General features: G+C 42.8%; 2 protein-coding genes and 1 long non-coding RNA gene across 4 annotated transcripts in view; all 3 read left to right on the forward strand.

Moving 5' to 3' along the window:
• Positions 1-2719: 2719 nt before the first annotated feature.
• Positions 2720-65698, forward strand: LOC115131809 (sodium/hydrogen exchanger 3-like). The gene is made up of 16 exons (XM_029663816.2): positions 2720-3031; positions 13348-13650; positions 13935-14095; positions 18116-18194; positions 18841-19018; positions 40137-40357; positions 41845-42047; positions 42192-42281; positions 44137-44207; positions 44358-44487; positions 44795-44946; positions 60510-60630; positions 60733-60906; positions 61007-61061; positions 61860-61940; positions 64737-65698. The coding sequence occupies exons 1-16, from the start codon at positions 2830-2832 to the stop codon at positions 65042-65044; spliced, it is 2529 nt and encodes an 842-aa protein (XP_029519676.1). The 5' UTR covers positions 2720-2829; the 3' UTR covers positions 65045-65698.
• A 49646-nt stretch (positions 65699-115344) lies between these two features.
• LOC115131810 (protein argonaute-3-like) overlaps positions 115345-144179 on the forward strand; it is a 37576-nt gene continuing 8741 nt past the window's right edge. The window contains exons 1-13 of one of the 2 annotated variants that reach the window (XM_029663817.2): positions 115345-115927; positions 129035-129206; positions 129375-129495; positions 129621-129829; positions 133567-133703; positions 135274-135408; positions 135663-135750; positions 135945-136092; positions 136339-136458; positions 136740-136883; positions 137409-137575; positions 139474-139658; positions 141427-141586. In XM_029663817.2, the coding sequence (XP_029519677.1) occupies positions 115909-115927; positions 129035-129206; positions 129375-129495; positions 129621-129829; positions 133567-133703; positions 135274-135408; positions 135663-135750; positions 135945-136092; positions 136339-136458; positions 136740-136883; positions 137409-137575; positions 139474-139658; positions 141427-141586 (1805 nt within the window). In that variant the 5' untranslated portion in view covers positions 115345-115908. The remainder of the gene's footprint in view (positions 115928-129034; positions 129207-129374; positions 129496-129620; positions 129830-133566; positions 133704-135273; positions 135409-135662; positions 135751-135944; positions 136093-136338; positions 136459-136739; positions 136884-137408; positions 137576-139473; positions 139659-141426; positions 141587-144179) is intronic. The other variant, XM_029663818.2, reaches the window with a different exon arrangement.
• On the forward strand, positions 115941-123376 carry LOC135572505 (uncharacterized). The gene is made up of 2 exons (XR_010464351.1): positions 115941-117148; positions 117618-123376. It is a non-coding gene; the product is annotated as an uncharacterized LOC135572505 (long non-coding RNA).

The following is a 144179-nucleotide window of genomic DNA, read 5'->3' on the forward strand; positions in this document are numbered from 1 at the left end:
GACATTCTAAATCCCCCTTCCAGTGGGATCAAGATAATCCAGATTTTCAGCATCAAAAAATGACATTGAATTATTATTAAAGATCAGATTGGATTAACAAATCCGAATCCCTATCCAGAGGATCAGAATCAGTTCGCCACTAAGTAGCCTGAGTTATTATACTCGACACTGCCATAAATGTTTCAAATCGTGAATTCAAATTATTTGTGCGATTGGTGTAGCCTTACCTTGGCCTTTTTTTGATAGCCGTGTGGTCCATTCTTGGACAAGTTGTGGGTTACCTGTCAAGAGGAGACACACGGACGCCCGGCTGGCTTAGCTAGCCCAGCTAGCCTGGAACCTCAAATGGAGGATGCTATCAAACATTTTCAACGCTGCAGGAGCTGTGTTTATTTTACTTTATTCCGGGACAATATGGACCACCCAGACTTTCAATGTAACAACTGTTTGCTTGCAGAGGACTACAGGGGCGAAGTGGCAAACAAGTAGCGAACCTGGACAAGCTACTGGGGAATCTATGGGCGCCTACTTTTTCTTTCACTTCTACCCCAGTAGCCGGACGCCGCTCTGGTCTAGTGGAAGTGTTGCCGCCGTTTTGATGAAAACCTGTTCCAGAGTGCTCAGGACCTCAGACTGGGGCGAAGGTTCACCTTCCAACAGGTCAACGACCCTAAGCACACAGCCAAGACAATGCAGGAGTGGCTTCCGGACAAGTCTCTGAATGTCCTTGAGTGGCCCAGTCAGAGCCCAGACTTGAACCAGATCGAACATCTCTGGAGAGACCTGGAAATAGCTGTGCAGCAACGCTCCCCATCCAACATGACAGAGCTTGAAAGGATCTGCTGAGAAGAATGGGAGATACTCCCCAAATACAGGTGTGCCAAGCTTGTACAGAAGACGACTAGAGGCTGTAATCGCTGCCAAATGTGCTTCAACAAATTACTGAGTAAAGGGTCTGAATATTTATGCAAATGTGATATTTCAGTTTTAATTTGTAATAAATTAAGAAACATTTCTAAAAACCTGTTTTTGCTTTGTCAATATGAGGTATTGTGTCTAGATTGATGAGGAGAAAAAAACAAATTAATCCATTTTAGAATAAGGCCGTAATTTAACAAAATGTGGAAAAAGTCAAGGGGTCTGAATACTTTCCAAAGGCACTGTAATCCAAGTAGTATCAGGAATTCCACAGGACAGCTGTCTAGGCCTCTTACTTTTTAATCTTTACTAATGACATGCCACTAACTGTAAGTAAAGCCAGTGTGTCTATCTATACGGATGACTCAACACTATACACGTCAGCTACTACAGCGACTGAAATGGCCACAACACTTTTTTATTTATTTCACCTTTATTTAACTTGAGTTGCAGTTATTTTCAGAGTGGGTGGCAAAGAATAAGTTAAGTATAAGTATAAGTATAAGTTATTTCAAAAACTAAAATAATTATATTTGGGACAAATCATTCACTAAACCCTAAACATTTTAATGAATAATGTGTAAATTGAGCAAGTTGAGGTGACTAAACTGCTTGGAGTAACCCTGGATTGTAAACTGTCATGGTCAAAATATGTTGATACAACAGTAGCTAAGATTGGGAGAAGTCTGTTGATAATAAAGCTCTGCTCTGCCTTCTTAACATCACTATCAACAAGGCATGTCCTACAGGCCCGAGTTTTGTCACACTTGGACTGCTGTTCAGTCGTGTGGTCAGGTGCCACAAAGAGGGACTTTACAATTGGCTCAGAACAGGGCAGCACGGCTGGCCCTTAAATGTACATGGAGAGCTAACATTAATAATATGCATATCAATCTCTCATGGCTCAAAGTGGAGGAGAGATTGACTTCATCACTACTTTTGTAAGAAGTTTTTAAGAAGTATTGGCATGTAAGAAGTATTGACATGCTGAATGCACCGAGGTGTCTGTTTAAACTACTAGCACACAGCACAGACACCCCATGCATACCCTACAAGACATGCCACCAGAGGTCTCTTCACATTCCCTATGTCCAGAACAGACTATGGGAGAGGCACAGTACTACATAGAACCATGACTACATGGAACTCTGTTCCACAGGTAACTGATGCAGGTAACTGATGCAAGCAGTAGAATCCGATTTTAAAAACAGATAAAAATACACCTTATGGAACAGCGGGGACTGTGAAGACACACACACACAGGTACAGACACAGGCATACACACACACATGCTAGCACATGCACTCTATACACACGTACATTGAAATATTGTTGTATGGTGGTATTATACATTTTGTATTGCATATATGTAGTGGTGTAATGTTATATGATGTACTGTTTTATCTTTTGTTTTATGTGTGATGTAAGTGCCATAATGTGGTTGGACCCCAGGAAGAGTAGCTCCTGCCTTACAAATAAATACAAATAGTAAATAAAACTTCATAAAAGTACTAGGTGGATAGTAGTATTACAGAGAAACAACAACAAAACTAACAAAAAAATGTAATACGTTTTTCTTATTATATATATATATATATTAAACAGGACAAATATGAAGGGGCACGTATTCGTTTGACCCCTATTGGGATGATGCCTCTGGTGTCCTGAGCCAATGAATAACAACAGGGTGGTAAGGTTGGGTAGAACTGCACCCTGGTATCGAAGAAGTGGCCCAACTAGCCTGTCTGGCTAAAGAGTGGGAGGGGCTTTCCCCTGCAGTGAAAAGGTGTACTCTAACCTGAGCAAGGACAGAGAGGAGCAAACATACTTAGGGCCAGCAGTGACAATTCAGATAGTCAGTGACAGAGGACAGAGAGGGAGCTCAAGATTTGAAAAGCATCCAGCTTGAAGATGCCAGCTCTGTGGCGCTCCACTTTCGTCCTGGTGATGGTACTGCTTGCCATTAGTAGGCCCAGCCTGGCATCTGAGGCCATAGGAAATGGAACAGAACATACTATCACCACCCTGCCCATCGTTATCTGGAAGTGGGAGGAAATTCATTTCCCATACCTGGTGGCACTCTGGATCCTGGTCAGCTGGCTCTGCAAACTCGGTGAGTTCCATACATGTACATCAGTGGAAGCTGGTGACTTGAAAAATTAAGGAGGATGGGAGACTCACGGTATATGCTCGGAACACACGGAGACGACAAATGACGGTATGAGGCATGAGTTGGGGTGTTCAGAGGCTTGACGTCAGTGCAGGACAGGGGTTGAGGTGTTCATAGTCTTCAGTGCAGGACAGGCTCATCATGGATGGATGGTGTTGGAGAAGAGCTCAACTCTTCCAATGAGGGCAGGACAGGATTTGACAGGGAAGACAAAAAAACAATAACACAATACACTACACAGTTACACAAAAGATCTGAGAATGAGTTAGTCCAAGCAAGTAAAATCATTGATGTGTAATAATGTGATTGTGTTTGTGTGTGTGATTGACTCTACATACAGTAATGAGAGAAAATTGATATGGGTACTCACAGTGCTTGGAGAGGAAACATTCAATATGCCAGTAGATGAGCTGGCACATGAGAAGTGGCATCAGTTCATATCAGGAGAGAGTTGACAATAGTTGACAGGAGGGGACTTACCTGTAAATACAAATAGCAGATACATTCCATTACAGCTGTGCCATCGTAGGTTTGGGCAACGAGTTTCTCCATGAAGTTAAACTCAGACATATCAGAATTCACAAAGTCAAACACAGACTGCACATCTTGCCCAACCAACACATCAAAGTAGACAAAAAAACATTCCTAAATCCCTGATCATCCACATACCTGACAATAACTGACAACTGCAAGCAGACTGGTTGCACCATCCCAGCCTATGGAGGGACCCGTTTTTCCTAATCAGGTGACATGGTTTAAAAAAACTCCTGAAAAAACTCCTGGCCCTGGGGGGATGAAAATCATGTCAAACTGCAATAACCTTAAAACTTGTTTATATGAATTATATTTAGACTAGATTAAGAGGGGGATTTCCTCTATCCAGACGCAGAGATAACAACTGATAGCGAATAAAACTCACAGGGCTGAGCTTGCTTAATGCATGTTTGCATCATGCAGGCCTATGCAACTGTAGACCTATCATCACTATTATGTTGGTTGATTAATTCCAGTGAATTATTTTGAATTGAAAACATATAGGCAGCCTAGCCAAGTTGGAATATAAACCAAATTTGATAACATTCACATTTTCTCCTCACACAAATGGACTATAAATACATAACGTTACCCATTTGTTTAACCTGAGCAGATGGACAGGGTGCATAGGCTGTATGCAGCTGCTATTATTAGTAGCCTACAGTTGATCAGACTGAAAAATCGTCTCGTTTTCATCCCATACAGTATGTCAGATCTCTAATGCAGGGGATCTTAAACAAGTTCAGCCTGGGACCCAAATGAGAAATTCTGTGTTTTCCTGGGACCCAAGCTTAGGAAAATATATTCAACTATACATAAATATCGGTACATTTCATTCCCCTTATGCCTAAAACAAATGCAATATAGACAAAAACAATACATCTTACTGTGGCTGTCCCCAGTCCACCTGACTGTGCTGCTGCTCCAGTTTCAACTGTTCTGCCTTATTATTATACGACCATGCTGGTCATTTATGAACATTTGAACATCTTGGCCATGTTCTGTTATAATCTCCACCCGGCACAGCCAGAAGAGGACTGGCCACCCCACATAGCCTGGTTCCTCTCTAGGTTTCTTCCTAGGTTTTGGCCTTTCTAGGGAGTTTTTCCTAGCCACCGTGCTTCCACACCTGCATTGCTTGCTGTTTGGGGTTTTAGGCTGGGTTTCTGTACAGCACTTTGAGATATCAGCTGATGTACGAAGGGCTATATAAATAAATTTGATTTGATTTGATTTGAAATTATTGTTGAAAGAAAGTCTAGGTTGGAACTGCTGCTGTCAAAATACAATACATATTTTTTATTCTGAACTGGAATAAACTGATTGGTCACATCACACAGATGTAGACCATAAAACACACACACACACACACAGTCCTAATGAGAGCATGTCTATTCTGGGTTCCATTTTCTCCTGTAATTTGAAGAAACTAATTTGAATTGAATAATATTTAAAAAATGCTCAACTATCACTTTTCACTCTCAATCTCTAACCAATAATGTCAAGGACTTACCAAGCTTCTCAACACATAGAACCCCCCATAATGCTCTGCGGCACAACCCCAATACAACACACTAGGGTCATTCTCTGATCCTAATCTTATGATTGGATGGACAACATGTCAGTTCATACTGCAAAAGCTTTGATTGGTTGGAGGTCATCCTCCAGAAGTGGTCATAATTACCATGTAGGTCTATGGAAGGGGGTGAGGCCTACGAGACTCCTAGGTTTTGTATTGAAGTTAATGTAGCCAGAGGAAAATGGAAGCTAGTTGTCAACCGGCTTTGCCATAATGCTACCCCAGAGAGTGCTGTTGAAGTTACTATAGACCTTAATTGAAAAACAGTGTGTTTAAATTAATTATTTAATGAAATATTAATATATTTAGTATAGTTTTATCTATAAAGGATAACTTTGTTTAACAATTTTTATTTTTTATGAAATTTCATTGAGGAGGACAGTCCTCCCCTTCCTCTTCTGAGGAGCCTCCACTGATTTACATCCCCTTCCCCAGGCTACTCATCTTGAAAGTATTTCATCGTACCATAGATTGCCACCCTCTATTCACGCTCTGAGAGTTTGTTTGCTAACGCTTTACTCTACCCTGAGTCATAAGAACCAACATTAAACTGTCATAATCAATACATAACAGATGTTATAAACCAAGCTGGTGTCAGTTTAAGACAATGACTTTACACTGTCATGACACAGCAAATTAACCGTGTGTTAGTGTAAAATTGTTCTTTGCAGATTTGGACGTCAGGTGACCATTTAATTGATGCAGGACTTATTTATGTGTTTTGACAGAAAAGCGATAATGTAATTTGTGGTAATGTATATGCGTATGTACAGAAATGAGCTATGGAGTGTCATCTTTTGAATGTTAACTGTTAAAGGTAATGGAGCATCTACCATGTTTAGGTCTTGTTTGTTGTGGTGACATGGTGGTCAATAGCAATGTGAGTGTACACACCAGACACAATTGAGTTGTGACATTGATTACACTTTTTGTGTGTTTGTGTAAATGTGCATACACTGTGCATAGATAGGTACAGTGCCTTCACAAAGTATTCACACCCCTTGAATTTTTACACATTTTGTTATAACAAAGTGGGATTCAAATGGATTTAATTGTATTTTTTTCCAATTATCTACACAAAATACAACAAAAAAAGTGGAAGAAAAGTCTAACATGTCAAAATAAATATATACAGTATATATGAAAAATACACTATACTGTATCCTGATAAGATACTATACTATACTTATACTATACTTATCAGGATACAGTATAGTGTATTTCAACTCCCTGTTGGAATCGAGTCTTTCTGGGTAAGTCTCTTAGAGCTTTGCAAACCTCTATTGTTCAATAGTTGCACATTATTCTTTAAAAAAATCTTCAAACTCAGTCAATATAGTTGTTGATCATTGCTAGACAGCCATTTTCAAGTCTTGCCATAGATTTTCAAGCCGATTTAAGTCAAAACTAGAGGTGTGCCGAGTACTCATATTTTTTGTAATTATCCGTGATGGGAAACATTATTTTTAGCAGCCAAGCACGCATCTCTCTTTCACTCAAATATATTCTGTATCTAGTTATTGTTGTTCAATCTACTTATTTCTTGTCGACTTTGCTGAGGCCATATGGTTGTTTTTGTCTGTCTACTTGGTATTGTTTAGTAGGCCTACTTTGTCATTATAATTATTCCATTGCTGACAACGTCTGTGTTATGTTGTGATCCAAGCCCAAGCCCATGCTTGCTTGCTATTATTATTTATTTGAATGTGCACAGGCATGTTCACCGAGAGACAAATCATTAGAAAATAAAATGGCAAATGTATATGGTTCATTTTTAATCCACATTTTTATAGGGGTAGATTGTTTATTTTTGTAATACAAACGTTTTGCTCCTCTCAAATGTGAAACAATATATGGGGCAAACAAATTAGTCTACCTTCATCTAAATCTGTGTCTGGAATAAATGCAGGCAGTAGTAGCCAGCCATGCATTAGGCTATTTTTGTGCATTTGTCGAGGTCGTTTAACAATGTGTGTGAATGAGTGAAAGAACAACGATGCGCTCTGAGATGCACTCTTGAGTGATAGCGCTGTAACGCACACTTGAGGTATAGGCTTTACCGGCATTTAAAGCTTTTGGGTTTTCCAATCACGAGTAAATCCGATTACCAGTATCAAGTGTGATAAAATGGATATGATTATGAGTACGAGTATGACGAATCAGTACACCCCTAGTCAAAACTGTAACTAGGACATTCAGGAACATTCCATGTTGTCTTGGTAAGCAACGCTAGTGTGGCCTTGTGTTTTAGGTTATTGTCCTACTGAAAGGTGAATGTGTCTCCCAGTGCCTGTTGGAAACCAGACTGAACCATGTTTTCCACTAGGAATTTGCCTGTGATTAGCTATATTCTGTTTCTTTTCATCATAAAACCTTCCTAGTCATTGCCAATGACAAGCATACCCATAACATGATGCAGCCATCACTCTTGAAAATAAATATGAAGCGTGGTACTCAGTGATTGTTGTGTTGGATTTGCACCAAACATAACAGTTCGTATTCAGGACTTAAAGTACATTTCTTGCCACATTTTTTGCAGTTTTACTTAATAACTTATTGCAAACAGGATACATGTTTTGGAATGTATTTATTCTGTACAGGCTTCCTTCTTTCCACTCGGTCTATTAGGTTAGTATTGTGGAGTAATTACAATGTTGTTGTTCCATCCTCAGTTTTCTCCTATCACAGCCATTAAAATCTGTAACTGTTTTAAAGTCAACATTGGCCTCATGTTGAAATCCCTGAGTGGTTTCCTTCCTCGCCGGCAACTTAGTTAGGAAGGATGCCTGTATCTTTGTAGTGACTGGGTGTATTGACTGAGAGACCTTAAAATTGTTGTATGTTTGGGGTACAGAGAAGAGATAGTCATTCAAAAATCATGTTAAACACTATTATTGCACACAGAGTGAGTGTGACTTGTTGTGACGTATGTGACTTGTTAAGCAAATTTTTACTCCTGAACTTATTTAGGCTTGCCAAAACAAAAGGGGTTGAATACTTATTTACTCAAGACATTTTAGCTTTTAATTTGTGATTAATTTGTAAACATTTTGAAAAACATAATTCAACTTTGGCATTATGGGGTATTGTCAATATAATCAATTTTAAATTCAGGCTGTAACACACAAAATGTGGAAAAAGTAAAGGGGTGTGAATAGTTTCTGAAGACACTGTACATAAAGATACTGCTATGGCTGTCGTTGGAATGAGACCAAGGTGCAGCGTGGTAGGCGTACATTTTGAATTTATTAAACGACATGTAAAGTATAGTAGCGCTAAACCAGCAACTAACAAAAACAAGATCCCACAATAGAAAGTGGGAAAAAGGGCTGTCTAAGTATGATCCCCAATCAGAGACAACGATAGACAGCTGCCTCTGATTGGGAACCATACTCGGCCAAAAACAAAGAAATAGACAACATAGAATGCCCACCCCAAATCACACCCTGACCTAACCAAATAGAGAAATAAAACGGCTCTCTAAGGTCAGGGCGTGACAGATACAGTACATGTGGGGAGTTTCCCATGCATATGATGGAGGAAATGCACAGCATTTAGTATTGCAGGCAGATATAGACTACATATAGATTTACATATGGGCTCTCCTTGCAGATTACCTCAAATTGTGCTGGTCATTAATCCCTTCATTTTACCCTATGCTGACGTCTGTGAAACAGCCCCTCAAAACGTATCCACAGTATTTACACTGGTGACTCTGAGGGGCACTTATTAAACAGCTTCAAGAATACAACACAAGCTAATACTTATTTGACGCCATTAACATTAGCATTGTTTTACAGAACTAATAGAAAAATTACATAAGCACAGTTGAGTATAACACCTTGAAGGTTATGAAATCATTACATTACATTTAAGTCATTTAGCAGACGCTCTTATCCAGAGCGACTTACAAATTGGTGCGTTCACCTTAAGACATCCAGTGGAACAGCCACTTTACAATAGTGCATCTAAATCTTTGAAGGGGGGTGAGAAGGATTACTTTATCCTATCCTAGGTATTCCTGAAAGAGGTGGGGTTTCAGGTGTCTCCGGAAGGTGGTGATTGACTCCGCTGTCCTGGCGTCGTGAGGGAGTTTGTTCCACCATTGGGGGGCCAGAGCAGCGAACAGTTTTGACTGGGCTGCGCGGGAACTGTACTTCCTCAGTGGTAGGGAGGCGAGCAGGCCAGAGGTGGATGAACGCAGTGCCCTTGTTTGGGTGTAGGGCCTGATCAGAGCCTGGAGGTACTGAGGTGCCGTTCCCCTCACAGCTCCGTAGGCAAGCACCATGGTCTTGTAGCGGATGCGAGCTTCAACTGGAAGCCAGTGGAGAGAGCGGAGGAGCGGGGTGACGTGAGAGAACTTGGGAAGGTTGAACACCAGACGGGCTGCGGCGTTCTGGATGAGTTGTAGGGGTTTAATGGCACAGGCAGGGAGCCCAGCCAACAGCGAGTTGCAGTAATCCAGACGGGAGATGACAAGTGCCTGGATTAGGACCTGCGCTGCTTCCTGTGTGAGGCAGGGTCGTACTCTGCGGATGTTGTAGAGCATGAACCTACAAGAACGGGCCACCGCCTTGATGTTAGTTGAGAACGACAGGGTGTTGTCCAGGATCACGCCAAGGTTCTTAGCGCTCTGGGAGGAGGACACAATGGAGTTGTCAACCGTGATGGCGAGATCATGGAATGGGCAGTCCTTCCCCGGGAGGAAGAGCAGCTCCGTCTTGCCGAGGTTCAGCTTGAGGTGGTGATCCATCAAATCAGTACCTTGCGTGTCCGTGGTTATAAAGGAATACACAGAATGCATTATGCTCCATACATAAATACTGTGTGTTACAGTAGAAATGACATAACACGATATACAGAAACATTATTATAATAAGATAATAAGGCACTTACTTTGATAGAAATGCCCACAGTAATTATTAGTAAGGAAAACAACAATGAAGGCAATGCGCCAGGGCTAAAAGTTCTGTCAGGTTCTGTTTTGACTGGAGATGCGCAAATGTCTGCATACTTGACCTGAGGAAACAATGGTAGAGTGCTTGGGCTTCATCGAAGAGAGAAGTTTGTCTGACTCATCTAGCTAATCCTTGCCTTACATGAGCCTAGAATTCCTCCGCCACAGTGAAATGGGCTACTTTCTATGTGAATTAATGAGGAGGTGGAACGCACCTACCTCACTGTTACAAAATAATGTACAATTGACTAGTTGAAACATTTTCTATAGATAATTAGCAGGCAGCGTGCCTTGGTTTTAGGGCAGCTATGGTTAAATATTCTTTATTTGTCAAAAAGCAGTCAAGCATCGATCATCAAGTGACCAGAATCAGACCCTCAATATTTATTTGAAAGGACCTTCAAGATCACTGTGCACTTTCAACACCCTGTGAAGTTCATCATAAGTTATTTCATCTGTAGCCTTATCAATTGCATGGTTTCCCGAGTCTAAGTGGGATGGCCACACACCATATCATCGAGTGACTCCAAGTTTACTTCAACATGATGGTTTTTCTATCAATATATTTGCACATAAATGCATTTCCACCGCCATTTCTACCATAATTAATTTTACCAGCACAAAAAGATCCCACCATGTCGAAGGAACCAATTATCTGTCAGCGTTTATATTTTACTCGCATAAAAAACTGTAGACAGAAATGGGGTTAGTGAATGAATTCTGACATCACATGCATAAGAAAACTCACTCAGGGGGGACTGTTGGAGATATCCATAATATTTATGATTATTTATTTGAATTGCCCGCCCTCCAGTTTCACCGGAAGTTGTCCCGCTAGCGGGAAGCCTAGCCCTATTAACTGAGCTTCAGTTAAAGAGGCAACACTTAAAACACCTAAGCAAAAGATATAGCCCTGAGTCCTCTGGTTGGATGACAAATCCAGAGGTTACTGTTCAGTTAGTGAAAATGTTCACTTTGAGATAGAAGCCAGCCGGCTTGGTAGGAATTGATCCTGTGGACGAAGTTAAAGAAGGAGTGATGGAATGGAATCTGAAAAAGCATTACCAACTTTAAAAACTTGCCTCTCTCCACTGATTGAGTGATGAGAACATTTATAACGGCACATTGCTGGTTAATCATACTCCAGGGACAGAAAAAATGACACTTTCTCAGTCTTCTGAAATGGTTGATCATTTGCAAGTTTCGCAACCTCACACATTTTAATCCTTTTGCTTGACCTTTTAGTTCCGGCTTTGAGTTTCAACACCTGCCTTTGTGTAAAGCCCAATAATGTTGCCAGGTAGGAACAGATGTCAATGTCAGACTCCCTTGTATCCTGTGGACATTTTGATCCCGTTATTGATAAACAATCAAAAAAGTGTAAGGAGGCCGCAGCCTGTAGGCCTAATCATAAAGCGTCTTAGAGTAGGAATGCTGATCTATGATCAGGTCCTCCCAGTCCATGAGATATGCAGTAGGATCTTTAAGCCACAACAGAGCATATAGTATATCAGCACTCCTACTCTAAGATTCTTTATGAATACAACTCCAGGGATCAAGAAAGTGTAAGGAGGCCTGACTAATTAGCTAACTACGCTAAAATGATGCCAGCATCTTGGCTGTGAAAAATTTACTTCAAAGATTTATCAGGCAGTGAGCAGCATTTTTGGGACCACAGCCCAGATTCACAAAACCATCTTAAGAAGACATTTCTTCCTAAGTGCCATTTTTTCCTTAACTTTATTCATATTAAGAAGAAACTTACAAAAAGTTGCTATTCCTCAATAAAGTTATTGAAAATGTTCTTAAGTTTCTTCCCATGTTTCATCTTAAGGAAGTAGTTAAGAAAAATGTGATTCTTGAAAATAAAGTTATTGGATTTCTTAATCTCATGGACATGAGAAAATAAGCTAATGAAAGAAATTGAACTTGTTTTAAAAAATCTGTATTGATTGTTTGAAATCCCCCCCAAAAGAAATTGACCAGTAATATCAGTAAGAAATATGCTAGTTAGTAGGCTAACTTGGTTGCATAGCAACAATCATCTTAAAATAGTTAAGAAGATCATAAGAATTTTTTTAGAAGTTTTAAGAAAATCATAAATTCTTAAGAAATGTTTGAGGAATTGCACCTAAACTTTCTTATGAACTTCTTTTTTTTTTAAGAAGCTCCTTACGTTTTTGCGTAAGAAGTGTTTTGTGAATCTGTGCCCAGGGCCTGGTTTCGCAAAAGCATTTTCAGGCCAAGTTGATTGTTAGAACCTTCGTAGGAGCATCATTAAATCTCTGAGCTGTTTCCCAAAACCATTGTTTCTAAAGTGTCTCTTGAAAAAGCTTTTTATTTAATGACTGCCTCAGACCACTTGTAGAACAGCTAAGGTTGTCGTTAGATACTTTTGTGCCCTTCCGCGTCACTTTATTCTCAGAAGATTTCCGCTGAACACAAAATCAAGATATTAATCTGTCTTCCTGTGACGACCTATAACTTCAGAACAAATGTGACTACACATACAAAGTTACCAATTTCTTTTCATTGTTACTAACAAACGAAAAATACAAATTTGATTAAATGAAAACCGAGATGACTGTATTAGAAATATTAATACAGTGTAGGCTACACACTGTATCTCTGTTATTTCAATGACCTTACAATCAATTTCATGCTCATTCAGTTGAGTTTAATTGAGCTATTTGTATGTTACTGTCTGTAATTTTTGCTTCAATATATTTCAATATGTTTAACATGTGCACAATAATGTGCCAAATCTTGATTTTGTGCATTATTATAGGGTAAGCATTATAATAAGCCGCCTCAGTATATGTTGCCATAGGTGATAATATCTCTCTAGGATCTGATCCCTTGTCAGTATTGTGGATTAATTATAATGTTATAGGTAAAATATGAAAAGTAGAATGCTGATCCGAGAGTAGTGCTGCCTTTATTTCAATCCACGTCAACGTTTTCTCTGCATGATGTTTTGGGAAATGCGTGTTACAACTTCGGCCATTGTGGGAAAGATGCATCATTAAAACATTCGTAAGCCTAAGTACAATCGCTATGGGGAAACCGGGCTCAGGTCTGTTTGACTTGGCGCCACCTGAATCTACCAAATTATGAACTTTTGTCTTTCATTCACTCTGCGTATCTCTGAATTTGTCTCTTTTGTCCTTGTCTTGCTCTGTTCACCAGTATTCCAGCTGAACCCGTGCCTAACCAGAGTGATCCCGGAGAGCGGCCTCCTCATTTGCATCGGTTGGGTCCTGGGCGGCATCATCTATGGGGCAGACAAGGTGCAGACCTTCAGGCTGCAGCCCTTCACCTTCTTCTTCTACCTGCTGCCCCAGATTGTCCTGGACGCGGGCTACTCCATGCCCAACAAGCTGTTCTTCGGCAACTTGGGCGCCATCCTGGTTTACGCTGTTATTGGCACCTGCTGGAACGCTGCCACTTTGGGACTCGCGCTTTGGGGGTGCTGGTTGGGCGGGGCCATGGGTAAGGCAGGCAACCTATGCGTCCCAAATAGCACCCGATTTCCTATGCTAGTGCACTACTTTGACCAGAAGACCCTGGTCAATAGCAGTGCACTATATAGGGAATAGGGTGCCATTTGGGACAGGCCCAACCAAAGTCTGAACTGACCACCATAGAGCAGATCAACATAAAAGACAGGTTCTTCTATAGTTTTACGATGACTGAAACTGGCATTTGTCAGAGTTAACGTGTAAGCTAGATCAAAGGTCTGAGATCATAACACCTTTTACCCTGGGCCTCTGTAGGTAATATCGACACTGGTCTCCTGCAGTTGTTGTTGTTTGGGAGTCTGATTGCTGCTGTGGACCCCGTGGCTGTGATTGCCGTGTTTGAGGAGGTCCATGTCAACGAGGTCCTGTACATCCTGGTGTTTGGGGAGTCCCTTCTCAACGACGGCGTCACAGTGGTCAGTCTCACAAACTTGATCATCCTCATTCATCATTATTAGGATGCGTCCCAAATGGCACACTTTTCCCTATATCAGTCATACTCAATAGGTTGTGTCAATACGGACTGTGGGCCTCAAGCTGCAATGTCGTTATTTGGCAGGGCATCAGCAGTTTTACTTTTTTTATTGTCAGTCATTGCTTACTTTAGAAAGCTATTTATTACAGTTAATCAACTAGCCCATGTCAACATTTTTAGCTAGGTTTTTCAGACCCATTGATTTTGTTGTAATGTTCGAGTTGCTCAGATATCACATGAACATACAAAAGAAAACATGGAAAAATCTATTTAATTGCAGGATATCAGCCATAGTTGATCATACTTCATGTAAGAAAATTGACATGCAGGCTAATGAAATCATTATGGAGAGCAGACCAAGCTGTAACAGTTTGAACCTGACCTATGGCACAATAGTTGGGCCTGTCATCCCACTGGGCACACCACGTCATTTCAATGTGGACATTTAGGTCATATTTGCTTGAGATGTTGATCAATGAGATTTCAACCATTATTCACCCACTCAAAAAGGCAGACGGAGTTTGTTGAATTCCCAATGTGTTATAACACTTCTTTCAACCATCTAAAAGCACAAGCACATACCAATGGAAAAACAATGTCTTATTTTTGGTTTAGTTGTCATCTAAATATGTTTCAACCAATTTAAATGCACAGAAAAGTTCAAGTGTCTTTATTTATACCACAACTTAATGTGTTATCACTGTGCTTCATCTAGAAACACAATCAAATTACCTGAATTGCAGTTGAGATTACATTCAAAGTAAATAGTGCAAGTAATCAATGCTGTTTGAGATTTTTTATTTTATTTTTTAAAATATTTTTTTAACCTTTATTTAACTAGGCAAGTCAGTTAAGAACAAATTCTCATTTTCAATGACGGCCTAGGAACAGTGGGTTAACTGCCTGTTCAGGGGCAGAACGACAGATTTGTACCTTGTCAGCTAGGGGGTTGGAACTTGCAACCTTCCGGTTACTAGTCCAACACTCTAGCCACTAGGCTACCCTGCGCAGATTATTATAGCAATTTTGAAGAGCTCTAAAAAAAGACCTGCATCCTTTTCATGCTACAGTGTCTTCAGAAAGTATTCATACCACTTGACTTATATATAAAAAAAAGTGTTCCAGCCTGAATTCAAAATTGATTAAATATACACTACCGTTCAAAAGTTTGGGGTCACTTATAGAAATGTCCTTGTCCATTAAAATAACATAAAATTGATCAGAAATACAGTGTAGACATTGTTAATGTTGTAAATGAGTATTGTAGCTGGAGGCCCATTTTCAGCAACCATCACTCCTGCGTTCCAATGGCACATTTTGTCTAGCTAATCCAAGTTTATCATTTTAAAAGGCTAATTGATCATTAGAAAACCGTTTTACAATTATGTTAGCACAGCTGAAAACTGTAGTCCTGATTAAAGAAGAAATAAAACTGGCCTTCTTTAGAGTATCTGGAGCATCAGCATTTGTGGGTTCGATTACGGTTCGATTACAGGCTCAAAATGGCCAGAAACAAAGACCTTTCTTCTGAAACTCGTCAGTCTATTCTTGTTCGGAGAAATGAAGGCTATTCCATGTGATAAATTGCCAAGAATCTGAAGATCTCATACAACGCTGTGTACTACTCCCTTCACGGAACAGCGCAAACTGGCTCTAACTAGAATAGAAAGAGGAGTGGGAGGCCCCAGTGCACAACTGAGCAAGAGGACAAGTACATTAGCGTGTCTAGTTTGAGAAACAGATGCCTCACAAGTCTTCAACTGGCAGCTTCATTAAATAGTACCCGCAAAACACCAGTCTCAACGTCAACAGTGAAGAGGCGACTCAGGGATGCTGGCCTTCTAAGCAGAGCTCCTCTGTCCTGTGTCTGTGTTCTTTTGCCCATCTTAATCTTTTCTTTTTATTGGCCAGTCTGAGATTTGGCTTTTTCTTTGCAGTTCTGCAAAGAAGGACAACCATCTCTGCAGCACTCCACCAATCAGGCCTTTTTGGTGGAGTGCCGAGATGGAAGCCACTTCTCAGTTAAAAGGCACATGACAGCCTGCTTGGAGTTTGCCAAAAGGCACCTAAAGGACTCTCAGACTACGAGAAACAAGATTCTCTGATCTGATGAAACCAAGATTGAACTCTTTGGCCTGAATGCAAAGTGTCACGTCTGGAGGAAACCTGGCACCATGGTGAAGCATGGGGGAGGCAGCATCATACTATGGGGAAGCTTGAAACCCTAGGCATACAGTATATGTATTGTCTATTTTAGTTGGATCCTGGGTTGAAACACACTATATATACAAAAGTATGTGGACACCCCTACAAATTCTGGATTCGGCTGTTTCAGCAATAGCCGTTGCTGACAGGTGCATAAAATCGAGCACACAGCCATGCAATCTCCAGTAGACAAACATTGACAGTAGAAAAGCCTTACTGAAGAGCTCAGTGAATTTCAACGTGGCACTGTCATGACGCCACCTTTCCAAATAGTCAGTTCATCAAATTTCTGCCCTACTAGAGCTGCCCCCGTCAACTGGAAGTGATGTTATTGTGATGTGGAAACTTAAAATATATTTAAAAAATGTAGATATGAACACACTAGTAATAGATCATTTGTTGTATCGCTGAGAAAAGGGGACACAGTCTTCCAGTCATCCACTGCTCCACACACATGAACTGAAATTTGGCTAACTATTAGAAGTTTAGCAACCATAGCTGTAGATAGATCAACTTTCCAGTAGGAGGTGCTGCCTGGCAGTAACTTTTCTGATATTGGATATAATGTTGAAGATCTGACTTTGTTTCAGGTACAAATTCGACATATTTTATACAAGGTTTATCTATGTTGAAAATGGGTTACCATAATGACATAATCCTGGGGTAGAAATGTCACCCTCAAAACAACAGTTGTTGACTTTTTACAAATCCAATATATTTTCCACGTAGATTCCACATCACAATTTGTTGACAAATTACATTGAACATTAATTCAACATTTTTTGTGCCCAGTGGGATTGTATTTAAGTAAAAGTTTTACCCTCAATTCAATCTTTGCAACGCTGGTTGAAATTAGATCAACCAGTACTGTTTTCATAACTTTTGCAAATCTAAATGTGTTTTATGCTCATATTCCATATCACAATACGTTGATAAATTACATTGAAACAATGCTGATTCAACTTTCTTTTTTTTTTACAATTTGTGCGTAAGGCGCTCTAACCGTATTTGTCCCATGATGCAGCCTAAGGTTGATAAAAAATTATATATATTTCACTCTAAGTGTTTTTAAATCTACGCATGGGTTTTGAAACAGATGAAAATGCAGATGCATCTCCATTCTGAACACCTTCTCCATAAGCTACATACTAATGTTGTGCCCAAAAAAAATCCGATTTAGATAAATGAACCGAAAAACTCCTTGATCAAATTGTTAGGCCACCCAGTGGGTGTGTTTTCTGGCATTTAATTAAATGTATTCCGTGCTCACAAGGGTGCCACACACACAAACCTTGTTACACACGTGCATAGGGTAAGTCTGAATACACCCCTTGGTAAGGAATAGGGTGCCATTTGGGGCACAGTTAATGTGTATACTACAGTTTTTTGCAAAACACATTCGCTTAACTTTTTGTAATGTGTTAAATAAGAAGTATGTGGACATCCAAGTGTAATGACATTCATCATTGGAAACCTTAACCTGACAAATGAAGTACAAAGGCAATACACAAGACAAGGCACGTTGACTGAACTGCACCGGTCAGTCACATGCTTTACTCCAGAGAATGCTGTCTGTTTGTAGGCCTATATAACATAAATCATATACAAATAGTCCAAGAATACATTTTAAATCTAATGGATTATATTGCACAATTGATTCAATTAATTATAACACATTAAATAATGTAATGTTCAATTTATTTGGTTGCTTAACCCCCCCAACTCCTTAGTGATCTTTATTTCCATGCTCCCTCAGGTGCTGTTCAATGTGTTTGATGCATTTGTGTCGCTTGGAGGGGCACAAATCGACGCTGTAGAGATCATCAAAGGCATAAGTGAGTAAGAGCGCCACACCATGGCTACGTCCAAAATTGCACTCTATTCCTTATATATTGCAATTATTTTACATTTGACATTTTAGTCATTTAGGAGACACTCTTATCCAGAACAACTTACAGTAGTGAGTGCATGCATTTTTTCCAACTTCCTTATATATTGCACTTATCTGCGCTATGTAAGGAATAAGGTGCCAGTGTTTGATTCTCAGGCCAACAAATAGAGCCCTGTCAGATAGTCAATAGGTACAGCTTATTGTGCCATCTTTAAGCAAACTGTAAAGGTAATGCAACAAGCAATAGAGTATGTAATCTGTCTAACCCAGGGGTAGGGAACCCTGGACCTGGAGAGCGTTTTTTATTTAATCGACCTGGAAGACCAGGTATGTTAAATTTAGGCAATCACTGAACTGATAAATAGGCTCAGTTGGTCAGGTGGGGTATCTAGTTGGGAAAAAGTCCTGCATTACCTGAGGCTTTCCAGGAACAGAGTTGCATACCCCTGGTCTAACCAACATTTTATGTATTCATTTAATAATTACTTACTTTGTTCCCTGTTTGCCCCTATATGTCCTTCTGACTCTCTTCTTCTTCCTCCTCCTCTTTCTTTTATCACCTTCCTCTCTTCCTCCTCTGCTCTGTGTAGTCTCATTCTTCGTGGTGGCGGTTGGAGGCTCCCTGGTTGGTGTCGTCTTTGCTCTGCTGATCTCGCTCCTAACCAGATGCACCAAGAACATCCAGATTATCGAGCCAGGCTTCATCTTCGTCCTGGGCTACCTCTCTTACCTCACAGCCGAGATGCTCTCCCTATCCGCTATCCTGTCGTAAGTCTTTCTGACTGTTATGTTGATTTATTAGGCCATTTACTGTATACCCTTTCTGTTAGATTTTCAGTGGAACACCCCTTAACATGATATTTCCACTTACTTTGCCTTAGTTTTTAGATATGTGTTTCAGTTACTTAGTACACTCTTAGAAAAAAAGGAGTTATTGTAGGGAAGTCGGCTGACTAAAGACCAGGCCAATTCCAAATGCCTGGCAGTTGGCAGACCATACCCACACATCTACAACGGTAGAGATGAAAAGACGTGACACTACCCAGCAAATCTTTTCCCCCATTCCCAATGCACTTTGGATTAAGGCTTCTGCATGCTTCCCAGACGAAACAGTTTGGAAGAGTTTGTGCATATATTATGATAACATTTTGTGACTTTATTGTTTGTTTTGGACTTTTTGGCTATTCGGTCACACCAATTTGACCGAAGTCGGTAGCCATAGTCTATGCACCTTTTTTGGTGATTGGTCAACAGTAGGGATTCTTCAATAAAGTATTGGGTGTCATTCAACGAGAGATGACTCGATTTCATGCACATTTTTTCATTGAGAAATGCTGCACCAAACATCTTAGGTGTAAAATTGCGTAACTAAGATCCCCTTGGCAAAAAGGTCCAAATTAATGACAGATTTCTTGAGTTACCTTGTATTAATTCGGACTGTTTTGAGGGTGGTTATGGCATCTCAAAATGGACAAACAGTGCTATCATCATTTTTTTTTTTTTAAGACGAAGGTCTTTTAAGGGAGTAATCAAGCTCATGGTTCGTGTGAAGCTGACTGAAGTATGCTGATGCCTTTACAAGATAACAGTCCAGAGGGCCATTACATGGCAGAACATCCACTTCACACGTTCTATCCAAGACAGGGTGACACAGTAATAGCAGGGGCCCGCCAAATGGTTTGCCCTGCTCTAAAAGGACAGAATCCAGACCATTCAAATGGAATCAGGAAAACATTATTGTTAACACCAAAAACCTTGCTTTGTGGGAGAAATCATTACATAAGGATCTAGGCTGGGAGGCAAGAAGTGTACTGATGCATGCTGTGATCATTGTGTGCTGTAGAAATGCTAAATTATATTGTGTATTCTACACTTTGTGAATAACTTCTATTTCAAAGAGAGCAGGTCATGTTTTGTATCATTATGTAGGGAACATTATGCCCTGAACAATGACCCACCTTTCCCAGTTGTAAAAAGGATTTATCCATCAATAATGGAACAATATTAAATTCCCTAATGAAAGGAACTCTGCTCCCTGGGGCTGGGTGCACCTCCTGCTAAGCGGGACCACGGAATGTTTCAGCCAATCAGGCAAGGAGCCTCAGCACCTAGCCTCGCCCTCACTGTCCATTCGACCTGAACAATAAAAGCGTGGCTCGAATAATAGCCACAGCCGACCAAAATCCTTCTGCTGCCCGGACATCAGCGTAGTTGGTAACTGGAAAGCGCCCCTTGCTTATTGATCCCCTCGATCTCAATGAGTGGTGGCCAAACACCAATATTGGATTTTTAATGTCACAATGGCTCTCACAATAAAGATTGCAGATTACGCACCTGTTTTTAGGGTAATATAATATACTTTTGATTCAAATCCAAATGCCTTTTACTTCCCTTGAGGCATCTTTGTAATGTAACATATGAGGATGACTCACCAGTATGTGGAAGAGTAAGAAATGAAAGTTCCGGCCTTATAACCAAACTATTTCATGCAGAAAGCACACTAATCAACATTAAAAAACAAAACTTCAAACACTTCTTAATGCTATTCATTAAACTTTAACATCCAGTAATGTCTCCATTATAAAAAATAATATATTATGCCCACATCTAGAGATGAACAACAATGCAAGAAGTTGTAACAGCCCATAGAATTTACAGAAGGGAGGGAGAAGGGAGGAAAGTCATGCGCGGCGGCCTGAGGCAGGAGAGAAATAGTTCTCGTTAAAATGTTCTTGTTAACAAAAACATCACTGTACTCTGAGAAATGAACCAGACTTTAGCATCCTCACACGGGCATCACCATAACGCTACATTATGGTGATGCCCGTGTGAGGATGCTAAAGTCTGGTTCATTTCTCAGAGTACAGTGATGTTTTTGTTAACAAGAACATTTTAACGAGAACTATTTCTCTCCTGCCTCATTATTATAATGTCTAATTATTTGGGTAATTAATTATGGAATATAAAATATGTATTGAATAAAAATATGATTTGAATGGATTGCCAAGAGTGTGCAAAGCTGTCATCAAGGCAAAGGGTGGCTACTTTGAAGAATCTTTGTTTAACACTTTTTTGGTTACTGGGTCAAAGACGTATAAGGTTTTCAAAGTAGCAAAAAAATAAAACAGCAATTACAATTTCCTAAAATACTTTTTTTAATGTTAATTTGAGTGTCACCTATGCCCTTATTTGAGTTATATTCAACAATAAAGCCAATAATTAACTTTGATTGTGATTCATATGAATGTACCCTAGTAAAATGTCATTCAGTATCACACTAAGTGGTAATAAAAATATAGTAATTTTCGGCCCATTTTTCACAATCACAAGGTTATACCATGCTTAGACTGGCAGAAATATAACTACCCAGAGAGAAATGACATTTTATTTTGAATACCACATATTTGATGTGCCACAGGTACAACTAAACTTCCTGCCTTACTGAAAGAAAATCTAAAATCTAAGCAAATATCTTTCACTTCAGCCTTTGACATTTGTTTTTGTCTCTTGAGTCAACAAAACAAAGTTATTGTATTTTAATATAAAATACTGGTGTTATACTGTATGCCAATATTTTGTTACCCTTAATGACACATATCACTACGGCCCACAAATATTGATTAAATGTGATTCCTTCAGAAATAACAATAATGATCCTGTGGACTATTATTAGTAGAAGCAATAGTATTTTTCAAGGACTCATATGGTTGCTCCATCTCTGGAGGTGCAGGTTCATGTTGTACTTGTACAAGTTGTTCAGGAGGCTGCTCAAAATAGTTTCCTTCAGTAGATACTATAGTTAAGTTCATCACCAGATTAATTTGTTAGATTTTTTGACGGCGCAAACGCTAATACAATTATGCCATGGGTGTTCATTTATATTTTTAGGATGAATTAAAAAAACACTTTTGTCATTATAATTATAACCTGGACAGTTACTCTGAAGGACATTTTGACGCTTTAGAGCTCAATAACTCCCTTCATGTAATAGTTTGCGACACAAATATTTCTGGGTCAAAAGAAGGGTAAGAGTTTAAGAGTGATTTAATATTATATTTATACATATTTATCTTTTTATGTTAAATGAATGGCCTTCGGACACCAAATTTACACTTCTCGTCTTTGACCCTACTACATGATTCCATATGTGTTATTTCATCATTTTGACGTCTTCACTATTATTCCACAATGTCAAAAATAGCAAAAATAAAGGAAAAACCCTTGAATGAGTAGGTGTGTCCAAACTACAGTAAACGGGGCCACACCTATCATTTAAGTCAATGGGAAACTTTCTTAGCAAGTAGGTGTCATAAACCGCAGGTGTCACAATTATAATCTGAAGGTTCTGTAAGACTTCTTTTAATGACAAGTCGGATTTGAAATCTCAGAGACAGTGATATTTTTTGTTGATGTTTTTTATTGATCATTATTGTTGATCTACCTACAGTGAAGCCGTTCAACATTTACATTATATTCAGTTATTTAACAGACTCCCATCCAAAGCAAACCACAGGAGCAGCCAGGGTCAAGCGTCCCGCCCAAGAGCATGTCGACAGATCTCCCATCAAGTCAAAATGGGGATCTGAACCAGCGACCTATTGGCCACCGGCCCAAGCTCCCAACTGCCAGGCCACCAACTATCCAAGATCCCCCAACAGTTACCTGAGAGCTGCCCCTTAACCATCCTAGACCATTGTAGCTCAATTCCATTGTAGTTCAATCTCTCGGGTCCCTGTTCAAACAGTTCCGGGTCGGCGTCTTCGTCCAACTGGGATCAAAGCGAAATAAAATGACAATCTGGTTCCCTGTGGTGTAAAACCCTTTTGGTTCCCTTGGAAGTGAGTAGCAGTAAAGGAGAAACCGCTCAAATTCTATTGTCACACATTAACAACCTGTACCCTAGATAACTGTAAGCTCTTCCCTAGTCCCCTATAGTCTAACATTGTCATCTCTAAGTAAGCATGGATAACTTGACTGCCACTGAAGCCATTGTAGCAGATTTTACCTCTACGGCAAATCCAAGTTATGTGGAAACACTAGAAGAATTAATTAAATCAATCAGACCGCACAGGATATCATCACAGGCGCTTCAGACCAGACCATCATTTAACCACATAGTATAGTGTTAAATGTCTCTGCCCTATTTAGGATAGCCCTAAAGGAAGTAGATGGGGCCAGAGGATGAGAAACTAGCCAAGTAATAAGCAGTTATCGAGAAAGGTGAACTACTACTAGCCCAATTGCAGAATAAAGAGTTCAAAGGATCCAAAGACACTCTGCACTTAGCTGGATGAACTAATGGCTCAAGCCCAGCAAACAAAGAAAGAAAATTACACACTCAAACAAGAACATGATACCTTACAGAACTCGGTACTAGTTAGAGGAGGAGCACAAAGACATGACTAGACAACTGGATGGCAGGACTGAAAGACTGACGCACAGAGAGCTAAGGAGGAACTCACTGCACAAATAGCATTTTTGGCCGAGTCGAAAGAAGCACATGCATCTGGACTCTCTGGGTCGTAAAGTACAATAACTTATGGCCATAATGCTCACTCCCCAGGAAACTGAAGGGACATTGGAATTGGAGCAAAACTTTACCCTAAAATCCAATAAGAAAGCAGAAAGACTCTCAAGGGAGTTACAAAAGATTGAAGCAAACAGTGCTCAATGGAAAAGGGAAGCCTACAGGCTGCATGAGAAAATCGTGGTTTTACAGAATAAGTATGAACAGGCCAAAGGCGAGCAACAAAACTGGGTATACAAATCCCGGACATCCAACTTAAAACAAAGCCAACTGACCATTGACCTAATTGTCACCTCACAGGAACCTCTCATACCCACAGGAAACGTTGACGGGCATGCTATGGGCGACAATACCTACCCAGGTAATGGTGAGCCCAGAGAAAGGAAAGGGTACATCAATGACAAATCTCCACACTTCTCCACACAACAGCGATACTGACTCTGAAGGGAAAAACCCAGTCCCTAAGAAGCGTCGCTCAACCAGTAAGGAGGAACCATGAGCCTACCAAATAATGCTAAACCAACTGAACGAGGAGTATAGATCAGTGGTTCCCAAACTTTTTATAGTCCCGTACCCCTTCAAAAATTCAACCTCCAGCTGCGTACCCCCTTTAGCACCAGGGTCAGTGCACTCTCAAATGTTGTTTTTTGCCATCATTGTATGCCTGCCACACACACACACTATACGATACATTTATTAAACATAAGAATGAGTGTGAGTTTTTGTCACAACCCAGTTCGTGGGAAGTGACAAAGAGCTCTTAGCGACCAGGGCACAAATAATAATTTTGCTGTTTATTTAACCATCTTACATATAAAACCGTATTTGTTAATCGAAAATTGTGAATAACTCACCACAGGTTAATGAGAAGGGTGTGCTTGAAAGGATGCACATAACTCTGCAATGTTGGGTTGTATTGGAGAGAATCTCAGTCTTAAATCATTTCCCACACACAGTCTGTGCCTGTATTTAGTTTTCATGCTAGTGAGGGCAGAGAATTCACTCTCACATAGGTACAGTGGTTGCAAAGGAAATCAGTGTCTTAACAGTGTGATTATCCAAGGCAGGGTACTCTGAGCGCAGCCCAATCCAGAAATCTGGCAGTGGCTTCTGATTAAATGACATTTTCACAGAACCACTTGTTGCAATTTCGATGAGGCTCTCTTGTTCAAATATCGGTAAGTGGACTGGAGGCAGGGCATGAAAGGGATAACGAATCCAGTTGTTTGTGCCATCTGTTTCGGGAAAGTACCTGCGTAATTGCGCACCCAACTCACTCAGGTGCTTCGCTATATCACTTTTGACATTGTCCGTAAGCTTGAGTTCATTTGCACACAAAAAAATCATACAAAGATGGAAAGACCTGTTTGTTGTCCTTGTTAATTCAGACAGAGAAGAGCTCCAACTTCTTAATCATAGCCTCAATTTTGTCCCCCATATTGAATATAGTTGCGGTGAGTCCCTGTAATTCTAGATTCAGATCATTTAGACGAGAAAAAACATCACCCAGATATGTCCAGTCATGTGAGAAACCCGTCATCATGCAAGCGGTCAGACAAGTGAAAATTATGGTCATTAAAAAAAAACTTTAAGCTCGTCTCTCAAGTCCATTTTTTTTGTCAATACGCACGCCTTGATAACCAGCGCACTTCTGTATGTTGTAAAAGTGTTACACGGTCGCTGCCCATATCATTGCATAATGCAGAAAATACACGAGAGTTAACAAAGTTAACCATTTTCACTGTAGTGTCCAAAACGTCTATCAAGCTGTCAGGCATTCCCTTGGCAGCAAGACCCTCTCGGTGGATACTGCATTGTACCCAAGTGGCATCAGGAGCAACTGCTTACCACTCGACTATGTCTCCCTGTCATGGCTTTTGCGCCATTAGTATAGATACCAACATGAGCAACAGCTATGTTTGGCTAGATACGGACCGTTAGTGAAATTCCCACGAGAGAGTAACGGTTAATGTGATTGGATATTAATTATTTGACTACCTGTATTTGACATTGTGTTGTTATTTTGCTGAACACTAGATTGTTTAATTTTATTTTTGGCAGTGAAACGAGGCTACTTAGGCGAGAGAAAAAAATTCAACCAAATGTAAAGCCTGCTGGAAAATATCAATAAAAATGTGAAGATTTTTTTTCTGGAATATATCATTTTTAATGCGAATCACATTTTATTTGGCATACCCCGACGGCATTGCGCTTAACCCTGTTTGGGAATACCTGGTATAGATCTATGCAAAAATTATGTCCTTAGAGAAACAAACTCACTGTGAATGATTATATCAAAGGATTGAACTCAATGTTAAACATTTATGACAACATCAAAGATGTTACCCTGGAAAACAACTGGTTTAGACATCCACAAGGTCATGGCAGAGTTTCCACCTGAAGTGACAAAAACGTACGCGGGTATATGCAATGATCGCAGAATGGGCGAAACGCATTGATGCCATTACAAATCTTCTGCAGGCATCTACCGTGAGACAAACACGACTAGAAAGCCCTAAAAATTATCAGAACCGTCTTAAGAAAGCATTCTACGGGGATCGGGAACCAGACCCTGTGGCTGAAAACCTGAATGTTATTAGATAACTGTAACGTGTACGCTGGGAGTCGGGAAGCAGGTACAGGGAGTGAATTTAATAAATAAACGAACATGGAACAAAACAAGAAACACGAATAGTGTACAGACATGAAACACAGAAACAGAGTAAATAACTCCTGAGGAAAGAACCAAGGGGAGTGACAGATATAGTGGAGGTAATCAGGAAGGTGATGGAGTCCAGGTGAGTGTCATTAAGGGCAGGTGCGTGTAACGATGATGGCAGATGGCTGTAATAATAAGAACTGGCCACAACGACCACCAGAGAGGAGGAGTGGGAGTAGACGTGACATTACCTCCACCCTGACGCATGGCTCCAGCTGCAGGATGCCAACAGAGGGACGGTTCCGAGAACCAGGAACGGGCCGATCGCTTCTGCTGAGGCGCGGGACCCTGCAGAGCCAGCTGAGACACGGGAACCTGTAGAGCCAGCTAAGGTGCGTGAACCAGTGGAACCGGCTGAGGCTTGGGAACCTGTCGAACCGGCTTTGGCATGGGATCCCGATGAGCCAGCTGAGGCATGGAAGCCTGACGAGCTAGCTCAGCCATCCCTGGTAGCTTCGGCAATGGAAGCCTTACGAGCCAACCAAGGCTTGAGAACCTGTCGAGCCAGCTGAGGCATGGGATCCCGACGAGCCAGCTGAGGCATGGAAGCCTGATGAGCTAGCTGAGGCATCCCCGGTTGCTTCGGCAGCCACTCTTAGACCCGACATCACCAGTAAAAAAGCAAAAACGATCCCTGTTGCTTCCCTTTGGTGAGGCGTTATTCTGTAACGTGAACACTGGGAGTCATGAAGAAGGTACAAGGAGTGAATTTAATGGAACAAAACAATAAACATGAGTAGCGTACAGACATGAAACACGGAAACAGTCTGAAAGTACAGAATACTTACAAAGTAATGTTGTCACCGCATGCATTCCGAGACCTTGCCCATGAAACATGGAAAAGCCAGACAGACAAAACTTACGCACACTAAGCCCATAAGTGTTTCTCCTCGAAACAACCTCCTTGCTTCAGTTTAAAGGGAAGAAACTCCACAGCAAAGATCTCACCCAACTCACTCCAATCAGAACTAAGACAGAAACTCAAGATACTAGAATACCAAACAAAATAGGGACCAAATCAAAGGGTCAAAGCACATCCTAAACACTGATGGAGATATGGACTGGGCTCAGAACCAAACACCCATGGAGTGGAAACCAAACCAACCAACCACCCAGGGACTGGTTTCTAAAGTAACCACCCAGATACTGGTCTCGGAACCCAGTGCCCAGGGAATACAGTGCCAACCAATAACCAAAAGAAAGGCTTTCATCCAAGAGACAACCCCTCAATCCTAAACGTTGACATGAACCAACCACCCCTCAGACAGTTCTGAGCTCTAACAAGGAAAGGTAATGTTATGGGCATTTATGTGCCTATCACCCTTGAAGGTATAATGAGGTGTGAAGCATTATTAGATACGGGGGCTGAAATCAGCCTCATGTCACAGACCTTATTCAGCAACCTCCAGAGGATGGCTGAATCCCAGGGTAGGTGGCTTAGATTAGAGAGGTGTGACTTTAACATAACAAGCTCCACTCAAGACAAGTCTCCGATCACACAACAAAGTCTGGATTGAAATGACCTTTGGGGAAATGAAGTGGTACATCCTGTCCTTGGCTCTAAGTTAGAGATTAAATAGCTGCTAGTTTGGCAAAACCTACTGTACAGGTTGGCCCCACTAATTGACTGAAGCCGAAATCAATTGTGGGCTCAAGTCAGAGATCCTGATATCATGACACCACATGACCTCCAGGGCGTACACTGTGATGTGGTTAAGGCAGACAAAACTGCTAACCACTCCGGCGATGCAGGTCTTTACATGGCAGAAGAGCTATGGGAATCTGGTGGCACCCACTTGCAAGACTCAAACCCATACAGATCAGTTGCCTAAGCTATCCTCCATGCCAGATCAGAACTGGCCTACCACCAAATGCCTTGGGGAAAGAGAAACGTTCCTATGTGCTTTAGAACAACCTAAATCTAAGCTTTACTTGCCCACGTGTTGTAAATGGGGTACAAATAGAGGGAAAATTGACGTGATAATGGCACTGTGGTCAGAGAAATCGTCCATCAGTAAATCATTGAATGATTCTTTATGATTAAATTCCTCTGGCACAAAACAACCATAGACTCCATCTTGCCATCACCCCATAAGCTGTTTCCACAGCAACAAGAGTGTGTGCCATAAAACTCAAACTTCACAAAAGGAGTTTAAACACTACATGCTTGTTGTGCCACACCTGACCCACTCCGTTTACATTGGTGCAGACATACTAGTGCGATTAGGGGCACAGCTAGACACAGTAAACAACGTACTGTGCTCCCAAGCAGCTGTGGACATGATTGCTCTTTTGATCTTCAACGCATGCGCTCCAGTCTAACAATTCCTCAAGTCATGAATTAATGGGAATCTGTCATTCATGCGAAAACACTGGGAGTCCCACTCAGACCGAATCTAAAACTAGGTCAATCACTCAATGGTTCACAAGCCTTCTTTCAACCATCTCAAGTTCCATGACTTGGGTATAACAGTATGCGGATATCCCTTGCTTGAAATAAACAACCGTGTTATGTACCTTCTGGTACAAAACCTCCAAGAGACAGACATCCGCATATCCTTGCGAACTGCTTTGATTGTCAGCTCTTTCCATGACTTTGAGCTGATAATTCCATTAATAGGGGAACTCCCTCCCACCTTTGATTTGATTTATTAGGATCCCCATTAGCTGATGCCAATGGCGACAGCTAGTCTTACTGGTGTCCGACACATAACGAAAAAGACACTGCAGACAAAAAAAATACATTAACATGTAGTGTGTGTGTACATCTATCAGTTACACACGCAGTACATACACTCAACAAGTAGGTCGCATTGGAGAGAGGCGTTGTGCCGTGAAGTGCTGCTTTATTTGATTTTTGAAACCAGGTTTGCTGTTCACTTATGCTATATAAAATGGAAGGGAGTTCCATGCAGTCATGGCTCTGTATAATACTGTATGTTTCCTTGAATTTGTTGTGGAACTGGGGATTGTTAAAAGACCCCTGGTGGCATGTCTGGTGGGGTAAGTGTGTGTGTCAGTGCTGTGTATAATTTGACTATGCAAACAATTTGGAATTTCCAACACGCAGTCAGTCTTTCCTCAACTCTCAGCCAAGAGAGACTGGCATACATAGTATTAATATTCACACTCTAATTGCAATGAAGAGCAAGACGTGACGCTCTGTTCTGGGCAAGCTGCAGCTTAACTAGATCTTTCTTTTCTGTACTTGACCATATGACTGAACAATAATCAGGATAAGATCAAACTAGAGCTTGCAGGACTTGCTTTGTGGAGTGTGGTGTCAAAAAAGCAGAGCATCTCTTTACTACGGACAGACCTCTCCCCATCTTTACAACCATTGACTCTATATGGTTTTGACCATGACAGTTTACAATCTAAGGTTACACCAAGTAATTTATTATCCTCGGCTTGTTCAACAGCCACACCTTTCATTACCAGATTCAGCTGAGGTCTAGAACTTAGGGAATGATTTAGTTTTAGTTTTATAGATGTTCAGGACCAGTTTATTACTGGTCACCCATTCCAAAAAAGACTGCAACTCTTTGTTAAAGGTTCCAGTGACTTCATTAGCTGTGGTTGCTGATGCGTAAATTATTGAATTCTCAGCATACATAGACCAACATGCTTTGTTTAATGCCAGTGGCAGGTCATTGGTGAAAATAGTACAGTGCCTAGAGTGCTGCCCTGCCCTGCAGTACACCACTACTACATGTTTGACATTGGAGAAGCTTCCATTAAAGAAATCCCTCTAAGTTCTATTAGATGGATAGTTCTGAATTCAGGATATGGCAGAAGTTGAAAAGCCATAACACATAAGTTCTCTCAACAACAGGCTATGGTCAATAATATCAAAGGCTGCATTGAAATCTAACAGTACAGCTCCCACAATCTTCTTATTTTCTATTTATTTCAACCAATCATGCGTCATTTGTGACATGTTGAGTGCCCTGCTCTATAAGCATGCTGAAAGTCTGTTAATTTATTTACAGAGAAATAGCATTGACCAATTACAAACACATTTTTCTCCAACAATTTGCTAAGAGCTGGTAGAAAGCTGATAAGTCTGCTTTACCACTCTTGGGTAGCGGAATGACTTTGGCTTCCCTCCAGTCCTGAGGACAACTTTCCTCTAGGCTCAGATTAAAGTTTTGACAGATATAGGATTGGCTATATAGTCAGCTACCATCCTCGGTAGCTTTCCATCTAAATGATCAATGCTAGGAGGTTTGTCATTATTGATCGATAACAATCCTTTTACCACCTCTCCCACAGTAACTTTACAAAATTCAAATGTATTATTAGTTATTTTATGCGTACGATGGCTCACTGTTCATTGTTAGCATTTCCTGCCTAAGTTTGTCCACTTTGCAAATGAAGTAATCATTAAAATAATTGGCAACATCAAATGGTTTTGTAATGAATATGCGATCTGATTCGATGAAAGTTAGAGTTGAATTTGTCTTTCTGCCCATAATTTTATTTAAAGTACTCATTTAAAGTATTTTTTCCATAAATCTTTATATCATTGAGCTTGGCTTCATAATACAGTTTCTTCTTATTTTTGTTGAGTTTAGTCACATAATTTCTCATTTTGCATTAAGTCAGCCAGTCAGATGTGCAGCCAGACTTATTAGCCACTCCTTTTGCCCCATCTCTTACAACCATACAGTTTTTCAAATCCTCATCAATCCATGTAGCCTTAATTGTTCTAAAAGTCAGTTTCAGGTGCATGTTTATCATTAATTGGAAGAAGCTATTTCGTAAATGAATCAAGTACAACATCGGGATCCTCCTTATTAATCACATCAGTCTGACAAATATTTTTTAACATCATCCACATAAGAGTCATAGCTAAATATTTTGGATGATCTCTTATGCACTATTTTAGGCGCTGCTTTTGGAACTTTGGCTTTCCTAGATATACACTATATTGTGATCACTGCATCCAATGGGTACGGATACAGCTTTAGAACAAAGTTCTACAGTATTAGTAAAGATGTGATCAATACATGTGGATTGTCTTGTTCCTGTAGTTTTTGTAAACACCCTGATAGGTTCATTCAAATCAAATCAAATCAAATTTTATTTGTCACATACACATGGTTAGCAGATGTTAATGCGAGTGTAGCGAAATGCTTGTGCTTCTAGTTCCGACAATGCAGTGATAACCAACAAGTAATCTAACTAACAATTCCAAAACTACTGTCTTATACACAGTGTAAGGGGATAAGGAATATGTACATAAGGATATATGAATGAGTGATGGTACAGAGCAGCATACAGTAGATGGTATCGAGTACAGTATATACATATGAGATGAGTATGTAGACAAAGTAAACAAAGTGGCATAGTTAAAGTGGCTAGTGACATAAGAATGCAGTCGATGATCTAGAGTACAGTATATACATATGCATATGAGATTAATAATGTAGGGTAAGTAACATTATATAAGGTAGCATTGTTTAAAGTGGCTAGTGATATATTTACATCATTTCCCATCAATTCCCATTATTAAAGTGGCTGGAGTTGGGTCAGTGTCAATGACAGTGTGTTGGCAGCAGCCACTCAATGTTAGTGGTGGCTGTTTAACAGTCTGATGGCCTTGAGATAGAAGCTGTTTTTCAGTCTCTCGGTCCCAGCTTTGATGCACCTGTACTGACCTCGCCTTCTGGATGATAGCGGGGTGAACAGGCAGTGGTTCGGGTGGTTGATGTCCTTGATGATCTTTATGGCCTTCCTGTAACATCGGGTGGTGTAGGTGTCCTGGAGGGCAGGTAGTTTGCCCCCGGTGATGCGTTGTGCAGACCTCACTACCCTCTGGAGAGCCTTACGGTTGAGGGCGGAGCAGTTGCCGTACCAGGCGGTGATACAGTGAGAAGCTTCATCTTGAGGGGACAGCTTTATGAAAACCAGACACTATTCAGGTCCCCAAGAAAGTAGACCTCTTTGTTAACATCACATATACTATCTGTCATGTCTGCTCCCGCTCTCCCCCCTGGCGCTTGCGGGCGCCAGATTACCCTGCATCATGCACTCCTGCCATCCATCATTGACACTTGCCTTTCCTCGTCACTCGCATCAACGTTATTGGACTTATCTCCTGTTTATTTCCTCCCCTATATTTGTCAGTTCCCCAGCTCTGTTCCCGGCTGCTGCATTGTATTGTTTTTGTCTTTGAATTTGTTTCTGATGCTATTCCTGTCTTGTCTATGTCAGTTGTTTATTAAAACGTTTTAGGGCTGAGATCCCGCTAACGGGATCGATATGCCAACAGCCAGTGAAAGTGCAGGGCTCCAAATTCAAAACAACAGAAATCCCATAATTAACATTCCTCAAACATAGAAGTATTTCACACCATTTTAAAGATACACTTCTTGTTAATCCCACCACAGTGTCCGATTTCAAATAGGCTTTACGGCGAAAGCACCACAAATGATTATGTTAGGTCAGAGCCGAGTTAAACAAAAACACAGCCATTTTTCCAGCCAAAGTCACAAAAATCAGAAATAGAGATAGAATCAATCACTAACCTTTGATGATCTTCATCAGATGACACTCATAGGACTTGTTACACAATACATGTATGTTTTGTTCGATAAAGTTCATATTTATATAAAAAAAATCTCAGTATACATTGGCGCGTTATGTTCAGTAGTTCCAAAAACATCTGGTGATTTTACAGAGAGCCACATCAATTTACAGAAATTCTCATAATAAATGTTGATGAAAATACAAGTGTTATGTATGGACCTTTAGATACACTTCTCCTTAACGTAACCACTGTGTCAGATTTCAAAAAGGCTTTACGGAAAAAGCAAACCATGCAATAATCTGAGTACGGCGCTCAGAGACCAAACAATATTGTGCAGTCAACAGAAGTCAGAAATAGCATTATAAATATTTACTTTCCTTTGATGATCTTCATCAGAATGCACTCCCAGGAAGCCCCGTTCCACAATAAATGTTTGTTTTGTTCGATAATGTCCATCATTTATGTCCATAGCTACTTTTGTTAGTGCGTTTTGTAACCAAATCCAGACTCACGAAGCACGTTCACTAGGAGCAGACAAAATGTCAAAAAGTTCCATTACAGTCTATAGAAACATGTCAAACGATGAATAGAATCAATCTTTAGGATGTATTTATCATAAATCTTCAAAAATGTTCCAACCGGAGAATTCCTTTGTCTGTCGAAAAGCAATGGAACGTGAGCTACCTCTCACATGAACGAGCGTCATAAGCTCGTGGCACTCTGCCAGACCACTGACTCAAAGAGCCCTTATGTGCCCCTCCTTTACAGTGGAAGCCTCAAACAAGTTTCTAAAGATTGTTGACATCTAGCGGAAGCCTTAGGAAGTGCAACATGACCAATATCCCACTGTATCTTCAATCGGGAATGAGTTGAAAATGACCAACCTCAGATTTCTTCTCAGGTTTTTGCCTCCCATGTGAGTTTTGTTATACTCACAGACATCATTCAAACAGTTTTAGAAACTTCAGAGTGTTTAATAATGTATGCATATTATTAGTATATTTGGATATAAAACACTCTGAAGTGGGACTGAGTATCAGGCAGTTTCTGAAGTGGGACTGAGTATCAGGCAGTTTCCTCTGGGCACCTTATTCATCCAAGCTACTCAATACTGCCCCCAGCCATAAGAAGTTAAATGTTTACTCCCCGTTCCTGCTTCGTCTCTCCAGCGTCAATCCGCGTGACAGAATGCAGCAGCCATCATACGAAGCATCGGGGAGTACTGGCGTTCCGGTTGGTATGGTGGCAGCGGATCGCCACCGATGGAACCAGGGGTGCCTAGCCAGCTCGTCGGGGTTCCACGCCCTAGCTGCCTCAAGAGGTTTCCTTGCCCCGGTTGGCTCGGATGGCGCCCATCCCACATCGGGCCTCAGTTCTTGTTCGCCCTGCTGGTCCAGGAGTTTTTGTTTTTTGTTTTGTTGGTGACATCGGGGTGGATCCCTTCGCCGATGGGTGCCTAAGCCAGCCCGTCGGGCTTCCACGCCCTGGCTGGCTCGAGAGGTGTTCCTGGCTAGGTGGCTTCCCATCCCACGTCACACTCCATTGGATCATCGGGCTTCCCTTCCCCTTCGGCTGCGGGATCGACAGGCCTCTTGCCTCAGCCGGATCGTCAGGCTTTCACGCTCCTGCCGGCTTTCACGCCCCAGCTGGCTTGCCCAGCGCCCATGTCTCGGCCGGTTCGCGTCCCAAGAGGGAGGGGTTTCCATCCTATGCGTTGTGCATGAAATATGAAAAATTATTGGAGTGTTTTTGTTAAGAGAGGGATGTAATTTGAGAAACTATATGAAACAATTGTTTCGGTGACTACTTACTGTGCACAATTATAGAAACAATTGTTTCTTATAGTTTCTCAAATTACATCCCTTTTTCATATTTCATGCACAACGCATAGGATGGAAACGTTGTACATGTAGTGGGTATACTTTCCAAGTTACAGTATTTCCTTAATATTTATTTTTTATGACATCACAAAATAGCAACCAAAACAACATTCCCCACGTTCTATGTTAGAAAACTTGTTCCAGTATTCGCTTTTGAACGTGTTAGAGTTTCGGCAGGAAAAGCTTCTTGAAACAAAGGCACATTCCTAGTGTGAATTTGGAGAGGGAGAATTGAATCTTTTCGGTTTGATTTACAACAGGACGTGAGTTGTTAACCCCCACCAGCCCCCCACCCCCCTGCGTGTGAGATAGGGTCTGGTTGAAGGCAGTCATTGCAAACCTGATTTGACCTATTTGGATCCTCACAGGACAGTCACAGGACAGTCATGACAGAGACAATCAGGAACATGATAATGCCATATTTCATGGTTCAAACAAAAACAAAAGCAAAAATTGTGGTGGTACCTAGACACACAGACTGCTTAAATTGGCAGCTCATTTTCCAAGCCAAGTGCCCAAACAGACAAGGATGGAAACTTCAATGGGGAGATTTCATCACTTACTGTACAGTCTGATACACATAATGCATTTTTCCAGATTGTGAAAAAGGCGGCCGTGCTTAAGGATGCTAGGCTAACACTAAGTGTCATTGAATTAAGAAATATATTAATGTGAGTTGTAAGCAGCTGCTCACCTAGGTACTGGCGTGGTCCTGTATGCCTGGCATCTGATGAGCACCAGTGTCCTGACTTTTAGTTAGGAGATTTCTGTCTTTTCCTATGCCGATGTGGGTCGTCCGACTGTTCAGCACTGTGATGTTCTTAACAGAGATAAATCCATCATGCCACACCTCATTGGCGAGGTCTCTTAGCTCATGGGGTGACATCGTATTGTCATACTCTTTGTGTATGATCACGAATGATCTGAGTGATCTCTGCATGTTATCTTGGAATAATGTTTTTTAAATGATCCTCTTCCTATGCACTGGGTGTATATTCCCTTGGAAAGAGGGCCCAGTTCTAGGGTCCTCGTGGTATCCTGGTTTTACCTGAATGGCTTTCAAGAAAGATTCTGTGAAGTCATATTTAAAACTTATTCAGGATTGGTGGGTCCCCTGCGGGACGGTTGAGCTAGGACATAGACATATCTGATATTGTCAGAAAGCTTAAATTCTTGTTAATCTAACTGCACTGTCCGATACACAGTAGCTATTACAGTGAAATAATACCATGCTATTTTTTGAGGAGAGTGCACAGTTATGAACATGAAAAGTTATTAATACATAAATTAGGCTCATTTGGGCAGTCTTGATTCAACATTTTGAACAGAAATACAATGATTCATTGGATCAGCCTAAAACTTTGCACATACACTGCTGCCATCTAGTGGCCAGTATCTAAATTGCACCTGGACTGGAATAATACATCATGGCCTTTCTCTTGCATTTCAAAGATGATGGTACAAAAAAAATTACAATAGAAATAGTTGTTTTTTTCTTTGTATTATCTTTTACCAGATCTAATGTGTTATATTCTCCTACATTCCTTTCACATTTCCACAAAGTGTTTCCTTTCAAATGGTACCAAAAAAATGCATATCCTTGCTTCAGGGCCTGAGCTACAGGCAGTTAGATTTGGGTATGTCATTTTAGGCGAAAATTGAAAAAAGGGGGCCAATCCTTAACCGTATATGAAGTTCCACACCCATCCTTTGGTTGATTACCTAGAGAGTAATCCTGACCTGTATCTGACCCCAAATCTAATCATGTGTCCCGGTAAACCCTTCATCCGAGATAAGGCAGATTGTCTGTGCGGCCTTAAGCCGTTTTCTGAGGATGAACGATGTCAAGCTGTGGTGTCCGCTGAGGATGACGTAACAGCCATGCAGGTTGAGATAGCTGGCAATTCGTGTTTCGTCAGCACCCCGGCCAGCCACGTCATAGTCACATATGAGCGTCATGACACTGTCACTAAGCTGCCCCTCCCAAATCAAACTAGAAGGAGATATAGTACACCTAGGTGATGTCGCAAAGTACTACTTAGACTCAGATAGACATGATACCGCCATTGAAATTCCTGATGCTTTTGCGGGACACCCTCTTGACCTTGGTATACCCATTTAAAATGAGATTGAAGGTACTAAACTCCTTGACTTTAAGCTGAGTACCCAGGGACTGCACATCGCTCCAGTTAAACCTAAATTCCTTAGGACATCCCTCACCCATTCGTAGAGTCCATCAGATATCATCCTATGTGTTTCCTGCGCTTAGGAGTAGTATGACTGCCAACCATAGTCTCATGAACCTAGAAACCTTCCAACTGAAGCCTTGCTCCCCTCAAAGCCTACCGGGATTCCGACAGGCCAAGGAGAGAAGGATGACACTCCAGAGGACCATTAAATAGCAGAACATCCACTTCAAACGTTCTATCCAGGGCTGGACTGCACCCAGACTTAGTGACCCTAACCCTAACCCTGTTTTAAATCAGTTTTATAGTAATGACATGCAATATAAACATTTTTATTTTTTAATATGCCATGAACACAATGAGTCTTGATGTTTCCATCCGATTGTCAAAAAATTCACTTCAAAAAGTTGGTTACCTTCACACGTTCATCCAAAAAATAATTCCAGCATCTCAACAGTGCACTGTGCACCAGCCAACTTTCCTTCAATTCACAAGTGGCTAAAACAATCTCACTGGAGAAAGCATCAGAGCGAGCTAAACACCCCTTCTGTCTTACTGTATGTAGCCCATGTATCTGATGCTATATGACATGCCATATTATTTTTGGCCAGACAACATCAGATACATGGACTACACATTAGAGGTCTTCATGGGTCCAAAAAGGACCTGTTCTGAAATGGACCTGGTGCTTTCCTACCCAGACCCAATATGCATAGATACATTTTTTAAATAAAGGGACCGGTTCCGAACGGACCCGAGGACAACTACACCCATTCCAAATAGACCTGATCAGACCCAGTCCGATTTGAGTGAGAGAAGCAGCAGAAAAGTATATTTTTAAGCTTTAACTTTATTAACCGGGGGTGATAAAGTGCAAGCGAGAGGAGGGAGAGAGGTGTTTACTATTTACCTTTTTTGCAATCGACTTTCTGAACTGTTAAAGGCAGCAATACGCAACAAAATCTTTCGTCTACTGGAAAACCACACGAAGAAGAAGAAAAAGGAGAGCGAGTTGCCACTTATAGGCTGGACAATAGAATGAGTCAAAATTCACCCAAGGCTGAAAATGGCAAAATAATGTTGGCTAAGCTGGAACACTTGCGCGAGCCCATAGCAAAAGAATGGAATGGAACGTTCTCCAGGGTTGTTTTGACTGGAGTGATGCTTAGAATTCCATTTCGCCTAAATGGCACCAAAAAATGTATCCCTTTTTATTTTACCACTACAATCTGTTCTTAGGACGAAACTGAAAATGAACAACTTGTGTAGAAAGTTAACATCCGCACCTCGATGGTGCCAAGTGTGCTTATGTCTGCATAGCTAGGAAGTAGGAAAAAAATGTCAACTTCTGACTGTTTCTGGTCTAGTGTTTGATGACAACGAGATACACTGCCCAGCCTTACATAATTCAAGAGAGGAGATTCTCATTATTGAAATGGTGTCCGAATTGAAAAAATCGAAATATACACATTGCGAGATATTTGGCGAAATATACCAACATGCTTCTCCATAGGAAAACAATGGGGGGAGCTCAGCGTTCCAAGGGCAAAAGGTATTTCGGGGCTAGCGTTTGATGACAACGAAATACACTGCCCTTACATAATTAGAAAGAGGATATTCTCATGATTAAAATGGTGTCCAATTTTTAAAAACCGAAATATACACATTGCAAGATATTTGCCAAAATAGACAGACATACCTATATTTCCCAATAGTAAACAATGGGACGACCTCAGAGTTCCATGAGTAATTTGTTGTTGTTTACATTTTAACCATAAACAATGTGAGCAGGTCTCCATTGCCAACAATAGCAAAGCAGGAATTGTGACATAGTACAATAAACTTGGATTAGAACGTTCGGAAGGCAAGTTGGTGCCACATTGTTCAATAGAACTAACATGAGCTGGCAGGGTGAAAAATGCCCTAAAATAAGGCTTGTTTTTTCGTGACTACTTCAAAACTACGTCAGGCAGCTGGGATATATGATAATATTATGAAACTAAACTCCACCGCGGATGAGCATTGTTAAAAATGTAATGTGTCCAGCCGACCACTCAGCAGGCGGGGGAGGGGCTGTGCTACTGCTGTGCACGAGTAACACAGGGAGCAGGGTGGGAGGAGGGAGGGAGAGACGATAAACAGCTACCAACCAAGCCGACTCGCGCTATAGTTGAATGATAGCTGCCATAGGTTGGTTATTTATCATCCAATAGGAGTATGTAGTACCTGTCTTGACTGCAGCATATTGGGAGATGCTAGTTAAGCTAGCTATATAGATAGGAAGGCTAATTGAAGCTGCATGCGCTTTCTTGTCCTACAGTTACAAATAACAACAACTCCATTCAGAATATTACATAGCAGCCTACCTATTGGCTCTTGGTCATTGTAACCTATCCTTCTCCTTTAACTTTTAATTCCGTCATTTTAATTCAATCTTCTATTGATTAGATATCTCCTAACTTTTACCACACACTGAGGCTCCATGACTGTAGCCTATTGCCACTTTGATGACTTGTGATTGGCCAACAACAAGTTACACGCGCCACTCTCGTGAAAAGACAAAGGGAACTCTGTCAGGGGGGAATAGTCAATTATCATGAACCAGTCCACTTGCTTCTAATATGAGTTGGATTATATCAATATTGATATGAAATATATGTATATGTATGGAAATAAGTTATTGATCTATTATATATGGATTCATTAATATGATTTTTGTCAACAATTTGGCCTCATTTACCTGGGTACAGAGGCCAGGCAAAAAACCGTCCCTCCCCATTTCTCTTGCAACTTTGAAGCTTCCAGCAGATTGTACCTATGCTGAACCAACCTGCTGAAGCAAGACAGAATGAGAAGCTGAGCAGCCCACGACAGCGGGTCGTTAAGGAGGACCTCGAGGGTCCTCAAGAGGATAATAAAAAATATTACTTGACCCTTGAGGTCAACTATGTCAGAGCTCTCTATTTACCATTATATACAGTACCTACTGCATTTTAGATATGTTCTAAGTGACATGACCCTTTTCTTGCTGTGCCATAGGTGTACATTCTGTGGGGTCTGCTGTCAGAAGTATATCAATGCCAACATGGACGAGAGGTCGGTCAGCACGGTACGATCCACAATGAAGGTGTTCGCAAATGGCTCAGAGACCATCATCTTTGTCTTCCTCGGCATCTCGGCCATAGATCCGTCTATATGGGTGTGGAACACAGCCTTTATCCTCCTCACACTCCTCTTCATCTTTGTGTTCAGGTTCATAGGTGAGTTTGGGTCATAATCTTTAGTATGATTTTGTGAGAGGGGGAATCAATGGAGATTCTATTTCGCTCAATCTCTATAGGATGAACAATATCGTAGTTTGGAAGTTTAGGCAATTGCCAACTTGCAATCCCTGTGTGTGTAGTTCAATATTATACACAATAATTCTCATTGAAGGCTTCACATTACCAGCACTGACACGATGTGTGTGTATGCAGAGATTGGAAAAAGATGCATCTAAAAATAGCTTGTTTCAAATACGAAATACCCGAGTACTTTTGTATAGTATTGTATCTAGATTAAATTCATGCATTTTATTATATATATATTCTCCCCAATTTCGATCTTGTCTCATCACTGCAACTCCCCAACTGGCTCAGGAGAGGCGAAGTCATATATTCTCCGAAACATAACCCTCCTAACCGCACTCCTCATCACCCGCCAGCTTAACCTGGAAGCCAGCCGCACCAATGTGTCAGAGGAAACACAGGTTCAACTGGTGACCGGGGTCAGCCTGCAGGCACACGACCTGCCACAAGGAATCACTAGAGCGCGATGAGCCAAGTAAAGCCTTCCCAGCCAAACCCTCTCCTAACCCGGGCCGACGCTGGGCCAATTGTGCACCGTCCTATGGGAGTACCGGTTGCAGCACAGCCTGGGAATGAATCCAGGTCTTTAGTAACGCCTCTAGCACTGCGATGCAGTGCCTTAGACCACGCCGTCACTCGGGAGGCCCCAAATACAGTCATTTAGGTATCTTTATATTCTAAAAATACAAAATAAAACTACAATAATTTTCTCAGTAACGATAATCGTTTTACTTGCCATGACTTTGAAGTGTTTGTTTTTTTACAACTTTATTTGATGAAGACTGTTAGTTGCTATGGAAGCAAGAGTGAAAGAGAAATGATGTGGTGCAGATATCTGGACATATGTGGCGCAGTCCGCAATTTTTGAGGATAACTTTTGACTCGTGAGTGCTACTTTCAGAACTACTGGCTGAAAAGTAAACAAAAGTACCAGATAATCTCTTTAATATTGACAATATGGTCAGAGTAGCTACATTACTCCTATTGATAAGGTTGTCATTGTCAAAAAATGGATGTTATCTTTTGGTTGAAAAGGTCAAACATCACACTCTGCAAATCTGGTAATAACATTTTCTATTGAGTTTACCACTTGTAATTCCGATAACTCTGATAGCATGTGAACGTGGCATAACTCTGAGGTGTGAAGACATACGCAATCAAGACGTCTTCATTTTTTTATTTAAATTGAATTAATTAGGAAAAATATGTATCATTTTATTTCACTTTGAAAATGTGAAGTAGGTTGTATAGATCTGTATGGAAACACTCTAATTTAATCCCTTTTTAGAAGTAATTTTATGGCAGCAAAATGTGAAGACTGCAAGGGGGGTGTAGACTTTCACTAGGCACTGAACATGTAACAGAAATACTGCCTATCTCTGTGTGTATTTATATCACAGGGGTCTTTTTACTGACCTGGATTCTGAACCAGTACCGACTGGTTCCCTTGGACTTTATTGATCAACTAGTGATGGGCTACGGTGGCCTACGTGGGGCCGTAGCCTATGGCCTTGTGCTCCTGCTGGACGAGAATAAGTACAAGGAGAAGAAACTGATGATCAGCACCACCCTCATAGTGGTGTACTTCACTGTCATGTTGCAGGTAAAATAGCTCATTTAAATGTCAAACGTCAGTCCATACATATTTCACCATTTGTAGTTTTCTTTCATACACTATATGTCTTGAACAGACTGGTATGTGTTCATTTGCTACCGGTTTACTATATTTTCTCCTTATTTGTTGCAGGGAATAACCATGAAACCACTGGTCACCTGGCTGAAAGTGAAGAGAGCAGCAGTGTCAGAACGCACACTAGCAGAAAAAATACAGAATAGGGTAACTATCTGATCAGAAGTCTTTGTTGTTCATCAATCCCAAAGAATCAGACAACAAACCTTATATCTCTGTAATAAATCCCCCAAGTAATGTTTCTACTTTTGTAAACTGTACTACACACTTTTTCAATCACAGGTCTGTCAAATGAATGACAGACCTGTCAGGGGAGAACACAAATAAATTAGTAGCAGGGCAAGATTCATTTGGACTTTAAATAAAGCGCACTCGTGATGATATACTCGTTGTAAGCTAGTACACTCGTGAAGAAACAGTGTGAGATAGCGCACTCGTGGTATAATACTCTTATAGGATAAGCAACTGGTGGTAATTGGCATGAGAATGCATACTCTGCTTTCGAATCAAACAGCTCCCTCCTAAGAACAGCTAGCCCAGGAGGTCTCTAGGAAAGAGTGGTGACACAACATACAACAAACATATATATAAACAAAGAAAATTTAATTAGTCCAACCTTCTAATGCAACCCAAGTATTTTACATGGATACCAGCTCATTTGCGTCAGGGTCCTGACACAAAGCTTTCTTCAGGCTGTCTGTTGGTCCATCCCCCACTCAAAGAGAGTATTGACTAACATTTGGATATCAGAAAAAACGACTTTGTCATGACGCCTGCCTGGCTGACTCTGCGCCCGAGGTAGGTAACCTCTTTCTGCATGAAAATGCACTCAGCCCAGCTCTTTGGATTTGGCCCAGAACTTCCTTAACGTTTTCCAACAACGTCTCAGACCTTGTCCCACGCACCAGTAGGTCATTGAAATACACCAAACATTGTTCCGGGCACACCTTTGAGAACCTACTCCATAAACAATGTCTTTGGTTTGTCTTCGGGTGCCAGAGGTACCTGCCAGTATCCGCTCCGTAAATCCAGGGAGGAGAATCAAGCTGAGCCATCAACATAATCAAGGCATCTGTCTCTCCGAGGCAGTGGATAGGTGTCTTTCACAATCTTGTCGCTAAGTTGGCGATAGTCAGCAGAGAACCTATAGGTTCCATCCTTTTTGGGGACCATGACTACGAGGAGGCTTATCAAGGTTCGTTGGTGTCAGTAGATGCTATCTGTTCTATGAGCATAGGGCATCCATCTGGCGCATTGACAGATGGGGCGTGTGTTGCCTGTGTCAATGGTGTGCTGCACCAAGTGGGTTCGATCTACATCATTAAGGGTGACAGGAAAGCTGTGCCGGAATGTGTAAAGTAGGTCCCAGACTTGTTGTCGCTCCCACATGGCTTTGACAGTGGCGACTGCTGCTGATTCTGCGTCTGTGGTGACACTTGCCGCCTGTAGAACTGGTGTAGGTGGGAACTGTAGTTCCTCATGGGGCTCCATGGTGGTGGCTATCATTGGATAGGGGAAACATGCACTCTGCAAAGGGGGCTTCCCACTGAAGGCTAGGGCTTGTCAGTTGGCACGGTTGGTTTGCTCGTACTGGGGAAGGCAGACTCACTGAAAAGGAGGATGGGTTTATCATGTTGGAACATAATGTTATTTGTCTGGAAGTCAAGCTTTGCCTCAGCCTCAGTCACCCACCTGCATCAAGACTTCACAGCGTCCCAGTATAGGAGCTCTTTCTACAGTTACGGAGATAAAGGTTAAGCCCCAGTTGGTTAAGGGTCACTGTGGAACCTGTGTCCAGTAATGCACATGTCAAAAATAACAGCAGTTAGTGGCAAGGGGGATAGGTGTACAGAGGTGAAGGGTTCTGGAAGATGAAGGATGTCCATCAAGGGCTGAGTGTCAGTAGCTAAACCCTTCTTTTATAAAGCATCAACCAGTTCATCTAAAAGTGTTGAAATTGGTCAATTGAAATATAATCTTTACAAACTAAATATTATTTCAGACCTTTGACCACATGCTTGTCGCCATAGAGGACATTTCTGGACAAATAGGAGATAACTACATGAGAGACAAGTATGTGGACACTAACATCATATTATCAACTTCAATAAGTTATTATTATCATATAAGTATTATTTAAATAAATGTATTACATACCATACCTTCAAAGACTAAAGTTAGCACTAAATTGTTTTTTTTACTCTCTTCTCGTATCCTTCTAAGGTGGAATAACTTTGAGGAGAAGTGGTTGTACTGGCTCTTGATGACACCCATTGCCAGGAAGTCGTGTGACCCCATATTCAACATTTTCCACAAGCTCAACATCAAGGATGCCACAAGCTATGTGAAAGAGGTAAGAATGACTCACAAGGTCAGGGAAAGCCATGACAACGTAATACTGTAGTTGCAATGCTACACAATAGATTAACCTCCAGGATCACTGATTTACTGTAACATTACAACAAATAGAAAAATTGGATGGCAGACCATGAAAGATGTGTATAGCAGATGTTGCAGCGGGTGCAGTGAAATGGTTGTGTTATTAGAACTGTTATGAGCTAATAACACAAGCATTTCACTGCATGCGCTGCTACATCTGCTATACCGTGTACGTGACCACAACTTTGATTTGATGAAGAATTTGTATCCCATTATTATAGGGAGAACGCAGAGGCTCATTGGCGTTCGTACATAATGAAAGCAAGGCCGATGTGGATTTCAATAAGAAGTTTGGTGCCGATTTTTCAGAGATGATGCCTTACATCATGACAGAAAATATGGGACCAGATCATGTTCCAGTCTCCTCCATCTTGTAAGCAACATTTCCTGACTTAGTCTGCATCCCAATAGCACCATATTCCACATTGCTGATGTCAAAAGTAATGCACTATGGGAAATAGGGTGCCATTTGGGATGCGACCTTATGCATGTCTAAAATACATGCATCATTAACTTGGGATGGCGGAAATGTAAACTTAAACCCTGCTGTGGGATTCCACTCCAGCAAAAAATATGTTTGCTATTTCAGAGTGTTCTGGCAATTATAACATTGGTTATAATAAAGTATATAAAGTATATTGGATGGAAAGACGTTTGACATGGCAACAGCTCTAAAAAGAGGCTATAGCAAGCACTGCTACCTTTAGGCACAAACACGGGTTTAGTTTAAAGCAACCTCGGACAACCCTGGGGCAAAGTACAGGCACTGAAACTGATAGTGTGTGCAGCTTACTCACCCGTTTGGCAGATGTAATGGCTAAGTAAAGCAATATTAAATTAGAGAACTAATTTTCATGCTTTCCAATGACGCAAACTATCTGCTTGGTCAATCTCCATTCCTACGCCCACTTGCAGCTAAAAAGCTGCTATACGTGATGCCAGAAAGACTGGCAGGGCTGGGAATGGGACCATAGAAATGGAGATTTAGGCATGTATAATGCAATCCCTCATTAGAACAACCTTTCATAGCGGGGGGGGGGGGGGGTGCTTGGTGTCATTGTCCATTTGGAAGACCCATTTGCGACCACGGTTTAACTGATGACTTGAGATGTTGCTTCAATATAACCACATCATTGTCCTATCTCATGATGCCATCTATTTTTTGAAGTGCACCAGTCCCTCCTGCTGCAATGCACCCCCACAACATGATGCTGCCACCCCCGTGCGCAAGCCTCCCCCTTTACCTCCAAACATTTCGATGGTCATTATGGTCAAACAGTTCTATTTTTGTTTCATCAGACCAGAGAACATTTCTCCAAAAGTACAATCTTTGTCCCCATGTGCAGTTGCAAACCGTAGTCTGGCTTTTATATGGCGGTTTTGGAGCAGTGTCTTCTTCCTTGCTGAGCGGCCTTTCGGGTTATGTCGGTATAGGACTCGTTTTAATGTGGATATAGACACTTTTGTACCTATTTCCTCTAGCATCTTCACAAGGTCCTTTGCTGTTGTTCTGGGATTGATTTGCACTTTTGACACCAACGTACCTTCATCACTAGGAGACAGAACGCGTCTCCTTCCTGAGTAGTATGACGGCTCCCGAAATTGCTCCCAAAGATGGTCGACAACTTTTTTTCTGAGATCTTGGCTGATTTCTTTGGATTTTCCCATGATGTCAAGCAAAGAGGCACTGAGTACAACTCCAGTTGACTCAAATTATGTCAATTAGCCTATCAGAAACTTCCAAAGCCATTACATCATTTTCTGGAATTTTCCAAGCTGTTTAAAGGCACAGTCAAGTATGTCAACTTCTGACCCAGAAGTGAAATAATTAAACAATTGTTGCATGCATAAAGTAGATGTCCTAAGTGACTTGCCAAAATTATAGTTTGGTAACAAGAAATGTGTGGAGTGGTTGAAAAACAAGTTTCGATGACTCCAACCTAAGTGTATGTAAACTTCCGACTTCAACTGTAGGAATTCCTCTTGTCCAGATGGGATAGGGCAGTGTGCATTGCGATGGCGATTGCATCGTCTGTGGATCTATTTGGTGCTGTAAGCAAATTGAAGTGGGTCTAGGGTGTCAGGTAAGGTAGAGGTGATATGATCCTTCACTAGTCTCTCAAAGCACTTCATGATGACAGAAGTGAGTATTACGGGACAATAGTTATTTAGTTCAGTTACCTTTGCTTTCTTGGGTACAGGATCAACGGTGGACATCTTGAAGCATGTGGAGACAGTAGACTGGGATAGGGAGAGATTGAATATGTCCGTAAACACTCAAGCCAGCTGGTCTGCGCATGCTCTGAGGACGTGGCTAGGGATGCCGTCTGGGCCGGCAGCCCTGCGAGGGTTAACACGTTTAAATGTCTTACTCCCGTCAGCCACGGAGGAGGAGAGCCCTTGCTAGCGGCCGCGTCGGTGGCACTGTGTTATTCTCAAAGCGGGTGAAGAAGGTGTTTAGCTTGTCTGGATGCAAGACGACGTGGTCCACGACGTGGCTGGTATTCCCTTTGTAGTCCGTGATTGTCTGTAGAGCCTGCCACATACGTCTCATGTCTGAGCCGTTGAATTGCGACTCCACTTTGTCTCTATACTGACGTTTTGCCTGTTGGGAGGGAATAACTACACTGCTTGTATTCATTCATATTCCCAGTCACCTTGCCATGGTTAACTTCTTCGGGATAGGGGGCAGCATTTTCACGTTTGGATAAATAGGGTGTCCAAATTCAACTTCCTGCTACTCTTCCCCAGAATATAAGATATGCATATTATTAGTACATTTGGATAGAACACTCTGAAGTTTCTAAAACTGTTTGAATCATGTCTGTGAGTATAACAGAACTTATGTAGCAGGCAAAACACAGAGGACAAACCATTCAAAAAAAATGTTGAGGTCACTAAGCTTTCATTAGGAAACCAGATTTCTAAGGGACTTATTTGCAGTTCCTACCGCTTCCACTGGATGTCACCAGTCTTTAGAAATTGGTTGAGGTTATTCCTTTTTTGTATTGAAGAAGTACGGCCATCTTGAACAAGTGTCACGTCGTGTGTACTGTTTGATAGTTGCGCAAGACCAGAAAGCATGCTTAAGTTTGTTGTCTTCCTGTATTGAACACAGATCATCCCTTCTTCCATTTTATTGATTATTTACGTTTAAAAATACCTAAAGTTGTATTAAAAAAGTATTTTGAAATGTTTTGGCAAGGTTTATAGGTAACTTTTGAGATCTTTTGTAGTGACGTTGGTCAAGTTGGAACCAGTGTTTTGCTGGATCAAACGCGCCAAATACATGGACATTTTGGATATATATGGATGGAATTAATCAAATCAAATGTATTTATATAGCCCTTTTGTTGATATATTTTGTTGATAGCTGATATCTCAAAGTGCTGTACAGAAACCCAGCCTAAAAGAGCAAGCACTGCAGGTGTAGAAGGTGCACGGTGGCTAGGAAAAACTCCCTAGAAAGGCCAAAACATAGGAAGAAACCTAGAGAGGAACCAGGCTATGAGGGGTGGCCAGTCCTCTTCTGGCTGTGCCAGGTGGAGATTATAACAGAACATGGCCAAGATGTTCAAATGTTCATAAATGACCAGCATGGTCAAATAATAATAATCACAGTAGGTGTCGAGAGTGCAGCAAGTCAGCACCTCAAGAGTAAATGTCAGTTGGCTTTTCATAGCCGATCATTAAGAGTATCTCTACCACTCCTGCTGTCTCTAGAGAGCTGAAAACAGCAGTTCTGGGACAGGTAGCACGTCTGGTGAACAGGTCAGGATTCCATAGCCACAGGCAGAACAGTTGAAACTGCAGCAGCAGCACGGCCAGGTGGACAGCAAGGAGTCAGCAAGGAGTCATCATGCCAGGGAGTCCTGAGGCATGGTCCTAGGGCTCAGGTCCTCCAAGAGAGAGAAAGAAAGAGAGAAAGAGATATTTAGAGAGAGCATACTTAAATTCACACAGGAAACCGGATAAGACAGGAGAACTCCAGATATAACAAACTGACCCTAGCCCCCCTGAGACAGGAGGGGTCAGGAGACACTGTGGCCCCATCTGATGATACCCCCGGACAGGGCCAAACAGGAAGGCTATAACCCCACCCACTTTGCCAAAGCACAGCCCCCACACCACTAGAGGGATATATTCAACCACCAACTTACCATCCTGAGACAAGGCCGAGTATAGCCCACAAAGATCTCCGCCACTGCACAACCCAAGGGGGGGCGCCAACCCAGACAGGAAGATCACATCAGTGACTCAACCCACTCACGTGACGCACCCCTTCTAGGGAGGGCATTAAAGAGCACCAGTAAGCCAGTGACTCATCCCCTGTAATAGGGTTAGAGGCAGATAATCCCAGTGGAAAGAGGGGAACCGGCCAGGCAGAGACAGCAAGGGCGGTTCGTTGCTCCAGAGCCTTTCCGTTCACCTTCCCACTCCTGGGCCAGACTACACTCAATCATATGACCCACTGAAGAGATGAGTCTTCAGTAAAGACTTTAAAGTTGAGACCGAGTCTGCGTCTCTCACATGGGTAGGCCGACCATTCCATAAAAATGGAGCTCTATAGGAGAAAGCCCTGCCTTCAGCTGTTTGCTTAGAAATTCTAGGGACAATTAGGAGGCCTGCGTCTTGTGACCGTAGCGTACGTGTAGGTATGTACAGCAGGACCAAATCAGAGAGATAGGTAGGAGCAAGCCCATGTAATGCTTTGTAGGTTAGCAGTGAAACCTTGAAATCAGCCCTTGCCTTGACAAGAAGCCATTGTAGGGAGGCTAGCACTGGAGTAATATGATAATTTTTGGGGGTTCTAGTCAGGATTCTAGCAGCCGTATTTAGCACTAACTGAAGTTTATTTAGTGCTTTATCCGGGTAGCTGGAAAGTAGAGCATTGCAGTAGTCTAATTTAGAAGTAACAAAAGCATGGATTAATTTTTCTGCATCATTTTTGGACAGAGAGTTTCTGATTTTTGCAATGTTACGTAGATGGAAAAAAACTGTCCTTGAAACATTCTTGATAAGTTCGTAAAAAGAGAGATCAGTGTCCAGAGTAACGCTGAGGTCCTTCACAGTTTTATTTGAGACGACTGTACAGCCATTAAGATTAATTGCCAGATTCAACAGAAAATCTCTTTGTTTCTTGGGACCTAGAACAAGTTTGCAGCCATCCACTTCCTTATGTCTGAAACACAGGCTTCTAGCGAGGGCAATTTTGGGGCTTCACCATGTTTCATTGAAATGTACAGTTGTGTGTCATCCGCATAGCAGTGAAAGTTAACATTATGTTTTCGAATCCCCAAGAGGTAAAATATATAGTGAAAACAATAGTGGTCCTAAAACGGAACCTTGAGGAACACCGAAATTTACAGTTGACTTGTCAGAGGACAAACCATTCACAGAGACAAACTGATATCTTTCCGACAGATAAGATCTAAACCAGGCCAGAACTTGTCCGTGTAGACCAATTTGGGTTTCCAATCTCTCCAAAATAATGTGGTGATCGATTATATCAAAAGCAGCACTTAAGGTCTAGGAGCACGAGAACAGATGCAGAGCCTCGGTCTGATGCCATTAAAAGGTAATTTACCACCTTCACAAGTGCAGTCTCAGTGCTATGGTGGGGTCTAAAACCAGACTGGAGCATTTCATATACATTGTTTGTCTTCAGGAAGGCAGTGAATTGCTGCACAACAGCTTTTTCAAAATTTTTTGAGAGGAATGGAAGATTCGATTTAGGCCGATAGTTTTTTATATTGTCTGGGTCAAGGTTTGGCTTTTTCAAGAGAGGCTTTATTACTGCAACTTTTAGTGAGGTTGGTACACATCCGGTGGATAGAGAGACGTTTATTATGTTCAACATAGGAGGGCCAATCACAGGAAGCAGCTCTTTCAGTAGTTTAGTTGGAATAGGGTCCAGTATGCAGCTTGAAGGTTTAGAGGCCATGATTATTTTCATAATTGTGTCAAGTGATAAAATAATTGAGTGTCTCTCTTGATCCTAGGTCCTGGCAGAGTTGTGCAGACTCAGGACAACTGGGCTTTGAAGGAATACGCAGATTTAAAGAGGAGTCCATAATTTGCTTTCTAATAATCATGATCTTTTCCTCAAAGAAGTTCATGAATTTATTACTGCTGAAGTGAAAGCCATCCTCACTTGGGGAATGCTGCTTTTTAGTTAGCTTTGCGACAGTATCAAAAATACATTTTGGATTGTCCTTATTTTTCTCAATTAAGTTGGAAAAATAGGATGATCGAGCAGCAGTAAGGGCTCTTCGATACTGCACGGTACTGTCTTTCCAAGTTAGTCGGAAGACTTCCAGTTCGGTGTGGCGCCATTTCCGTTCCAATTTTCTGGAAGCTTGCTTCAGAGCTCGGGTATTTTCTGTATACCAGGGAGCTAGTTTCTTATGAGAAATGTTTTTAGTTTTTAGGGATACAACTGCATCTAGGGTATTGCGCAAGGTTAAATTGAGTTCCTCAGTTAGGTGGTTAACTGATTTTTGTCCTCTGATGTCCTTGGGTAGGCAGAGGGAGTCTGGAATGGCATCAAGGAATCTTTGTGTTGTCTGTGAATTTATAGCATGACTTTTGATGCTCCTTGGTTGGGGTCTGAGCAGATTATTTGTTGCAATTGCAAACGTAATAAAATGGTGGTCCGATAGGCCAGGATTATGAGGAAAAACATTAAGATCCACAACATTTACTCCATGGGACAAAACTAGGTCCAGAGTATGACTGTGACAGTGAGTAGGTCCAGAGACATGTTGGACAAAACCCACCGAGTAGATGATGGCTCTGAAAGCCTTTTGGAGTGGGTCTGTGGACTTTTCCATGTGAATAGTAAAGTCACCAAAAAATTAGAATATTATCTGCTATGACTACAATGTCCGATAGGAATTCAGGGAACTCAATGAGGAAGGCTGTATATGGCCCAGGAGGCCTGAAAACAGTAGCTATAAAAAGTGACTGAGTAGGCTGCATAGATTTCATGACTAGAAGCTCAAAAGATGAAAACATTTTTTTTTTTGTAAATTGAAATTTGATATCGTAAATGTTAGGAACACCTCCGCCTTTGCGGAATGCACGGGGGATATGGTCACTAGTGTAGCCAGGAGGTGAGGCATCATTTAACCCTTGTGTGGTCTTAACATTCTGTATATTCCCCTTGTCCTAAGGGTAAAAAATGACCCGTCTTCACTGAACCTCTCAAATAAAGCAGCATGATTGAATTTTAAACGCCATGAAGAATCAACCCGTCATTCATCACAAATTTAGTGAATATCTGGGTTTTCCCTCTTCACAATGCAGAAAGACAGCATTTAATCAGTGGACACCACGCGTTTTCATAACAAAGCACCTGTCATATTTTTTTACTAAAGCGGTTTATTATTATTATTATTATTGCTAAAGTTGCTGCATATGTGTAAACATAACTTGCGCTCCCTTCTTTGAATGTGTGGGGTTACAAGTGCCTTTCCCAGCTGCTCCAGGAACAACCTCCTCTTGTTTCGCTTATCAGGCATTCCGGTAGGGTTGATCTTGTTCCATATAATGACGGCAGTATATGAGGACACATCAATGAAGTTATGGAAGATGACCAGGGGCCAGCGGCCAGTCATCCTCCTGCAGCTGTAAGTTCCAATAAGTTGTAAGCTGTAAGCTCCTGTAAGTTCCAATCACCTTGTCCACGTTGTCCACGCCTCCTTTGTTGTGGTTGTAGTCCAGGATGATGGCTGGCTTCCAGTACTCACGATCATTAATCTCAGCCGTTTTCCTCACATCAACACCATTATCCCATGAAACACTAGACCCACTCCAATTTGCATACCGCCCAAACAGATCCACAGATGATGCAATCTCTATTGCACTCCACACTGTCCTTTCCCATCTGGACAAAAGGAACACCTATGTGAGAATGCTATTCATTGACTAAAGCTCAGCGTTCAACACCATAGTACCCTCAAAAGCTCATCACTAAACTAAGGATCCTGGGACTAAACACCTCCCTCTGCAACTGGATCCTGGACTTCCTGACGGGCCGCCCCCAGGTGGTGAGATTAGGTAGCAACACATCTGCCACACTGATCCGCAACACTGGAGCCCCTCGGGGGTGCGTGCTCAGTCCCCTCTTGTACTCCCTGTTCACCCACGACTGCGTGGCCAGGCACGACTCCAACACCATCATTAAGTTTGCAGACAACACAACAGTGGTAAGCCTGATCACCAACAACGACGAGACAGCCTTTAGGGAGGAGGTCAGAAACCTGGCCGGGTGGTGCCAGAATAACAACCTATCCCTCAACGTAACCAAGACTACGGAGATGATTGCAGACTACAGGAAAAGGAGGACTGAGCACACCCCCATTCTCATTGATGGGGCTGTAGTGGAGCAGGTTGAGAGCTTCAAGCTCCTTGGTGTCCACATCACCAACAATCTAGAATGGTCCAAACACACCAAGACAGTCGTGAAGAGGGCACGACAAAGCCTATTCCCCCTCAGGAGACTGAAAAGATTTGGCATGGGTCCTCAGATCCTCAAAAGGTTCTACAGCTGCAACATCGAGAGCATCACTGCCTGGTACAGCAACTGCTCGGCCTCCGACCGCAAGGCACTACAGAGGGTAGTGTGTGCGGCCCAGCACATCACTTTTTCTAATGTTGGGGTCACACTAGGAAAAGTCATCATCATTTCTCTGCTATTAAACATAGTGGAGAGTCATGTAGGACCCTTAAGACAACACAAGGGTTAACACAGTAAATTCATCAGGCTTAACCTCTAATGACTCCCCATCCCGCATGAGGGAGCGTAATCATCGACTGACAGTAATTAGCATAACGCAACGGACATAAATACTCCTAGAAAATATTCCTATTCATGAAAATCACAAGTGAAATATATTGAGACACAGCTCAGCCTTTTGTTAATCACCCTGTCAGCTCAGATTTTCGAAATATGCTTTCCAGCAAAAGCTAGACAAGCATTTGTGTAAGTTTATCGATAGCCTAGCATAGCATTTTGTCCAGCTAGCAGCAGGTAACTTGGTCACGGAAATCAGAAAAGCAATCAAATTAAATTGTTTACCTTTGATTAGCTTCGGATGTTTTTACTCACGAGACTCCCAGTTAGATAGCCAATGTTCCTTTTTTCCAAAAAGATTATTTTTGTAGGCAAAATCGCTCCGTTTGTTCTTCATGTTTGGCTGAGAAATCGCCCGGACATTTCAGTCATGAAAACGCCGAAAAATATTCCAAATTAGCTCCATAATATCAACAGAAACATGGCAAACGCTGTTTATAATCAATCCTCAAGGTGTTTTTCAAATATCTATTCGATAATATATCCACCGGGACAATTATTTTTTTAGTAGGACCGATTGGAATAATGGCTACCTCTGTATTTTACTCGAGAATCACTCCGGGAGCCATCAGGTGACCAGTTGCGCAACTACATCACAATGCTGTAGACACCTTGGGGAATACGGAGAAAAAATAATCTGGTTGATAGCCCATTCACTGCTCAATAGGGACGCATTGGAACGCAGAGCTTTCAAAACACGAGGCACTTCCGGATTGGATTTTTCTCAGGCTTTCACCTGCAATATCAACTCACAGACAATATTTTTACAGTTTTGGAAACTTTAGAGTGTTTTCTATCCTAAGCTGTCAATTATATGCATATTCTAGCATCTTGTCCTGACAAAATATGCCGTTTACTACGGGAACGTTATTTTTCCAAAAAATGAAAATACTGCCCATTTTAAGCCATGTTTCAGTCAGGCCAATCACATCAAGATTATGATCAGTGATTCGTTCATTGACTATAACTGCCTTTGAAGTAAGGGATCTAACATTAAGTAGCCATATTTTTAGATGTGAGTTATCACGATCTCTTTCAATAATGGCAGGAATGGAGGAGGTCTTTATCCTAGTGAGATTGCTAAGGCGAACACCGCCATGTTTAGTTTTGCCCAACCCAGGTCGAGGCACAGACACAGTCTCAATAGGGATAGCTGAGCTGACTACACTGACTGTGCTAATGACAGACTGCACTAAGCTGGTAGGCTGGCTAACAGCCTGCTGCCTGGCCTGCACCCTATTTCATTGTGGAGCTAGAGGAGTTAGAGCCCTGTCTATGTTGGTATATAAGATGAGTGCACCCCTCCAGCTAGGATGGAGTCCGTCACTCAATAGCAGGCCAGGCTTGGTCCTGTTTGTGGGTGAGTCCCAGAAAGAGGGCCAATTATCTAAAAATTATATTTTTTGGAAAACAGTTTTCAACCAGTGATTGAGTTGTGAGACTCTGCTGTAGAGCTCATCACTCCCCCTAACTGGGAGGGGCCAGAGACAATTACTCGATGCCGACACATCTTTCTAGATGATTTACACGCTGAAGCTATGTTGCGCTTGGTGACCTCTGACTGTTTCATCCTAACATCATTGGTGCTGACGTGGATAACAATATCTCTATACTCTCTACACTCCCCGTTTTAGCTTTAGCCAGCACCATCTTCAGATTAGCCTTAAAGTCGGTAGCCCTGCCCCCTGGTAAACAGTGTATGATCGCTGGATGATTCGTTTTAAGTCTAATACTGTGGGTAATGGAGTTGCCAATGACTAGGGTTTTCAATTTGTCAGAGATAATGGTGGGAAGCTTCAGAGTCTCAGACCCCGTAACGGGACTAGTAGAGACAAGAGAAGGCTCGGCCTCAGACTCCGATTCGCTGCTTAATAGGGGAAACCGGTTGAAAGTTTCTGTCGGCTGAATGAGAAACGCCGGTTGAGCATTCCTACAGCATTTCCCTCCAGAAACCATGAGAAAGTTGTCCGGCTGCGGGGACCGTACGAGCGGATTTATACTAACGTTACTATCTGTACTTACTGGTGGCACAGACGCTGTTTCATCCTTTCTTACACTGAAATTACCCTTGCCTAACGATTGCGTCTGAAGCTGGGCTTGCAGCACAGCTATCCTCGCCGTAAGGCGATCATTCTCCTGTATATTATGAGTACAGCAACTGCAATTAGAAGGCATCATGTTAATGTTACTACTTAGCTTCGACTGTTGGAGGTCCTGACGAACCACGTCCAGATAAAGAGTCCGGAGTGAAAAAGTTGAATGAAAAAAAGTTGACGGAGGGAAAAAACAAAAATATAAACGGTAATTAACAAGTAAAAACCGTAAAGTTGTCAGGTAGCAAAGTAAGGTTGGCAACAAGAAGCACAAAACGCACAGCAACACGTAAACACGTCTGCAAGTTGTGATCGAACAAAAGGACCATTTGTGATGTTTATGGGACATATTGGAGTGCCAACAAAAGAAGCTCGTCAAAGGTAAGGCATAATTTATATTTTATTTCTGCATTTTGTGTCGCACCTGCAGAGTTGAAATATGCTACTCTCTCATTGTTTACTGTTGTGCTATCATCAGATAATAGCATCTTATGCTTTCGCCGAAAAGCCTTTTTGAAATCTGACATGTTGGCTGTATTCACAACGAGTGTAGCTTTAATTTGGTATCTTACATGTGTGATTTAATGAAAATTTTATTTGTATGGTATTTTATTTGAATTTGGCGCTCTGCATTTTCCCTGGCAATTGGCCAGGTGGGACAATTGCGTCCCACCTATCCAAGAGAGGTTAAATGTGATACTTCGTGCTTTCAGTTTTGCGTGAATGCTTCTATCTATCTACGGTTTCTGGTTTGGGTAGGTTTTAATTGTCACACATCCTGATAAACTCAGTCACCGTATATGCGTCAATGTTATTCTCAGAGGCTACCCGGAACATATCCCAGTTTGCGTGATCAAAACAATCTTGAAGCGTGGATTCCGATTGGTCAGACCAGCGTTGAATAGTCCTTAACATGAGTACTTCGTGTTTGAGTTTCTGCCTATAGGAAAGGAGGAGCAAAATTGAGTTTTGATCTGATTTGCCAACAGGAGGGCGGGATAGGGACTTGTTGGAGTTGGAGTAGCAGTAGTAGAGTGTTTTAGCAGAGCGAGTACTACAGTCAATGTGTTGATAGAATTTCGCCATTCTTTTCCTCAAATTTGCTTTGTTAAAATCCCCAGCAACGATAAATGAAGCCTCAGGATATGTGGTTTCCAGTTTGCATAAAGTCCAGTGAAGCTCTTTGAGGGCTGTCGAAGTATCGGCTTGATGAGGGAAATATACACGGCTGTGACTATAACTGAAGAGAATTCTCTTGGGAGGTAATATGGTCCGCATTTGATTGTGAGGTATTCTGTCAGGTGAGCAAATGGACTTGAGTTCCTGTATGTTATCACAATCACGCCATGAGTCGTTAATCATGAAACATACACCCCCACCCTTCTTCTTCCTGGAGAGATATGTATTCCTGTCTGCACGATGAACTAAGAACCCAACTGGCTGGACAGACACAGACAGTATATCCCGAGAGAGCCATGATTTCGTGAAACAGAGAATTTTACAATCCCTGATGTCTCTTTGGAAAGAAATCCTTGCCCTGAGCTCACCAACTTTATTATCCAGAGACTGAACCTTAGCGAGTAATATACTCAGAAGCTGTGGGTGGTGTGCGCATCCTAAGTCGGACTAGAAGACTACCCCGAGTACCTCTCCTATGCCGGCGTTGTTTGGATTCGGTCTCTGGAATCAGTTCAATTGCCCTGCGGGGTACGAAAAAAGGATCAGTTTTCCGAAAGTCTTGTTTTCAATGACAGCCTTGGAACAGTGGGTTAAGGGGCAGAATGACAGATTAGTACCTTGTCAGTCGGTTTTGGGTAAACTTCTCCTTTAAGTTAAGACACCGTGGAGCCAGCATGAGATCTGGCTCAGAAAATGTACCTCAATGTAAGGATGAGAAATGTGTTGTCCTCCGAATTGTCCCATTATCCCACAGTGGCATATCCCTTCCCTTCATTGAGGTACGTTTTCTGACCCATATCTTGTGCCGGCTCCACGGTGTTTTAATGTAACCATAATTGCATTCCGACCCCAGTGCAGGTAGGTGTGAACAAGTGTAACGGTAGGGTCTGTATTTTCTGACAAAACCTGAATGGTAGCTCAGCGGGTAGGGTCTGGGATTTGGGATCAGAGGCACATCGAATCCTGGCTATAGTTGATTTTTTTTTTTTCACACCATTGTTGTTAAAAAGTATTATCTAGTGTATTCAATGATAATATTTTGTCTTCAGCATCCTAAATAATACCACCGATGCACAGTTTTTGTAATTTTTTTAATATATTTTTTTATTTTACCTTTATTTAACTAGGCAACTCAGTTAAGAACAAATTATTATTTTCAATGACGGCCTAGGAACAGTGGGTTAACTGCCTGTTCAGGGGCAGAACGACAGCTCGGGGGTTTGAATTTGCAACATTCCGGTTACTAGTCCAACGCTCTAACCACTAACCACTAGGCTACCCTGCCGTAATATTGAACCTGGAGGCAAAAAGGGTAAGTGCGAATCTCACATTCTCACATGAATAATTTTGCACGCCCAATTTTTCAGTTTTTGATTTGTTAAACAAGTTTGAAATATCCAATAAATGTCGTTTCACTTCATGATTGTTCCCACTTGTTGTTGATTCTTCACAAAAAAATACAGTTTTATATCTTTATGTTTGAAGCCTGAAATGTGGCAAAAGGTCGCAAAGTTCAAGGGGGCCGAATACTTTCGCAAGATTTGCCACATCATTACACACGTTGTTAAACATCATGGAATATATTGAGGCAAATATTCCCGACAGTGGCCTATTTTAGCAAAATACAACTCAATTGAAGGAACAATTTATTTAAATTTTGAATTACAGTATATAGACCTATGTAACCTATACTATAGGCTATTTATCTTTTAATGCAGTCATTTCATTTTTTATTTCAAGCATATTTTCATCCTTTGCTTGTTCGTAACAATTGCAAAGACATTGGAAACTTTGCATTTGTAGTCAAATTCGTTGTGAATTTATTGGTAAATAGCAAGCGTTTTCAAGTGCAATTATTATTTTATTTTTTATTAACCCCTTCACCACCCTCTTCGGGGGATTAATCAGCTTTTTTTCTACATATACATACATTGTACATATACATTTTGCATACACATTTTACATGGTACTTTTATATAAAATAGTCACATAACAATAATACATTACCAAACATAAGCTTTTTAATCCCACTCTCAGCCCATCCCACATGTCACCATATACCACCCTCGTTTAGTTTCCGCATCCACAGATTGTGAGCTAGAGATGAAAACCTTTCCTATGATTATTATTATATTATTTATTGACTGACTATGGCTTTCCAAATCACCCAACACTGCTATTTGTCAGGTTAATTTTAAGTGCATGTTGTGATTTTTTTTAACCATTCCTGAACCTGTGACCAGAATAAAGCTACACAGGGGCAATACCAAAATAAATTATCTATTGATTCTGTCTCTTCGCAGCAAAATCTACAGAGCTGAGATTGTTGTATGCCCCATATACAGAGGGGAGAACAAGTATTTGATACACTGCCGATTTTGCAGGTTTTCCCTACTTACAAAGCATGTAGAGGTCTGTAATTTTTATAATATCACTAATAAATATAATATTTTTTTTTATTAATCAGTATATTTGAGTTTAACCATAACATTTGTTGTAATATTTGTTCTATCTTTTCTGGAGGATAAAACTGAAATTGTAAGCAGCTTTGTATGGCTTGTTTAATTAAGAAAGTGCGATATTTAAACGAAATTGAATTTTCAATTAGTCGGAAATGAGAAGTTGTAATCTGTATAATTTTTTTTAACCTTCCTTAATAATCTACTGGAGAACCATTTTGTGTTTAAGTATAACTTATGTATGAGTGAAGCTTTAAGTTTAGAGGTTTAAAAGCTTTCAAATTTAATCATTTTAGCCCCCCAAAATCACATTCATTATATCAATAGGCATGTTTAATTTTGTCTGGTGTAGCATTACAAATAAAAATGAAATATATTTTGCTCATATGATTTTTTTAAACGAGTTATGTGGAGAAGGCAGTGCCATTAGTAAGTTGGTAAACTGTGATAGGACCAAAGAGTTAATCAATGTGATTTTTTTCCACAAATAGACAAGTATTTACCTCTCCATGGTTGCAGAATCATATCTATTTTTGCTAACTTTCTATTGAAATTAATTGTGGTAAATTAATTTAATGTTTTTTATATATTTTTTGAGATGTGAATGCCAAGTATGTCTACTTCACCATCCGCCCATTTTATTGGTAAACTACAAGGTAGTGTAAACACTGTATTTTGTAACGATCCAATACGTAATATGGTACACTTTTTGGAATTTGGTTTTAATCTAGAGAGCCTAGAAAAGTGATCAAGATCTTCAATGAAACTGTGCAGGAATATAGAAAAAACTAGAGTCATTGGCATACATTGAAAGTTTTGTTTTTATCCCCTGGATTTCTAACCACTTGATGTTCTTGTTGGATCTCATTTTAATAGCTAGCATTTCAATGGCCATAATAAATAGATATGGAGACAAAGGACAGCCTTGTTTTACTCCTATTAAACGTTCAATACTTTCTGAGAAGTAACCATTATTTACTACTTGACATCTGGGGTTACTGTACATAACTTTAACCCATTGTATAAGAGATTCACCAAAATTAAAGTAATCCAGGCATTTGCATGTAAATTCTAGTTGTAATTTATTAAACACCTTTTCAAAATCTGCTATGAAGACCAGGCCTGGTATCTTCGGTGTTTCATATATTATCTCCAATAAAGTGCAACTTTATTAAACACATCCTTTTTGGAAACAGCTTGGAGATTTAACAATGCTTCCACGAGGGTTCAAATTATGAACTTAGACTTAAGATGCTTTTGGGAAACTGGGCCCTGGTACTTTTTCAAGTCTGCCCTCCAGTGGCCAGCAAATTACCAACAGTGAATATGTATGTTTCTTCCCTTCCAGACGGGACAGTGTGCCCTCTGTCTGCCTGGACATGCATGAGCAGGACCTGAAGATGAGGGAGTCAGAGGACTTTGACGCACACCATCTACTGCAGCAGCACTTGTACAAAGGCAGGAAACAGGTATTGCTTAGTCAAAGACAATTAGATCCTCAAAAATCCCAGGGGCGCTAAAAACCACTATTTTTGACCCTCTTCTCTTGATCTCATTCCATCACCTAACAGCACAGACACGGGTACAGTCGGAAGCACCTCGAAGTCAACAAAGACGAGCATGAGGTGCAAGAGATCTTCCAGAGAACCATGAGGAGCCGTCTAGAGTCATTCAAGTCAGCCAAAATGGGTGTCGCCCCACCCAAGAAGATAAGCAAGCATTTAAAGAAAGACCAGCCACAAAAGGTCAGGGAAGCCTGCACTTTTTCCTCCTTCCCCCTTGTCTTCATAACCATCCTCTTGGAGGCAATGTGATAATATGTATGTTTGACTTTGTCATTTTTAGATGCCAAATGGAAAATCCACAGATAACAGTAAAAGCCATGCTTATGGGGATGAAGGTACTTCTTTGCTCTTTGCTTTTCACTTCTCTTTTGCATTATATGAGAAGGTTTAGGTCAAGGGTCGTTCTTAAACTACGGTGGTGTTTTTCTAGATTTTTTGGGGGGGGGGTACCTATTCTAAATCAACTAAAACGGCAGCTTAATGCCTTTTAATAATTTGCACCATTATGATAACATTTTGCCACCAGTAGGAGTAGTAACACCAATGACACGTTTTAGGTATTTGAGGGTTTTCATAAATGGATGGCACATATTCTCAAGTAATAATTTACTAAAATGAAATGGATAACCATTTTGCATAAAATGTCATTTCCCTTATTTTAAATTGAGTAACACCAATGACACTTTGTATTTATGTAAAATGATTGCTTCCGTCCCTCTCTTGCCTCAACCTGGGCTCGAGCCAAGCAAGGGAAACAACTACTTTGTCTCGAGTGACGTCACCAATTGAAACGCCACTAGCTAACTAGCTAGACATTTCACAATGGTTAAATGTATCAATGGAATCCTCAATTTTATAACATATTAAATGGGTGTGATTAGCTAATACTTGTCTTTAATATAAGCCCCTCCCCTGATAAGTTTGCCACTGGAGGGAATGCTCAAGGTCCTTGAATACAGTATCTTTGGAGTGATTTTCAAGCCAGTAACAGCAATGACATAAACATTTGTGACACATAGGAAGAGGACAAGGCTGCTTACATTTGCTTTCTGCCATTTTGGTTTAGATACCTGTGCATTAGTAAACAACATAATTGAATTGTTTTCTGATTGACTGTTTCTCTCTGCCTCCAGATTTGGAGTTTTCTGAAGGAGACAGTGCCTCTGGTTGCGAGGCTGCTGGCGGTTCATTCCCCATGAGAGCCTATAGAGGAGGTAAGAGAGTCTTCTTCACATCAACTCAAAATGAATTAAATCAACCAAGTTAAACCTCTTACAGCTCCCCCCCTACTTTGTGTAATTTCCGCTTAAAGACATACCCAAATCTAACAGCCTGTAGCTCAGGCACAGAACCAAGGATATGCATATTCTTGGTACCATTTGAAAGAAAACACTCTGAAGTTTGTGTACTTGTGAATTGAATGTAGGAGAATATAACACAATAGATCTGGTTTAGATAAAACAATGAAAAAAACCTTTATGTTTTCTATTTTTATTTTTGTATCATCATCTTTAAAATGAACAAGATAAAACAAACATTCAGATAGGATGAGGGGATAATTTCAGTGAAAAATATAAAAGGGCAACAGTACAAGGTTTCAGAATGATAACTTCCAAAATGAGTGTGCTACATGACATTTATCATGAAGTCACCCAGGTGTCCCACACAAGTAGCCCAAACGTACCCAAGTGGCCAAATTGGTGAAGGTATGCATTTTGAAACAAATAACTATATACAAAATACCAAAATGGTATTCTAACACCCCCCTCCCCCCAATTTTTTTTTTTTTTTTTTTGAAAAATACATGGAAAAAAAATAATGAAAAAAATAATAATTATTGATTAAAAAATATGAAAATAAATAAATACACATTTACAAAATAACATGGGTAACTATTTACACACTTTCAATATTTGGAAGACCCTCAGTCCTATCACATCAAATCTATTTATATAGCCCCAGCCTAAAACTCCAAACAGCAAGCAATGCAGGTGTAGAAGCACAGTGGCTAGGAAAAACTCCCTAGAAAGGCAAAAACCTAGGAAGAAACCAAGAGAGGAACCAGGCTATGAGGGGTGGCCAGTCCTCTTCTGGCTGTGCCGGGTGGAGATCACAGTGGTTGTAGAGGGTGCAACAGGACAGCACCTCAAGAGTAAAAATGAACAGTTTAGGGTTCCATAGCCGCAGGCAGATCAGTTGAAACTGGAACAGCGGCAAGGCCAGGTGGACTGGGGACAGCAAGGAGTCATCATGCCAGGTAGTCCTGACGCATGGTCCTATGGCTCAGGTCCTCCGAGAGAGAGAAAGAGAGAATTAGATAGAGCATACTTAAATTCACACAGGACACTGGATAAGACTCCCATTCGGAGTCAGTGTCACTGTGAAAGAAAATGTTCCGTTAGAATAGTTTCACATATGAGCCCTGTATCAACAGGTATAATAAACAGATATATATAGAGAGTTGAAGGTTGAATATATTATTATATTATTATTACCTGCTAGATCTACTGTCTCTTTTATATTATGCCATTTCAGCTAGATCTACTGTCTCTATTATATTATGACATACCAGCTAGATCTACTGTCTTTATTATATTACAACAGACCAGCTGTATCTACTGTCTCCATTTCACTTTGGCCATTGATGTGGTCCTGCCCTCTCCTCAACAGCCTCAAATAGGCTATTTCATGTGGGTTGGGGTGGGGCGGCAGACACACGCATCTCACATTTCATGACATTACATGTTTATATATTGCTTCTAAAATAAAATAAAAATCACAAAAAATATTTTATATTATTAATTTCAAACAAGGGCATTAGCATGATAAGAACTTACCAGTCCAAAACGATGTCCTCTCCCGTTCAAAAAATATTCCTCCACAATCGCTAAATGAAGCATCCTACAACAATCTCTGTCTCACCTTCCCAATCAATTTATTCTAAAATTGTGTGTATATCTGTATATCTAGACTTAGATTTAGCTTTAATCACCATAATGATTGATATATAAACAGCTGAATCTGCGTGTTTACCAAACAATGCAGTGCGTAATATGTGCTTCTCCTTCCGGTATGAAACTTCAATAGCGAATGACTCACTTTACGAATGACTCACTTTACGCCGGAGCTTACTACATGGGTTGGTCTTGCAACACATAAACATGGCGTATTGCCGTTTAGCTCAGCTCATTGGCTATCTACCCAGCTAGATTTCAAGACGATCAGTGGTCATTGGGTTAAAAGACAGAAAATCAACGAAACAGCGGGCAAATCATTGGTGCACAATGATGTCATGACTTGTCTTCAAATCGGTTTCTTTCAGTCAATACGTCCCGCAAAATGGCCCATCAGGTTTGATTGTGTTACAAACAGATTGTGTAACAAACAAACCAGTTGATTGCAGTGAAACCAAACATGACTGGAAAAGTCACGTTCTGTGTGGGTTATTTACCTGGAATGTGTCGTCGAAAATGGAATGAGACGGAATTCACGACACAAGTGGTTCACAAAATGTTTCGTGTTAGGCTATAAAAACGGATTTTATCAAACAAAAGATCATTCATTGTGTAACAATGAGCATTGGAATTGCAAACAGACGAAGATCGTCAAAGGTAAACGATTTATTTGAATGCAGTTTGTGATTATGTTACGCCTGTGCTGGTAAAATATTTTTTTTTATGGGGCTCTATGCTCAGATAATCGCATCGTATTCTTTCACAGTAAATCCTTTTTTAAATCTGACAACGCAGTTGGATTAGCAAGATTATAGGCTTTCGATACATGTGAGACACTTGTATTTTCATGAATGTTTAATATGACTACTTATGTAGCGATCACCGTATGTTGTGGAATTTCAGCCCGCTAGCGGGTTCTGTGCGCAGAGGGGTTAAACATGTCTAAATCAGACACTAAAACACTTCAGTCACAAAACAACAATAAGCTCACCTCTTAAGAGACCTTTCAATCGATTAAATAATTTCCAATTAATTTAAATCTCTCTCCTGGTCTAGCTGGAATCGTCAACCCAGCTTTCATGGCGGAGATGGACACCATGGACCCCATGCCACCAATGCAGCAGATTCCTTCATGGCTGGCTGAAGCTGAGGTGGACAGCAGCAACATGGTCCCTTCTCAGAGGGCTCAGCTGAGACTGCCCTGGACACCGAGCAACCTCCGCCGCCTGGCTCCGCTGTGCCTCAGTACCCATTCCAATGACTCCTTCCTGCTGGCTGACTCCCCTGCCACACAGGAGGGCATCTCTGAGCTCCCACCACCACCTCCCCCACAAGACGGAGAGGGTCAGGGAACCCACAAGTAGTCCTTCCACAAACGGACCTCTTTTGGCCCCTAATCCAGGTTCTGACCTCAGTTGCCAAAGATCAAACTGCAGACATCAGACTTGTTTTTTGTTCTGTTCATTTGTTTAATCATAGTCCTGTATACCCAGACAAAACAATCCAGGTCGTCACCCTTATGCTCTCCGAATAAGGCTTTGGGAATTGCACAATTTACTGAATTCTTCTGGGTTTAATTGTAGGTTGTTTTTTAAAGGGGACTGCACTGGATGCAACTCCATCTTAAGACAGGGAAATCATGAGACCAACACCAAATAAGAATAATTAGACATGTGACCTTGCCGTCCAAATCCTCAGTTTACCCGACAAAACGAATCCCTTAAAACAACTCACTTAGATCCAATGTTGACTGACAGTAACAGAAAGTTTAACCGCACTCCCCGTATTTAAGTCCATTGAATGACACCAAACATGCAAGTTTATGCATGGTTTCAGACTGTTATTTTTATGACCACACCACCTCAGCCCTTTATGTGAGAAAATCATCTAAATTCATATTGCAGATTTAGAAATGTTAGGCCTATTGAAATGATGTCTTAATCACTTTGTGTGTTTTTTTGAGAGACCTGTAGCCACTATTTATTCACCGATAAAGTGTATTGGCCATCTGTATCTTGTATCAGTTTGTTTGCCTTTTGTATTACACTAATCTAAGCAGAATAATGTTCAGGTGAGACATTCACAGATGGTGAGGGGCTGCAACAATCATTCACTTACAATGGTGTCATTCATAATAGCCAGGTATTCCACAATGACTAGCTTTGTGTCTCTTATGGTAAATATTTTTTTTTCGTAAGGGTGTTGATTTCTTTTTGAATAATATCAACAGTAGGGCATTTCCATGTGAAAAGCCCCATGAACACTAATGTGAAGTTCAAAGGATCAAATTAGGTGTCAAATAAAAGCTAAGAGTCTATATTTTGGAAAGATTAAGATATTCGGAGAGTATTCAGACCCCTTCACTTTTTCCACATGTTGTTACGTTACAGCCTTAATCTAAAATCGATTAAATAGTGTTTAACCCTCATCAATCTGCACACAATATCCTATAATGACAAAGCAAAAACAGATTTTTAGAATGTTAGAACATTTATTAAAAATAAAAAACAAATCACATTTACTTAAGTATTCAGACCCTTTACTCAGTACTTTGTTGAAGCTACAATATGATGCTACAAGCTTGGCACACCTGTATTTGGGTAGTTTCTCCCATTTTTCTCTGCATATCCTCTCAAGCTCTGTCAGGTTGGGGAGCGTCGCCACACAGCTATTTTTCAGGTCTCTCCAGATGTGCAATCAGATTCAAGTCCAGGCTCTGGCTGGGCCACTCAAGGACATTCAGAGACTTGTCCCGAAACCATTCCTGCATTGTCTTGGCTATGTGCTTGATGTTGTTGACCTGTTGGAGGGTGAACCTTTGCCCCAGTCTGAGGTCCTGAGCACTCTGGAACAGGTTTTCATCAAGAATATATCCCTCAATCCTGACTAGTCTCCCAGTCCCTGCCGCTGAAAAACATCCCCACAGCATGATGCTGCCACCAACATGCTTTACCGTCGGGATGGTATTGGCCAGATGATGAGCGGTGCCTGGTTTTTTCCAGACCTGGTGCTTGGCATTCAGGCAAAAGAGTTCAATCTGGGTTTCATCAGACCAGATAATATTTTTCTCATGGTCTGAGAGTCCTTTAGGTGCCTTTTGGCAAACTCCAAGCGGGCTGTCATGTGCCTTTTACTGAGGAGTGGCTTCCGTCTGGCCACTCTACCATCAAGGCCTGATTGATGGAGAGCTGCAGAGATGGTTGGAAGGTCTGGAAGGTTCTCCCATCTCTACAGAGCAACTGGAGCTCTGTCAGGGCTTCCTGACCAATGCCCTTCTCCTCCAATTGCTCAGTTTGGCCAGGCGCCCAGCTCTAGGACGGTCTTGGTTGCTCCAAACTTCTTCCATTTAAGAATTATGGAGGGGAGACCTTCAATGCTGCAGCAATGTTTTGGTACATTTCCCCAGATCTGACCCTGTCTCAGAGCTCTACAGACAATTCCTTCGACCTCATTGCTTGGTTTTTGCTCTGACATGCACTGTCAACTGTGGGACCTTATATAGACAGGTGTGTGCCTTTCTAAACCATGTCCAATCAGTTTAATTTACCACAGGTGGACTTCAATGAAGTTGTAGAAAGATCTCAAGGTTGATCAATGGAAACAGGATATACCTGAGCTAAATGTTTTGTCTCATAGCAAAGGATCTGAATAATTACAGTACCAGTCAACAGTTTGGACACACCTACTCATTCCAGGATTTTTCTATATTTTTTACTATTTTCTACATTGTAGAATAATATTGAAGACATAAAAACTATGAAATAACACATATGGAATCATGTAGTAATCAAAAAAGTGTCCTACAAATCAAAATATATATAATATTTGAGATTCTTCAAATTTCAAATCCACCCTTTGCCATGATGACAGCTTTGCACACTCTTGGCAGTCTCTCAACATGCATTTCAATGAACAGGTGCGCCTTGGTTAATTTGTGTAATTTGCATTTGAGCCAATCAGTTGTGTTGGGACAAGGTAGGATTGATTTACAGAAGAAAGCCCTATTTGGTAAAAGATAAACTCCATATTATGGCATGAACAGCTCAAATAAGCAAAGAGAAACGACAGTCCATCATTACTTTAAGACATGAAGGTCAGTCAATCTGGAAAATTTCAAGAACTTTGAACGTTTCTTCATGTGCAGTTGCAAAAACCATCAAGCAATATGATGAAACTGGCTCTCATGAGGACCACCACAGGAAAGGAAGACCCAGAGTTACCTCTGCTGCAGAGGATAAGTTCATTAGCTTTACTAGCCTCAGAAATGGCTGCCCAGATAAATGCTTCCACGAGTTCAAGTAAGAGACACATCTCAACATTAACTGTTGAGAGGACATGTAGTGAATCAGTTCTTCATGGTCTAATTTCTGCAAAGAAACCACTACTAAAGGATACCAGTAATAAGAAGAGACTTGCTTGGGCCAAGAAACACAAGCAATTAGACAGGTGGAAATCTGTCCTTTGGTCCGAGGAGTTCAAATTAGAGATTTTTGGTTCCAACCGACGTGTCATTGTGAGACGCAGAATAGGTGAACGGATGATATCCGCATGTGTGGTTCCCACCGTGAAGCATGGAGGAGGAGGTGTGATGGTGTGGGGATGCTTTTCTGGTGACACTTTCTGTGATTTATTTAGAACTTAACCAGCATGGCTACCACAGCATGGCTATCATTTGTTTTTCAACAGGACAGTGACCCAACACACACCTCCAGGCTGTGTAAGGGCTATTTGACCAAGAAGGAGAGTGATGGAGTGCTGCGTCAGATGACCTAACCTCCACAATCCCCCGACATCAACCCAATTGAGATGGTTTGGGATGAGTTGGACTGCAGAGTGAAGGAAATGCAGCCAACAAGGGCTCAGCATATGTGGCAACTCATTCAGGACTGTTGGAAAAGCATTCCAGGTGAAGCAGGTTGAGAGAATGCAAAGAGTGTGCAAAGCTGTCATCAAGGTAAAGAGTGGCAACTTTGAAGAATCTCAAATATAAAATATATTTTGATTTGTTTAACAAATGTTTGGTTACTACATAATTCCATATGTGTTATTTAATAGTTTCGATGTCTTCCCTATTATTCTACAATGTAGAAAATAGTAAAAATAAAGAAAAGTCCTGGAATGAGTAGGTGTCCAAACTTTTGACTGGTACTGTATATCAGTAACAACAATAACAACTATGTTTCAATAGTCTTACACTCCCTTATAACAATACCTATAGCATTGACATTGAAATGCTTTATTTATTTAAAGTTATGGACTTCTACACAGGAGTAATTTGCAACACATCTTTTACGGGAGCTACGGGTAGTACCAGGGTGTTAATAGGTGATGTAAACACACAGATGAAAATGAAAAAAAAACATGTTAAAATCATCCAGCTACTGTAGCTGCCTCTTGTGACGAGCAATCCCGGATCCGGGATCGTAATCATAGCCTCAAAGCATTAGCATAACGCAGCGGACATAAATACCCCTAGAAACTTTTCCTATTCATGAAAATCGCAAATGAAATGAAATAAATATATTCAAACACAATCTTAGCCATTTGTTAACAACACTGTCATCTCAGATTTTCAAAATATGCGTTACAGCCAACGCTAGACAAGCATTTGTGTAAGTTTATCATGGCATAATGCTATGCTAGGCTCTGCTGGCAGCAGGCAACATTTTCACGAAAATAAGAAAAGCAACCAAATTAAATCATTTACCTTTGAAGAACTTCAGATGCTTTCACTCAGGAGACTCCCAGTTAGATAGAAAATGTTCCTTTTTTCCAAAAATATTATTTTTGTAGGCGAAATAGCTCCCGTTTCTTCATCATGCTGAGAAATCGACCGGAAAATGCTACAACTATAACGCCAAACTTTTTTCAAAATTTGCTCCATAATATCGACAGAAACAAGGCAAACATTGTTTAGGATCCATCCTCAAGGTGTTTTTAACATATGTATTCGATAATATATCCGTCGAGGCAATTGGTTTCTCATAAGAAGCATGGCTACCTCAGTATTTTACGCAAGATTTTCTGCAGGAGACACCATGTGACCACATGCTATATATGTATATATGGTCCCTTACGGCTATTTTTCCATGGAAATGCCTAAAAAGACGTCACAATGCTGTAGACACCTTGGGGAATACGTGGAAAACGTAAGCTCATTCGTAGCTCATTCACAGCCATATATAAGGAGTCATTGGCATGAGGTGGTTTCAAAAAATGCGGTACTTCCTGATTGGATTTTTATCTGGGTTTCGCCTGTAACATCAGTTCTGTGGCACTCACATACAATATCTTTGCAGTTTTGGAATGTTTTTGGAGTGTTTTCTTTCTAAAGCTGTCAATTATATGCATAGTCGAGCATCTTTTCGTGACAAAATATCTTGTTTAAAACGGGAACGTTTTTCATCCCAAAAATTGAATAACGCCCCCTAATGCATAACAGGCTGTACTAGTAGCGCAACAAAATACAAAAACCAAAAAGGAAAGTTCTTTGCGATCTTAGCGACCTGATTCCCCCTTTCTGTCTGAACTTGGAACATTCCTGTTCACGGGCTTGGGCCGCTGACCCTTAACCTTGATGTTCTGTTCTATGTTGTGTACTTATCTAATCATTTGAAGTTGGATGAAATAACTATTTTAGCTCTCTTACAAAAGGACGATGAAAAGAATGACTGTATACATGAAAATTCACGTTCCATGGACTTATAAGGATTCACGAGCAGGAAGGCTAAAACTAGATGGTAACAGAGAAATGGCTGCCACGGTAGGATCGGTATCTCCCTTTGACCCAGTTGTGCGAAAAATACTGTGAAATACTTGGTAAATTTTTGGATCCAAACAAAATAGAAGCTGACAAGAGTTCCATGGGAAGCCAAACCAACAGTCTTATGAGAAATCTGCTTAGTCCTGGTAAGCCTGGAGATCAACACTTTGAGGAGCTAGTGATGTAGCTAAAAGCACATTTCAACCTGAAGCCTAGTGAGATCATGCAACGGTTGAACTTTAATTTAAGGAACAGAAATGTGGAGGAGAGTGTTGTGGACTATGTAGCTGTGTTGCGTAAACTGACACAAGATTCCAGTTATGGGGACATTCTGAAGGAAATGCTAAGAAATTGGCTAGCATAAATAATGACCGGATCCAACTGAAGTTATCCGAGACTGGACTTTATTTTGATACAGTATTGGTCTGTGCCCAAGCAATGGAGACTGCCAACAAGGATGGAAAAGGAATCCATGGAAAATGTGTGGACAGTGATAATGTGAGACTTGGAAACAACGGACAGGCCAGGGAAGTGTGCACATGTCAGAGAGCGAAACCAGCATGAGGTGAGCACGTGAAAGCATGTTACAGATATGAAGGTGATCACATGGCGAGTGCCGTTTTCAGGATGAAAAGTGCCATAAGTGTGGTTAACAAGGACACATAAAACAAGCATGTAAGGCTAAATCACCTGCAGAGAGTTCCAATCCAAAAGGGGAGGAAAGCAAAAGCAGGAAAAAGGAGTAAGAAAGTATGGGACACATCACATCAGCAGGGAAGCTGAATAAAACAAAGAGGAGGAAGATGATATGTTTACAGTTTTCAGTATTTCAGAGAACATTCCAAAAGTGGCTCTTATCACATTAAAATTGAAAGTCATTGAATCAGATGTGAAGTTTGAAGTGGATACAGGGTGCAGTGTCACCATAATGAACAGATCTGAGTACTCATAGTTGTGGGACAGTGCAAAAGTTCCAGACTTAAATACTTGTTCTCTGCATCTCAAAACGTACACAGGTGAGTGTGCAGCTAATGTAACTGTGCAGCACAGCGTCACAGTGACTCCGCTACCTGTAGAAGTCATATCAGGCAACGAGCCAAACTTGCTAGGTCAGGGCTGGATAAAATAACTGAATTTAGATTGGGGAATAGAACATCAGATTGATGATGGTTAATTGTGAACATTGGGAGAGGTGTTGACAAAGCATGAGAATGTGTTCAAAGATGAACTTGGAACATTGAAAAGCCCCCCAGCTGAACCAGTCAAATTCTCAGAATGGGCAGCTACCATAGTGCCTGTTTTGAAACCTGACAATACTTTGAGAATCTGTGGGGATCTGTGGGGATTCTCTAACTTGGATACTCGGTTAACAGTCAGTTGACTGTTAACAGAGTATCCAAGTTAGAGCATTATCATATTCCAAAAACAGAGGATCAATTTGCTAATCTGTCTGGTGGACAGAAGTTCACAAAGTTAGATATGAGCATTGCATATCAACAGATCACACTGGATGAAGAATCTAAGGAGTATTGTACAGCAAACAAACGCAAGGGATTGTTTATGAATAAACGTTTACCCTTTGGTGTCTCCAGCAGTCCTGCTATTTTTCAGAGGACCATCGAGGGCGTACTTCAAGGGATTCCACATGTTGCCATTTACTTGGATGACATCCTGGTGATGGGGAGGAGTGACCAGGAGCATCTGAGCACACTGACTGAGGTACTACAGAGTTGGAGAGTGCAGGCTTACATCTCAAGCGAAGTAAATGTACCTTCAAAGGGAACGAGGCAGTGTTCCAAGGACACAGAGTATTTGCCACTGGTATCCATCCTCTCAATTACAAAGTACAAGCAATCCAGATCGCGTCTGCTCCTATAAATGTGAGTTAAAAGCATACCTGGGACTGCTAAACTATTATAAGAGGTTTTTGCGGAAACGGATGCAGTCATGGAATGTGTTGGTTTACTACGATGGAGAGAAGGACCTCATGGAGCAGATGTCACATGCACAATACCGTTGTTTCTGAAGAATTCTTGTGTTTCTGTACTCATGAAACAGGTTGCATTGTCACTCACCACCATCCCCGGTATCCCTGGGTTACTTAAGCTCTGTCGTAGGCCATCTAAAGTAGTTGTAGATGAAGCAGAACTGACAGGATACACATCCATCCATTTTGAATGTGCATTGATGATTATCAGAAACATTTTCTCCTGGAAACTCCCAAGGGTGAAGTGGAGCTGCTGCTGGTGCCCAACTGTGTTCCTGACACGTGTTACATGTCTTGATTAGTTTCTCTATCTTCTGATCTAGTTTTGGCCACCATAAGTAACTCCTAGCCAATGTTTTCATATGCGAGAGCCCAGGGTGACTCTGATGTAACTGCTGTAGGATAGCCTGGCGTGCTGACTGTGGAATAATCAATCGTACTCTTCACAAAATGTAACCATCCTGTACGCTGAACTGTTTTCCTGATACTCGGTCTATAAAAAAGTGGTCAGATGAAGCAGATGCTAAACTACAGGACTGTTTTGCTATCACAGACTGGAACATGTTCTGGGATTCTTCCGATGGCATTGAGGAGTACACCACATCAGTCACTGCCTTTATCAATAAGTGCATCGAGAACGTCGTCCCCACAGTGACTGTACATACATAACCCAACCAGAAGCCATGGATTACAGGCAGCGTTTGCACTGAGCTAAAGGGTAGAGCTGCCGCTTTCAAGGTGCCGGGACTCTAACCCGGAAGCTTACAAGAAATACTGCTATGCCCTGCGACGAACCATCAAACAGGCAACGCGTCAATACAGGGCTAAGATTGAATCATACTACACCGGCTCTGACGCTCGTCTTATGTGGCAGGGCTTGCAAACTATTACAGACTACAAAGGGAAGCACAGCCGCGAGCTGCCCAGTGACACAAGCCTACCAGACGAGCTAAATATCTTCTATGCTCGCTTCGAGGCAAGCAACACTGAGGCATGCATGAGAGCATCAGCTGTTCCAGGCGACTGTGTGATCACGCTCTCAGTAGCCGATGTGATTAAGACATTTAAACAGCTCAACATACACAAACAAGGCTGCGGGGCCAGACAGATTACCTGGACGTGTGCTTCGGGCATGTGCTGACCAACTGGCAAGTGTCTTCACTCACATTGTCAACATGTCCCTGATTAACTTCTTTGGGCTAGGGGGCAGTATTTTGACGTCCGGATGAAAAGAGTGCCCAAAGTAAACTGCCTGTTACTCCGGCCCATAAGCTAGGATATGCATATAATTGGATAGAAAACACTCTGAAGTTTCCAAAACTGAAAATAATGTCTGTGAGTATAACAGAACTGATATAGCAGGCGAAACCCCAAGGACAAACCATCCCCCCCCAAAAAAAATTCAGCCTACCACTGTTTTCAATGGCTGTCATGTTTATTATGAGGTGAAACCCTCCTAGATTGCAGTTCCTAGGGCTTCCACTAGATGTCAACAGTCTTTAGAAAGAGTTTCAGGCTTGTTTTTGGAAAAATTTGCTAGAATTTTAGTTTTTCTAAGTGGCTCCCATTTTGGCTTTAGTGACCATTCTGTTTTCACACGCGTGGATGAGAGTGCGTTCATTGCTGTTTATCTCCGGTAAAGACAATAACGATTCTCCGTCTTAAATTTGATCGTTTATTTACACATTAGGGTAGCTGAGGTTTGATTATAAACGTTGTTTGACCTGTTTGGAGAAGTTTATTGGTAACGTTTGGGATTCATTTTCTATGTATTTTGAAGGAGGGAAACTGGTTGACTATTGAGTGAAGCGCACCAGAGTTTTTGGGTTTATAAAGAAGGACTTTATCGAACAAAAGGACCATTTGTGATGTAGCTGGGACATTTTGGAGTGCCAACAGAAGAAGATCTTCAAAGGTAAGGCTTTTTTTTATTATATCGCTATTTCTGACTTTCGTGGCGCACCTGCCTGGTTGAAAAATGTTTTTCATGCTTTTGTATGCGGGGCGCTGTCCTCAGATAATCGCATGGTGTGCTTTCGCCATAACGTATTTTTGAAATTTGACACAGCTGCTGGATTAACAAGAAGTTAAGCTTTATCTTGATGTATGACACTTGTATTTTCATGAATGTTAAATATTTATATTTCTGTCATTTGAATTTCACGCTCTGCAATTTCACCGGATGTAGTCGAGGTGGGTCGCCTGCGCCAGAAAGGTTAAGTCTGTAATAGCGACATGTTTCAAGCAGACCACCATAGTCCCTGTGCCCAAGAACACAAAGGCAACCTGCCTAAATGACTACAGACCCATAGCACTCACGTCTGTAGCCACAAAGTGCTTTGAGGGGTTAGTAATGGCTCACATCAACACAATTATCCCAGAAACCCTAGACCCACTCCAATTTGCATACTGCCAAAACAGATCCACAGATGATACAATCTCTATTGCACTCAACACTGCCCTTTCCCAACTGGACAAAAGGAACACTTACGTGAGAATGCTATTCATTGACTACAGCTCAGCGTTCAACACCATAGTACCCTCAAAGCTCATCACTAACCGATCCTTGGACTAAACACCTCCCTCTGCAACTGGATCCTGGAATTCCTGACAGGCCACCCCCAGGTGGTGAGGGTAGGTAGCAACACATCTGCCACGTTGATCCTCAACACTGGAGCTCCCCAGGGGTGCGTGCTCAGTCCCCTCCTGTACTCCCTGTTCACCCACGACTGCATGGCCAGGCACTACTCCAATACCATCATTAAGTTTGCAGACGACACAACAGTGTGATCATCCTGATTACCGACAACGACGAGACAGCCAATCGGGAGGAAGTCTGAGACCTGGCCGGGTGGTGCCAGAATAACAACCTATCCCTATCCCTCAACGGAACCAAGACCAAGGAGATTATTGTGGACTACAGGAAAAGGAGGACCGAGCACGCCCCCATTCTCATCGACAGGGCTGTAGTGGAGCAGGTTGAGAGCTTCAAGTTCCTCTGTGTCCACATCAACAACAAACTAAAATGGTCCAAACACACCAAGACAGTCGTGAAGAGGGCACGACAAAGCCTATTCCCCCTCAGAAAACTAAAAAGATTTGTCATGGGTCCTGAGATCCTCAAAAGGTTCTACAACTGGTTGCATCACTGCCTGGTACGGCAACTGCTCGGCCTCTGACCACAAGGCACTACAGAGGGTAGTGCGTACTGCCCAGTACATCACTGGGGCCAAGCTGCCTGCCATACAGGACCTCTATACCAGGCGGTGTCAGAGGAAGGCCCTAAATAACCCCAGCCACCCCAGTCATAGACTGATCTCTCTACTACCGCATGGCAAGCGGTACCGGAATGCCAAGTCTAGGACAAAAAGGCTTCTCAACAGTTTTTACCCCCAAGCCATAAGACTCCTGAACAGGTATCAAATGGCTTCCCGGGCTATTTGCATTGTGTGCCACCCCAACCCCTCTTTTTACGCTGCTGCTACTCGCTGTTTATCATATATGCATAGTCACTTTAACTATACATTCATGTACATACTACCATTCATGTACATACTACCTCAATTGGGCCGACCAACCAGTGCTCCCGCACAGTTACTAACTGGGCTATCTGCATTGTGTCCCATCATATATGCATAGTCACTTTAACCATATCTACATATACATACTACCTCAATCAGCCTGACTAACCAGTGTCTGTATGTAGCCTCGCTACTTTTATAGCTTCGCTACTGTATGTAGCCTGTCTTTTTACTGTTGTTTTATTTCTTTACCTACCTATTGTTCACCTAATACCTTTTTTGCACTATTGGTTAGAGCCTGTAAGTAAGCATTTCACTGTAAGGTCTACACAATTCCCAGATAGCCTATCCAGGTATGATGAATCATTATAATTGATAGATTAAAATAATCTTTGCTGCTCCCAACATATTCCAAAACCAAAGTTTGGAAAATTAGGAAAAACATTTTCCTTTCAAATGTTCTAATAATGTTCAAGCTATCAGAGGGTGTAGTCCCCACTCGCCTGCAAATTTGTGAACCTAGACCCATAAATGGATTGATCTCTGACCTCAGCAGTGATACCAACCCTAATTATGCCATTAGCGGAAAAACAGCAGACAACAACGCTTTCCAAAGTCAACCATTGGGTGCTGGTCTCGTAGAGGTTCTCAACAGTCTAGCCCTGATGTCTTGCCATCCAAGATTGGCATCGGTCCAATACCGCAGTGCACAATTGAAGAACGAGCAGATAATGGTAGACATAAAGAGATAGGTGGAGAGAACCGGGAAACAATGACAAATGCAGGAAAGGGAACAATTCTGCTAGCTATGGAACTGCGTTTGAAAACGGAACAATTAAATGTAAGTGCAAAAATGTATGACGATGAACAAGCACAAACTCTTCAACAAAATTACCTTCTACATTAACAACTCGATTTAGCCAAAACTAAAAATGATGATGTCCACGCCAAACTAGATAAGTCTGACGAGTTATCTACAAACAGGAGCGCTCAACTTGATAACATGCATGCAGTTTTGTTGAACGTTACTCAAAGTAATACGGTTCTACTCAAAACGCTGCAGTTTTGTTTAGGATTTTTCTGTGCTTAGCTTTATTCAGTTTATTTTTTTATCATAAATAAGACTCCCTAGTCCTTGCCGGTGACAAGCATACCAATAACATGATGCAGCCACCACCATGCTTGAAAATATGAGGAGTGGTACTCAGCGATGTGTTGTGTTGAATTTGCCCCAAACATAAACGGTTTGTATTCAGGACATAATTTTTTGCTGTTTTTACTTTAGTGCCTTATTGCAAACAGGATTCATGTTTTGGAATATATTTTCTTCTGCACAGGCTTTCTTCTTTTCACTTTGTGTATTAGTTTAGTATTGTAGAGTAACTACAATGTTGTTAATCCAAACCCAGTTTTCTCCTCTCACAGCCATTAAACTCTGTAACTGTATTAAAGTCAACATTGGCCTCTTGGTGAAATCCCTGAGCTGTTTCTTTCCTCTCCGGCAACTGAGATAGGAAGAACACCTGTATCTCTGTAGTGACTGGATGTATTGATACACCATCCAAAGTACAATTAATAACTTCACCATTGTTTTTGTATAGTGTTTCAGTGTTCAATGTTTTTCTTTATTAATGTTTCAGTGTTCAGTGTTTTCTTTATTAAAATTCATGATGAACACATACCACGCCGCATTTTGGTCCTCCGATCCTTCTCGCCTCTCCTCTTCAGATGAAGAGGAGGACGACCGTGACAGAATCACCCACCAACCAAGGACCAAGCGGCGTGGTAAAGGACAGCGACGACAGCAGCGGCAGCAGCAACAACAGCGGCCAGCATCACAGGACTCCTGGACATGGGAGGAGATATTGAATGGAGAAGGACCCTGGGCACAGGCTGGGGAATATCGCCGCCCCAAAGCAGAGCTGGAGGCAGCGAAAGCTGAGCGGCGGCGATATGAGGAGGCAGCACGGCAGCGCAACAGGTACGAGAGGCAGCCCCCAATTTTTTTTTGGGGGGGGGGGCAGACGACGTGTGGGGCTAAGCCAGGTAGCAGACCTGAGCTCACTCCTCGTGCTTATTATAAGCAGCGCGTTACTGGTCAGGCACCGTGTTATGCGGTTAAGCGCACAGTGTCGCCAGTACGTGCCCATAGCCCGGTGCGCTATAGGGCAGCCCCCCGAAAGTGCCATGCGAGTGTGGGCATCGAGCCAGGGCTTATTGTGCCTGCTCAGCGTGTCTGGTCGCCGGTACGCAGTTTTGGTCCAGAGTATCCTGCGCCGGCTCTGCGTGCTGTGTCTCCGGGGCGCTGGGAGGGTGCAGTGCGTCCTATGCCTGCGCTCCGCTCATGCCGGGCAAATGTGGGAGTGGAGCCTAAGGGAGAGGTGCGGCGTAGTAGGCACTAGATCTCCCGTGCTTACCCACAGCCCGGTTCAACCTGTGCCTGCACTCTGGAGGGTCCGGGCTAGAGTAGTGATCCAGCCTGGGGGAGTGGTGCCAAGGCTGCGCACCAGAGCTCCAGTGCTCCCCCACAGCCCGGTCCTTCAGGTGCCTCCTCCTAACACCAGGCCTCCTCTCTGTCTCCTCCCTACAGGTGGTCCTGTCTGTCCGGCGCTGCCGGAGTCTCCCGCGCTGCCGGAGTCTCCCGCATGTCCGGCCCTGCCGGAGTCTCCCGCCTGTCCGGCGCTGCCGGAGTCTCCCGCGCTGCCGGAGTCTCCCGCCTGTCCGGCGCTGCCCCTCTGTCCCGAGCTGCCCCTCTCTCCAGTAGGGTCATTTAGAAGGGTTGCCATGGTTAGGAAGCAACGGAGGCGGACAATGAGGCGGACTAAGACGATGGAGCCGCCACCACGGACAGATGCCCACCCAGACCCTCCCCTATAGGTTAAGGTTTTGCGGCCGGAGTCTGCACCTTTGAGGGGGGTACTGTCACGTTCTGACCTTTATTTCCTTTGTTTTGTATTCATTATTTAGTATGGTCAGGGCATGAGTTGCGGTGGGCAGTCTATGTTTGATTTTCTATGTTTCGGCCTGTATGGTTCTCAATCAGAGGCAGGTGTCATTAGTTGTCTCTGATTGAGAATCATACTTAGGTAACCTGGGTTGCACTGTTTGTTTATGGGTGATTGTCTATGTTGATTGCTTGTTTCGGCACAGTTCTCATTAGCTTCACGGTTGTTATTTTGTTTATTGTTTTTGTATAGTGTTTCAGTGTTCAGTGTTTTCTTTATTAGTGTTTCAGTGTTCAGTGTTTTCTTTATTAAAATTCATGATGAACACATACCACGCTGCATTTTGGTCCTCCGATCCTTCTTGCCTCTCCTCTTCAGATGAAGAGGGTTATTCTCAAAGGGTTATGCTCAAAGGGTTATTCAATGTCTGCTGTTTTTTTTAATTTATACCCATCTACCAATAGGTGGCCTTCTTTACGAGGCATTGGAAAACTTCCCTGATCTTGATGGTTAAATCTGTGTTTGAAATGCACTGCTCGACTGAGGAACCTTACAGATCAATGTATTTGTGGGGTACAGAGATGAGGTAGTCATTCATGTTAAATACTATTATTACACACAGAGTGAGCCCATGTAACTTATACTGAACAAAAATATAAACGCAACATGCAACAATTTTACTCAGTTACAGTTCATATTAGGATCATTAATCTATGGATTTCACATGACTGGGCAGGGGCACAGCCATGGGTGGGCCTGGGAGGGCCCACGCCACCCACTGGGGAGCCAGGTCCAGCCAATCAGAGTATGTTTTTCCCCACAAAAGGGTTTTATTACAGACATAAATACTATTCAGTTTCATCAGCTGTCCAGGTGGCTGGTCTCAGATGATCCCACAGGTTAAGAAGACGGACGTGGAGGTCCTGGTTACATGTGCGGTTGTGAGGCCGGTTGGACGTACTAACAAATTCTATAAAATGACATTAGAGGCAATTTATGGTAGAGAAATTAAGATTAAATTCTCTGGCAACAGCTCTGGTGGACATTCCTGCAGTCAGCATGCCAATTGCGTGCTTCCTCAAAACTTGAGACATCTGTGGCAGTGTGTTGTGACAAAACTGCACATTTTAGAGTGACCTTTTATTGTCCCCAGCACAAAGTGTATCTGTGTAATGATCATGCTGTGTAATCAGCTTCTTGATTTGCAACACCTGTCAGGTGGATGAATTATCTTGGCAAGGTAGAAATGCTCACTAACAGGGATGTAAACACATTTCTGCGCAACATTTGAAAGAAATAATCCTTTTGTGTATGTGGACAATTTCCGGGATCTTTAATTTCAGCTCATGAAACATGGGACCAACACTTTACATGTTGCATATATATTTTTGTTCAGTATATGTGTCACGTTCTGACCATAGTTCTTTTGTGTTTTCTTTGTTTTAGTGTTGGTCAGGACGTGAGCTGAGTGGGCATTCTATGTTGTATGTCTAGCTTGTCTATTTCTATGTTTGGCCTGATATGGTTCTCAATCAGAGGCAGGTGTTAGTCATTGTCTCTGATTGGGAACCATATTTAGGTAGCCTGTTTTGTGTTGGGTTTTGTGGGTGCTTGTCTTCTGTCTTTGTGTCTATGCACCAGATAGGACTGTTTCGGTTTTTTCACATTTGTTGTTTTGTATTTTGTAGTGTTCATGTTTATTGTCCTTATTAAACATGTTGAACACTAACCACGCTGCATTTTGGTCCTCCTCTCCTTCAACGAAAGAAAACCGTTACAATATGTGATTTGTTAAGCAAAGTTTTACGCCTGAACTCATTTAGGCTTGCCATAACAAAAGGGTTGAATACTAATTGACTCAAGAGATTTCAGTTTTAATGAATTTGTAAAAATGTCTAAAAACATAATTCCACTTTGACATTATGGGGTATTGTGTCTAGGCCAGCGAACAAAATCTCAATTGAATCCATTTCAAATCAAATCAAATTGTATTTTTTCACATGCTTCATAGTGAGGTAGTTATGTACTGTACATATAGGTAGGGGTAAAGTGGGAAGCAGCATATGTGATGTGTGTGTGTTTTGGGGTGTCAGTGTAAGTATGTGTCGGTGTGTGGGTAGAGTCACGTGTGTGCATATAGTCAGTGCAAGAGAGTTAGTGCAAAAAGGGTCAATACAGGTAGTCCGGGTAGCCATAGGACCCTACGACTGCGCCATTGAACTTCTCCCGAGCATACACCCTCTCGGGGGCGGCTTTACTCCCTGTCGGGACCGGAGACCAAAGCTTTGGAGGAGTACATTGAGAACTCTCTTGCTGCAGGGAGTATTCGTCCATCGGCCTCTCCCGCCAGAGCAGGGTTCTTCTTTGTGGAGAAGAAGGACAAAACCCTGCGCACATGTATTGACTACATGAGCCTTAATGACATCACAGTTAACTGTTACCCCCTACCAATCTTCTCCTCGGCTTTCAAACCACTTCAGGGACCTACCATCTTCTCTAATTTGGACCTTCGGAATGCCTACCATCTGGTTCGGATAGGGAAGGAGATGAGTGGAAAACAGCCTTTACCACAGCTAGGGGCACTATGAGTACTTAGTTAAGCCATGCGGACCGACCAACGCTCCCGTGGTGTTCTAGGCCCTGGGCAACGATGTGCTCCGGGACATGCTAAACTCGTTCGTGTTGGTCTACCTCAATGACATCCTTGTCTTTCAATGTCCGACAAGTCCCTTAGCGTCTCCTGGAGAACCAGCTTTTCGTTAAAGCGGAGAAGTGTGAACTACATCGTCCCACCATCTCCTTCCTAGGATACGTCATCGCTGCAGGACATATACAGATGTATCCAGACAAGGTGAGAGCGGTGGTGGATTGACCTCAACCCACATCCAGAGTGCAGTTGGAACGTTTCCTGGGGTTTGCTCATTTCTACCGCCGGGCTTACAGCATCCTGGCTTCTCTCCTCTCAGCACTCACCTCTCCCAAGGTTCCCTTCACGTGGTCTCCAGCAGCTGACCAGGCGTTCTCTGACATCAACGTCGATTCACTACAGCCCTCATCTTAATCCATCCCGTCCTGTCAGTTTGTGGTGGAGGTTGATGCCTCAGATGTCGGAATGGGGACCGTCCTGTCCCAGCGTTATTCCCAGGATGAAAAACTGCACCCCTGCGCTTTCCTCTCCCATTGTCTTACCCTTGCAGAGAGGAAGTATGATGTGGGAAATCGATAACTCCTCGCCATCAATGATGGCGTTGGAGGACTGGAGGCACTGGTTGGACGGGGCGGAACAACCATTCTTAGTGTGGACGGACCATAAGAATTTGGAATATCTCCGCACTGCCAAGCGCCTCAACTCTAGGCAACTTGTTGGGCCCTGTTATTCACCCGTTTCAATTTCGCTCTCTCCTTACCGCCCGGGGTCCAAGAGGGTGAAGTCTTATGCACTCTCATGGTTATATTGCCCTGCTTACTACTCCGTCTGACCACGAGACCATGCTCCCTACCTCCTGTTTAGCGGCTACAGTTGTCTGGTGTATAGAGAGCCTGGTCCGTAAGATGCAGTGTTCCCAGTCGAAATACAAGAGGGTCCGGCTAACCGGATGTTTGTCCCAGACTCTGCCCGTTCCCCGGCAATTGGAATGGGCACATTCCTCAAGACTGACCTGCCATCCAGGCTCCTGTTGGACCCTGGCTTTCATCCAACAACGCTTTTTGTGTCCTTCTATGGTGCTGGCTGTTTCCATATTTGTTGCTGCCTGCACTGTGTGTGCACAAAGTAAGACTCCGCGGCAAGTTCCAGCTGGCCTTCTTCAACCACTCCCTGTTCCTAAACGCCCCTAGTCCCATATATCCCAGGATTTTGTTAATGGGCTTCCCCTGTCAGATGACAACACTACTATCCTGACGGTGGTGGAAAGGTTTTCTAAAGCCTTACATTTTATTCCCCTTCCCAAGTTACCCTCAGCCAAGGAGACAGTTCAGCTTCTGGTCAACATGGTCTCTGATTGTGGTCCCCAGGTCTCGTCCCGGTCCTGGAAGACGTTCAAATCAAATCAAATTTTATTTGTCACATACACATGGTTAGCAGATGTTAATGCGAGTGTAACGAAATGCTTGTGCTTCTAGTTCCGACAATGCAGTAATAACCAACAAGTAATCTAGCTAACAATTCCAAAACTACTACCGTATAGACACAAGTGTAAGGGGATAAAGAATATGTACATAAAGATATATGAGTGAGTGATGGTACAGAGCGGCATAAACAAGATACAGTAGATGGTATTGAGTGCAGTATATACATATGAAATGAGTATGTAAACAAAGTGGCATAGTTAATTAAAGTGGCTAGTGATACATGTATTACATAAAGATGCAGTAGATGATATAGAGTACAGTATATACATATACATATGAGATGAATAATGTAGGGTATGTAAACATTATATTAGGTAGCATTGTTTAAAGTGGCTAGTGATATATTTTACATCATTTCCCATCCATTCCCATTATTAAAGTGGCTGGAGTTGAGTCAGTGTGTTGGCAGCAGCCACTCAATGTTAGTGGTGGCTGATTAACAGTCTGATGGCCTTGAGATAGAAGCTGTTTTTCAGTCTCTCGGTCCCAGCTTTGATGCATCTGTACTGACCTCACCTTCTGGATGATAGCGGGGTGAACAGGCAGTGGCTCGGGTGGTTGTTGTCCTTGATGATCTTTATGGCCTTCCTGTGACATCGGGTGGTGTAGGTGTCCTGGAGGGCAGGTAGTTTAGACATATCAGTGTGGATGACGGATCACCACCTCAAGCTGAACCTCGGCAAGACGGAGCTGCTCTTCCTCCCGGGGAAGGACTGCCCATTCCATGATCTCGCCATCACGGTTGACAACTCCATTGTGTCCTCCTCCCAGAGCGCTAAGAACCTTGGCGTGATCCTGGACAACACCCTGTCGTTCTCAACTAACATCAAGGCGGTGGCCCGTTCTTGTAGGTTCATGCTCTACAACATCCGCAGGGTAAGACCCTGCCTCACACAGGAAGCAGCGCAGGTCCTAATCCAGGCACTTGTCATCTCCCGTCTGGATTACTGCAACTCGCTGTTGGCTGGGCTCCCTGCCTGTGCCATTAAACCCCTACAACTCATCCAGAACGCCGCAGCCCGTCTGGTGTTCAACCTTCCCAAGTTCTCTCACGTCACCCCGCTCCTCCGCTCTCTCCACTGGCTTCCAGTTGAAGCTCGCATCCGCTACAAGACCATGGTGCTTGCCTACGGAGCTGTGAGGGGAACGGCACCTCAGTACCTCCAGGCTCTGATCAGGCCCTACACCCAAACAAGGGCACTGCGTTCATCCACCTCTGGCCTGCTCGCCTCCCTACCACTGAGGAAGTACAGTTCCCGCGCAGCCCAGTCAAAACTGTTCGCTGCTCTGGCCCCCCAATGGTGGAACAAACTCCCTCACGACGCCAGGACAGCGGAGTCAATCACCACCTTCCGGAGACACCTGAAACCCCACCTCTTTCAGGAATACCTAGGATAGGATAAAGTAATCCTTCTCACCCCCTTAAAAGATTTAGATGCACTATTGTAAAGTGGCTGTTCCACTGGATGTCTTAAGGTAAACGCACCAATTTGTAAGTCGCTCTGGATAAGAGCGTCTGCTAAATGACTTAAATGTAATGTAAATGTAGTTTGCCCCCGGTGATGCGTTGTGCAGACCTCACTACCCTCTGGAGAGCCTTAAGGTTGTGGGCGGAGCAGTTGCCGTACCAGGCGGTGGTACAGCCCAACAGGATGCTCTCGATTGTGCATCTGTAGAAGTTTGTGAGTGCTTTTGGTGACAAGCCGAATTTCTTCAGCCTCCTGAGGTTGAAGAGGCGCTGCTGCGCCTTCTTCACGATGCTGTCTGTGTGGGTGGATCAATTCAGTTTGTCTGTGATGTGTACGCCGAGGAACTCAAAACTTACTACCCTCTCCACTACTGTTCCATCAATGTGGATAGGGGGGTGTTCCCTCTGCTGTTTCCTGAAGTCCACAATCATCTCCTTAGTTTTGTTGACGTTGAGTGTGAGGTTATTTTCCTGACACCACACTCCGAGGGTCCTCACCTCCTCCCTGTAGGCCGTCTCGTCGTTGTTGGTAATCAAGCCTACCACTGTTGTGTCGTCCGCAAACTTGATGATTGAGTTGGAGGCGTGCGTGGCCACGCAGTCGTGGGTGAACAGGTAGTACAGGAGAGGGCTCAGAACGCACCCTTGTGGGGCCCCAGTGTTGAGGATGTTGTTGCCTACCCTCACCACCTGGGGGCGGCCCGTCAGGAAGTCCAGTACCCAGTTGCACAGGGCGGGGTCGAGACCCAGGGTCTCAAGCTTGATGACGAGCTTGGAGGGCACTATGGTGTTAAATGCCGAGCTGTAGTCGATGAACAGCATTCTCACATAGGTATTCCTCTTGTCCAGATGGGTTAGGGCAGTGTGCAGTGTGGTTGAGATTGCATCGTCTGTGGACCTATTCTGCACCCTCATTGGGTTGTCAAACAGCCTGTCCTCTGGTTTCCACCCCCAATCTAATGACCAGTCGGAACGAGCCAATCAGGACCTAGAGATGGCCCTCTGTTGCCTCGTCTCCGCTAACCCCATCACCTGGAGCCGGCAACTCGTGTGGGTGGAATACGTCCGTAACACCATTCCCTGCTCAGCCACTAAAGTCAGAATACGCTCTGCCCAGATGTTCATCCAACGCTATCGTTGTACCTGGAAGAGAGCCCAGGCCGCTCTTTTGAAGACTACATCCAGGTATCGGCGAAAAGCAGATTGCTACCGGACCCCTGCTCCCTACTATCGGTTCGGGCAGAGTGTCACGGGTGTCGTTGGAAGTAGACCAAGGTGCAGCATGGTGAGCGTGCATTTTCTTTTATTTAAATAAAATGTCGCCAACAAAACATCCGTGAAGCTTAACAGGGCTAAGTGCCACAAACACAGTTAACTACCCACACTGAAAGGAGGGAAAAAGGGCTACCTAAGTATGATACCCAATCAGAGACAATGATAGACAGCCGTCCCTGATTGAGAACCATACCCGGCCAAAACATAGACATAAAGAAAGGTAGACCCCGCTCCACCTCTGGTTCACCCCGCTTTGGTGGCACCTCTGGTGTGGGGACCCTAACCGCCGACTCCGGACTGGGGACCCTAACCGCTGACCCCGGACTGGGGACCCTCTCTGCGGACCCCGGACTGGGGACCCTCATTGCTGGCCCCGGACTGGGCACCCTCGTTGCGAGCCCCGGACTGGGCACCCTCGTTGCGGGCCCGGGACTGGGCACCCTCGCTGGGGCTCGGGACTGGAGACCATCGCTGGAGGCTCCGGACTGGAGGCCGTCACTGGAGGCTCCGGACTGGAGACCGTCGCTGTAGGCTCCGGACTGAAGGATGTCGCTGGAGGCTCCGGACTGAAGGACGTCGCTGGAGGCTTCGGACTGGAGACCGTAGCTGGAGGCTCCGGACTGGAGAACGTCTCTGGAGGCTCCGGACTGGAGACCGTCGCTGGAGGCTCCGGACTGGAGACCGTCGCTGGAGGCTCCGGACTGGAGTCCGTCGCTGGAGGCTCCGGACTGGAGGCCATCGCTGGAGACTCCGGACTGGAGGCTGTCGCTGTAGGCTTCGTGCCATGACTCCTCACTGGAGGCTTCGTGCCATGGATCATCACTGGAGCCTTCTTGCCATGGATCATCACTGGAAGCTTCGTGCCATGGATCATCATTGGATGCTTCTTGCTATAGATCATCACTGGAGGCTTCGTGACATGGAACATCACTGGAGGCTTCCTGCCATGGATCATCACTGGAGGCTTCGTGCCATGGATCATCACTGGAGGCTTCGTGCCATGGATCATCACTGGAGGCTTCTTGCCATGGATCATCACCGGAGGCTTCTTGCCATGGATCATCACCGGAGGCTTCTTGCCATGGATCATCACCGGAGGCTTCGTGACATGGATCATCACCGGAGGCTTCCTGCCATGGATCATCACTGGAGGCTTCCTGCCATGGATCATCACTGGAGGCTTCGTGCCATGGATCATCACTGGAGGCTTCTTGCCATGGATCATCACTGGAAGCTTCGTGCCATGGATCATCACTGGAAGCTTCGTGCCATGGATCATCACTGGAGGCTTCCTGCCATGGATCATCACTGGAGGCTTCGTGCCATGGATCACCACTGTAGGCTTCGTGCCATGGATCATCACTGGAGGCTTCTTGCCATGGATCATCACTGGAGGCTTCTTGCCATGGATTATCACTGGAGGCCTGGTCCTTGAAGCATTTACAGGACTCACTGGACTGGAGAGACACACAGGAGGCCTGGTGCGTGGGGCGGGCATCGGACACACTGGGCCGTGAAGGCGCACTGACGGTCTCGAGCGCAGAGCTGGCACAACCCGTTCTGGCTGGATGCCCACTTCCACCTGGCAAATGCGGGACGCTGGCACAGAGCACACCGGCCTGTGAATGCTCACTCGAGACACTGTGCGCATCACCCCATAACACGGTGCCTGACCAGTCACATGCTCCCCACGGTAAAGCACAGGGAGTTTGCTCAGGTCTAAATTCTGACTCCGCCAATCTCCCCGTGTGTTCCCCCAAAAAATTTGGGGAGCTGCCTCTCAGGCTTCCGTGACCGGGTCTTGTCTCCTTCCATTCTCTCCTCCCCGGTCCAGCTCGTCCTCCCGGTTGGTGCACGCTGCTTGGTCTTTTGGTGGTGGGTTTTTCTGTCACGGGTGTCGTTTTATTTAAATAAAATGTCACCAACAAAACAAGAAATAACAAAACAACCGTGATGCTTAACAGGGCTAAGTGCCACAAACAAAGTTAACTACCCACACTGAAAGGAGGGAAAAGGGCTACCTAAGTATGATTCCCAATTAGAGACAACGATAGACTGCTGTCCCTGATTGAAAACCATACCCGGCCAAAACATAGAAATAAAGAAATCTAGAAAACAAAAAATAGAATGCCCACCCCATATCACACCCACACCCGTGACACAGAGGGTATGGCTGTCCACTCGGGACATGTCCCTCTGTGTGGAGTCCCATAAACTTTCCCCCCATTTTTCATCGGCCCTTTCCCCATCTCTAAAATCCTTTGTTCGTCTTCTGTTGACGCGCACCCTCCGTATTCATCCTACCTTTCTTGTGTCCAAGATAAATCCTGTCTCACTGTCCTTAGTCTTCTGTTTGTACTTGTCTCCATCCCCCTCCAGGTTTCACCCATCTTCCCCATTATCCGCTGAGCATTTATACCTGTGTTCTCTGTTTGTCTGTTGCCAGTTGTCTTGTCAGGTCTTAAGCGTGCAATCCTGTTTTACTGTTTCTCAAGTGTTTGTTTCCTAGTTTTTCCCAGTTCTCTCCATTCTGCCTTCCCTGACCCCGAGCCTGCCTGCCATTCTGTACCTGCATGACTCTGACCTGATTACGAATCTCTGCCTGTACTCGACCTGCCCTTAGCCCCATGCTATAATAAATGATTGAGAACTGTACTATCCACCTCCTGTGTCTGCATTTGGGTCATATTCTGAGTCGTGATAGAGATTGATAAATAAATTATACATTTGTAAACCATTCAAGTCAATGGCCCATTTTCTCCATTGAAATGCATTGGGAGCTTACTTAAATATTGTTATAGTTCAAAAGGTATAAGTGCTATCAATTTAAAAAAAATCTTAAGCAGTTGGGACAGTCTGGACATTTGGAAGTTAGTTTTGTGTTAATAGCTATTCTTCCCTGGAATTGCGGTCCAATGCAAAACTAGACAGATAGCTACAAACTGAGTCTTTAATAAAACTCCCAAGGTGTGACTTTTCTTGAACGAATATATTGAAAACGTTCATGTTGTGAAACTGCAAAATACAGAAAATAATATACTTTAGTATTCAATTCACATTGACATACTGTAGCTGTACATTAGACATTTCAAGTTGAAGTTGTATGAATACAAAGCACATGCTAAGGTACCATGTATCTGGCATGACACTAAACCAGATAGATAATTACCATATGAGTAGCAACTAGCCAACTCCTTTCATTCCTCTAATAATGGGCAAAGACCTCTGTACAATAACAAAGCATATTACACTAGAAATAGTAACAAAACTATAGTATATTTTACAATTCTCTTACATGACGCAAGAGTAAACTCATACAGCTGACAGCATACATGAAAAGACAAGGCAATTTGTGTGAGTAAAATGTAACCAACATTGATAAGTAAGCAATTCTATGAATAACAATATTATCATCACTAACAATATGCTTGAATTGAACTTACAAACAAATATTTTCAGAGACTGTAGCGTGACAAGAAATAGCTGCACTGAAAGAACTGCACCTTAGAGTTGTTTTAGCTGCTTGTCTGCATAAAGAATGACTACTGTACTTGTACTGTGTGGTTTATTACAGTGATGCCAGCCTCTGCTGTTGGTGTCGTCCACACCGTTCATGGAAGGATCTGACAACATGAATGAGTCGTGCTGTGGCTCGATGGAGAGCTTTCCAGCTTGAGAAGCTCTCAAAGCGATGAGAGCAGAGTTGAGCTCCAGAAACCTTATTGGCGTAGGCAGTGACGTCTCGTCAAATCTCTGCGTCTGCGTCAGGCTCTACAAGGTCAAAATTGATCGTCTCAGGCTCATTTGAGTTTGCTTGGGACAGGAAAGGTGGACCTGAGAGCCAACTGGTGTGCTTCAAGAGTGCAGCTAGTATGGGCCTGGTTGCATGGTCTGCAGGATTGCTGTCAGTGTTTACATAACACCACTGATCTGGATGGGTAGACTTCCTGATGCTAGTTACCTTATTGGCAACATACACATAGAATCTTTTGGTGACATTGTGGATGTAACCGAGAACTATCTTACTGTCTGTGTAGAACTTGGACGTATTAACATCAGTGTCCATTTCGTCTATGATCAGTTCATACATCTCAACAGCTAGCACAACCGCACACAGTTCTAGGCGTGGGATGGAGTGGGATAGTGTGGGCCAGTCGAGGAGCCAATTTCGATTTCCCCATGACAAATCCAACATGGCATTGAACCTTTCGAGTCAATAACTTTCAGGTAGGCTACCGCTCCGATAAAGAGTGTCGTGGGGCCCATTGATTTGCTATCGTACCTTGTGTCCCCTTAAAGAGTCTCTTCCTAAGAGCAGGAGGATGGGAGCGTCTGGGTCCACGGCTGGAATTTTGTCCGCCACTGGTTGCAGATGGGGATGATGATGCGCAATGTCTGGGGAGGGAATCTCCATCCTATCGTCATGTCACACTCTATCAGAGTATGGAGAGTGAGCTGCATGTGTCCGTCTATAGACTCCACCATGAAGTTGACCGTTCTCCTGCCTGATGTCTCTGTTACCCCAGAACAGGTCTTCATGATGTATGGAGCAGAGTTGTCATTGATGTTAAAGAGGTTGAAAAAAACTGTCTAGGCCAGAGATTTGAGGCTCTGTTCATCAAGCACTACAAACATTTTGACAGCTTTCCCTCATTTCCCAGCATAATAAACTTTGACTAGGCACATTTTCGGATCTTAACACACTACACTTTTTAAAAGGATAAGGCATGTTATGTGTTGGGCAGTGATAGTCAGGGCTTTCAACCCTTGTCTTACTGGGTTTGGTTTGGTGGTTTGAGAGCTCAGATTACACGTCTGTTTTGAATACAGTCATAGGTGTCTTGCTGCTGTACCTGACAGGTTTCTTACTTTTCATGGACATTACAGGTGTAGAGCACACTCCAGTTCAAGAAGAATGTCACCCAGTTCTCTTAGCTTGTGATTGTCTTTGTTAGACAGTTTTGGAAAATCATACGTTTTCTTCAACAGTGCATTCTTGATCACTTCGGGTGTACCATAGCACTCTTCAAGTTGTTGCCAGACCATGTTAACCTCTACAGGATCGGTGTACATATACCGAGACGGTTGAGCTAACATGTGTTCTGACCTCCTCCCTGTAGGCTGTCTCGTCGTTGTCGGTGATCAGGCCTAACACTGTTGTGTCGTCTGCAAACTTAATGATGGTGTTGGAGTCGTACCTGGCCATGCAGTCGTAGGTGAACAGGGAGTACAGGAGGGGACTGAGCACGCACCTCTGGGGAGCTCCAGTGTTGAGGATCAACGTGGCAGATGTGTTGCTACCTACCCTCACCACCTGGGGGTGGCCCGTCAGGAAGTCCAGGATCCATTTGCAGAGGGAGGTGTTTACTCCCAGGATCCTTAGCTTAGTGATGAGCTTGGAGGGTACTATGGTGTTGAACGCTGAGCTGTAGTCAATGAATAGCATTCTCACATAAGTGTTTATTTTGTCCAGGTGGGAAAGGGCAGTGTGGAGTGCAATAGAGATTGCATCATCTGTGAATCTGTTTGGGTGGTATGCAAATTGGAGGGGGTCTAGGGTTTCTGGGATAATGGTGTTGATGTGAGCCATTAACAACCTTTCAAAGCACTTCATGGCTATGGACGTTCGGCCAGAACAGCTTATGCTCTCATGCATGCATCAGTGTTGCTTGCCTCGAAGTGCCCATAGAAGGGATTTAGCTCGTCTGGTAGGCTCGTGTCACTGGGCAGCTCAGGGCTTCCCTTTGTAGTCTGTAATAGTTTGCAAGCCCTGCCACATAAGACGAGCGTGAGAGCCGGTGTAGTATGATTCAATCTTAGCCCTTTATTGACGCGTTGCCTGTTTGATGGTTCGTCGCAGGGCATAGCAGGATTTCTTGTAAGCTTCCGGGTGAGAGTCCCGCACCTTGAAAGCGGCAGCTCTACCCTTTAGCTCAGGGCGAATGTTGCATTTCATCCATGGCTTCTGGTTGGAGTATGAACGTACAGTCATTGTGAGGACGACGTCCTCTGTGCACTGATAAAGCCAGTGACTGATGTGGTGTACTCCTCAATGCCATTGGAAGAATCCCAGAACATGTTCCAGTCTGTGATAGCAAAACAGTCCTGTAGTTTAGCATCTGCTTCATCTGACCACTTTTTTATAGACCGAGTCACTGGTGCTTCCTGCTTTAATTTTTGTTCGTAGGCAGGACTCCAAATGGAGGGTGAGGGAGAGCTTTTTGTGTGGAGTACAGGTGATCTATAATTTTTTCCCCTCTGGTTGCACATTTAATATGTTGATAGAAATTTGGTAGAACTGATTTAAGCTTCCCTGCATTAAAGTCTCAGGCCACTAGGAGCGCCGCCTCTGGGTGAGTGGTTTCCTGTTTACTTATTTCCTTATATAGCTGACTGAGTGCGGTCTTAGTGCCAGCATCTTTCTGTGGTGGCAAATAAACAGCCACGAAAAGTATAGCTGAAAACTCTTAAAGGGAAGTAGTGTGGCCTGCAATTTATCACAATATGCTCTACTTCAGGCAAACAAAAACTAGAGACTTCATAAGATTTTGTTCACCAGCTGTTGTTTACAAATATGCACAGACCGCCCCACCTCATCTTACTGTGCTGTTATCTCTTGCTGGAGCAGCGTATATCCCGCTAGCTGAATATCCATGTCGTCATTCAGCCACGATTCCGTGAAACATAGGATATTACAATTTTTGATGTTCCGTTGGTAGGATATTCGTGATCGTACCTCGTCTAATTTATTATCCATTGATTGCACTTTGGTGAGTAGCATTGACGGTAACGGCAGCTTTCCCACTCGCCTTCTCCGGGTCCTGACCAGGCATCCGGCTCTTTGTCCTCTGTACCTGCGTCGCTTCCTCTTGCAAATAACGGGGATGTCGGCCCTGTGGGGTGTTTGGAGACTGTATTGTGAGTCCTCCTTGTTTTAGAAACAATCTTAATCTAATCCGAGATGAGCGATCACTGTCCTGATATCCAGAAGTATTTTTTGCCGTAAGATACGGTTGCAGAAACAGGTACAAAATAAGTTATAAATAATGTGAGAGAAAAAAACACATAATAGCGCAATTGGTTGGGCGCCCGTAAAACTTCTGCCATTTCTTCCGGGCACCATTTTATATTCTTGGAGACAGGGCGGGGCCAGTCCTGAATCGCCTCCACTTTCTTCGCTTGGGGTTTGACACATCCCCTCCCGATCATGCACCCCACCCCTTAGCGTCCCGCAGGCCGAGACGACATTTCCTTGGGTTCGCTCCCGTAAGGTGAGCATGCAATACCACGCTCACCTGGTTTAGATGTGTCTCCCACATGCTCCCATGGACCACAATAACATCAAGGTAGGCCGCCGCATACTCACGATGAGGATGGAGAATCTGTCTATCAACCTCTGGAAGGTGGCCAGGGCCCAGTGCAAACAAAAGGCTAGCTTCTTGTGGTGGAACAGCCCGTCAGGGGTGGCAAAAGCAGGTTTCTCCACGACTCGGGCGCAATGGGCACCTGCCAATAACGAGCATGCTGATAAATTGGGCAGTCCCTAGCTGTTCGATTAGATCGTCAATTCGGGGCATGGGGCAGGCGTCAAACTTTGAGATTTCATTTACCTTTCTAAAATCATTACAGAAGCGAATGGTGCCATCTGGTTTCTATGGGGCTGCTCCACTCACTATTCGACTTCGATAATATCAGCTTCCAACAGCGTTTTTGACCTCCTTCCTAACAGCTTCTCTCCATGCTTCCGTTATGCAGTAGGGTCTCAACTTCACCTTTTTCCCGGTTTGGGGATGATGCTGTGCTGTACCAGATTGGTGTGTCCTGGTTCACTGGAGAACAAATCCTCGTTCTGGCCGACCAACTCCGTCAGCTCCTCCTTCTGTGCTTGGCTCAGCTGCTCCCTCAGTGGCACCTCCGCCGGCTTGCTCTCTATGGTAGCCTTCTTCGGGGAAATAGAGTAGAGTACATCACGTGCATTACATTTTTTTAACAAATTCACATGGTAAATCTGGGTCAGATGCCTATGTCCTGGCTGTCTGACCCTATAGTTAACTTCACCCACCTTCTCAAGGACTTCGTACGGCCCGTTCCATCGGGCCAAAAATGGACATTCTGAGGTGGGGACCAACACCAACACTTTGTCTCCTGGCTGAAGACTGTTTGTTGTGCTCCTCTGTTGTATACCCGAGCTAGGGCCTCCAGCATGTGTTCCCGTACCAGGGGCCACAGGATTGCCATCAGTCTGTGTGAGACACTGAGGTGCGCAACTGGGTTATTTTCAATAGTTTGCAGAGATCCTTCATGAATCGCGACATGAACGGGGTTCCTTGGTCAGTTAAGATCTCCTCAGGGATGCCTACTCGGGAGATCAGCATGACTAACTCATGTGTGATTCCCTTGGTGGCCATAGCGATCAGGGGATTGGCTTCTGGGTACCTGGTGGCATAATCCAGAATCGCCAGGATGTATTGGTGCCCACAGTTGCTCTTGGGTAGAGGTCCCACCAGGTCCATTGCGATCCTGCTGAAAGGGACTGAAATAATGGGTAGTGGAATTAAGGGGCTGCGAAAGTGTGGTTTTGGCCACACCTGCTGGCACTCCAGGCAACTGCGGAAGTAATCTTCCACTGCTCTCTTCACACCCAGCCAGTAAAATCATGCCTTGATCCGGTCTAAGGTCTTCTCCACCCCTAGGTGAGCCCCAAGAAGGTGGGAGTACGCCAGCTGCAGGACATATTGTAAAAAGGGACGGGGCACCAACTTCATACATTCGTCATTCTTCTTCACGACCTGATACAGCAATTTCTTCTTTATAGAAAAATGGGGGTAGGTGATCTGACTTACTCCCTCCATGGGCTTTCCGTCCACCACGGTCACCTGCTGGAGAGAGCTGGCCAGGTTGGGATCTTCCAATTGATCCGTTCCTAACCGGCCCACTAGAGAGGTGGGCTCTGGCACCACCTCATTGTCTTCCAGACTTGCCACACCTTCCTCCAGTCTTGCTTCACACGAGTCACCCTCTGAGAGGGGTTCTGTTGAAGACTGGGGGTCCACTTCCTGGAATCCACACATCTCTCTTTCCTGCGTTCATCCCACCTCTCCGGCATCCTCCTCCCTTCTGGTTCCCTCGGTTCCCTACGTCTCCGGACATACTGGTCCACCAGGGAATCCCTCCAGATGAGTACCGGCAGAAGCGGTTTCGGGGCGACTCCCACTGGCCCTGTGTGTTGTCCCTTTGTGGTCTGGCCATGGTGTCCGTTAGGTTCGGGGACTGGGCGAAGTCAGGTCGGATCAGGGTCACCATACCCCTGGAGTCCACAAGTGCCGTGGTGTCCTTTCGGTTGGCTCTTACCGGGGTGACAGGGGAAGGACCACTCTCCCAGCTCGCCACACTCGTAGCACTTCCTGCTGTCCAGGTTCAGGAAGGGGCATCGTCTCGGGGAGCTGGCTGTTGGTGTCCCCCCATCCTAGGCCGGGATCCCTGCGTGGTCCTCTGCCGTTTTCTGCTCCTTCGGACGAGTGGAGGGTTCAGCCTTCCATGGTTGTCTGCTGCGCAGGACCTCCAAAGCCACCTGTTGACTTTCCACCAGTTCCACCACTCTACGGGTTAGCTTGGCGTGCTAACTTTTTAGCTTCGTTAGGTTCTTATTTTTCATTTTAAATAACCCACGGACACTAGAGGAGCTTTAGCCAAGTTTAATTATTCCCAAAGGTTCTGTACAGCTGTAATCAGACAGCAAAACATTTCTCACATCACATTTCTCACATCACATACCTCCTACTTAAGACACTCCCTCTCTACAATCCTTAGTTTATGGTTTAACAGGAAAAGAGTAACAAGATCCCAAACCCTTATTACTCCCTTCAGGTGACCTGTCCTCACCTCCTCACCTCAACCCCTCCATCTAATACACATATGTCCATCTGTCTTTCCTGTATCAACACGGTGCTCTGCTCCCGTCCCCCAACACATTCCAACACATTCCACAGCTATCTGTCCTTCTACAGAGAACCCCTAACTTTCTCCTTTGATTCTATATCATTTATTTAATATCTCAATGTTCAAAATTTTGAACACAACAGCTTCGAATGGGAGAGAGTGTAGAAATGTATCAATGACCACTTTCTAAATGGGTGTGAGCATCAGTGGTTCAGCAGTTAGCCAGCTCTTGGCCAGCCCAATTTGATCATGCATTTGCGATCGGGGGGATGCTATAGCATCATACGCTCAATCATGAAATCTTTGTGCCTTGCCAATCAGGGTGTAACCATTCCGGCGCAGGATTTCCTTTTTCAGCCCCTCGTAATGTGTCGCCTGGTCAGCTGTCAGATCATCATAGGTCTTCTGTGTCGCATCTGACAGAAAGGGTGCTAGCAGGCTGGCCCATTGCTCATGGGGCCATTTCTCCCCAGCCACCGTCCTCTCGAAGGCTTTCGGGTAAGCCTCAATGTTGTCAGCCTCTGTCAACTTTAGTATAAACCTACTGGATTTGGGACGAGTGACTGCTGCGCCTGGGTGGCTGTCAGCTGGCTGAGTTCAGCTTGCAGGAGAGCGGTCTGCTGACACTTTTCCTCCAGCAGTTCCCGATGCATAGCCTGCTGCACTATGTTCGCCTCCACCAGCTGTTTCACCAATGCTTCCATTGTGCTATGTGTCCGTTTAGTTATCGAGCTTTGTTTGGGGTGCCCGCATTCTCCACCACATGTAGCAGGCTCAAGGGGGTGGGGTTTCCACGTCACCAAGTTCAATAACCAAACACACACACGAAGCACAACTAGAACACAAATGTGGAATTTATTAGGGAGATTTGCACACTGGGGGAAAGAGGGGAATCCAGCAACCAGTTCACAGTCCACAATCCGTTCTCACTGTTCGTTCCGTTCTCCAGGGATAATCCTTAAACTCGGGTTCTCAGCCTAAATGGTTTGGTACACAGTGGGGGTAGTCAGACATTCCAGGTCACAACGAGTAATCACAGATAATTCTTTCTCTTTTTGCACTCTTTTTTTGCACTCTCCTCTCAGTCCTCTCTCTGTTTGTGCAGCCCGCTTCCTCTTTTATCCCCAAGCACTCCATGGCTTAATAATCCATAGGCTTTCCTCGTTGGTGCAGGAAGTCCATATAAGGCTCAGGGGTGGAGCCAGTGGGCTGCAAGATATCTCCCTTCAATCACCACTCCCCTCACCTCTCCCTGCCATCTGCCACAATATTGTAACCGTTCATGTTGTGAAACTGCAAAATACAGAAAATAATATACTTTGTATTCAATTCACATTGGCATACTGTAGCTGTACATTAGACATTTCAAGTTGAAGTTGCATAAATGCAAAGCACGTTGCCAAGGTACCATGTATCTGGCATGACGCCAAACCAGATAGATAATTACCATATAAGTAGCAACTAGCCAACTCCTTTTATTACTTTAATAATGTGCAAACACCTCTGTACAATAACAAAGCATATTACACTAGAAAAAGTAACAAAACTATAGTAAAGTATGCTTTACAATTTGCTTTCATGACACACGAGGAAACGAATACAGCTGACGGCATGCATAAAAGGCAAGGCAATTTGCGTGAGTAAATGTAACCAACAAGTGAGCAATTCTATCAATAACAATATTCTCATCACTAGCAATATGCATGAATTTAACTTACAAACAAATATTTTCAGAGGCTGAAGCATGACAAGAAATAGCTGCACTGAAAGAACTGCACCGTAGAGTTGTTTTTAGCTAATTGTCTGCGTAAAGAATGACTAATGGTAATTGGCTTTCAGATAGCAATCCAATAATGCAATATTTTAGTAATTTAAGAAGTAAGACAGAGCGATTGAGCATTGTGACTTAAATTAGAGGTCGCTCACTCTTCAAGGCCTGGTCCACTGCTCTCGTGTTTAAGTCATCTGTTGTTTGTGTATGAAACAACCTTCCTGTGGAACAGTAGATAGCCGCCAGTACACACTGAACTCAAACAGAATGTAAGAGACACAGTGGGGAAATTTTAGGACAGAGGTGAATAATTGACTAAGACATGTTATTTACAATTTATTCCTTAATTCTATAGTTTGGGTAGCACCAGGGATTTAAGTAAGAAGGTAATGTCATCTAAAACAATTATCTGTTTCCAATACGTGAAACTGTGTTTAGAATGAAGTAGATCCAAGTAAATGTTTTTAGTATCGAATATTGACTTGATAAGCCAGCACCAACTTTTTGAAGCTCCTATTAGATTTGTTAAACAATAGGTTTCGTATTATGACAAGTTTATGTTCCTGGGACAGTTTGTACATAATTGTATGTCAATGCAACAGGTCAAAAATATTAAGATTACAAGAGGGGCTCTTGGATTGTTTACTTTAGAAGGTACCTAATTCAGCTTTATGGGACACTGTATCATCTGATGTGTCTGAGGTATAAATGTGTCTGAAGTATAATTCTGTATACTCATGGGTTTACTAAGACTTCCTGCTCAAGATGGAGTCAACTCGATTATGTTTATTTTCTTTCTTCCAGGACTAATGGAATATCCGCTAACAAGTTTTTTTTTTTTTTTTACATGTTCATCAATGATTCTGTATCTCTCTCCTTTCCTGAGGCCTTAGGAGAGCAGTTAAAAGTACCCGGATCCAGCTGTTAAGGGACCTCCCAAATTAAGCAAGGCCTGGTCATTTTGTTTGTGTTTACCCACGAGAACAGAGAAAGAGTGCTGCCTCTGAATGAGGGACACCTGTCTCTAGTCTATTTTATCAAACCCTTTGGGATACAATTATTTCCTTATGGAGTTATCAAGAGTGATAATTTGATTTGCTATTCTAATTTGTTTATTTTTTATTTAACATGCAGTGTTTGTTTTTTCCCCCAGGGGGAATTACCAGTCCCCTGGGGCCCTTTGGTAAATATGCAACTGGTTTCAGCTGTCTGTTGTTATTGTCTTTGACATTTGTTTTAGAAATCTGGATTAAGAATATTGGTAGTAGTAACAATTTGTCATATAGTAAATAGTTTGTCTAGATTTCCTGAATCAGAAATGCCCTTAACCTAACTGTTGTTCTGGTCTGTCCACTCTCGAGGTTATGGCGAGGCAGACAACAGATGGTATCTACAGTGCCTTGCGAAAGTATTCGGCCCCCTTGAACTTTGCGACCTTTTGCCACATTTCAGGCTTCAAACATAAAGATATAAAACTGTATTTTTTTGTGAAGAATCAACAACAAGTGGGACACAATCATGAAGTGGAACGACATTTATTGGATATTTCAAACTTTTTTAACAAATCAAAAACTGAAAAATTGGGTGTGCAAAATTATTCAGCCCCCTTAAGTTAATACTTTGTAGCGCCACCTTTTGCTGCGATTACAGCTGTAAGTCGCTTGGGGTATGTCTCTATCAGTTTTGCACATCGAGAGACTGAAATTCTTTCCCATTCCTCCTTGCAAAACAGCTCGAGCTCAGTGAGGTTGGATGGAGAGCATTTGTGAACAGCAGTTTTCAGTTCTTTCCACAGATTCTCGATTGGATTCAGGTCTGGACTTTGACTTGGCCATTCTAACACCTGGATATGTTTATTTTTGAACCATTCCATTGTAGATTTTGCTTTATGTTTTGGATCATTGTCTTGTTGGAAGACAAATCTCCGTCCCAGTCTCAGGTCTTTTGCAGACTCCATCAGGTTTTCTTCCAGAATGGTCCTGTATTTGGCTCCATCCATCTTCCCATCAATTTTAACCATCTTCCCTGTCCCTGCTGAAGAAAAGCAGGCCCAAACCATGATGCTGCCACCACCATGTTTGACAGTGGGGATGGTGTGTTCAGGGTGATGTGCTGTGTTGCTTTTACGCCAAACATAACGTTTTGCATTGTTGCCAAAAAGTTCAATTTTGGTTTCATCTGACCAGAGCACCTTCTTCCACCACCTGCTATGGCAACTGTACCGCCTGCAACCTTAGGGCTCTCCAGAGGGTGGTGCGGTCTGCCCAACGCCAATTCTTAATTTGTAAATCGGGAGGTGCCGGAACAAAAGGTGAGCGCAAGAGTGGGGTGACCTGGGGAGTTCTTCAGTAGCAGAAACCATGAGAGAGAAAGTAAATCACCTTTACATTAAAGCATTGTATGCATATCATCACATTTGCAAAGTGGCTGTCATGTCTTGGACTATCATTAATATGAAGACTGTTATATTATTGAATCAATTCTCTATGTGTAATTATTACATGATTAAACTAATCATGTAAACAATTAACTAGGAAGTTTGAGGCACCACAGGAAAATGTTGTTTAAAGAGTTACTATTTCCCGAATTTAACTCTCTTCAGATATTTTCATATGTTATCTATTACAGTCAATTATTAATGTATTATTACCTCAGTCATATTCCGAATGTCGCAAACTCTTGGATATCTGCACGAACCCTAGCATAAATGATGAATCAGCGATATACTTATTGGCTTAATTATTTATTTACTAACTAACTAAATAATCACACAGAATTACATAAACACAAACAGAATAGGTTACACTATCAGCTATCAAGGTAAGACCACGATGCAGACTGTGTCGAAGTGACAATGTTTACAGGTTAGGCATAGGTCGATAATCCAGAGGTGGGGCAAAGGTACAGGATGGCAGGCGGGCTCAGGCAGAGTGGTCAGGCTGGTGGGTACAGGGTCAGGACAGGCAAGGGTCAAGAACCAGGAGGACGAGAAAAGAGAGACTGGGGAAAAGCAGGAGCTGACACAAAACGCTGGTTGGCTTGGCAAACAAGACAAACTGGCAACAGACAAACAGAGAACACAGGTATAAATACACAGGGGATAATGGGGAAGATGGGTGACACCTGGAGGGGGTGGAGACAATCACAAAGACAGGTGAAATAGATCAGGGTGTGACATACACATTGATTACTACATATTCCAATGAAAAGTCCCTAGTGGACTAAACCGATATGATGGCTTGTAACACAAAATGAAATGGGAGGGGCATGTAAGAAAGAGTGGGAGAAAAGACAAAGGACTTCACTATAGTACTATAGTACACACAGCTGATAACTATGAACATAGAAATGCTTTTACTTTGCACATGAACAGCCACTCATTCAAAAATAATTACAATTGACATATTTACGATTGTATGCCTTTGTTGTCTCTGTTGAAATCGCCGGTCCGTCTTCTGGAGAGTCAGTCGACAGAAAGTCTCTGGTTTGTCCACCAGAGATCAAAGTATTTTGTAGTTGTAGCTTATTCCCTTTGTTCTTGGAGTGTCCGTTATAATGGATACGTCAGACTACCAATGGTCGTTTGATAAGAAAATGTTCTCCAGGGCCTCCCAGGCTCTGTCGTAACCTGGTGCGACGCACAATTGGCCTAGCGTCGTCCGGGTTAGGGGTTTGGCCGGTAGGGAAATCCTTGTCTCATTGCGCACCAGCGACACCTGTGGCGGGCCGGGCGCAATGCGCGCTAACCAAGGTTGCCAGGTGCATGGTGTTTCCTCTGACACATTGGTGCGGCTGGCTTCCATGTTGGATAGCGCTGTGTTAAGAAGCAGTGCGGCTTGGGTGGGTTGTGTATCGGAGGACGCTTGACTTTCAACCTTCATCTCTCCCGAGCCCGTATGGGAGTTGTAGCGATGAGACAAGATAGTAGCTACTACGAAATTGGGGAGAAAAAGGGGTAAAATTAAAATAATAATAATGTTCTCCAGAATGGATCTTTCAAAGTAACACCCGGTGGTTCATGGTCGAGGTCACTGGAATAGATACTTTAGAGGTATCTATAATGGTGAGAGGAAATTGTTCTTCTCTCTCTTCTTCGGTCAAGTTTCCTAGACTATTTTACATACACCTTAGCCAAATACATTTAAACTCAGTTTTTCACCATTCCTGACATTTAAATCAAGTAAAAATTCCCTGTCTTAGGTCAGTTAGGATCACCACCTTTAAATAAGAATGTGAAATGTTAGAATAATAGTAGAGAGAATTATATTAATTTCGTTCATCCTATGGGTCAGAAGTTTACATACACTCAATTAGTATTTTGCAGCATTGTCTTTAAATTGTTTCACTTGGGTCAAACTTTTCGGGTAGCCTTCCTCAAGTTTCCCACAATAAGTTGGGTGAATTTTGGCCCATTCCTCCTGACAGAGGTGGTGTAACTGAGTTAGGTTTGTAGGCCTCCTTGCTCGCACAGGCTTTTTCAGTTCTGCCCACAAAGTTTCTATGGGAATGAGGTCAGGGCGTTGTGATGGCCACTCCAATACCTCGACTTTGTTGTCCTTAAGCCATTTTGACAACTTTGGAAGTATGCTTGGGGTCATTGTCCATTTGGAAGACCCATTTGCAACCAAGCTTTAACTTCCTGACTGATGTCTTGAGATGTTGCTTCAATATATCCACATAATTTTCCTACCTCATGATGCCATCTGTTTTGTAAAGTGCACTAGTCCCTCCTGCAAGCAAAGCACCCACACAACATGATGCTGCCACCCCCGTGTTTCATGGTTGGGATGGTGTTCTTCGGCATGCAAGCCTCCCCCTTTTTCCTCCAAACATAACGATGGTCATTCTATTTTTGTTTCATCAGACCAGAGGACATTTCTCAGAAAAGTACGATCTTTGTCCCAATGTGCAGTCGCAAACCGTAGTCTGGCTTTTATATGGCGGTTTTGGAGCAGTGACTTCTTCCTTGCTGAGTGGCTTCAGGTTATGTCAGTATAGGACTCGTTTTACAGTGGATATAGATACTTTGTACCTGTTTCCTCCAGCATTGTCACGAGGTCCTTTGCTGTTATTCTGGGATTGTTTTGCACTTTTGGCACCAAAGTATGTTCATCTCTAGGAAACAGAACACATCTCCTTCCTGAGCGGTATGATGGCTGCATGGTCCCATGGTGTTTATACTTGATCCAACAGGTCCCAGAGGTGCTCAATGGGATTGAGATTTGGGCTCTTCGCTGGCCATGGCAGAACACTGACATTCCTGTCTTGCAGGAAATCATGCACAGAACAAGCAGTATGGCTGGTGGTATTGTCATGCTGGAGGGTCATGTCAGGATGAGCTTGCAGGAAGGGTACCACATGAGGGAGGAGGATGTCTTCCCAGTAACGCACAGCGTTGAGATTGCCTGCAATGACAACAAGCTCAGTCCGATGATGCTGTGACACATCGCTGCAGACCATGACGGATCCTCCACCTCCAAATTGATCCCACTCCAGAGAACAGGCCTCAGTGTAATGCTAATTCCTTCGACGATAAACGTGAATGCGACCATCACCCCTGGTGAGACAAAACCGCGACTTGTTAGTGAAGAGCACTTTTTGCCAGTCCTGTCTGGTTCAGAAACGGTGGGTTTGTGTCCATAGGCGACGTTGTTGCCAGTGATGTCTGCAGTCCTCATGCCTCCTTTGCAGCATGACTATGGCACGTTCACACAGATGAGCAGGTACGCTGGCCATCTTTCTTTTGGTGTTTTTCAGAGTCAGTAGAAAGGCCTCTTTAGTGTCCTACGTTTTCATAACTGTGAACTTAATTGCCTACCGTCTGTAAGCTGTTCGTGTCTTAACGACCTTTCAACAGGTGCATGTTCATTAATTGTTTATGATTCATTGAACAAGCACGGGAAACAGTGTTTAAACCCTTGACAATGAAGACCTGTGAAGTTATTTGGATTTTTACGAATTATCTTTGAAAGACAGGGTCCTGAAAAAGTTTACTTAATGAAGCTGCCAGTTGAGGACTTGTACGGCGTCTGTTTCTCACCCACAACATAACTATTATTAATGCGTTAAGCTATACATAATTATTCACTGCTTAAAAAAATAAAGGGAACACTAAAATAACACATCCTAGATCTGAATGAATGAAATATTCTTATTAAATACTTTTTTCTTTACATAGTTGAATGTGCTGACAACAAAATCACACAAAAATGATCAATGGAAAACAAATTTATCAACACATGGAGGTCTGGATTTGGAGTCACACTCAAAATTAAAGTGGAAAACCACACTACAGGCTGATCCAACTTTGATGTAATGTCCTTAAAACAAGTCCAAATGAGGCTCAGTAGTGTGTGTGGCCTCCAAGTGTCTGTATGACCTCCCTACAACGCCTGGGCATGCTCCTGATGAGGTGGCGGATGGTCTCCTGAGGGATCTTCTCCCAGACCTGGACTAAAGCATCCGCCAACTCCTGGAAAGTCTGCGGTGCAACGTGACGTTGGTGGATGGAGCGAGACATGATGTCCCAGATGTGCTCAATTGGATTCAGGTCTGGGGAACAGGCGGGCCAATCCATTGCATCAATGCCTTCCTCTTGCAGGAACTGCTGACACACTCCAGCCACATGAGGTCTAGCATTGTCTTGCATTAGGAGGAACCCAGGGCCAACCGCACCAGCATATGGTCTCACAAGGGGTCTGAGGATCTCATCTCGGTACCTAATGGCAGTCAGGCTACCTCTGGCGAGCACATGGAGGGCTGTGCGGCCCCCCAAAGAAATGCCACCCCACACCATGACTGACCCACCGCCAAACCGGTCATGCTGGAGGATGTTGCAGGCAGCAGAACATTCTCCACGGCGTCTCCAGACTCTGTCACGTCTGTCACATGTTCTCAGTGTGAACCTGCTTTCATCTGTGAAGAGCACAGGGCGCCAGTGGCGAATTTGCCAATCTTGGTGTTCTCTGGCAAATGCCAAACGTCCTGCACGGTGTTGGGCTGTAAGCACAACCCCCACCTGTGGACGTCGGGCCCTCATACCACCCTCATGGAGTCTGTTTCTGACCGTTTGAGCAGACACATACACATTTGTGGCCTGCTGGAGGTCATTTTGCAGGGCTCTGGCAGTGCTCTTCCTGCACCTCCTTGCACAAAGGCGGAGGTAGCGGTTCTGCTACTGGGTTGTTGCCCTCCTCCACGTCTCCTGATGTACTGGCCTGTCTCCTGGTAGCGCCTCCATGCTCTGGACACTACGCTGACAGACACAGCAAACCTTCTTGCCACAGCTCGCATTGATGTGCCATCCTGGATGAGCTGCACTACCTGAGCCACTTGTGTGGGTTGTAGACTCCGTCTCATGCTACAACTAGAGTGAAAGCACCGCCAGCATTCAAAAGTGACCAAAACATCAGCCAGGAAGCATAGGAACTGAGAAGTGGTCTGTGGTCACCACCTGCAGAACCACTCCTTTATTGGGGGTGTCTTGCTAATTGCCAATCATTTCCACCTGTTGTCTATTCCATTTGCACAACAGCATGTGAAATTTATTGTCAATCAGTGTTGCTTCCTAAGTGGACAGTTTGATTTCACAGAAGTGGGATTGACTTGGAGATACATTGTGTTGTTTAAGTGTTCCCTTTATTTTTTTGAGCAGTGTATTTGGAAAAAACAAAGTTTGATGACATGACATTTCCCACTCTCTCTTTGCCTGACTCTATACCTTCGGGATCATTTTCTGCTGCGTTCCACAAAAATGAAGGCCCTAAAAAAACTCCACATGCTTTCACCCAGTCTGCCCCTTCTGGCCATAGGTTACACCAGATGTTCTCAAGTCATGTTATTTTCACTTCACTCTCCATCTCCTTCCTCCTCCATGGCCTCCCGATATACACGTGCGGTGGCCCTAATCAACTTTTCCTACTCTTGTGGTAACTCAGCACTGTTTATACATTTCAACATCAATGCCCTCAAAATATGCTATCCCAACAATGCTACCACTAACACTGCCCATGATGCATACTTCAAAATAGTCCTCATTTGCGCTATAGTCCAGTTCCATACTGTTACTATAGCATCCTTCAGTTACTGTCCCTACAGAGACTGCTGTGAGAATAGCTATTGCATTGATTGTCTCCTGCTCCTGATCTCCTATTGCCTTTGTTGTTCCCCGATAGATTTAGGACTGAATCTTTCAGATACTCCCTACCTCCGAAACTGGTACAGCAACTGCCGAACCGCCTGGTACAGCAACTGCACCACACGGAATCACAGGGCTCTCCAGAGGGTGGTGTGGTCTGCCCAACGCATCACCGGCGGCACACTGCCTGCCCTCCCGGAAACCTACAGCACCAGTGTAAACTTTGGGTCTCAGCGTTATATAAGCAGCCCACTTCTGAAACCTTCCTGTCACTGTCACTCGGTCCCAATCTTCTGGGAGATATGTCAAGTGTTTGCTGGCTGTTAGAAATGGGGGAGAAATGGCGTTGGAAGAGTATCCAACCTCACAAAACTCTGAGTCACATGTTTCTTAATTACACTCTGCAGGAACTTCTCTTCCTTAATTTATGAACCACATAGATCTCCGCTCCAGTCATTTCCCAGTTCCCCGTAACGCTAACTTCTTGGTTTTTGGGACTCCACAGAATACACTGATGTCGGTCCTCCAGCCTTTGCAATTAACACCCTTATGCAGACATTCTGTCTCAAACACATGCCCCCTATGTACCTTGCCTCAAATAAATGTACACATAAATCATAACACATTAGTCACTACTGCTAATCCACTTCTATAATTATAAACATACTAAAACATTCTCAAATAAATTATTCAATTTCCAACAATCACTCCTCTGGAACAATGATCACTTATGTTCCACGACACCTAGAAAACATTCATTTGAACAGGGAAGAGAGAAAATACATGTTTAATCATTTCACACCACCCTTGATGCAAATGAGACTGGGACAAGAACCGTCCATCCGTTCTATTCTATGCCAATGGGATGCTAGTCTCCATGCCAGTCTCCTTCATCCTCATCCTTGGGTGTCAAAGCAAGACACGGACTATGAACCTTGTACGTAATTGTACTGTATCATCCAGCAATCCAATCTATGTATTGATGCGCTTTAACATTAGGATCACTGGCAACCCGTCATTCAGGGCAGGGTTTTGAGGCCCAAATGTTTTTTGCTAAAAATGTGGGGCTCAATACCCTGCCCTGAATGACGGGTCACCACTGATCCTAATGTTAAAGCTTCCCTGTTCAAATCAATATGTTTTCTAGGTGTTGTGGAATATGAGAGTGATCATTGTCCAGAAGAAGGATTGTTGGAAATACACTTCCGTTCAAAAGTTTGGGGTCACTTAGAAATGTCCTTTAATGTGTCCATTAAAATAACATCAAATTGATCAGAAATACAGTGTGACATTATTAATTTTGTAGATGACTATTGTAGCTGGAAACGGCTGATTTTTTATGGAATATCTACATGGGCCCGTTATCAGCATGTTCCAATGGCACATTGTGTTAGCTAATCCAAGTTAAGCATTTTGAAAGACTTATTGATCATTAGAAAACCCTTCTGCAATAATGTTAGCACGGCTGAAAACTGTTGTTCTGATTAAAGAAGCAATAAAACGGGCCTTCTTTAGACTAATTGAGTATCTGGAGCGTCAACATTTGTGGGTTCGATTACAAGCTCAAAATGGACATAAACAAAGTACTTTAAAATTATTAATCTGAAACTCGTCAGTCTATTCTTGTTCTGAGAAATGAAGGCTATTCCATGCAAGAAATTGCCAAGAAACTGACGATCTCGTACAACTCTGTGTACTACTGCCTTCACAGAACAGCGCAAACTGGCCCTAACCAGAATAGAAAGAGGAGTGGGAGGCCCCGGTGCACAACTGAGCAAGAGGACAAGTACATTAGAGTGTCTAGTTTGAGAAACAGACGTCTCACAAGTCCTCAACTGGCAGCTTCATTAAATAGTACCCACAAAACACCCGTCTCAACGTCAACAGTGAAGAGACGACTCCGGGATGCTGGTCTTCTAGGCAGAGTTGCAAAGTAAAATGAGTCATTTGGAACGAATCCGTGGCTAACTGCAAGCAGTGCAATGCAACCAGTAGCCTGCTATTCAATTGAGTGGCTGTGTGGTTGTTTTCCTGAGTACCCACCATTAATCCAGAGAATGCCAAACTTTGATGACAAAATTTGATGACAAAACCGCTGAGCCTCCTTCAAGTTTAAGTGGGCACATCACAAGCCAAGGTGAGCCCAAAAATGTATTGTATGCTGCTGCATAAATTATAAAATATGCAAGGGAGATAGTATTACTTTCTTAGCTGCAGTATGCCTAAGTATGTTATGTAGTAAGCTGTTAGTAGCCCATGTGCCTCACCCTAATAATTTGGTCTATTTTCACCTCTCAACGTTACTGTTCTGACTCGGTGATGCTGCACATGTAGCCTGTAACCTGTTTTTGAGAAATGTCATCATCTAATATTGTAAGAGGTTTCATTGTCTGCTTATATGCCCCCTTTATTTATCCTGCGGTTCTGACTTACTGTAAGAGCAGTCCATTTTCTGCATTCTGTTGCTGTACATTTCAAAAGTGCTGAACACATAGTTATATCGACTACGTCCATCGTCGCTCGCTCATTAGTCTTAATCGAAATTACGGAATGCCTCTTATCCGCTCATCGTTCCCTTATGCAGTAGTTTGTACATGTCAATTGTCAGCCATATCAGCTATGTTTTTTAAAAAGCCAGTAAACGAGGCTGAATTAATTGTTTCGCTGCCAAACAAGGCTCCGCTGTTAGCCAGGTGTAGCAGTGGTGAGGATTCACTCCATTGTGCTGGAAAGAAAGCTCTGCTGTTGGGACAGCTTTATTTAGGACCTAGCAGTTTGTCAGCACCACCTGTCACCGTTATAGTGTAATTAACGTATTGTTTAATGTTGTGTAGTGTCTTTGCTGGCATGCATCTAAACATTTTTGGAGGAGTTTGGCCCACCAAGATTTACATTCTAAAATCGACACTGATTAGGATTCTGATGACATTGTAAAACAAAACCCCGACTCTCAAAATACCCCATCATGGTTAGCCCAAGCTATTATCTAGTGGGTTCTGTAATAACCTCCCTCTCGGAGGACATGATAAAATAAGGTTTAAAGGGAGGAAAACCCTCCCTAGACTCAATAAATTCGAGCAGTGCACCCTCCCCTCACTTTGTGCTCTGCTCACAGTTTAGGGCTGTGCCCTCTCTCTTTCACTCTTTTCCGAATCACAATAAAACACTTGATAAATTATCTCAACCCAATTTTAGAATGACAGTCCTTAGTGCTTCGCTTTGAGTTGATCACTCGAATTCGAGACCCTCAATTTAGCACACACCGACAGTTAGAATGTATATTTACAAAACAGGGAAAATATATAAACAATATGTACTACAAGATAGGAACTTTTCTCATTACATCCCATTTGTCCCTGTTTACTTTCGCGAGTGGCATGTTTGTGTTTGTATTTATTATGGATCCCCATACTCTTCCTGGGGTCCAGCAAAATGAAGGCAGTTAATAACAGATCGGTATCTCAATGCTGTCACGTTCTGACCTTAGTTCTTTTGTTATGTCTTTGTTTTAGTATGGTCAGGGCGTGAGTTGGGTGGGTTGTCTATGTTCCTTTTTCTATGATTTGGGATTTCTGTGTTTGGCCTGGTATGGTTCTCAATCAGAGGCAGCTGTCATTCGTTGTCCCTGATTGAGAACCATACTTAGGTAGCCTGGTTTCACTTTTGAGTGGTGGGTGATTGTTTCCTGTGTCTGTGTTTGTACCACAAGGAACTGTTTCGATTTTCCTTTGTTCATTCACGTTATTTTGCATTTTTGTAGTGTTCAGTTTTATATATTAAAATGGACACTTACCACGCTGCGCATTGGTCCGACCTCTCTTACTCCTCGTCAGAAGAAGAGGAAAATCATTACAGAATCACCCACCACCAAAGGACCAAGCAGCGTGGTAACAGGCAGCAGCAGCGAACTCCAGACTCCTGGACATGGGAGGAGATTTTGGACGGCAAAGGACCCTGGGCACAGGCTGGGGAATATCGCCACACCAAGGCAGAGCTGGAGGAATCGAAAGCCGATAGGCGGTGGTATGAGGAGGCAGCACGGCAGCGCGGTTGGAAGCCCGAGAGGCAGCCCCAAAAATGTATTGGGGGGAGGCACACGGGGAGTGTTGCTAAGTCAGGTAGGAGACCTGAGCCAACTCCCCGTGCTTACCGTGGAGAGCGGGGGACCGGGCAGGCACCAAGTTATGCTGTGAGGCGCACAGTGTCCCCGGAGCGCAGGCATAGCCCGGTGTGGTACATAGCAGCGCCTCGTATCGGCCGGGCTAGAGTGGGCATCGAGCCAGGTGCCATGAAGCCGGCTCAGCGCATCTGGTCTCCAGTGCGTCTCCTCGGGCCGGGGTACATGGCACCAGCCCTACGCATGGTGTCCCCGGTTCACCAGCACAGCCCAGTGTGGGCTATTCCACCTCGCCGCACTGGCCTGGCTACAGGGAGCATTCAGCCAGGTAGGGTTGGGCAGGCTCGGTGCTCGAGACCTCCAGTGCCCCTCCACGGTCCAGTCTATCTGGTGCCTCCTCCACGCACCAGCCCTCCAGTGGCAGCCCCCCGCACCGGGCTGTCTCTCTGTCTCCTCCCTACAGGTGCTCCCGCCTGCTCAGCGCTGCCAGAGTCTTCCTCCTGTCTAACGCTGCCAGAGTCTCCCGTCTGTCCTGAGCTGCCAGAGTCTCCCGTCTGTCCTGAGCTGCCAGAGCCGCCCGTCTGTCCTGAGCTGCCAGAGCCGCCCGTCTGTCCTGAGCTGCCAGAGCCGCCTGCCCGTCTGTTCTGAGCTGCCAGAGCTGCCAGAGCCGCCCGTCTGTCCTGAGCTGCCAGAGCCGCCCGTCAGTCAGGAGATGCCAGAGCCGTCCGTCATCCAGGAGCTGCCAGAGCCGCTCGTCATTCAGGAGCTGCCAGAATTGCCCGTCAAGCCGGCGCTGCCGGAATCGCCCTTCACTCCGGAGCTGTCGGAGTTTCCCGCCTGTCCGTTGCTGCCGGAATCTCCCGTCCATTCGGGACCCGTGGCTTGGGTCCCCAGTCCGAGGTCGGCGGCGAGGGTCGCCGCTCTAAAGCCACCACCGCGGACAGACACCCACCCAGACCCTACCCTATAGGTTCAGGTTTTGCGGCCGGAGTCCGGACCTTTGAGGGGGGGGGGGTACTGTCACGTTCTGACCTTAGTTCTTTTGTTATGTCTTTGTTTTAGTATGGTCAGAGCGTGAGTTGGGTGGGTTGTCTATGTTCCTTTTTCTATTATTTGGGATTTCTGTGTTTGGCCTGGTATGGTTCTCAATCAGAGGCAGCTGTCCCTGATTGAGAACCATACTTAGGTAGCCTGGTTTCACTTTTGAGTGTTGGGCGATTGTTTCCTGTGTCTGTGTTTGTACCACACGGGACTGTTTCGATTTTCGTTTGTTCATTCACGTTGTTATTTTGTATTTTTGTAGTGTTCAGTTTTATATATTAAAATGAACACTTACCATGCTGCACATTGGTCCAACCTCTCTTAATCCTCGGTCAGAAGAAGAGGAAAATCGTTACAAATGCATTTTAATCTAAATTACAATAAGCGTGTGTTGACCTCCAAAATCGACATGATACCCCAAATAAACAGTTTACAGCAACCATAAATCAATTCACAGGCACAGTTGACCACACCCTCCTTCCCCGTACTCTTTATCCGGTGTTTATTCATGTTCTGCTTCAGATAGTGTTTCAGTTTGTCCTCCCAATGTCACATGTTCAAAGTGGATGGCCCATGATAATGTATCTCACCTGAGCCGCCACTGTTTTTTACATTCCATTATAACTTGTTCATTTTTCAACCAGTACACCAGCATCATGAAAGAAGATTGGACGGGATCTCTTTCCATGCTCACTCCACGTGGACTCACACTCCTGAGAGAATAGGCATTAGAGAAAAGGGCAGTTGACAGCTTTGAATGGATGCTGTGTACGTACTGGTTGCTGGCTCGGACTTAGGTCTCAGTAGAAGTGGTGAAAGACAAGGTCGTAGTGAACACCTTTGTCACTATTTCTTCAGCCGGTTGGGGGGGGTGAAGCTCACACTGTTCTCGTCAATTTATTCCTTCCATGCATCAAGATACCATCTGCAGTCACTATCACCATAACTTTGAGAGAGGATAGACCAAAACAACAGTTTAAGGAATTTCTGAATCGGAAAACCCAAACAACTATTTACCGAATCGCAAATTATTACCTTCCTAATTTTCTTAATACAACATTTCTAAGACAAATGTTAAAGAGCATACCAACACACTGCTGACAATATTTTCCAAATTGGCTTATATTCCCTTATCATACTGGCAATCTCACTGCAGTTACCGGGTCAGGGATTTGGAGAGCTAACCCTTAGGGAGAAACCCCGACCATACAGCAGACCCAATCTGGTGAGATTTGTATCGAAACAAAGTTAAAAACCAAAACATAAACAGCTATACACTTCTTCATATTATACTTAAATCTCACCCAACGTCTCTATCCTTTCTAGTGAGTTTGTTCAGGCCTCATCAGAAAGTTAGAACAAAGGTCATTCAACACCATTAAGTATTTTCTTTCCCTTGGTTTAAAAACAATTTCAAACATTTCCATCATTCTGCATACCCAATTTATAACCAAGTTCAAAAGACCCCACACAATAAATCAAACACGGTACTAACACCACTAACTAATATTCATAACCGTTGTTCACTAACTGCTCTTCCAAGACAGTCTCAGGAAACACTTCAAAGAGAGAGATAATGACCCCCCATCCTCTCCTGGAAGAGAAAGTGTATGTTTCGTTAGTATTCACTTATGCTAAACTTAATCAGCAACACAAACATTTGAATTACAAACAAAACACGATAATGCTAAGACCACTGTCCTACCATGCCCTTAATGTTCAAAATTGTTAAAAGGTCATTTTAGGTTTGGTAACCCAAATGCTCTCACTACTAACAATTACTCACAATATTAACTCTAATTCTCCCCCGAGCTTGCAAGGAGTCTTAACTATTTTCAAAGGTAGCGATACACACTTCTCCGGGGAGTAGTATTTGGTATTTGTGCCTATTAATTGGTCACAGCACCTAATACCTTTTATTAGAACCAGTACTGAAAAGTCTGCCAATTTACTATTGGAGATTACGGTTGACATAATGTCTTATACCAGTGTTACGGCTGAAATATCACTGTTGTTAACAACACACATTACCGAAATTATTCACAGTCGTTTCCTATTTCCATATAATCTGTCAGTGTTCCCTGTCCCAATAGGGCATAAACCAATCTCTCTATTTATTGCTAGTGTTAATCCACACAAATCACTTTCAAACAACGTTTGAATATCTTCTTACTTTTCTAACCATGAATGTATGAATGTGGCTCTCCTCCAGAAATTATATGCAACCTTTTATCACATGGACTTATTCTCTACAACCTACCTAAGCATGACAATTTATCCATACACACACAGACTCTACGGCCTCACGGCCACCACGGCTGGGCTTTCACCCCCCTTTCGGGTCTAGTAGGGAACCAACCCAACTCGGGATTTACCCCCTAGGATGGACCCTTTGCAGGTACCAGCCTGCTCGGGCTTACCTTCCGGGACTTACCCTACTCTTTATGGTACTCGCAGGAACCAAACCACTCAGGATTTAACCCCTAGCTTGCTCGGGGTTACCTCCCGGGACTTACCATATACCATTAATCTACAACCGGTCGTAATACAATGGGACTACTGAATAAATGTAGGCTTTCCAGGTCCATATCCTATAATTCGTTCAGCCTACGACTCTTATCTCCCCAAGATGTCAGAATGAGTGGTAAATGTGCCTACCTTGATTTTTGGTGCCGGCTCCTGTTTCACTGTTTTGGACTCTCTAGTTCGACTGTAAATTGTGGTGAACCCTGTTAGGTTCTAAATAAACTGAGCAAAACTCACGGATGACTAGTAAAGCTCAAACCAAGTGTATTCACCCACAGAGGTCACACAGCTGCATAAAACAAAGACATGTTTCCATCAGCAAAAGTGTTTATACGCCCCCTCCCCCTTTTAGGCAAATATGTATGGAAGGTTTCGTTCAACTCAAAAGGGGTGCTGTCAAAAAGTCATTGAATTCAAACGGATTTACCCATACATTTTACAAAGACAAATATGATTCTTTATGTTCTAAATTGTTCAGTGGGGTCTTTTTCTAACATATTAACATTATATAAAAATATATATAATGATTTCGTAACCTAATACATCCGATAATAAGCACAGAGCTCTGTCGACAGTGTGGTGCGGCTTCTTGCAGCAATTTTTGAGGATGTGACATGTTTTGGTCTTCTGTAAAATTGGTTTCGCGGGTCGCAAAAAGCTAAATTAACATGCATGACACAAGCTGAATGTAAAAGGATTCTAAAATTAAAAGCTTGCGGTATGCCCAATTCATAAATCTGAGCTATGGCAGCAGATGCTAAAATATAAGTTGATTTTATTGGTTACGCAGAACGCACTGCAAGTCTTGTCTCTCCCATCTTCTCATTGGTTTTTAGAAGCATATACCCACTTGCAATCTTCTCATTGGTTTTTAGGAACACCCATCTGGTTGATTGAAAGATGAACTGAGGTCGGTTGTGGTAATGCACCTTATTATGAAAGTTAGTTGCCAATCGCAATATAAAGTCCAAAGAAGAAAAAGAAGCTAGCTTGCTGTTGCTAACTAATTTGTCCTGGGATATAAACATTGAGTTGTTATTTTACCTGAAATGCACAGGGTTCTCTACTCCACCAATTAATCCACACATAAAACGGCCAACCGAATCGTTTCTAGTCATCTCTCCTCCTTCCAGGCTTTTTCTTTTCTTGACTTTATATTGCGATTGGCAACTTTCATAAATTAGGTGCATTACCGTCACTGATCTCGTTTGTCTTCAGTCACCCACGTGAGTAAACCAATGAGGAGATGGGAGAGGCAGGACTTGCAGTGCGATCTGCGTCAGAAATAGAACTGACTTCTATTTTAGCCCTTGGCAACGCAGGTGCTCGTTGGCGCAATAATTGAATAATATAGATTTCTACATTTATTTTGCAACGCTCGCGTTGTAATAACACTTCCCTGTGGATATTTTGTCTCATATTAACTCCTACATAAAGACAAAATCTGCAGACAACAGGTAAAGTACATTCAATTAAGTTTATTCAACAGTCTGATTTGTGAAAGGGCTCCTGAGTGGCGCAGCGGTCTAAGACACTGCATCTCAGTGCTAGGGGCATCACTACAGACACTGGTTCAATTCCAGGCTGTATCACAAACAGCCATGGTCGGGGTTAGGGTTTGGCCGGGGTAGGCCGTCATTGTAAATAATAATTTGTTCTTAACTCTGGCCCCCCAATGGTGGAACAAACTCCCTCACGACGCCAGGACAGCGGAGTCAATCACCACCCTCCGGAGACACCTGAAACCCCACCTCTTTAAGGAATACCTAGGATAGGATAAAGTAATCCTTCTCACCCCCCCTTAAAAGACCTAGATGCACTATTGTAAAGTGGCTGTTCCACTGGATGTCATAAGGTGAAAGCACCAATTTGTAATTCGCTCTGGATAAGAGCGTCTGCTAAATGACTTAAATGTAAATGTAAATGTAAACTGACTTGCCTAGTTAAATATATTTTTGTATTTATATATATTTTTTATTGTTAATTTTCAAAGTATAGAAAGGACTCTTATTCTGAAGGATTCCAAAAACCGTGACCCGGAAAGTACTTAATTATTCTTGTCTGCTTCACAGCGGTAGTACGGAGAACGTACCGGGGTGTGAAACACAAATTTGCCGGCAGAACAACACCAAAAGAGCGGCAAAGTGTTCACGTTTATCGTTCGAAGAACAAATGTCAAGTAATTGTTATTATCCTGGCAACTGATGACGAGGCAAAACGCCGAACAACTGAGGTAGCATTAAAGCCGTTCAGGAATAGGCGCCGTCGGTCGAGTCTCCGTGAAATATTTTCAGAGACTTGTCTTTGAAAATAAATAGATTTGTCTGCTGGAAACAATTCATACTCCAACGATCATAATGGAATACGTCGTTTAACTTGTGCGGGTTGACAACTAGGGAAATTTGGGAGGACCTCTGGTTAAGTGGACACCGCAAGCGGCCCGTGTCCACATCAGCGCCAGAAGCCGGGGTGTCGGCTTGAGAGTCTTCGGGTGGAAAATCTCCAACACTAGAGCTACAGCGCTGACTAAATAGCGTCGTGCGAACAGGAGCTGCGCCGATATTTGACCATTGGGAGCCGGGGAGTATCCGGACAGAGACCTCATGAATGGAAATCGGAACTTCAGGTATATTCTTACATCATCTGTGGAACGCCATATTAAATTGTTACATTTGGTGTTGAAGTTTTGTAGGCTGACTAACGTTGTCAGTTTAATTCCTTATTAAATGATATAGCATACGATCAAACCTACTATGCCAATCAGATGAAATTAAATATAAACTCATTCAGTCCTTTCACTGTACTGTCTGGTTTAGAAAACGAATTTGGGTGACCAGATATACTGTCGTTGGTAAGATTGTTTGCTGGTTGGTAGCCTCTGCCGAGTCCCCTTCAACCGAGGGGTCCAGCTGCGACATAATCTCTGAGCAGTCATCTCTCATGATCTCTATGCTGCCACCTACTGATATGTAATCTCTCAGGAAAAGTGGGGGATTCGAACGGAACCATAGAGTGCTTGCAGTTGCGTCACAAATCACCTAGCAACCCCAAACTTCGTGTTGGAAGACCAAACTCACATGCTGACCAGATAGCTCGCTCGCCATTGCACGCATGTTGTTTTTGTCCACGCACACCAGACACGACCAGGACACGCAGGTTGAAATATCAAAACAAATTCTGAACCAAATATATTAATTTGGGGACCGGTCAAAAAGCAAACATTTATGGCAATTTAGCTAGCTGTTGCTAATAACAACCCAATGTTTGTATCCCAGGACAAATTAGCTAGCTAGCAATTGCTAGCTAATTTGTCCTGGGATACAAACATTGGGTTGTTATTTTACCTGAAATGCACAAGGTCCTCTACTCCGACATGTAATCCACAACAATTAATCTGCAGATAAAAGGGTAAACCAAGTTTGTTTCTAGTAATCTCACCTCCTTCAAGATGCTTCTTCTTTGGACTTTATATTGTGGTTGGCAACCAACTTTAAGGTGCATTACCACTACCAACTGGACTGGAGTGTGGACCTCAATTCATCTTTAAGTCACACACGTGGGTATATGCTCCTAAAAACCAATGAGGAGATGGGAGAGGCAGCACGTCAAGCGTCACAAATAAAACCAATATCTATTTTAGTGCAAGCACTCATTGATGTGCGCAAGCAGTGTGGGTGAAATGATTGAATAACATGTATGCGACGTGAGCGGTGTGGTCAGTCTGTTGAAAGTTCTCCAATTGTCCAAATGGCTTGCTGTGTTTTGCAACCACCATGAACATTGGAAAGATTGCCCGTTATTTTGTTTTTCAAGGACCCAGAAAACAGGTGGGGTAGAACCTATTCAAGTAAGTAAACATATTTTTAAAATGATCAATGTATTATTAGCTAGCTAGCTTGCTACAGAAACTTAGTGTGCAGGCTAACTTAAATGAGCTCCTTACGTAATGTTCGCTAGCTAACTTTACATACTGTATAGGTAGCTAGCTACGTGAATTAAATATCACCAGTTTACAAACGTCATATTAGTTAGTTAGCTATCTTTACGTATTTGTTGTAATTCCAAATGCATTTGTAGCTAGGTACTGTAGATAGCTAACTAACAGCCATGGAAGAGGGTGACAGGATTAGCTACCACTTCCAGTTGTCAGAGAAGGGAGAGTAGGTTACTCTGAATATGGCAGGTAACTTTGTGGGAGGACACTATGAAACTTCTCCAGTTCCAGTCCCTAGTGAGGAGAAACTGAGGACAGATTTTTCAGGGATGTCTAACTTTAGTATAATGCAGCCTGTTTCTTTTGTGTATTCTGTCTTCAGATACAGAGAGCTGTCAAATCCTTGTCTGCAGATGAAGAGCTCACAAGAGAATAAGGGTACATCCTTGTATACCATGGATATATGTTAGCAAATTTTGTCAACAAAAATAGTTTAAAAGCCACGCAATGTATAAACCTATTACAACTGGAGCAGGCCAACTTTGCTGGGTGTGCAAGGCTTCTATTCCAGCCCAGCACTAATGCACCTTATTCAATGTATCAAACCTAATTAGTTAATCAAGTGAGCTACTGCTGGACTGGAGCAGAACTCTGCACACCCAGTAGACAGGGATCGGTGGAGCGAGGTTGGTATTGACATTTCCACCCCCGAAATTGTTTTAGTAATGGTAGCCTACTTGTTGCTAAAATGTCTACACGTTTACATATGGATTAGCTTTCTTGTACACTTTGAAATTATATGAAAGTGTTGATTCTTTGAAGTGAAGCGTTGTTGAAACTTGTTTTAATTGTTAACTTAACTATTATTCAGGATGAACTATCGCTTATGTTGATTTAATCACAGATCGCAATCCAGCAATAAAGAGGGGAAGGGAATCTGTCTCTAATTTGTCTGTTCCTGTGTTGTATTCTCAAATTAACATCACCTTTCTGTTTAGTCATAAATTCTCCAATTAGTTTTATTTGATTGCCACAATGTTTTCAGGATATCAGCCATGTGAACCCATTTTTTAAATGTCATGCAATGCCAATGCAGCCAAAGGCCTACAGCAGTGGTTCCCAACTCTAGTCCTTGAGTACCCCCAATAGCAAGCACTTTTTCTGTAGCCCCTGACAACATACTGATCCAACTCATTGAGGGCCTGATGATTAGTTGAATCAAGTGTGTTTGCTGCTACAGTAAAACTGTACTGTTGTGGGGTACTCGGGGACCAGAGTTGGGAACCACTGGCCTACAGTATGATGGCATTAAAGCAAATTTATGCATGATCTGAAAATGTGGTCGAAGGCATCGTTTGGATGATATGACACAATGTGTAGCCTCCGGAGGTACGCAGAGGCCAACTTGAGCTCCGTACCGCCATGCACCTCTCAAATTTTGTAACAATGTGGAGGGCTCCGTATAACTCTGCATTGACATGATTGGTAGGTGAGGGCGGGCGGGAGGTCCTGTATAAACACACTCACTTCCTTCACAACAGCTCTGCTCCACGTACCGCAAGAATGATGAATGCCCCGACTTCTGCAGAGGCCGTGTCAGCGTAAAAGCTGCATGGCCAATGCAGATGTCGGATTGACCATGTAGTGCCTTTAAGCCTCATGGGCGTTTGCAATCCACCCCTTGACATTGTCCATCTGAAGCAGAAAATAGCTTAACTCACACTGTTTACATATTGTTCAGCTATATGTTCTCAATTTAAAAACGATACCAGTAGACAATGTATATGTGGCTAATCATTATACTAGATTTTGTACATGACGTGTACTGATATTACATTTTTGGTTAAAAAAAATCCAACCCTTGTAATCTAGGTGGTGAAATGTCTGAAAGCTGGTGATAAGATCCTTAGCTTAAAACACACACAATTACTACTACCAAGTTCAATGCCAGATACTTTTCTCCAAGAAGATCTGAGTGGCACTTAGAGGTGCCACTGTGATAACTACAACAATTACATTGTCAATGCTAAATGTGTTTTTATGGGGCTAGGCAAAGCAGAGATGACAATGATTTTCTTTCACCCATACAATAATATTCGCTATAATTAAAGTACAGTATGTTTACAATAGTCTTTCACATGTTCCAAATTATATTTTAGATATTCATACGGTTTAAGGGGGCACTTTTGTCCTGACGACAAGATAAAGGTGCTCTACTCATGGCACAACCGACTCGCTCAGATTTGACCAAAGTGCTTCATATAACAACCATCTCGTATAATTGGAGGAACGTCTCCTTTCATATCTGGAAAAGGACCAAGTAGTAGAAACTAATGCTGCTGCAGCACTGCACATCTTCACAGTGGGAATCCAGTCGACATGGGTGTCTTGATAAAGGTTAGCTGCTGAACCTACAGTAGTACATAATCAAATGAATCACGGTTGATGAATCAACTAGTTTTAGGTTCTGTTATCATGCAGTTTGCGGTAGTCACTCGGGTGATAATTAATGCGTTGCTCTTCCTACATGGCCGTCAGGAGCCGCCGTACATCAACTGCAAGCCCTCTATATAAGGAGAAGTGGGCGTTTCAAAAGTTGCCACTCAACGTTATTTGGGTTATCGGACGTTAGTCTGCAGAAATGACCGTATGTAATTTCAGTAATTAAAAAAATGATGTATTCACTAATTGTGAGCTGTGTCTTTGAATGTTACGTCCATGGCTACCGGTAGGTAACTTAGTTTTTTTGTAAATGAGCTAACATTAGCTACATTTTTTATTTAAAAAAATCATACATTCTACTATTTTATTAATCAATATTTTAAATAATAATAATAGAAATATCAAGTCATGGCGGTTCTAGTAGTTATGGAATTCCAGCGCTTCTAGTGATAAGACTCCTTGAAAAACCCCACTTCTCCTTATATGGTTCCTTTCACACCCCCACTTTTCCTGAGAGATGCACTGCGCTAAGAGATGACATATCAGTAGGTAGCAGCATAGAGACCTGAGGGATGACTGCTCTGAGAGATGATGTTGCAGCTGGACCCTATTGCATCAACTGGATGTTTGAGTTTTCAGGGGAAATGGAAAGAGAGCCTGTGACGTGACTTCCGCTTTTGGACATAAACAAGACGACACTCCATCGTAAACTCTTTCTCCACATTTACTCAATTGGTTGAACAGTGTAGTAGAAAACCTCCTAAGACAGCTATTTAAATATTTTTTTTATCTTCTCGTCAAGACCAGTACACTGAACATGCCCTCCAAGGACCACCCATGGCTGCACCCCTGCCCAGCCATGTAACATCCAGGAATGTATTTAAATTGGCTGATTTCCTTATATGAACTGTAACTCAGTAAATTATTTAATTGTTATTTTTTAAATATTTTTGTTAAGTATAGTTTCAGGGTTTCTTTTACGCCTGCTATGTTAGCTTAGCCAGTTGGTAAACGTTTTGCAGATGTCTGTCATAGGCAGGTGGAAGGCCCATCAGGTGTGCCTCATCTGGAGCCCGTGAGAGACTGGCTGGCTGTGTGTGTGTTTGGAGGTTGCCTGCCTGCCTTCCACAGAAGGAGTTATTGAGTGGTGCTCACTGTAGTCTCGCTCAATAATCAGATCAGCCACAAAGTCAGTTAACTATAACCAATGGGCAGCTGCTTTGAGAGTAATGGTTGTTGGCATACTTTTGAGCTGTTAACATTGAAACCAACCATGATTGGAGATGGATATGATTTGTGCTGTCTGCTTTCTTAGCACTCATTCGACACAGTCTGGTGGATCGGCATGTTTTCTGACGAACAGGATGACTGCTTACGAGAGTATGGGAATCAAGAGGCCATGTCATTAGGTTAATAAGGTCCACCTTATTCTTATCAGTTTAACATCAAATTTTAAAGCTGCAACGTTTTGTGCGACCTGACCAAATTCACATAGAAATGTGAGTTATAGCGCTGTCGTTCTCATCGAAAGCAAGTCTAAGAAACGGTAGATCTGTTCTATGTGCGCTATTTTTATACTCCCCGGTCTTTTTTACGTCTTTTTATTTACACCTTCAAACAGCTGAAAATACAGTATTTTTGGATATGGAAAATAGATTTCACAAATGTATTACTCTACACTATAATTGCTTGTCTTGTAACAACTGAATTAGGCTATTAGAATTTTAGCAACCACGAAATGGTAGAGCAATTTCTGCATAGTTCTGCTTTAATCTGTATTTGGTGTCTTAAATGAGGCGTGGTAGATAAATGATGCATAGATTAATAAAATTGCCTACTTCCTCCAAAGGACACTGTGCTGTGTTTTTAGGGGGAAAAAAGGATACATTTTGCACACACCAAATGACACGTGTGTTAATGTGGCTCGAGAGTGGAGCCAAAGGTAGGATACAGCTGCCGATAGCTCTTGATCATGACTCTCCGTTCCATTACTTCACACGTAAGAACCATTGGACAAAGGCGTCTTCTGTACAAGGGAGTTTTGTTAAAAGGTCCGACGCTCGGTCTGAACATTAACACGCATTGCTTGTGGTAGGGTTTTGGATGCATAAGGGTGTTTTAATCAGCAAGACTAAAATGGCATGAAGGTTAACTTGATATACACCTTTCTAGGGTTAGTGTTCCCACAGGGCCATATCTCCATGTTACAGCAAGGGTGTACGGAAGACCGAGGGACCACCGGTGCAAATTAGCTATCTAGCATGCGCCGAACACCTGTGGCCGCCAGAAGGTGTCACTGAAAAATACTGTTGGCTGCAACTGTGGTAAAGCTGGTTAAACATTTGTGAAATTATTTTGATGTGGTATGAAAGGGCTTTATGTTTCTAGAATTGTTTTGCAATTGAGAATCAATCCACATGTGAATGGAATATTTGGCTGTTTTGGCTGCCGGAGCCAGTCTACCAAAGTATTCACAACCCTTTTTCCCCCACATTTTGTTGTTACAACCCAAATTTAAATATATTAAATAAAAATGTTGTCACTGGCCTATGCACAATACTCCATAATATCAAAGTGGAATTCTGTTTGTAGACATTTTTTACAAATTTAAAAGCTAAAATGTCTTGTGTCAAATATTCAACCACTTTGTTATGGAAAGCCTAAATAAGTTTAGGAGTAAACATTCGAGCAGTGAATTTCAAACAGTTTCAACCACAAAGACCAGGGAGGTTTTCCAATGCCTCGCAAAGAAGGGCACCTTGGTAGATGGGTCAACATTTTTTAAAGCATATGTTGACTATCCCTTTGAGAATGGTGAAGTAATCAAGTATGCTTTAGGATGTTGCAGCAATACACCCAGTCACTACAAAGATACAGGTGTCCTTCTTAACTCAGTTGCCAGAAAGGACAGAAACCACTCAGGGATTTCAACATGAGGCCAAATGGTGACTTTAAAACAGGAACAGGAGTTTAATGGCTATGATGGGAGAACTGAGGATGGATCAACAACATTGTAGTTATTCCACAATACTAACCTAAATCACAGTTTGAAAAGAAGGAAACCTGTACAAAAATTATATTCCAAAATATGCAACCGGTTTGCAATAGAGCACTAAAGTAAAACTGCAAATCCAACACATCACTGAGTACCACTCTTCATATTTTCAAGCATGGTGGTGGCTGCATCGTGTTATGCGTATGCTTGTCATCGGCAAGGACCAGGGAGTGTTTTAGGATACAAAAACCGAATAGAGCTAGGTATCGGCAAAATCCTAGAGGAAAACATGGTTGTCTGCTTTCCAACAGACACTGGGAGACATTCACCTTTTCAGCAGGACAATAACCTAAAACACAAAGCCAAATACACACTGGAGTTGCTTACCAAGATGACATTGAATGTTCCTGAGTGACCTAGTTAGTTTAGTTTTGGCTTAAATCTTCTTGAAAATCTATGGTAAGACTTAAATGGTTCTCTAGCATTGATCAACAATCAGCTTGACAGAGCTTGAAGACTTTTTCAAATAATTATTTGCAAATATTATACAATCCAGGTGTGCAAAGCTCTTAGACATACCCAGAAAGACTCACAGCTGTAATCGTGATTCTAACATGTATTGATTGACTCGGGTTTGAATACTTAAGAAAATGTGATATTTCTGTATTTCATTTTCAATAAATTTGAACAGATTTCTAAAAACACCACGTTTTCACTTGTCATTATAGTTGTATTGTAGATGGGCGAGGAAACAAATGTATCAAATCTAATTTGAATTCAAGCTGTAACACAAAGTGGAATAAGTCAAGGGGTATGAATACTTTCTGAAGGCATTGTAATGTCCTTGGAGCTAAAGGATTAATGGTAGGCTCCTTCAGAGTACATCTTCGTCAAAGCTGCCGAGTGCCTGTACCTGGCTGAAAACAACTGGCAGACTCACTATGATGAAAGCCTACAGCTTTCACATGGTGTTTGTTTTGTATGTGTAAACCAACAGAGCCCTAACTATAAAGGGAAGGAGAAAGAAGAGGCAGTTAGCCATCCACACATGGTTGTTTAGGTTCAGTAGTTGTATAAGTTAAGAGCACATAGGCTATTTCTGTTCCTGGCTGACAATTCATTTTCCAACACACCATCCTCCTTTCCACAGTTAAGCTAAGCTAGACCCTTGATGAGATCGGTGTGTGTTTTTGTCCATTTTTCCTTGTCAGCATTTTCTACATATAACATGGTTATTTATTTTTTTAGCTGTTATTTTACCAGGTAAGTTGACTGAGAACACGTTCTCATTTGCAGCAACAACCTGGGGAATAGTTACAGGGGAGAGGAGGGGGATGAATGAGCCAATTGTAAACTGGGGCTTATTAGGTGACCATGATGGTTTGAGGGCCAGATTGGGAATTTAGCCAGGACACCGGGGTTAACAACCCTATTCTTACAATAAGTGCCATGGGATCTTTAATTATCTCGAGAGTCAGGACACCCATTTAACGTCCCATCCGAAAGACAGCACCCTACACAGGGCAGTGTCCCATTTTTTTTTTAGACCATAGGAAAGAGTGCCTCCTACTGTGTATATACAATTTACCAGCGAGAATTAAGAAATTAACGACATTCAGTGGTTTAGTGGTTTTGTTTTAATTTGAATAATAACATTTGACATATTTCATTGTAAATACATGGGTCTTATTGATTAAATAAAAATTGTAAATACTTGCTCCAAAATATCTTCACAGAGTCACACACACAGAATGTGTATAATAGTTTCTCCTTTATCACAGAAAATGTCCTCTAAATCCATGAATTTAAATCCATGAAGTTATTGCAAGGATATATTTTGTGCAGTATTTTAAAGTGATTTAAAAAAAAAAAAAAAAAAAAAAACTTTATTTGACATGGGTGGGGGAGCAACCAAGCTTTCTTCCATTCAATTTCAGTAATATGTGCGTTCCAGAATATTTTCCCCTCTAGGAGATCTTGTTCTTGGAGTGAAAAAGTTATCTTATGAATATTACATTTCTTATCCAGCAGGGGGAAACCTTGTAACATAAGTTGTGCATCTATCATGACATGTTTGCCAAAACACAAATGAGATTTCATTAATTAAGTCCTGAAGATATTGCTTTGCATATAGAATTAAATTCTTTATAAAGTATTGGGAAGTTATGTTTCTAAGAACTTTCTATAAGAGTATATTTCTTTCTATATCAAATAGATGTTCCACAGAAGTGGCTTGTGTGGGGAGAAGTTGTGGACATAACATAGTTTCCAGGCTAAAAGGGCTTGTTCATGAAATTTGGACAGTTTGATGGGTAATTTTGCTGGAGAATAATTGCACTTCCACAAATTGAAGACCACCCAATTTCATAAAAATATGACAGGGAATGAAGTACCATATAGATACCGATCTAAGTATACATATTTTTATCCAGTTTACTTTAAAGGTATTGTTGATGTCAATGAAATCTAGTACTTCAAGCCCACCATCAGCTCTTTGGTTTGATATTACAGACTTCTTAAGTTTGCGTTTTATTTTTGCATATGAAGTCTAGGAAAGTTTTGTTGTTGTTGATATCCTTGCTGGTTTGATCAGCTACAAATAGGGATAGCAGGGTACGTGACAGACCTTCTGCTTTGGACAATAAAACCATTCCAATAATACGTTGGAGCCAGTTATTAAAGGTGGATTTAGTTTACTTTAATCTCTGAACGAAATTGAGATGTTGATGGACAATATGGTGTTTCACCATGTACACCCCTAAATATTTCACATTGTATTTCACTGCAATATTCTCAACAGATTGGTAATTTGAGTCATGCAGGGACAATATTTCGCATTATTTAAGATCCAGATCAGAAGCAGAAGAGAATGATTTCATAATATTAAGTGCAATAGCAACTTGATCCTTGTCTTTTAGAAACAGAGCTGTATCATCTGCTAATTTTATATTAGTTATTTTTCAAATGATGAAATACCTTTTAATTCAGGGTTGTTTAAAATGTTAGATATTTATTTTAGTTGTAGAATTACTATAAGTGCTGAAATAGGGCAACCCTGGCGTACACTGGTGAATATTAAATATTTGAGGTGTGTTACGATTAATCATAATGGAACTATTAATATCTTTATAAAACATTGATAACAGAGACAAAGTTAGTCCCGAAACCAAGTGTACAATGAATGTATTAGGAATTTGTGTTCAATTGTATTTAAAAGTTGAGGAATAAAATAATAGCCTCTGGGTCAACTGACTCAGCGTAATCAATCAAGTCTAAAACTAACCTAATGTTACAGCTGATGTGGCGACCTTTCATGAAACCAGTTTGGGTTTCATTAATAAGGTGGTTTAGGCCCATTTAAGTCTATTAGCATATGCTAAAGTTATCCATTTCTAATCTGTATTTAATAATGTAATGGGTCTCCAATTACCTATGAAAAGGATCTTTATCAGGATTTGGTATTAAGGAAATAACCCCTTGTTTTATGGTAGTAATCATCTCACCCGTAGCTAGTCATTCTTGGAACATGTTGAATACTGGTCCCTCTAAATGTTCCCAAAAGTGTCAATAAAATTCCACAGAAAGACCATCTGTTCCAGGTGCCCTTCATAGATTTAAGAGCATCTCTAAATCTCTACAATCGAAAACTCCTCTTCACATATGGACTTGAACTCATCAGAAATCATTGGAACATGACCATGGACATGTTTTATAAAATGTTCACATTCAATCCCATTCAAATTTGATTTCTACAGATTTTCACAGAAAGAATACACAAAGTTAGAGATTATCTTTGGGTCTTTACACAAGGTATTGCCAATATTTAAGGGAGGGGCGGTGGGGGGTAGCCTAGTGGTTAGAGTCTTGGACTTGTAACCGAAAGGTTGAGCTGACAAGGTAAAGATTTGTCGTACTGCCCCTGAACAAGGCAGTTAACCCACTGTTCCTAGGCCGTCATTGGAAATAAGAATTTGTTCTTAACTGACTTGCCTAGTTAAATAAAGGTAAAATAAAATCAAGGCAGAAAGAAATTCTCTTTACAGTTCCTTTTTTTTTCAGAGCAAAAAATAGCTTGTTTTTTTTCTCACTCTCCTCAACCCATTTTGCTCTAGATCTAATAAAGGCCCCTTTAGCTAAATAAATGTACATTTGATCTAGTTCTAATCGAGATGTATTCCAATCCGTTTCTTCTTCTGTTGAAAGGGTATCCTTTTCTAAGAGAACATTACATTTATTCATAAGCTCATTTTTAAAACATTTTTCACTTGGGTCTAATGTTGCTGGTAGCCTTCCACAACCTTCCCACCATAAGTTGGGTGAATTGTGACCCATTCCTCCTGACAGAGCTGGGATAACTGAGTCAGGTTTTGAAGGCCTCCTTGCTGGCACACACTTTTTCAGTCCTGCCCACACATGTTCTATAGGATTGAGGTCAGGGCTTTGTGATGGCCACTCCAATACCTTGACTTTGTTGTCCTTAAGCAATTTTGCCACAACTTTAGAAGTATGCTTAGGGTCATTGTCCATCCAGAACCATTTGCCACCAAGCTTTAACTTCCTGACTCATGTCTTGAGATGTTGCTTCAATATATCCACATAATTTTCCCTTTTCATGATGCCATCTATTTTGAGAAGTGCACCAGTCCCTCCTGCAGCAAAGCATCCCCACAACATGATGCGGGCTTCACGGTTGGAATGGTGTTCTTCGGCTTACAAGCCCCCCCCTTTTTCCTCCAAACACAACGATGGTCGTTATGGCCAAACGGTTCTATTTTTGTTTCATCAGACCAGAGGCCATTTCTCCCAAAAGTACGATCTTTGTCCCCATGTGCAGTTGTAAACCGTAGTCTGGCTTTTTCATGGCGGTTTTGGAGCAGTGGCTTCTTCCTTGCTGAGTGGCATCTCAGGTTATGTCGATAAAGGACTTGTTTTTACTGTGGATATAGATACCTTTGTACCCGTTTCCTCCAGCATCTTCACAAGGTCCTTTGCTGTTGTTCTGGGATTGATTTGCACTTTTCGCACCAAAGTACATTCATTTCTAGGAGACAGAACGCGTCTAATTCCTGTGCGGTATGACGGCTGCATGGTCCCATGGTGTTTATACTTGCGTACTATTGTTTGTACAAATAAACGTGGTACCTTCAGGTGTTTGGAAATTGCTCCCAAGGATGAAACAGACCTGTGGAGGTCTACAATTATTTTTCTGAGATCTTGGCTGATTTCTTTCGGTTTTCCCATGATGTCAAGCAAAGAGGCACTGAGTTTGAAGGTAGACCTTGAAATACATCCACAGGTACACCTCCAATTGACTCAAATTATGTCAATTAGCCTATCAGAACCTTTTAAAGCCATGACATAATTTTCTGGAATTTTCCAAACTGTTTAAAGGCACAGTCAACTTAACTTAATGACCCACTGGAATTTTGATACAGTGAGTTATAAGTGATATAATCTGTCTGCAATCAACTGTTGGAAAAATGTATTGTCATGCACAAAGTAGATGTCTTATCCGACAGTGGTATCCTAGATCTGTACCTAGGGGACACTTTATCCCGGAGCACTTTACTGCAGGGTCCTTCTCTGACCCTGACACAGTGCTATGAACCAGGACAGCCTCACATTTTCAGTTTCCCCTTTAGACCTAGTCATCTTTTTTTTTCAATTTGAGGTCATAGAGATCCTATAATAAATGTTCTACATGTAATTCTACATTTAAGGTCTACAATATGTGAAGAACACATCCTATTTAACTCATAGGTCAAAAATATGGTTTATTATATTCTTCTTTCCACATGATTTTGATTGGATGTTTTCTGAGAGATGACTCATGACACTATATGAGTGGATGTCATGTCTTCTGTGTGGGTGTCGGAGTAGGTCGTTTACGGCTCATCTGAGTGTGGGTAGTGTGTGGTTTTGTGATGTCATGATTAGCGGAGTAGTTTCCGACAAGGCTGTCAATGAAAGTGCTTTGGTAGAATTGGCATAGTGTGGCTGGCACACCCCTACTCTCCAAAGCTTGTGTTTGTCAGTTAGGATAATTCAATGCCTTAACGTGGTGACATTTACCATAAAACTCTGGCCTTTAGTGGCAATAGCTCTGGGGAGGAAAAAAAAAACTAGGCTACTCATGACTCCTATTTCATCACCACCTTAAGTGGGATCCCACAATACCCTCACAGCCTTTTTTATAACTGCCTTTCGCCACATTATCTACTACTTCCTATCTACAGTTTGCTCTTGTTCTCACTTCGTCACACTCACTCTCTCTTGGTCCCTTTCTTTCCTTCTCCTCCCCCACAACCTCTTTCATAAGTGTTTTTATATTGAGTACTGGCACCCTCTCTCTCTCCCTCTAGGAGATGTTGGGGCCCAGGCCCTGTTCTCAGTGCCACGGAGGCCTGGCTTTGGCACCATGGGGAAGCCTATCAAGCTGCTGGCCAACTGCTTCCAGGTGGATATCCCCAAGATGGACGTCTACCTCTATGAAGTAGACATCAAGCCCGAGAAGTGCCCACGTCGCGTCAACAGGTAAACAGCTGTCCGTCAGTCAGCGTCAATATTCTCAAACCCACACAAACTGGCTGCAGATCTTTCTTGTGATGAACTGTACTCTGCATCACTTTACCCACTTAAAAGACCAGGGTTATGGAGCAGTGTTGGAGAGTTGATATATTTGTCTCTCTGGTGCCCCTATAGGGAGGTGGTGGACTCCATGGTGAAGCACTTCAAGGTGACCATCTTTGGGGACCGAAGGCCAGTCTACGATGGGAAGAGGAGCCTCTACACAGCCAACCCCCTACCAGTCGCCACAGCGGGGGTGAGTTGCGCGCGCACAGAAGATACACATGATAACATTTCTAGTGTAATTTACAATGTTGAATGTCAGATGGGTGTGCTAGTGATACATTGAGTTGCTTGAGCTCCCATATATATTCTCCTCAGGTGGATCTGGATGTCACCCTGCCAGGGGAGGGGGGTAAGGATCGCCCCTTCAAAGTGTCCATCAAGTTTGTGTCGCTAGTCAGCTGGCACCTGCTGCACGAGGTCCTGATGGGGCGCTCCATGCCTGAGCCCTTGGAGCTGGACAAGCCCATCAGCACCAACCCTGTACACGCAGTGGATGTGGTGCTGCGACACCTGCCTTCCATGAAGTGAGTGACTGCTGCCGCCCTAGTGGACAGCACTGGCATACAGATTTATCTATGGTCTGAGGGCCAAGGGGTGTCCACGTACTGTAGAACTGCTATAAAAAAGCTCTATGCTGTTAAAAAAGAAAAATTTGATGTGGAACAAGCTATTCTGTTTGGTGTGCAGTTTAAGAGTATATATGTATTTATATTAGAGGTCGACCGATTAATCGGAATGGCCGATTAATTAGGGACGATTTCAAGTTTTCCTAACAATCGGAAATCGGTATTTTTGCACGCCGATTTTGCCTATTTAAATAAATAAAAAATAATGTACAACTTTATTTAACAAGCCAAGTCAGTTAAGAACACATTCTTATTTTCAATGACGGCCTAGGAACGGTGGGTTAATAACTGCCTTTTTTAGGGGCAGAACGACAGAATTTTACCTTGTCAGCTCAGGGATTCAATCTTGCAACCTTACTTTTAACTAGTCCAATGCTCTAACCACCTGCCTCACGAGGAACCTGCCTGTTACACGAATGCAGTAAGAAGCCAAGGTAAGTTGCTAGCTAGCATTAAACATATCTTATAAAAAACAATCATAATCACTAGTTATAACTACACATGGTTGATGATATTACTAGTTCATCTAGTTCATACTAGTTCATCTAGCGTGTCCTGTGTTGCATATAATCAATGCGGTGCGCAATTGCGAAAAAGGACTGTCATTGCTCCAACGTGTACCTAACCATAAACATAAATGCCTTTCTTAAAATCAATACACAGAAGTATATATTTTTAAACCTGCATATTTAGCTAAAAGAAAGGTTTGCAGGCAATATTAACCAGGTGAAATTGTGTCATTTCTCTTGCGTTCATTGCACGCAGAGGCGGGGAACAATTTGGGCCGCCTGGCTCATTGCGAACTAATTTGCCAGAATTTTACGTAATTATGACATAACATTGAAGGTTGTGCAATGTAACAGCACTATTTAGACTTAGGGATGCCATCCATTAGATAAAATACGGAACGGTTTCGTATTTCACTGAAAGAATAAACGTTTTGTTTTCGAAATGATAGTTTCCGGATTCGACCATATTAATGACCTAAGGTTCGTATTTCTGTGTGTTATTATGTTATAATTAAGTCTATGATTTGATAGAGCAGTCTGACTGAGCGATGGTAGGCACCAGCAGGCTTGTAAGCATTCATTCAAACAGCACTTTCGTGCATTTGCCTGCAGCGCTTCGCAATGCTTCAAGCAGTGCGCTGTTTGACTTCAAGCCTATCAACTCCTGAGATTAGGCTGGTGTAACCAATGTGAAATGGCTAGCTAGTTAGCGGGGTGCGCGCTAATAGTGTTTCAAACGTCACTCGCTCTGAGACTTTGAGTAGTTGTTCCCCTTGCTCTGCATGGGTAACTTTGCTTCGAGGGTGGCTGTTGTCGATGTGTTCCTGGTTCGAGCCCAGGTAGCGGCGAGGAGAGGGATGGAAGCTATACTGTTACACTGGCAATACTAAAGTGCCTATAAGAACATCCAATAGTCAAAGGTATATGAAATACAAATCGTATAGAGAGAAATAGTCCTATAATTCCTATAATAACTACAATTTAAAACTTCTTACCTGGGAATATTGAAGACTCATGTTAAAAAGAACCACCAGCTTTCATATGTTCTCGTGTTCTGAGCAAGGAACTTAAACGTTAGCTTTCTTACATGGCACATATTGCACTTTACCTTCTTCTCCAACACTTTGTTTTTGCATTATTTAAACCAAATTGAACATATTTAATTATTTATTTGAGGCTAAATTTATTTTATTGATGTATTATATTAAGTTAAAATAAGTGTTCATTCAGTAGTGTTGTAATTGTCATTATTACAAATAAAAAAAATAATTGGCCGCTTAATTGGTATCGGCTTTTTTTGGTCCTCCAATAATCGGTACCGGTATCGGCGTTGAAAAATCATAATCGGTCCACCTCTAATTTATATACCCTTATAGTCCTGAATATACTAGTAGTCTACAATGTATATACACTGCTCAAAAAAATAAAGGGAACACTTAAACAACACAATGTAACTCCAAGTCAATCACACTTCTGTGAAATCAAACTGTCCACTTAGGAAGCAACACTGATTGACAATAAATTTCACATGCTGTTGAGCAAATGGAATAGACAACAGGTGGAAATTATAGGTATCTAGCAAGACACCCCCAATAAAGAAGTGGTTGTGCAGGTGGGGACCACAGACCACTTCTCAGTTCCTATGCTTCCTGGCTGATGTTTTGGTCACTTTTGAATGCTGGCGGTGCTTTCACTCTAGTAGTAGCATGAGACGGAGTCTACAACCCACACAAGTGGCTCAGGTAGTGCAGCTCATCCAGGATGGCACATCAATGCGAGCTGTGGCAAGAAGGTTTGCTGTGTCTGTCAGCGTAGTGTCCAGAGCATGGAGGCGCTACCAGGAGACAGGCCAGTACATCAGGAGACGTGGAGGCGGCCGTAGGAGGGCAACAACCCAGCAGCAGGACCGCTACCTCCGCCTTTATGCAAGGAGGAGCAGGAGGAGCACTGCCAGAGCCCTGCAAAATGACCTCCAGCAGGCCACAAATGTGCATGTGTCTGCTCAAACGGTCAGAAACAGACTCCATGAAGGTGGTATGAGGGCCCGACGTCCACAGGTGGGGGTTGTGCTTACAGCCCAACACCGTGCAGGACGTTTGGCATTTGCCAGAGAACACCAAGATTGGCAAATTCGCCACTGGCGCCCTGTGCTCTTCACAGATGAAAGCAGGTTCACACTGAGAACATGTGACAGACATGACAGAGTCTGGAGACGCCGTGGAGAATGTTCTGCTGCCTGCAACATCCTCCAGCATGACCGGTTTGGCGGTGGGTCAGTCATGGTGTGGGGTGGCATTTCTTTGGGGGGCCGCACAGCCCTCCATGTGCTCGCCAGAGGTAGCCTGATTGCCATCAGGTACCGAGATGAGATCCTCAGACCCCTTGTGAGATCATATGCTGGTGGGGTTGGCCCTGGGTTCCTCCTAATGCAAGACAATGCTAGACCTGATGTGGCTGGAGTGTGTCAGCAGTTCCTGCAAGAGGAAGGCATTGATGCAATGGATTGGCCCGCCTGTTCCCCAGACCTGAATCCAATTGAGCACATCTGGGACATCATGTCTCGCTCCATCCACCAACGCCACGTTGCACCACAGACTTTCCAGGAGTTGGCGGATGCTTTAGTCCAGGTCTGGGAGGAGATCCCTCAGGACACCATCCGCTACCTCATCAGGAGCATGCCCAGGCGTTGTAGGGAGGTCATACAGGCACGTGGAGGCCACACACATTACTGAGCCTCATTTGACTTGTTTTAAGGACATTACATCAAAGTTGGATCAGCCTGTAGTGTGGTTTTCCACTTTAATTTTGAGTGTGACTCCAAATCCAGACCTCCATGGGTCAATACATTTGATTTCCATTGATCATTTTTGTGTGATTTTGTTGTCAGCACATTCAACTATGTAAAGAAAAAAGTAGTTAATAAAAGAATATTTAATTCATTCAGATCTAGGATGTTATTTTAGTGTTCCCTTTATTTTTTTGAGCAGTGTATTATATATCTATAGAATATATTATTTCAAAGAAGATGTATAACCCAATGAAGCTAGATCTTGAACAAAACATGATTAATAGAGTAATTCAATTCATTTTCTGTCTGTGAAAGGTGACCCTCTTTCTTCTCCCCAGGTACACCCCAGTGGGGCGCTCCTTCTTCTCCGCCCCAGAGGGTTACGACCACCCCCTGGGCGGGGGTAGGGAGGTGTGGTTCGGCTTCCACCAGTCGGTGCGGCCCGCCATGTGGAAGATGATGCTCAACATTGACGGTGAGGGCCCTTGACTGTGAAGAACATGGACAATGATTAAAAAATATATTCTTTACTGTTGGCAGGGACTTGTTTCCTTCCATGTTGTCTGGATGATGATGATGATGTAGTAGCTGTGTAGCGTCTCACTCAGTCTGTGAGGTCTCAATCAATCAAATGTATTTCTAAAGCCCTTTTTACATCAGCAGTTGTCACAAAGTGCTTATTCAGAAACCAAATCTAAAACCCCAGAGAGCAAGAATTGCAGATGTAGAAGCACGGTGGCTAGGAAAAACACCCTAGAAAGGCAGGAACCTAGGCAGAAACCTAGAGGGGAACCAGGCTGTGAGAGGTGGATATTATAGGAGTACATGGCCATTAAGTCCAGATCGTTCTTCAAGATGTTCATAGATGGCTAGCAGGGTCAAATAATAATCACAGTGGTTGTAGAGGGTGCAACTGGTCAGAAGCGCAGGAGTAAATGTCAGTTGGCTTTTCAAAGCTGAACATTCAGAGGTTAAGACAGCAGGACAACAGGCCAGGGTTCCATAGCCGCAGGCAGAACAGCAGAAACTATTAGCAGCACGACCAGGTGGACTGGGGACGGCAACAGCCAAGAGTCATCAGGCTAGGTAGTCCTGAGGCATGGTCCTATGGCTCAGATCCTCCAGGAGGGGAGAGACATACACTGTCTTGATGGGGAAAACTGAGCTGACTACAATGGCTGTGCTATGGGCAGACTCCACTAAGCTGGAAATGACTAGGGTTTTAAATTTGTCAGAGCTAATGGTGGGAGGCTTCGGCCGCTCAGACCCCGTAAACGGGTGGAGGACTGACCTGAGAATGCTCGGGCTCTGACTCCGACTCGCTGCTTAGTGGGGAAAACCGGTTGAAAGTCACTGTTGACTGAATGAGCGACACTGGTTAAGACTGCCGGCAGCATTTATTTCCAGAAGCTGTGGAAAAAATGCCCTGCTGCGGGAACTGTGGGGGGGATTTCACACTACTACCTGTACTTACTGGTGGCACAGAATTGCCCTTGCCTAACGATTGCGTCTCGCAACTTGGCTATCCTCACCATAAGGCGATAGTTCTCCTGCATATTATGAGTAGGTCTATAGCGAATGCAATTCGAAGTCATAATTTTACTCAGCTTTTTCGGATGGTGGAGGTCCTACAGATCCATGTCCAGAAAGTGTCCGGGGAATACTTGGTTGAAAAAACGTTTAGTGAGGACAAAACTAAGACGTTGGTAAATTTGTTAAATACAGAGTTTGATTTAATAGTTATTAAAAGTGTTTGGCTCCTGCCAAGTAGCATCAAACAGCACGGAGGCAGCGTGGAAGTGTCTGAGTTGCATCGTGTTTACTTATGTCTTTGATTAGTCCAATTGGAATAGAATTCAGCCTATCCCTCATTTTTTCTTTGGTTGTAAAGCTATCAGAATTGGGTTCCTTAGCTACATTGAAGTCCCTGATTTCGAAGGAACCTAATCTAACTCTTACTCTTTGGGTTTGGTTGTAGACTATCATAACTTGGATCCTTCCGCATTGAAGTAACTTATTTTCATTTGACCACTTCTCATCTATAGTATCAGCCACGGCGTTCTACAAGGCCCAGCCGGTGATCCAGTTCATGTGCGAGGTCCTGGACATCCACAACATAGACGAGCAGCCACGGCCCCTCACCGACTCCCACAGGGTCAAGTTCACCAAAGAGATCAAAGGTATGCAGAGTGACGTCACCACTACCCCAGGCTCGGGAGTGCTAATACTGCTAGACTCCTTGCATCACTGTTGAACTCCAGGGCTAATGTTTTTGTCATTCTGACTTTGTTTTGGTTGTAGGGATATTGGTAATTGTTTTACCAAATTGTACACACCACATGAAAATGTGTTTGCATTGGAAGCCCCTCAAACTATATAATTATAGTTGGATAGTTCCTCTCACACATTCCCCTCCTTCCTTTGTTGTGTCCAGGTCTGAAGGTGGAAGTGACCCACTGCGGAACGATGCGGAGGAAGTACAGAGTGTGTAACGTGACTCGTCGTCCTGCCAGCCACCAGACGTGAGTACCTACATAGAGAGACGGGGGATATGTGTAGTTTAACTCTGACACATTCTCCATTGTGATGAAGTTTATTCCTGGAATAAAAAGCAATCTGTGTCCAGGAAGCCACCCCAAAGAGTTAAACATGAGAACTAGATGAGCACAAAGTCACAAAAACATCAACTCCATGTCCCTCTTCCCCGAACCCCCAGGTTCCCCCTGCAGCTGGAGAATGGTCAGACAGTGGAGCGCACGGTGGCCCAGTACTTCAGAGAGAAGTACAGCCTGCAGCTGAAGTACCCCCACCTCCCCTGCCTACAGGTGGGCCAGGAGCAGAAACACACCTACCTGCCCCTGGAGGTGAGTACTACTGGCTCTTTGTACTTTTGACCAATTATCAACCTCTTTGATTATGTGCATTATTGCTTTGTTTATGGGAGTTTGCGCTCAGCAGCTGTGATCTTAGTCAGCATAAGTAGAGACCTGAGTTATTGTCTTTCATGTGGTCAGGATCAACTCAGGGCCCTAAGCATAAAACTGTACCAGTTCTGCTCTCTCTACTGTATTAAGTTACTTTAACTGACATTCCTATGTGTCTCCTTGCAGGTGTGCAACATAGTAGCTGGCCAGCGCTGTATTAAAAAACTCACTGATAACCAGACGTCCACCATGATCAAAGCCACGGCCCGCTCTGCCCCAGACAGACAGGAGGAGATCAGCAGGCTGGTGAGTACTATCTATAGCGCCCTTGAATGACTGCGAGGTGTTACGACTACTGAGTGACATGTCTTTATAATTCATCTTACTAATTGATATAGCACTTTTCCAGATACTCAAATTACTTACATACTGTAGTAAGGGGGAAACTCGTCTCAGCCACCACCAATGTGATGCACCTGCTTAAGTTATCATCTCCAAACTAATAATTTCCTGTTTTGCTACTACCCCTCCCTCCGTCCTACCCCTCTATCCTCCTCTTCTCTCATTCACTCCAACTCTGTATCCAGGTGCGGAGTGCGAACTATGAGGCGGACCCGTTCGTCCAGGAGTTTCAGTTCCGCGTGCGTGACGAGATGGCTCAGGTGACGGGCCGTGTGCTGCCGGCCCCCGGGCTGCAGTACGGCGGCAGGGCAAGCTTGGAACACTTCATGGTACCTACCCTTTAAATCATCCTTAATCCGCATGTCTCTGTAATTTAGCTTCCCCGTCTTTCTCTTTCTTGCCCCTGGCTCTTTCATTTAGTCACTTTTGACATTTACGTCATTTAGCAGACGCTCTTACCCAGAGCAACTTACAGGAGAAATTAGGGTTAAGTGTCTTGCTCAAGAGGACATAGAAAGATTTTTCACCTAGTCAGCTCGGGGATTCGAACCAGCAACCTTTCGGTTACTGGTCCAACGCTCTTAACTGCTAGGCGACCTGCCGCCAATTGTCAATCTCTACCACCCTCTCTCTTTCACCCACCTCTGTTTTTTTTCTCTGAAAATAATGATTACTACTTTACTTGTGTGAAGGCTGTGACAAATGGCATGACAATGTTTTTAGATTCATTAAATGACCATTTCGAAGAAAATACAAACAACATTTTCTCAATCTTTTAGAACCAATTGGTCTCTCCACCTCTCTGTCTATGTCTGTACTGTCTGTATTTACGTATGTGTGTGTGTGGGTGGCAGTCCCAGCAGATGAACCCTGCGGTGTCATTGCAGAACCGCACGGTGGCCACGCCCAGCCACGGCGTGTGGGACATGAGGGGCAAACAGTTCCACACTGGGGTGGAGATCAAGATGTGGGCCATCGCTTGCTTTGCCACACAGAGGCAGTGTCGTGAGGAGATCCTCAAGTGAGTGCTGTCTGTCTTATACAAACATACATCATAAACACACACACAGGTCTCTTTTTCAACAGATAAATACTCAACCCAATGCAATAACATTATAATCAACTAAAAAATAGCATTATTAGCATATCTATTATGTTATCACATTTCTTAGTTTCTTTTGGTTGGTGTCTGCAACACTAACAGTACCAGTCAAAAGTTTGGACACACCTACTCATTCAAAGGTTTTTTTTTTTTTTTTTTACTATTTTCAACATTGTAGAATAATAGTGAAGACAAACTATGCAGTAACACATAAGGAATCATGTATTAACCAAAAAAGTGTTAAATAAAAATATATTTTAGATTCTTCAATGTAGCCACCCTTTGCCTTGATAACAGCTTTGCACACTCTTGGCATTCTCTCATCCAGCTTCGTGAGGAATGCTTTTCCAACAGTCTTGAAGGAGTTCCCACATATATGGGGTGGCAGGGTAGCCTAGTGGTTAGTGCGGAAGGTTGCAAGATCGAATCCCCGAGCTGACAAGGTAAAAATCTGTCGTTCTGCCCCCAAGGCAGTTAACCCACTGTTCCCCAGTAGGCTGTCATTGTAAATAAGAATTTGTTCTTAACTGACTTGCCTAGTTAAATAAAGGTCAAATAAAAATGTGCTGAGCTTGTTGGCTGCTTATCCTTCACTCTGCAGTCCAACTCATCCCAAACTATCTCAATTGGGTTGAGGTCGGGTGATTGTGGAGGCCAGGTCATCTGATGCAGCACTCCATTACTCTCCTTGGTCAAATAGCCCTTACACAGCCTGGAGGTGTGTTTTGGGTCATTGTCCTGTTGAAAAGCAAATGATAGTCCCACTAAGCGCAAACCAGATGGGACGGCATATCGCTGCAAAATGCTGTGGTAGCCATGCTGGTTAAGCAAAGCACCATCACACCACCACCTCCATACTTCACGGTGGGAACCACACATACAGAGATCATCCGTTCACCTACTCTACATCTCACAAAGACACGGCAGTTGGAACCAAAAATCACACATTTGGACTCATCAGACCAAAGGACAGATTTCCACCAGTCTATGTCCTTTGCTCGTGTTTCTTGGCCCAAGCAAGTCTCTTCTTCTTATCGGTGTCCGTTAGTAGTGGTTTCTTGGCAGCAATTTGACCATGAATGCCTGATTCACTCAGTTTCCTCTGAACAGTTGATGTTGAGATGTGTCTGTTACTTGAACGCTGTGAAACATTTATTTGGGCTGCAATCTGAGGTGCAGTTAACTCTAATGAACTTATCGTCTGCGGCAGAGGAACTCTGGGTCTTTCATGTGGCGGTCCTCATGAGAGCCAGATTCGTCATAGCGCTTGATGGTTTTTGCAACTGCAATTTCAAAGTTCTTGGAATGTAAAGTAATGATGGACTGTCGTTTTTCTTTGCTTATTTGAGCTGTTCTTGCCTTAATAATAATACTTGGTATTTTACCAAATAGGGCTATCTTCTGTATACCCCCTTACCTTGTCACAGCACAACTTATTGGCTCAAAGCATTAAGAAGGAAATAAATTCCACAAATTAACTTAAGAAGGTGATTACCTCATGAAGCTGGTTGAGAGAATGCCAAGAGTGTGCAAAGCTGTCATCAAGGCAAAGGGTGGCTACTTTGGATATCTAAAATATAAATATATTTGGTTACTGCATAATTCCATATGTGTTATTTCATAGTTTTGATGTCTTCACTATTATTCTATGTCAGAAATAGTAAAAATAAAGAAAAACCCTTGAATGAGTAGGTGTCTAAACTTTTGACTGGTACTGTACGTCTCTGTAACTGTCTCTTTGGGTCTCCTCATCCTCCCTCTTTCTCATTCTTGCTCTTTTTCTCATCCTCTCGCTCTCTTTCCCTACATCTCTACAGAGGTTTTACTGACCAGCTGCGTAAGATCTCTAAGGATGCTGGGATGCCCATCCAGGGCCAGCCATGTTTCTGTAAGTACGCTCAGGGATCAGACAGCGTAGAGCCCATGTTCAGGCACCTGAAGAACACCTACGCTGGCCTGCAGCTCATCATCGTCATCCTACCTGGAAAGACCCCAGTCTATGGTACAGACTAGACACGGTTTAATTTTGTTTTACATTTGATGAATTTGTTTTTTTACTTTTATTTTCTAAAAACTCTATTCACATACTATTTATTTGTATGTGATTTCCATAGCCTGAGTATATACAGTACCAGTCCAAATGTTGTACACACCAGGGTGTTTGTTTATTTAGACTATTTTTATATTGTAGAATAATAGTGAAGACATCAAAACTATGAATTAACTAACACATGAAATCATGTAGTAACCAAAAACGTGTTAAATCGAAATATATGTAATATTTTAGATTCTTCACCCTTTGCCTTAATGATAGCTTTGCACACTCTTGGCATTCTCTCAACCAGCTTCATTAGGTAGTCACCTGGAGTGCATTTGAATTAACAGGAGTGCCTTAAGTTCATTTGTGGAATTTCTTTCCTTAATGCATTTGCGCCAATCAGTTGTGTTGTGAAAAGGTAGGGGTGGTATACAGAAGATAGCCCTATTTGGTAAAAAACCAAGTCCATATTATGGCAAGAATAGCTCAAATAAGCAAAGAGAAACGACAGTCCATCATTACTTTAAGACATGAAGGATAGTCAATCTGGAAAATTTCAAGAACTTTGAAAGTTTCTTCAAGTGCAGTTGCAAAAACCATCAAGCGCTATGATGAATCTGGCTCTCATGAGGACCGCCACATGAAAGACCCAGAGTTACCTCTGCCACAGACGATAAGTTCATTAGAGTTAACTGCACCTCAGATTGCAGCCCAAATAATTGCTTCACAGAGTTCAAGTAACAGACACATCTCAACATCAACTGTTCAGAGGAAACTGTGTGAATCAGGCGTTCATTGTCAAATTGCTGCAAAGAAACCACTACTAACGTACACCGGTAAGAAGAAGACACTTGTTTGGACCAAGAAACACGAGCAAAGGTGGAGTAGACTGGTGGAAATCTGTCCTTTGGTCTGATGAGTCCAAATTTGAGATTTTTGGTTCCAAACACCGTGTCTTTGTGAGATGCAGAGTAGGTGAACGGATGATCTCTGTATGTGTGGTTCCCACCGTGACGCATGGAGGAGGAGGTGTGATGGTGTGGGGTTGCTTTACTGGTGACACTGTCCTTGATTTATTTAGAATTCAAGGCACACTTAACCATCACAGCATTCGGCAGTGATACGCCATCCCATCTGGCTTGCGCTTAGTGGGAATATAATTGGTTTTTCAACAGGACAATGACCTTAAACACACCTCCAGGCTGTGTAAGGGCTATTTTACCAAGGAGAGTGATGGAGTGCTGCATCAAATGACCTGGCCTCCACAATCATCCGACCTCAACCCAATTGAGATGGTTCAGGATGAGTTGGACTGCAGAGTGGAGGAAAAGCAGCCAATAAGTGCTCAGCCGATGTGGGAACTCCTTCAAGACTGTTGGAAAAGCTGGTTGAGAGAATGCCAAGATTGTGCAAAGCTGTTATCAAGGCAAAGGGTGGCTTCTTTGAAGAATCTCAAATAAAAATGTATGTTGATTTGTTTAACACTGTTTTTTTTTGGTTACTACATGATTCCATATGTGTTATTTCATAGTTTTCATGTCTTCACTATTATTCTACAATGTAGAAAATAGTACAAATAAAGAAAAACCCTTGAATGAGTATGTGTTTTCAAACTTTTGACTGGTACTGTATGTGCCATGTACAATGTAATGTACAATGTAAATACAATGTACAATGTAAATGTAATGTACAATGTAAATGTAATGTAAAAATGGTTCCCTCTTTCCCACAGCTGAGGTGAAGCGGGTTGGAGACACCCTCCTGGGCATGGCCACTCAGTGTGTCCAGGTGAAGAACGTGGTAAAGACATCCCCTCAGACCCTCTCCAACCTCTGCCTCAAGATCAACGTCAAACTGGGGGGCATCAACAACATCCTGGTGCCACACCAACGGTAATGCACAGAGTGAAAGAGTGTGTTTCCACTGGCAGAAAACCCCTATTTGGGTGATTTGAAAACACTTATGTGCTATTTTCAGCAGAGATACATACACTAAGTATACTTCCTAATATTGAGTCCCCCCCCCCCATTTTCCTTCAGAACAGCCTCAATTTGTAAGGGGATGGACTCTGACACCTACATTTTACCTTGTAAAAGCATTCCACATGGATGCTGGCTGGCCCATGTTGACTCAATGCTTCCCACAGTTGTCAAGTTGGCTGGATGTCCTTTGGGTGGTGGACCAATCTTGATACAAATAAAATGTCACATGCGCCGGATACAGCAGGTGTCAGCAAGCCTTTCAGTGAAATGTTTACTTACAAGCTCTAAGCCAAAAAGTGTTAAAGTATTTACTAAAATAAACTGAAATAAAAAATATAAAAAATAATTAAGGAGCAACAATAAAATGACAGTAGCGAGGCTATATACAGGGGGTACCGGTACGGGGGCACAGGTTAAATCAAATCAAATTTATTTTTTTAGCCATTCTTACATCAGCTGATATCTCAAAGTGATGTACAGAAACCCAGCCTAAAACCCCAAACAGCAAGCAATGCAAGTGTCGAAGAACGGTGGCCAAAACCTAGGAAGAAACCTAGAGAGGAACCAGGCTATAAGTGGTGGCCAGTCCTCTTCTGGCTGTGTCGGGTGGAGATTATAACAGAACATGGCCAAGATGTTAAAATGTTCATAAATGACCAGCATGGTCAAATAATAATAATCACAGTAGTTGAGGGCTTTTCATTTGGCTTTTCATAGCCGATCATTGAGTGTAACTCTACCGCTACTGCTGTCTCTAGAGAGTTGAAAACAGCAGGTCTGGGACAGGTAGCACGACTGGTGAACAGGTCAGGGTTCCATAGCCGCAGGCAGAACAGTTGAAACTGGAGCAGCAGCACAGCCAGGTGGACTGGGGACAGCAAGGAGTCATCCTGCCGGGTAGTCCTGAGGCATGGTCCTAGGGCTCAGGTCCTCCGAGAGAGAGCCTACTTAAATTCACACAGGACACCGGATAAGACAGGAGAAGTACTCCAGATATAACAGACTGACCCCCGACACACAATCTACTGCAGCCTAAATACTGGAGGCTGAGACAGGAGGGGTCAGGAGACACTGTGGCCCCATCCGATGATACCCCCGGACAGGGCCAACCACCCAGGATATAACCCCACCCACTTTGCCAAAGCACAGCCCCCACACCACTAGAGGGATATCTTCAATCACCAACTTACCATCCTGAGACAAGGCCGAGTGTAGCCCACAAAGATCTCCGCCACTGCACAACCCAAGGTTAGTTGAGGTAATTAAGGTAATATGTACAGTTGAAGTCGGAAGTTTACATACACTTAGGTTGGAGTCATTTAAAACTCATTTTTCAACCACTCCACAAATTTCTTGTTTAATAAACTATATTTTGGGCAAGTTGGTTAGCACATCTACTTTGTGAATGACACAAGTAATTTTTCCAACCATTGTTTACAGACAGATTATTTCACTTATAATTCATTGTATCACAATTCCAGTGGGTCAGAAGTTTACATACACTAAGTTGACTGTGCCTTTAAACAGCTTGGAAAATTCCAGAAAATGTAATGGCTTTAGATGTTTCTGATGGGCTAATTGACATAATTTGAGTCAATTGGAGGTGTACCTGTGGATGTATTTCAAGGCCTACCTTCAAACTCAGGGCCTCCTTGCTTGGCATCATTGGAAAATTAAAAGAAATCAGCCAAGACTTCAGAAAAATATGTGTAGACCTCCACAAGTCTGTTTCATCCTTGGGAGCTATTTCCAAACACCTGAAGGTACCACGTTCATCTGTACAAACAATAGTATGTATGGTATAAACACCATGGGACCACGCAGCCGTCGTACCGCTCAAGAATTTGACTCGTTCTGTCTCCTAGAGATGAACGTACTTTGGTTCCAAAAGTGCAAATCAATCCCAGAACAACAGCAAAGGACCTTGCGAAGATGCTGGAGGAAACCGGTACAAACGTATTCATCCACAGTAAAACGAGTCCTATATCGACATAACCTGAATGGCCACTCAGCAAGGAGGAAGCCACTACTCCAAAACCGCCATAAAAAAAGCCAGACTACGGTTTGCAACTGCACATTGGGACAAAGATGGTACTTTTTGGTGAAATGTCTTCTGGTCTGATGAAAAAATAATAGAACTGTTTGGCCATAATGACCATCGTTATATTTGGAGGAAAAAGGGGGAGGCTTGCAAGCCAACGAACACCATCCCAATCGTGAAGCACAGGGGTGGCAGCATCATGTTGTGGGGGTGCTTTGCTGCAGGAGGGACTGGTGCACTTCACAAAATAGATGGCATCACGAGGAAGGAAAACTGTGAATGTATTGAAGCAACATCTCAAGACATCAGTCAGGAAGTTAAAGCTTGGTCGCAAATGGGTCTTCCAAATGGACAATGACCCCAAGCATACTTCCAAAGTTGTGGCAAAATGGCTTAATGACGAAAACAGTCAAGGAATTGGAGTGGCCATCACAAAGCCCTGACCTCAATCCTATAGAAACT

The sequence above is a fragment of the Oncorhynchus nerka genome, linkage group LG7 (genome assembly GCF_034236695.1).
Source record: "Oncorhynchus nerka isolate Pitt River linkage group LG7, Oner_Uvic_2.0, whole genome shotgun sequence".
Lineage (NCBI taxonomy): Eukaryota > Metazoa > Chordata > Actinopteri > Salmoniformes > Salmonidae > Oncorhynchus > Oncorhynchus nerka.

Coding starts and splice junctions, on each gene's coding strand:
- LOC115131809 (XM_029663816.2), top strand. CDS start 2,830: ATGCCAGCTCTGTGGCGCTCCACTTTCGTCCTGGTGATGGTACTGCTT. Junction 14,096..18,115: donor TCAACGACGGCGTCACAGTG/GTCAGTCTCACA, acceptor ATGCTCCCTCAG/GTGCTGTTCAATGTGTTTGA. Junction 60,907..61,006: donor AGAAAGACCAGCCACAAAAG/GTCAGGGAAGCC, acceptor TGTCATTTTTAG/ATGCCAAATGGAAAATCCAC.